The following is a 144,179-nucleotide window of genomic DNA, read 5'->3' on the forward strand; positions in this document are numbered from 1 at the left end:
TTAAACCTAACTAACCTAAGGACATCACACAACACCCAGTCATCACGAGGCAGAGAAAATCCCTTACCCCGCCGGAACGTGAGATTACAATTACGAGAAAGAATGTAAGTGAAAGAGAGACGAATGCGCTGTCATTATAGTAATGATACAGGCCGCAAATGCGGACAAAGGGCACATTGTTATGGACATGCAGCTGGAAACCAGACTCTCTCGAACGGCGAAGCAGAACGCCTGTTGGTGTACTACTGCCCTGAGAACCTATGGAAAGTGACTGGAGGATGGTGAAATAGTAAGTGAGCCTTAAGGTATTGGACGATCTCGTCTCATCGCAAGACGTAGAGTTGGGAGGATCATCCAATGCGTAATCCAGGATAGATAGCAATCTGTGGCAGATCTAACGACAGAGCACAATGCTGGTGCAAGTGTTTCTGAGCACACCGTTCAAAAACCATTGCTGAACTCATATTGATGTCTTAGGAAGCACTTGTGCTTGATCTGTACCTGTTGGAACACACATCTGGCGCCAGCTGCCTGCCCGTAAACCACCATCCCGTAATTTGTGGGAACTGTGCGTAAACATCTGGTGCCACATAGTTGTGGAATCCTGTCAAGGACTTGTAGAGTCCATGCCAAGAAGAATCGCTGTTGTGCTGTGTTTGGAAAGTGGAACAATACGTTATTAAACAGGTGGTCATAATGTTTTCGTTCATAGCTGTGTATTTGGTAATGTGGACAGCAATGTTGCGCTGGTTCGTCATCTGTACCTGGAGTGGTACCTACGGCAAAGATGTCTGGATCGGAAGACATGTGAACGTCTACCCAACGTCTGTGTGGTCTTGGGAAGCTTACATCTTCTGCTTTGGACAGGGGTCGATCTACAACTCGAGATGTACAGGAGGAGAGTTTGGGTCCTGTGCATACGAAACCCCTCCTATCAGCACACCCAAGTTGGTGTTGTGTTAACTGACACTACTGTTCGGAAATTGTTGAAAGAGCCATAGTCACGCTGCAATCGACGTCTACTTGTAGGGCCATTTAAATTTATCTGTGTATTCGTCTCCATTGCCTGACGTGGAATTCCTTCGGAATGGAACTGTGCCAGGTTGTGAAGAAATACACAATAATCTTGGAAGTTCGTATCGTATTTGCAGGATCATGAGCAGTAGGTGGAACCGTGAGATTGAAATTTTGAATTTCTGTCAAGGTAACTACTTGCTGGAAGATTTTCCCGCAAATTCCACTGCTTCGAAGGCCGTAACTCGGAAACCAGGCATTTCCGGACACATGTTGCGTCCTTTATCGAGTCTTCTGTTGAGTCATAAAGCAATATCGTGATTGAATTGAAGTTACGTCGAAGTCAAGGGACGTCATACGCAGCAAGCCAGCGAACATTGATTTATCTATAAACCCCTCTATAGGTCACTTGGCTTTTTGAGGACTCCTTCGATCCCGCAGTAAATTTCCAATTCCATTACGTATCACGGCTACGCAAACAGAGAGTAATGTCCTTCTACAAAACCTAACGAGTGAGAAGGAATGGAAAGAAGTAAAAGGAATTGACGTCCCATCGACGAAGGGATCATTAGAGCTGGAACACTAACTCCGATTGTATACGAGCTGCGTACGAAAGACATTTACGAAGGTATCGTCCTCTGATTTATCCGTGGGTGATAAAGGGAGACCATGAAAAACCTAAATCAGGACGACGGTGAAAGGGTTAGAGCCGCAGTCCTCCAGAACGTGAGTAGACTGTCTTAACCGGCACTCTAAATCGTCCGGCTAAGCTTATATATTCAACGGTTAGCGACCTGAGTGAAGTGTAAAATTTATTAGAAGGGTGATAATGTGGCTTCAGACATAATGTAGGTTGCTAACCTAATATAAGTGACAAGTTATATTGTCCTTCTGATTAAGCTATGACGATATGTAGCAGGCTGTTACGTATACCAGCCCGCTGTTTGTATATCAGTAACTGTTTTTTTTTTTTCTTTGCAACTGAATTTCATTTCTTCATTTCTAGTGAATTATTTGATATTTTTGACACTAGATATAGCGAGAAGTGCTCGTCTGCCGTGTTGGAATGTAGAGAGTGTGGCTGGCGTCAGCATTTCAGTATTTCTTGCTTTCTCTCATTAGCACAAAGGAGAACAAAGACTTTCTTACTGGATCACATCGCAACAGCAGGCGGCATGTTTTTGATATCATTAACAATATAACAGAACAGGTGTTGACATCTGAAGATGGGCATAGTGCCCCGAGACCAGTAAAAGCAACCTAATGTTAGAAGATGAGCTGTGGGATACAGTCTTTATGCCATACATACGCAGGACGATGGACAGATTCGACGAATATGGCGCAGACACGGGACAAAGACTATATACAAACCGACCAAGATGAAGAGGCAGTGTCTCAGTTTTTAGGAGCATGTAGTATTCCATGCCCATGTGGAAATGTCTAAATTGGAATGATCAAACGATCCGTAAACGTAAAGATATTCGAACATAAATGGTATTGCAGGTTGGGACAGATGGAAAGATCGGCTGTAGCGGAGCACGTGCTGTGTGAGACCGACTACGTGATAAAATTCGCAGACACGTACGTTCTCACTGTGAAGAACTGCTACCACGCCTTCTTATGCAGGAAAATCAATGAAATTCATAAAGGCAACAATAGTTTCAACAAGAAAAAGAAACCATATGATAAACGGATCAGTATCCTCGACATCGATTTATTGTAGAATCTTAGAACGTATTCTGAGCCCAAACATAATGAAGTATCTCTAACGAGTGGCCTCCTACATGCCAATCAACATAGGTTCCGAAAACACCGATCATATGAAACTAACTCTCACTTTTGTCACAAGACATGTTGAAAGCTTTGGACCAAAGCAGTCATATGGATGCAGTATTATCCGAATTCCGAAAGACATTTGACTCAATACCACATCTACGCTCATTATCAAAATTACGATCATATGGGGTATCAAGCGAAATTTTTGACTGGACTGAGGATTATTGGTAGGTTGGACGGAAAAAGTTATCTTGGATGGAGAGTAACCGACAGATGTAATTAACTTCGGAAATTCCTCAGGGTGGTGTACTGGGAACCTTGCTGTTCACGTTGTATTTTAATGATCTTGTCGACGATGTTAATAGTAACAGTAGGCTTTTCGCAGTTGATGCAGTTATCTATAATGATGTCTGAAAGAAGCTGCATAAAGATTTAGCAGATCTTGCTAAAATTTCAAATTGGCACAAATATTCGCAACTTGTTTTAAATGTTCAGGATATAAAATTATGTATGTCACAAAACGAAAGAGAAAGTTGCATCCTATGATTAGAATATCAATGAATCATAGTTGGAGTCGATCAACTGATACATGGCTGCAACACTTTGTAAGAATATGAAATAGAATGGTCATATTGGAGAGTATCACATAGAATCTGAAGAAACTGAAATGACAGACTCTTGAAGATAGACTAACTTATTCCGAGAAAAACCTAAAATTTCAAGAACCAGATTAAAATTATGACTCTACGAATATTCTACAATATCCTTTGTGTTGCTCCCATAGGGGTCGTGAGGACAAGATTAGGTTAATTACAGCACGCACGGAGGCGTCTAAGCAATCATTCTTCCCTTGCTCCATACGTTAGTGGAACGGGAAGAAACCCTAATAACTGGTACAATGGGACGTACCCTCTAACATGCACTTCACAGTAGTTTGCAAATTATAAATGTAGAGATAGGTCTTTGATTGCCGTCGTGCAGCAACGACCGTTGCAGGTAACGATGAAAGAGCTACAACGACAAAGACCATGGAAACACCCCCTCCCCACCCCAACCCCTTGACGTTAGAGCAGAAAGCAAATGTAAGCTCCAGCCGTGGGCTGGAGTTTACATACGCTCAGAGAATGCCAGCCTCCTGTGGGTGGCGAAACGTCAGAAAAATCATTAAAGAAACGTCTGACGAAGATCCCGAATCGGAACCGAACGTCGATATAATGAAGCTTTATTTGAAGAGGGAACCTATGCGAAATTTCAAAGGAGTAAAAAAAAAAAACAACTTATATACGTTAAAAATTTTCAAGAAATGTAACTAAAGTAGGCACAGTTGTTACGAAATTTTACACGCATAAACACTTAAGCTTTCTTGTTTATTGATGTCTACGTCTTTAACTATAAAAAACTAAAAGTTTTTCAGTAAAGTTCGTTTTTTGAAAAATCTATCACCACTAATTTAATGCACTTTTGTACAAAATTTGGTGTTCCATTATTACAGGTATTTGTGGAACAGAATTTTTGTATCTACTTTTGCTGGATTTTTACAACTTTCCAAATATCTGAGAAAAAGCACCAAATTTTAGGGCTTCTCTCTTGCATAAACGCCTTACTATTGTACCAAATCACATTTCCCTCCACAGGATATTTCACTATAATACTGACTAGTTACGTGACAAATTTAAGTACTCTAACGCCAATGGTTTGGGAGGAGAAGGTACGGCTTGTGAGGAAAAGGTACATAAATTTCCCAAATTGTATGTTACGGGAATTTAAATCAAAGATTTGGCGATGTTTGTATTAGGTCTTCTCTTCAGAGGGTGAACTAATGCAAACCATATACACACTCCTCTTCATCCTCAAGCAGTCTTCCTTTGCTTCTCTGCTTTGATTAATCTGATTTTCGAACTGAGTAGTAATAATGTTAGCTGCAGTACTTCTCCTATTATCGATTTCCTTCAATGTCGACAGTGTGAGTGCTTATGGATCAAATCTTATCATCTATATAGTCCATAGTCTGGCAAGATTGTTAAACTGTAGCAATTACACTTTACGATTTTGCTGTGCTTGTGTTGTTCAGAAGTACTGTGCAACATCGTATTTATCCACCGACACCGGACAAGAGAATTTCAATTAAAATATTTCCACTGTATGGGAATATACATAATGGATGTACGAGTACAGGTTGTAACGTAGGAATGACGACATATGGTTGACGATTGGTTGACGCTATATGGAAGTTTACTCTGGCCATGAAACGTGCTCGGATAGCCTAATGGTAGCGTCTTTTCACTGTCATCACTTCATTGTACAGCTGATGGTTCTCCATACTGGCCACTGCGAATATATTTCATGAATTACACTTTACTGGAACGAGGCATGCTGCCGATTGTGATAATAGATCTAAACACAATTTTCGCAATTTTCGAAAACTTTACTCTTTGGCAACCATTTGTACACAAACACTATAAACCAGAGGATACCAAATCATTGTGGGTGACGCTATTTCACAGCCTTCTTGACGTATTACTCAAACATTCACTGCATGATGATTGCATAAAACTGGAAGAAGACGTCGCAGGAATAATTCATATGAGAAAGTACAGAACAAGAAAGGGACGTGGCACTGCCCAAGCTTTTGCCAATCACTATTTTTATCACACTTAGGAGACGAAGTGGAACGTAATGTTTAAGAATACAAATTTCAACGCCATGCAGTAAATGAAGAGCCAATTAAAACTTTTCACACTATTGGTCACTTTCACGTACGTCCACCTTAAGAACTTGTGGCTGGAGGTGATCCTGCTCGATAATCCTTAACGGCGTACATAGGGTAGATTTTAATGTTTTGAACTGATGGGAATGTTTTATTATATGTGTTTCCCACGACTTTGCGCACGCCGGTGACGTGGTACGGGCGATTCCATTAGCTCGGAGGCAAGGTAGGTATGTCAACAACGTGTGCTATCAGCGATAATAGGTGATTCCATTGCATAGTGTCTCTACAGCAGTGTTGCCACTATTTAAATTCCAGCCTACGTAGTCCAAACTGAGAGGATTCCAAATATGTATCCATCATAAGGGCACTGGCCACCCTTTCCTAGATTCCGAGGATGATCAAGGGGCACTTAAACATCTGTTTGAAGAACCAGAAATTTCCATTCATGGACCAGCACGTGGTAGAAGTTTGCTAAATGATAAACCTAGAAAGTAATAATGTAAATTTCTTCAACATTAAATGATTATTACCTGAAACAAAGTTACGTTAGCGTTACTGAATAACCAAGAAATACCAAATAATCGTACTATTGGACATAACATGACATAAACAGGCTTACAGAAAAAAGACTGTTTTTCCATTATTTGTACTACCTCAGTAGCCGAAATAAATTTGTCTTAACTGTTAGTCTTTGGAATGCAAACATCTGAATGTGACTGTGCTCTGTGTGTAGGACATATATCCGGCAAAAACTTAAGTAAAGACACCTGTGATATCGTTTGGACGTAGAACACACTTTATGTGTACACTAAAGTAAATGCGTCTTTCGATACAGGGTTATATTTCCGTACATAACGCTACTGCCACACCCAGCATATAATCCTCCGTCACACTACAGCTTAATTTACGTGTAACTGTAACACAATGTAGCATCCTGCTGCCAAAAGCACGTTCGTGGTAATAACTACACTCACGGGAACAAAATCGCAACACAAACAAGGAGTTTTTACGTCAGTGTGTTAGTAAAAAGTGGCTGAAAAAGTAAAAAAATCTCTAAAGTAATTATAATCTGTATGCTGGAAATCGTAATAAGACAGCCTGGTTGCTGTGATCTGCAACGAACTTTTTTGCCTCGTCGGTGTCACGCACTTCCTGTAGCCTAAAATTTATTTATTGAATCGTTCGTACATTCATTTTGCTACAAGACCCACTAAGATAGCGTTGCACTGTTCTGAACTGGAAATGGAGAACACGACTTTGTTCCCAGTATAACAGAGTGGAGAGTTTCATCAAAAATCGGCTTAATAACTCCGACACTGCGAATTAATTCATTACATAAGGTTCGAAATCGCATCTTAGATGACGTCGTGAGCAGTTTTGGAATTTAATCTCGGACATTGGTGCCAAGTCTAGTGACCACTAACTTGACGCCATTAGTTCTTCTAGCCTGAATGGTTAATTACTGGTGGCGGAAAATTTCTTTCAGCACAAGAATTTGAACCAAATACCCCTGATTGTGAATTAGATACAGAAATCAAACTTCCGTGCTCAGAAAGGCTGATCTACATCTACATGATTACTCTGCAATTCACATTTAAGTGCTTGGCAGAGGGTTCATCGAACCACAATCATACTATCTCTCTACCATTCCAACCCCGAACAACGCGCGGGAAAAAACGAACACCTAAACATTTCCGTTCGAGCTCTGATTTCTCTTATTTTATTTTGATGATCATTCCTACCTATGTCGGTTGGGCTCAACAAAATATTTTCGCATTCGGAAGAGAAAGTTGGTGACTGAAATTTCGTAAATAGATCTCGCCGCGATGAAAAACGTCTTTGCTTTAATGACTTCCATCACAACTCGCGTATCATATCTGCCGCACTCTCTCCCCTATTACGTGATAACACAAAACGAGCTGCCTTTTTTTGCACCCTTTCGATGTCCTCCGTCAATCCCACCTGGTTCAAATGGTTCAAATGGCTCTGAGCACTATGGGACTCAACATATTAGGTCATAAGTCCCCTAGAACTTTGAACTACTTAAACCTAACAAACCTAAGGACATCACACACACCCATGCCCGAGGCAGGATTCGAATGTGCGACCGTAGCAGTCCCGCGGTTCCGGACTGCAGCGCCAGAACCGCACGGCCATCGCTGCAGGCCAATCTCACCTGGTAAGGATCCCACACCGCGCAGCAATATTCTAACAGAGGACGAACGAGTGTAGTGTAAGCTGTCTCTTTAGTGGACTTGTTGTATCTTCTAAGTGTCCTGCCAATGAAACGCAACCTTTGGCTCGCCTTCCCCACAATATTATCTATGTGGTCTTTCCAACTGAAGTTTTTCGTAATTTTAGCAGCCAGGTACTTGACAGCCTTGAGAATTTTACTATTTTTCGAGTAATCGAATTCCAACGGATTTATTTTGGAACTCATGTGGATCACCTCACACTTTTCGTTATTTAGCGTTAAGTGCCACCTGCCACACCATACAGCAATCTTTTCTAAATCGCTTTGCAACTGATACTGGTCTTCGGATGACCTTACTAGACGGTAAATTACAGCATCATCTGCGAACAACCTAAGAGAACAGCTCAGATTGTCACCCAGGAGCCGGCCGAAGTGGTCGTGCGGTTAAAGGCGCTGCAGTCTGGAGCCGCAAGACCGCTACGGTCGCAGGTTCGAATCCTGCCTCGGGCATGGATGTTTGTGATGTCCTTAGGTTAGTTAGGTTTAACTAGTTCTAAGTTCTAGGGGACTAATAACCTCAGCAGTTGAGTCCCATAGTGCTCAGAGCCATTTGAACCATTTTTGTCACCCAGGTCATTTATATAGATCAAGAACAGCAGAAGTCCCAGGACGCTTCCCTGGGGAACATCTGATATCACTTCACTTCCATTGATCCTAATGTACAATTAGTTAGTGAAATCAATGAACTCAAATTTTAGTTCTCATTCGATAATGTGAGGATATTGGCGAAAGTTTTACTATGTTCTCGATCCTTACCTCCAAAACGGTGCATTTGCCCTTTTTCTCTGCGTGGGAACACTTCAACATCAGTGCTTATCAGAGATCACGAAGTTGCATGAAATGTTTAAAAGTAATAATAGAGTTTCCTGAATGTTAGACAGCATTATGGGCAATAGAAATAAATTTTAAGTAAGGAATTATAGCGTCTGACAAAAACGCGGAACATCCAGAACCGAAAGAGGAAACGAAACGAAACTTCTCAGGTTGAGGGGATATGACCTATCATTTCAGTGTTTGCAAAATCGACTCAGATTTTCCAAGACCTTCTCAGTATGAGTCCCTATAAGTATGACACTGCTCCACGTCAGAGTGAAAATGAAATGTCGTGTGACGAGGGCCTCCCGTCGGGTAGACCGCTCGCCTGGTGCATGTCTTTCGATCTGACGCCACTTCGGCGACTTGCGTGTCGGTGGGGATGAAATGATGATGAGTACGAGAACACAACACCCAGTCCATGAGCGGAGAAAGTCTCCGACCCAGCCGGGAATTGAACCCGGGCCCTTACGATTGACAGTCTGTCGCGCTGACCACTCAGCCACCGGGGGCGGACACCACGTCAGAGTTAGGTGCATACACTGATTCAGTTGAGAAGGGTCCTGTGGTATGATGGCCCACAACTGCTTTCTGATGTACTGGATTCTAGTACGGAGGGGATTTGACGTCCCGCTTGATGGACACATCTTCTATTGGGGACACACCTGTGATCTTGCTAACCACGGGAGTGTCTCAACATAATGCAGACACTTCATAGAGACACGTGTCACGTGTGGAACAGAATTATCCTGTTATCTTGCAAGATGGCACAAAGTTACTGTCGGATGACAAGTAACACATGAGGACGCTGGATATGGTGTGGTGTTAATGGTAACCTACGCAAGGGAATGTAATTCCCAGAAGGGCTGCTGGTAGTCTCCGGCCAAATTGCGGGACGACAAAGAATGTTGTAGGGAGTCCATTACTTGTTGTCAGACCTCCGCACCCTCTCCTCATCCTCCCCACGGAGGATGAAATGTACCCCTTTTGCCTGCGCCTAGTACAATCGTTTAGTCAAATGTGATTTATCGTTTATATTTTGAGTATCGTGTTTCATAGGAGAGACGTGCGAACCAACTGAATATTTACCTAGGTTTATGTGGAAACTCTCATAAGGACTGCATCCATTCTCGTCGCCACACAGGCCCCTGTCTTTAATCCAGTGTCTGTGCGACTCCCCTTGTCCCAGAAACGACCGCTTTAACGCGCTCGGCTATCCACGCGCGTAGATACAAGGAATAAGGACACGCAACATTTTGATATCAGCGACTTGAAAACACAGTTCATTTAATTTCGTTAGTCATTGTTAGTTCAAGCTAGCAACAGAAAATTATGGATCTGAGACCTAATGCGATTATAATACAAACAGTAAAAATTATCAACATGACTGCATTAACATACAACAAAAACAATATTCCACTGCGATATAGTATTTTAGATTGACAGAATAAATCACATACAACCAGCCTTCATAAAATTAATAAGTTCATGTGGTTAGTAACAGCAAATTAGTTTCCATCTTCAGGTGCTATACAGACATTTAAAGACAAAAAATTCTGTTGGTTATATTGCTGCCGTACTACATTCGCCCGCAGTCGTCAGTTATACGTGACGCATCGTATGAGCGAGTTGAAAATTAATGGAAAACCTAATTTCAGCTCAGTAATTTTGCCATTCACAATGGAATATTTTGTGAAATATTTAGGGGAAAGAGAAGAAGAAGAAGCAGAAGAAGAAGAAGAAGAATAAGAAGCATTCCACCATATTAAAGGAGACATCGACGATTATACAGACAAATATTTGAAATGTGAAGTATGTATTAACTTTTAAACGTTTTCCGTAAAAAAGAATACCGTTTTGTATCTAACCCAAGTTGACCAACGCGTAGCAAATAAACTGGTGCACTTGGCATAGCATAAAAGCGACATTAATTTCATTCAACAATGGAAAATGTCGAGTTTTGCTCTGTCGGATTAGTAGATTGCCCTGTTGGATTACTATCATATAACATGCCACAAAATTTGAATGTCCTGTTTCTTTTTACTCAGTTCTTCAGTCAACACAATACTATGGACTTTGTCATCTGTTAAATATTTTAACGTAATAACCGCTGAACAGATACCCAAACCGCAATTGCTTCGCTTTTTAGTAATGCTGCAACAAATCTTTATTGCGTCTTGTTAATTAAGAAGACGATTAACGAGTAACGGAGAGATTTTTCCGGCGTCGTCTTCCTCTCCGAAAATGAAAAGCCAGTTGAAATCCCAGAGAGCAATGAATATCTTTGTAATTACAGATCTGTATGTCTTTCACGCTGGCGGGGCCACAATAGTGAGATGTACAGGAGTAAATAGTATAAAAAACAGTTCTTTAAAACAAACTGTCTGCATTGGTGCCACAGATGAATTGCAACAACCCTAAATTGATATAGTGTTATCGGTCATCTAAATAAACAGCAGAAAAAATACAAAGACTGACTGAAATTTATTTCACCCCTTTAATTAATTACGATTTGTAGTATAAATCTGATATAGCACTAACGATACTGCGATAGTACGACTTGGTGATAATACTACTTGTCGTGATGAGGAGATGAATCGCCTATTTTCAGGGTGCACAGCTGTCAAAGTGGTCATTGGTACGCTGCACATGTCGAACAAGTAGATTTACACACTAACAAAACTACAGTTCGATAGTCTTGGTACAGTACACAAATTACGTAGTAAATGGTTGGATTATCTGAAGAACTGTTAGCATTCGTAGGGAAAAAGACATAAATTAATGCGTTTAAGAGAAACACTGTTTTTAGTCTGCTTCTTTGCACATAGTTCATCGTTTGTCCTTTTAATATTTTCCATCCTTACAAAAGATAAATTGCATTTTATAGTAATAAGAACCAGTTCATCACGTAACTTCCGAGTTATTATTTAACCATAGCAAGTACAGTTTACATGGACAAACATAAAATTATATATATATATTATTATTATTATTATTATTTTGTACCCAACAGAACGTTCTTCATCATGCTCAAAGGCAAGAGTTACCTATTGTTAATGACAAGTGTGACATTGTTTATCAATAACATGAAATAGCGTTTTCTAGTGCTGTACGATGAGTATGGGTTGTTTTTTATTTCTACTACATCCCTCTGTTCGACGTTACAGATCAACAATTTTCGGAAAAAACCTGAATTAAACATTGAAAGCTTCAGTTTTGATGTAAATACTGTTTATCTTTAAGCAATAAACAGATAACTGTAGTTTCGAGACGGTTAGCCACTTCCGATTTCTATGGGAGTATAGTAAGACACTGATCGTATACGCTGACAAAGCGCTCGATATGAGGTGACGCCCCTTAAGTATGCAACACACCTAACGTGCAGGTAATGCGTTTACAGTCTTAACTGACCAAGGCTACTAGGAAACCTGCCATAGTCTTCGCTTATTAATGGTAGTCTACGGTAGCCTACGTCAGTTTTACAATTCCTTCGTGATACAATGGCGGCCATTAAAATAATATCATCATCGAAACAATATGACTTGCTCGCCATGTGCACCGTTGGCAGGAATTATGTCTGAGGACGGTTATTTACAGATTAACCGACTATTGTTAGTAAAGACAAAATAGGTAACCAACGAAGAGAATACTGCAGTGCGAGCACTTTTTTTGTACACACTATCTTCTATGAGGACAACAGCAGCTATAGGTAGACTTCTTGAATAATAATCGTTTGGCAGTTTTTGTTAATAAATTATTTAACGACTGGTTTCGTAGCCTAGAAGCCTGTCGTCCGTTCCGGATTCACGGCACGGTTGAGGAACCGTGGCTCCATACTTTCTGCTTATTTGACGATTCGTTACTTGCGACATTTATTCATAGACAAGTAACGTAAGCTGCTGCCCATATGACAGTCTTGACGATTTGCCGAGCCCACACACCAGAGATAACTACGTGCAGGGGCAGCTAATACAAATTCTATGTACTTTCCTATTACCTTTCATTTCTCCTTCTGAAATGCAACATTCTCGTTATTTTGGAATTTTTTTTCGAGTTTATAATACGTCATGAAGTGATAATATGTCATAACCTCTTTGTATCTCCCTAAATTCGTATCGTGAATTCATTTTAAGATTCTCGTTTCATAATTACTTTTAAGTCTATAAATATTTAAAACTGCCATATTATTTATTCTTACGGCATATAACATATATAAGAAAGTTTAAAATTTTATACATGTGCATTTCCATATTGTGAAAATATGACCTGCCTTAGTAACTATGTGACAGGTCATTTGTAATGGCAGAAAATAAAATAAAATAGAGTTCCCTTCCATGTTGCAAGTTTAATGTCATGGTTTAACGTATATCTCGCGAAGAGACCATGAGGATAAAATCAGAGAGACTACTGCCCACACAGAGGCATCCCGAGAATCCTTCTTTCCACGAACAATACGAGACTGGAATAGAAGAGAGAACTAAAGGTACCCTCCGCCACACACCGTCAGGTGGCTTGCCGAGTATGGATGTAGATGTAGATGTAGATATCTAATCTGATAATGTGCCATCTACGCTACGAAAAAGGTCGTTAAATAAATAATTTACGAGAGCATTCAAGCAGTCATTATTCAAGATTTTTTTTGTATATTGTTACAAGTACTTTCTTGCGATATGAATACGGGAAGCAGGGAACGCTTGTTGATACATGGGAAACAGCTGGTCTGGTAACCAAGGTTACGAGAGGAAAGGCGTGCGCCCTCTCTGTGACGCTCGCCGGGAATAGCAGGAGGCCGTCCAGAGGCTGGCGCCGCCACGCGGGAGCGCCGCGAACCACGATCGACCGTGCTGCGGTGCCTGCAGAGCAGCAGCAGTCGCGGCGCCCACAGCTGCCGACGCCTCCCAGCAGCTGGCAGCGGCAGCCGCAGTCCATTGCGAGATGTCGGACGCCGCGGTGGCCGTGGAGGCGGAGGCGGTGCCCACCACCCCCGAGCAGGTGCTGGCGGCGGGCGGCGTATCCCGGAGGCGGCGTGGCACCTCCGCCAGCGGCAAGAGGCGCAGCCCCTCCGGGGGCGGCAGTTCGCGCCGGCGACCGCCCACGCCGGAGCCGCACGCCGTGCCGCCTCCGGAGGAGGACGACGAGCCGGCCTCGAAAAGCGGCAGGCCGTCGTCGCCGCCGCCCCCAGCGCCTCGGGACGAGCCTCCAGTTCCCCCGGTGAAGGCACGCAAGAAAGCTCGCAGCGACAAGTCGGCCTCCAGGAGGAGCCAGTCGGCCAGCAGGGACGCCGAGGAACTGATAGCCGCCGTGGAGGCGGACATCGCGGCCGCGAGCCAGAACGGCCAGGAGCAAGTCGTGTCCGGCAAGATCGCCTTCGTAGATGGCCAGGTGTCCACCACCACTGAAACTATAGTGACCCACACTAAGAGGTTCACTGTGGAGAAGGTGGACCCGGCAGTGCTCCAGAAGGAGTTCGCGGCAGCGGAGGAGAAGACTGAGCTCAGATCGAGCCACGACAATAATATAATTCAGACGACAGCCGTGGTAGAGGCCAAGCCTAGGTCGGAAGAAAAGACAGAGAAAAAAGACAAAGTAGTTAAGGCGAAAGAAGCGACAGCGCCGAAGGAAGCGGTGTGGGTCCCGTTCCTGCGCGACGTCTACCGGGAGTGGGGCGCCTTCAAGAGGCAGTACGCCGGCGAGTACAACCGCATCCTGTCGAAGCGCAACCAGTGCGTGGCCGAGCTGCTGCTGATGGTCATCTTCTGCGGCCTGGGCGGGCTGCTCTTCCGCTTCACGGAGGGCGCCTTCGAGTCATTCTACAAGTGCGGCGTGAAGCGCGTCAAGCGCAACTTCATCGACGACCTGTGGCTGAGCAGCCACAACCTGCGCGAGGAGGACTGGAAGTCGGTGGCGCGTCGCCGCCTCATGGAGCTGGAGAACCAGCTGCACGCCGCCCACGAGGCGGGTGTCACCTCGTACAGCGGCCAGCGCGCCTGGAGCTTCGTCAACGCCATCGTCTACTGCCTCACCGTCGTCACCACCATAGGTAACCGCCGGCGCCGGCGCTCGGCCGCGTCCTGCTACGACAAGTGTTTCCGGTTCGAGTGGCAATGGCTCCTTTGACAGCAGTCACGGCGCCATCTGCTTCCATCTTTTACACATCTTAAGCGCATCAACTAAGAAAGAGTTTATTTGTTATTATTCATATCTCGGAAGAATCCTTGGCACCACAGCCGCTATTATGTCCTCGGTCGTGCTCGTGCCTGTTTTATACTTCTAATTAACATTTTATTTATCTAACAAAATGTACTTAGCTTACAGCCACTTCAAGCAGTTAAATTTCCTCGATATTCTAACACGTGCTACACAGCCATTATTAAATGGTGACTTTACCATCTGAGTATGACCAGATAATTAGTTTCAATGCTTGTGGGTATTTAATCGCTTGATAAGGCTACACGCATTTGGGAGGACGACGGTTCAATCCCGCGTCCGGCCATTCTGATTTAGGTTTTCCGTGCTTTCCCTAAATCGCTCCAGGCAAATGCCTGGATGGTTCCTTTGAAAGGGCACGGCAGACTTCCTTCCCCGTCCCTCCCTGATCCGACGAGACCGATGACCTCGCAGTTTGGTCTCTTCCCACAAAACAACAACATAAGGCTACAATCTGAATTTTGTTTACATCGCTGTGACACTAATGATTTCAGTAATATCGCTGTGAGACCATCCATTTGTGCAAAAATTTATTGAAATTCATTTGCGAGTAGCTAATTTCACCACCTTAAGTATTACCAATCTATATAACATAAAAAATTGCGTTATACAACGAATAATAATAAAAAAAACATAAGGATTAATTGTACAATGCAGGCACATCCTATAAAACAAGGATCACAAAAAACCACTTACAAGATATTTATTACTGTTTCTTTACCAGCAACGATTGAGTTCAGTGTGAAATATCGTCTTCATTAATAAATGTTGTTGTTGTGGTCTGTCTGAGATTGGTTTTTTGCAGCTCTCCTTGCCACTATATCCTGTGCAAGCCTCTTCATCTCCGAATAACTGCTGAAAACTACATTCTTTTTAATCTTCTCACTGATTTCCTCTCCTGGTCTCCTTCTAAAAATTTTATCACCCCACACTTCCCTCCAATAATAAATTCATGATCCCTTGATGTCTCATAACATGTTCTATCAACAGACGCCTTTTAGTCAAGTTCGCCAAAAACTTTCTTCCGCTGTTCTATTTTGCGTCTGTTCATTAGTTACGTGATCTATCCATTTAATGAGAGGCAATCTTCTGTAGCACCACAATTCTTTTCTCGCGGAACTGTTCATCATCCACGTTTCACATCCACACAAGGCTACAGTCCAGACAAATACTTTCAGAAAAGCCTTCCTAACATTTAAACCTGTATTCGATGTTAACGAATTTCTCTCATTCGGAATCTCTTTGGCACTACTTCTGCCTCCACCAGTTACTTTACTGCCTAAATAGCAAAAATTATCTACATAAAGTCTCGTTTCATAGTCTAATTCCATCAGCATCGCCTAATTTAATTCGACTTCATTCCATTCCCTTGTTTCGCTTTCGCTCATCTTTATCTTATATCCCCCTTTCAAGATACTGCCCATTCCATTCAAATGATCTTCCAAGTGGTTTTCTGTATCTGACAGAATTACAACGCCATCGTCAAACCAGAATGTTTTTACTTCTTCTCCTTGAACTTTAATTCATTCCCTAAATTCTTCTTTAGTTTCCTTTACTGCTTGCTCAGTGTACAGATTCAGTAACATCGGAGACAGGCTGCAGTCCTGTCTCAATCCATTCTCACTTCCGTTTCATGGCCGTCGGCTCTAAAAGCCGTTCAGTTACTGTACAGCCAGCCGCAGTGGCCGAGCGATTCTAGGCGCTTCAGTCTGGAACTGCGCGACCACTACGATCGCAGGCTCGAATCCTGCCTCGGGCATGGATGTGTGTGATGTCCTTAGTTAGGTTTAAGTAGTTCTAAGTTCTTGGGGACTGATGACCTCAGATGTTGTCCCATAGTGCTCAGAGCCATTTCATCCATTTTTAGTTACTGTACGAGTAAATAGGCTTTCGCCCCCTACGTTTTATCCCTGCTACATTCAGAATTCCATAGAGTGTACTCCAGTCAACGTTGTCAAAGGCTTTCTCTAAATTTACAAATGCAATAAAATTAGGTTTCCCTTTCCTACATCTATCTTCGTACATTTCTCGGGAATCAAAACTGATCATCCCAATAATACACAAGAATTTAAAATGTAAACTTTTCGAACTATTTGGGTCAAGTCTGACGTAAATCCATATGAAGTTCACATATTATCAGCAACGTTTATCACTGCACTAGGTGACTGGGCCACACATTCTTCCAAAAACACATAATGGACGACGGTACCATCGGTTTCTCCGGCACGATCTTCTAGGACTGCTGGAGGATGTTCGCAATCCGTAACGTGCGAAATGTGGTGCATGCTTAATGGGAAACCGGCACTTTTGGGCGTCGAAGTTCTTCATACCTCAATCTTCTGGACCTTTCTGTCTCGAATCTTCCCAGAACTACAGTGAACATCACTCCCGCTGATACAGTTGAAGAACTGGAGCACCGAAATGTATGGCATTTACGAGGTGATTGGGGGTATTTGAAAGAATCCTTTTCTCAGTGCAGGGACGAGGTCAGTATGGCATCGGAATGCAGAAACGACAGGAAGAATACGCCCTTTAAAGATACTAATTTGGAGTAGACTGTCATATGTAACGTGCTGAAATAGCGTTGTACTCCTTGTTAAGGTAGCGCAGAGGGATATATGAGACCAATTAGATGGGAAAGCAGACGAAGCTGTTATGGGGGATATTAAACATTTAGCATCCTTTTCTCAGTGCAGGGACGAGTTCAGTATTGCATCCGAATGCGGAAACTACAGGAAGAACACGGCCTTTAAAGGTACGAATTTGGAGTAAACTTTTATACGTAACGTGCTGAAGTAGCGTTGTACTCCTTGTTAAGGTGGGGCAGAGTGATATTTGAGACCATTTAGATGGGAAAGCAGTCGAAGCTGTTATGGGGGATACTCAACATTTCTCATTTGCTTGCACTACTGTACTCGTTTCTGCAGCGAGCTATCAATTTAATCAAACTTCCGTGGAGCATCTGGTAAATTGTGACTAGACTGCACAGTTCGCTATTCCAGCTAGTCGACTATATCAGTAAGAGCTCTGCACAATTCATTTCTATGGTGACCGCAGAGAAAATATCCACAGGATTGAGGCCAGCTGATCTTGGCGGCCTAGGTAGAGGAACTACTCGACCTATTGCGGCTCGTAACCGTAATATCGCAATTATCTAGCAAACATTTCATTTGCGTACTACGTTTACTGGGAGGTTTTTGCGTCTGTTACCGTGCACTTGCACCCGTGTCAGATTTCATGGTTATGATAAATCCCGTATATGCAAGCTGTATGCTGACAGTGTGGCAAAGCCCGCTTATCGGGTGTACCGAGTGATCAAAAAGTCAGTATAAATTTGAAAACTGAATAAATCACGGAATAATGTAGATGGAGAGGTACAAATTGACACACATGCTTGGAATGACATTGGGTTTTATTAGAGCCGAAAAAACGCAAGAGTTCAAAAAATGTTCGACAGATGGTGCTTCATCTGATCAGAATAGCAATCGTTAGCATAACAAAGTAAGACAAAGCAAAGATGATGTTCTTTACAGGAAATGCTCAATATGTTCACCATCATTCCTCAACAATAGCTGTAGTCGAGGAATAATGTTGTGAACAGCACTGTAAAACATGTCCGGAGTTATGGTGAGGCATTGGCGTCGGATGTTGTCTTTCAGCATCCCTAGAGATGTCGGTCGATCACGATACACTTGCGACTTCAGGTAACCCCAAAGCCAATAATCGTACGGACTGAGGTCTGGGGACCTGGGAGGCCTAGCATGACGAAACTGGCGGCTGAGCACACGATCATCACCAAACGACGCGCGCGAGAGATCTTTCACGCGTCTAGCAATATGGGGTGGTTCGAATAAAACCCCATGTCATTTCAAGCATGTGTGTCAATTTTTACCTCCCTATCTACATTATTCCGTGGTTTATTAAGTTTTCAAATTTATACTGACTTTTGATCACCCGGTACTTCCCTTACTTCACGTATCGAGGTAATATACCATTTCAGGGAGGCCTAGCATGTTACAAAATGAGTATTCCATGGCGAGATTCTTAAACACTTAAACACCAGAAAATTTCTCGTTATTATGAAGAAGGAATTCGTTGTTAAATTCCTTCCTTTGCAGTGCGTCAAATTCTTAAACATACAGTGAGACGACTGGCTCTCAGAAACGGGTAAATACAAGTATTGCATTCCGTGTGATATAATGTCAAATAAATGTTACATTGAAATACATCTGCCGGCCGGGGTGGCCGAGCGGTTCTAGGCGCTACAGTTTGACCGCTACGGTCGCAGGTTCGAATCCTGCCTGGGGCATGGGTATGTGTGATCTCCTTAGGTTAGTTAGGTTTAAGTAGTGTAAGTTCTAAGGGACTGATGACCTCAGAAGTTAAGTCCCATAGTGCTCAGAGCCATTTGAACCATTTGAAATACATCTCCCCGACTAACTGCACTCTGAGGGAAAAGAAAGAACGCACCACGAAGGAATTATCCGAGTGATGCGGATATTAGTAGATCCATGTATATGTATAGGCAAACGAATGCAGCTCCAGGAAAACTTGATGAGTCATTCAAGAGAAAGAACTTCGCAATTTGAGAAAGTCAATAACGCATTGATGTACCTCTGGTCCTTATGCAAGCAGTTATTCGGCTTCTCGGTGATAGACAAAGTTGTTGGATGTCCTCCTGGATGGCCTGTAATCTCACTGACTGGAGTAGAATTGTCTTAAGTGATGAGTCGAGCTTCGAAGTGAGCCCCGATGGTCAGAGAAGACGTGTCTGTAGACTCCCTGGACAGCCGCTGGATAACAGCCTGACCGTAGCCCGCCATACGGCCGACAACCAAGAATATTCATCTGGGGTGACATTCCTTTTCACAGCAGAACCCCTTCGATTGTCACCCGCTGCACCATTACAGCGAGGCGGTATGTCGACAGTATTCTACTCACCGTTTTGTTGCTTTTCATGGCAAGCCACCATGCGCTTACAGTTCAGCAAGATAATGCCTGCCTGCTCACGGCGAGGGTTTTATCTCCTCAGTTCATAACGTTTAGGGCATTATGGGGAGGGTCTTCCACCCAGTTCGGGACTGTGACGATCTAACGCACCAATGGGCAGAATTTGGCACCATATCCCCGGGAAGGACATGCAACAACTCGATCAATCAGTGCCGATCCGAATAACTGCTTGCATAAAGGCGAGAGGTGAAACAACGCGTGTTGTCTTGCTGAATTTTCGAAGTTCTTTCTCTTGAATAAATAGCTCAAGTTTTCTTGAATTGTAATGAATTGTTTGTCTGTACATGTACTGTATATCGTATCTACCGATTTCCGTTCCAAGCGGATAGCTCCTTTTTTGTGCCTTACAATGTATGTACCGCAGATTAACTGCAGCAACATTTATTGATACAGCTGGATCTATTCTTCACTGCTCATCGCAGCTCTAACAAGACTAAAGATGATGACAGACAAGTAATGTGATGAAGTCGTTTCATGTAAACATCTTCATTCTTTAAATGTTATCAGTTTCCATGCAACCTAAAAACCTTTGCTCTGGAGTAAATAATTTAATTTTCTTGGTGAAATACGAGAATTTGATTCAATATATTGTCAGTTTTAAGCCATCAGTCCTTTGACTAGTTTCATACTACACTCACCTACTTCCGTTTTAAACCATTCTCTCATAGCAGTACAGTTTCTGCTTATATGTACTGCATATATCACCCTCAACTATGTGTTTTAATTATGATCTGTATCTGCTGGAAACTATCTACTTCACCTTACCGATTTTTCCAGTGTAGGATAAAAATTCTTGGATGTCTCGCCCATATACCGGCAATCTGCACCTTCACGTTAAATCCTGTTAGTACCATATGAACAAAAAAGTTGTGAGCGTACTGGCAGTAAGGATAACGGTTCCCTAAAATCAACTGGACAAATAACATCTACATCTGCGTGATTACTCTGCTATTCACAATAAAGTGCCTGGCAGAGGGTTCATTGAACCACCTTCAAGCTGTCTCTCTACCGTTCCACTCTCGAACGACTCGCGGGAAAAACGAGCACTTAAATTTTTCTGTGCGATGCCTGATTTCTCTTATTTTATCGTGATGATCAGTTCTCCCTATGTAGGTGGGTTGCAACAGAATGTTTTCGCAATCGGAGGAGAAAACTGGTGATTGAAGTTTCATGAGAAGATCCCGTCGCAACGAAAAACGCCTTTGTTTTAATGACTGTCACTCCAATACACGTATCATGTCTGTACTGCTATCTCCCCTTTTTCGTGATAATACAAAATGAGCCACCCTTCTTTGTACTTTTTCGATGTCTTCCGTCAGTCCCACCTGATACGGATCCCACACCGCACAGCAGTACTCCAGAATAGGGCGCACAAGCGTGGTGTAAGCAGTCTCTTTAGTAGACCTATTGCGCTATCTCGTGTTCTGCCAATGAATCACAGGCTTTGGTTTGCTCTACCGACAACATTATCTATGCAATCGTTCCAATTTAGGTTATTTGTAATTGTAATCCATAAGTATTTAGTTGAATTTACAGCCTTCAGTATTCATGTGAATAGCTTCACACTTTTCTTTATTCAGGTCCATTTCCACTTTTCACACCAGGCATATATCTTATCTAAATCATTTTTCAATTCGTTTTGGTTATCTAATCACTTTACAAGACGGTAAATGACAGCATCATCAGCAAACAATCTAAGAAGGCTACTAAGATTGTCTCCTATATCGTTAATAAATATACTTTATTAAAAATTACACTGCTTCAGTCATATTAAGCTTTACCATATAATGCATATGATGTTGTCAAAGCATGTTTACCGGTGTGTATAATATTTTGCACGTGCCTTAGTGTTTCGTATATTCCAAAAATAAATTGAAAAATTTGGATTTCTGACGGTCTGGTATTGTGTTACACTGGCACAATCATACAGTATCGACTAGTCGAATACAATGTGATTGGTCAGAAGCGTTAAGCCTCAGTTAAGTTTCAATTCTGACTGCGCCATATCGGATAATGGTTGATGCGAATTCTCGGTATTGTGCAAGATGAGATTTCGAGTATTAGGCCTAACTCAATTTCTGGTGACCTTGAATGTAGTATCTACTACAATGAGACATTCAGAAAAATACTGTCCACACAAAACGGAAGCTACAAAAGGTCCACAATTGTGGCATAATCAGCTGAAATGCCAATACAGGCAAGTTGCTGACAAGAATAATCTACGAGGTGCATTCAAGTTCTAAGGCCTCCGATTTTTTTTCTCCGAACTGGAAAGAGATAGAAACATGCATATTGTTTTAAAATGAGGCCGCGTTCATTGTCAATACGTCCCAGAGATGGCAGCACCGTACGGCAGATGGAATTTTACCGCCAGCGGCGAGAATGAGAACTGTTTTAAATACTAAAAATGGCGACGTTTTCCTTACTTGAACAGCGTGCAATCATTCGTTTTCTGAATTTGCGTGGTGTGAAACCAATTGAAATTCATCGACAGTTGAAGGAGACGTGGTGATGGAGTTATGGATGTGTCGAAAGTGCGTTCGTGGGTGCGACAGTTTAATGAAGGCAGAACATCGTGTGACAACAAACCGAAACAACCTCAGGCTCGCACAAGCCGGTCTGACGACACGATCGAGAAAGTGGAGAGAATTGTTTTGGGGGATCGCCGAATGACTGTTGAACAGATCGCCTCCAGAGCTGGCATTTCTGTGGGTCCTGTGCACACAATCCTGCATGACGACCTGAAAATGCGAAAAGTGTCTTCCAGGTGAGTGCAACGAATGCTGACGGACGACCACACGGCTGCCCATGTGGCATGTTGCCAAGCAATGTTGACGCGCAACGACAGCACGAATGGGACTTTCTTTTTGTCGGTTGTGACAATGGATGAGACGTGGATGCCATTTTTCAATCCAGAAACAAAGCGCCAGTCATCTCAATGGAAACACACAGATTCACCGCCACCAAAAAAATTTCGGGTAACCGCCAGTGCTGAAAAAATGGTGTCCATGTTCTGGGACAGCGAGGGCGTAATCCTTACCCATTGCGTTCCAAAGGGCACTACGGTAACAGGTGCATCCTACGAAAATGTTTTGAAGAACAAATTCCTTCCTGCACTGCAACAAAAACGTCCAGGAATGGCTGCACGTGTGCTGTTTCACCAAGACAACGCACCCGCACATCGAGCTAACGTTACGCAACAGTTTCTTCGTGATAACAACATTGAAGTGATTCCTCATGCTCCCTACTCACCTGACCTGGCTCCTAGTGACTTTTGGCTTTTTCCAACAACGAGAGACAGTCTCCGTGGTCGCACATTCACCAGCCGTGCTGCTATTGCCTCAGCGATTTTCCAGTGGTCAAAACAGACTCCTAAAGAAGCCTTCGCCGCTGCCATGGAATTATGGCGTCAGCGTTGTGAAAAATGTGTACGTCTGCAGGGCGATTATGTCGAGAAGTAACGCCAGTTTCATCGATTTCGGGTGAGTAGTTAATTAGAAAAAAAATCGGAGGCCTTAGAACTTGAATGCACCACGTATAGGACAATGGAAAGGAAAATTGGTGGTCCCTTAAGTGACGACCAGTTTGCTTTCGGAAAGGTAAGAGTATCAGTGAGATAGTTCTGATATTGCCATTGATAATGGAAACAATACTTAAGAAACGTCAAAGCACGTTCATAGGATTTGTCTACCTGAAAAGATCGATCTACAATGTAAAGTGGTGCAAGACGTTCGAAGTTCTGAGCAAAATACAAGTAAGTTGTAGGGGAAGAGGATAACATGCAGTATGTATAAGAAACAATAGGGAACAATAAGAATGGAACACTAAGAACGATGTTCTGGAATTAAAATGGATGTAATACCCTAACGTGAAATTTAGACATCGAAAAAGGAATGACGAGAATTGAAGGAAGAGGTTGGCACAAGAGACGAATTCGTAGCCGGTCGCATTGAGCTAAAGACTGATGACTTAAAAAGCAAAAAAAAATTCTTCAATACGTGGCATACTTTGTAACCTACTCGATTGTCCCTCTGTATAACATTAACAGTACTTTAATTGACAGTGACCAAAGGGTGAACATCAGTTACTGACCAGTGAACAGTGGAAACGTTTTGTCAGTCTCCCTTTGGTGACGAGGAAACTATTTCCCATAATTTGTGCACTAAACAGTCAATAGTCCCATTCTAAAATCTACAAACACCTTGGCGGCCGTAAAAGTGATTTACTGCACTCTTTCATTATGACCGGGAAACGATGCCGAAGGACGCTTCCGTGTTTCCGCAACGGAGAAACATCGCTGCCAGATTGAGCAAGTGAAGCAACTGCTTGTGTTTGTTTCTGTGTGTAACAGCTTGACTCAGATACGAGCAGCATGCGGCATCCAGGTTGGCGGAGCTCCAGGATGGAAATATTTGGACACGGCCTCTAGTATCCGCCGTGGGACAATGGGGTGTCAGTTCATCGGACCATTGTCGGACATCGAATAAAAACTTCGTCTTCATAATGGGGTTTTCAGTGACTTATTTCAGTTTCTTTCTTTACGGTAAACAATGCTCATTCTACTGGATTGTTGTATCTATGGCTGCCAAATTCACGGTCTCAAGCTGAAATATCCAGATAACGAACAAGACTATCCATTTCACTCAGTTATTGTTTTAAACCATGTGAACTACCTGTATATAACACACAACGGCAACAAATATATGTTGTGCGCAACCAAGATCTAACGTAATTAATGCCATTTAAAATTACATAGTAAGCGCGGAACGAACAGCTAACTTTGCAGCGTATGAACGAATTACGATATCTTGCCAACGTATCGAGGGTTGCATTGCCCATTTCGGAAATTACGAAGCTCGAATCTCAACATCGTTCATAGTTTCAGTGTACGCCGATGAGCCGAAACATTATGACCGCCGCTCTCCGCACGAACCAATGTCAGCTGTTAGCGCGCAGGCAGAAGATAAGGTAAGGAAAACGTGTGAGTGGAACAGAGACGTATTGGGGAATCATTACATCGATGATATGGGCCGCAAATGGGGCAACCCAGTGACATAAGGTACTTTCACAAAGGACAGACAGGCCCGGAGCCTGGGGACGAGGATCTCGGGGACAGTGAAGCTGGTCGGCTGTTGGTGTGCTACTGTCACGAGGACGTGAAATTACCAGAAGACGACAAAGTATTGGACGTTCGCGCATCATCACAGAACGTGGACATCACAGACTTTCCCGTTATACGAAACAGGATGCACAGCAGTGTGTGTCAGATCTGACGAAAGAGCACAGTGCTGATGCAGGTATGACGTTTCGGAGCACACCGTTTGGCGCACATTGTTGAACTTGGAGTTCCACAGAGGCGGAAAACTGTTTTCCCATGCTGACGCAAGGAAATCGTCAGCCGCCGTTATTGTGTGTTGGAAGTCTCGATGATCTTGGACATTGGATCAATGGACATCATTTGCATGGTCGGAAGAATCTAGTTTCTCGCTACACCATTTCTATGGTGGAGTCCTGATACGCCGTCATCGGAAGCGGGACGGTGGGACACTCACCTCCACTTCCATGGAACCTGATGTAATTAACTGACGACTCCATGTCAGCTGTGGACTACGTGAACACTATAGCGGACCACCAGCACACCTTCATGACTGATGTCTTCCCCGACGGCCATAGCATCATCCTGAAGAATAGCTCGATAGCTCTCCCAGTCATAAGCACAGAATCTTGTTAAGGCGGTGTGAGCAGTTTAGTGAGTTCTTCTTAATGTTTAGGGTCAACAAATTATCCTTATCTGAACGCTATGGAATATGTGTGCGACGCTTTTGGCAACAGTTCCGAGTTCAAAAACCATCGCCAGTAACTTACGAGCATTGTTTAACGTGAGCGTATGTATTTGTTGCTACTTACCATTCAAAAATAAAAAAAAAATGAAAGCAACGAATGAGGTGGTTCAGCGTGTAAGACACTGAACTCGCATTCCAGACGAGCTGAGTTCAAGATCTGGCCAATCAGATGAGCGTTTTTTGTACACAACTGGCCATTAAAATTGCTACACCAAGAAGAAATGCAGATGATAAACGGGTATTCATTGGACAAATATATTATACTAGAACTGACATGTGATTACACTGTCACGCGATTTGGGTGCATAGATCCTGAGAAATCAGTACCCAGAGCAACCACCTCTGGCCGTAATAACGGCCTTGATACGCCTGGGCATTGAGTCAAACAGAGCTTGGATGGCGTGTACACGAACAGCTGCCCATGAAGCTTCAACACGATACCACAGTTCATCAAGAGTAGTGACTGGCGTATTGAGACGTGCCAGTTGATCGGCCACCATTGACCAGACGTTTTCAGTTGGTGAGAGATCTGGAGAATGCGCTGGCCAGGGCAGCAGTCTAACATTTTCTGTATCCAGAAAGGCCCGTACAGGCAACATGCGATCGTGCATTATCCTGCAGAAATGTAGGGTTTCGTAGGGATCGAATGAAGAGTAGAGCCACGGGTCGTAACACATCTGAAACGTAACGTCCACTGTTCAAAGTGCCGTCAATGCGAACAAGAGGTGACCGAAACGTGTAACCAAGGCACCCCATACCATTATTCCGGGTGATATGCCAGTATGGCGATGACGAATACACGCTTCCAGTGTGCGTTCACCGCAGATGTCACCAAACACGGATGCGACCATCATGATGCTGTAAACAGAACCTGGAGTTATCCGAAACAATGACGTTTTGCTATTCGTGCACCCAGGTTCGTCGTTGAGTACACCATCGCTCTTGTCTGTGATGCAGCGTCAAGGGTAACCGCAGCCATGGTCTCAGAGATGATAGTCTATTCTGCTGCAAACGTCGTCGAACTGTTCGTGCAGATGGCTGTTGTCTTGCAAACGTCCCCATCTATTGACTCAGCGATCGAGATGTGGCTGCACGATCCGTTACAGCCGTGCGGATAAGATTCCTGTCATCTCGACTGCTAGTGATACGAGGCCGTTGGGATCCAGCACGGCGTTCCGTATTACCCTCCTGAATCCACCGATTCCATATTTGCTAACAGTCATTGGATCTCGACCAAGGCGAGCAGCAATGTCGCGAGACGATAAACCGCAATCGCAATAGGCTACAATCCGACCTTTATCAAAGTCGGGTACGTGATGGTACGCATTTCTCCTCCTTACACGAGGCATCACAACAACGTTTCACCAGGCAACGCCGGTCAACTGCTGTTTGTGTATGAGAAATCGGTTGGAAACATTCCTCACGTCAGCACGTTGTAGGTGTCGCCACCAGCGGCAACCTTGTGTGAATGCTCTTAACAGCTAATCAACTGCATATCACAGCATCTTTTTCCTGTCGGTTAAATTTAGCTTCTGTAGCACGTCATCTTCGTGGTGTATCAAATTTTAATGGCCAGTAGTGTAGTTTCTCTTTATCGCTAAAGGCATATGTCGGGATCTTTCTTTTGAAACAGGAGGAAAATTGTTTTCTATACATCCTCTTCCAACTCGAGAATGTGCATTATCCATAATATCCTTGTCGTCGATGGGAGTTAAAATTTTCCTTTCTTTCTTCCTGTACAAGATTCGAAGTTTTCAAAAAGAGAAATTACCCTCATCAAAGTCGTGTATTGCCTAGAACGTTGAAGAGTTCTTCAGAACAATTCGTCCCGTCTTCTGTTAATTACGCAATGATAGCGCATGTCACTGATTAAGATGGGGAATGATATCACTTGTAATGTACCCCACCATGACCTCAGAAGTTAGTACCAATTAGTGTTAGTTCCTGATTCTAATAGCTTTGAATGTTTAATCTACAATCACTATCTCGCCCAATATGCAAGAAACTTCCCAAATTATTTCCAGTGCTTTGCCTAATCAAGTGATGAATGTCCCAAATTTAAATTGCACCTTACAAATCCTAAACCATCTATTTCAGTAAATGTGGGGCAAATCATTCTCTCGCATAACCTTCACGTTTGAGCGTGTGTGATTCACATTATGGTGTGGAGATGGCCTTATCGCTGTCCATTCATCCAATAAAGCTCAACAAGGTGTACAGAGAAACCCAGCGTTCATCTAATCGGTACGGAGCATCGTTTTAATAAAACTTGTGTGTCCCTTTTTTGACTATTGGAGCTTTCGACAAACCACGAGGTTTTGATTGAAGTGATGCGCCATGCGTTTCTACTGGAATCATCGATGGTTTAAGGCCTAGTCGCGTTACTATACTGGATAAAGTGCGGGATCGCTTCAAACGGTAATCTGGATCATCTACCTTTTGTTTTGGATCATCGGCCTACTGATTTGATGCGGCCCGCTGCAACTATCATTTTGGTGCCAAACTTCTCATCTCAGAGTAGCACCTATAATCAATGTCTTCGCTAGTTTGATGAACATATTCCAATCTATAAAATTTGTCAGGCTTTCGTGCCCATTTCTTGTCGTCGACCAAAGGGGTGGATATTTTGGAGAATGGTTTTGACAAAGCGGCTTATATTCTCATTTGTGTTAGCGGAGCTTTTGGAGTAGAAGGGTATAATGCTACAGAAGCTGCAAAGGTTGTCCAGAAAGTAATGCAACGCATTTTTTTCTTCAAAAGTTCTTTATTGAACATAATGAGAATTACTTACACGAAAGGACAGTGTTTTAACTACACACTCTATTTTTTCACTTAATCTCCATCCCGTTATATGGCTTTCCTCCAGCGCGAAACAACGGCGTGCATGTCCTGTCGGAGACAGTGCTTCACTGTGTGGAGCTCCTCCTCCTCGTCCTCAAAACATCTTCCAGGATTGGCATCCTTTAATGGCCCAAGCAAGTGGAAGTCCGAGGGGGCTACGTGAGGTACGCCAGGTGTGAAACACGTGGATGTTCTCCCCGACCGCTGCAACTCGTGGTACTTCGTCGAAATGCCTTCTGATGACCTCACCCTCCATGCCCAGCGACTAACCGTACTTCTGTCGACAGCAGATGTTCCATAGACTTTGGGCCGCGCGGGATTAGCCGAGCGGTCTTAGGCGCTGCAGTCATGGTCTGTGCGGCTGGTCCCGGGGGAGGTTCGAGTCCTCTCTCGGGCATGGGTGTGTGTGTGTTTGTCCTTAGGATAATTTAGGTTAAGTAGTGTGTAAGCTGATGACCTTAGCAGTCAAGTCCCATAAGATTTCACGCAAATCTGAACATTTGAACATAGACTTGGTCAGAAACAGTCTGAAATAAAGTTTGTATGTTGCAGCGTAGGACACGCTGAGAAATAATTGGTGAGAAGTAGCTTCGATACGTTGCGCCGTTTCCGAGTTATTAGCATTGAAGTTAGCCAATCAGGCCGTCGCGCGAAAGAGAAGGTGCCCCCAAAGTGTATCTCGTTTTGTTTTATGAAACCGACAACAGAGGGATACAAAAATTGGACATGGGGCATTAGTGAGGATCGAACCCAAGCCAAAGGCTGAGCCTTCTTGTGCGTAATCATATACATCATGAGAACAAATGGCACTGGCTCTATCTGGTGGGCCGCTTGAAGTTGCATGTGTAACGGTCTATCTGGTTAACTTCAATGCCAGTTAACTCGGAAACGGAGCAACGTGTCGAATTTTTTTTTTCCTAACACACCCTACCCTGCAACCCTACCCTGCAACACCCTTCAGATCGTTTCTGACCACACTCAAAAACGTATCGTTTCTAAATAATGTGAATGTGTATGTTCCTGACGCGATAATAATAATAATAATTACTTGTATTTTCTTGTCAGAGTGGTAGGCCTATTACATTTTAACTCAAATTCCCGCATCAAACGAGGACCTGAGTTATTATAATTGGAAGATTAATTACAGCACCAAACTAATGTATAGAGAACAAAAATAAAACGTGATGAATGCCGCGTTTTCCAAGCCTGAGTGTGTACTGCAGTATACATTGGTCATACACTACAGGCAATTAAAATTACTACACCACGCAGATGACGTGCTACAGACGTGAAATTTAATCGACAGGAAGAAAATGCTGTGATATGCAAATGATTAGCTTTTCAGAACATTCACACAAGGCTGACGCCGGTGGCGGCACCTACAAAGTGCTGACATGAGGAAAGTTTCCACCGATTTCTCATACACAAACAGCAGTTCACCGGCGTTGCCTGGAGAAACGTTGTTGTGATGCCTCGTGTAAGGAGGAGAAATGCGTACCATCGCGTTTCCGACTTTGATAAAGGTCGGATTGTAGCCTATCGCGATTGCGGTTTATCGTATCCCGACACTGCTGCTCGCGTTTGTCGAGATCCAATGACTGTTAGCAGCACATGGAATCGGTGGGTTCAGGAGGGTAATACGGAACGCTGTGCTGGATCCCAACGGCCTAGTATCACTAGCAGTCGAGATGACAGGCATCTTATCCGCATGGCTGTAACGGATCGTGCAGCCATGTCTCGATCCCTGAGTCAACAGATGGGGACGTTTGCAAGACAACAACCATCTGCACGAACAGTTCGCCGACGTTATTCGTCACCGCCATACTGGCGTATCACCCAGCGTGATGGTATGGGGCGCCATTGGTTACACGTCTCGGTAACTTCACGTGCGCATTGACGGCACTTTGAACAGTGGACGTTACATGTCAGATGTGCTACGACCCGTGGCTCTACTCTTCATTGCCGCGCGGGATTAGCCGTGCGGTCTTGGGCGCTGCAGATAATAATGGTCTGTGCGGCTGGTCGCGGCGGAGGTTCGAGTCCTCCCTCGGGCATGGGTGTGTGTGTTTGTCCTTAGAATAATTTAGGTTAAGTAGTGTGTAAGCTTAGGGACTGATGACCTTAGCAGATAAGTCCCATAAGATTTCACACAATTTTTTTTCTACCCTTCATTCCATCCCTGCGAAACCCCACATTTCAGCAGGATAATGCACGACTGCATGTTGCAGGTCCTGTACGGACCTTTCTGGATACAGAAAATGTTCGACTGCTGCCCTGGCCAGCACATTCTCCAGATCTCTCACCAATTGAAAACGTCTGGTCAGTGGTGGCCGAGGAACTGGCTCGTCACAATACGCGTCACTACTCTTGGTGAACTGTGGTATCGTGTTGAAGCTGCATGGGCAGCTGCACCTGTACACGCCATCCAAGCTCTGTTTGACTCAATGTCCAGTGGTATCAAGGCCGTTATCACGGCCAGAGTTGGTTGTTGTGGCTACTGACTTCTCAGGATCTATGCACCCAAATTGCGTGATAATGTAATCACATGTCATTTCTAGTATCATATATTTGTCCAGTGAATACGCGTTTATCATCTGCATTTCTACCTGGTGTAGCAATTTTAATGGCCAGTAGTGTAATTATGGGTACAGGAGAGGCATGTAAAGGTAAACATTGCATTAGTTCGATGACGTACATAGGAGATTATACTTTTAGTTAAGAGAATGAAAACATCATCCAAGAAAAAAATGTTTCAGATGGCTCTAAGCACTATGGGACTTAACGTCTGAGGTCATCAGTCTCCTAGAACGTAGCACTACTTAAACCTAACTAACCTAAGGAGATCACCCACATCCATGACCGAGGCACAATTCGAACCTGCAGCCGTAGCGGTCGCGCGGTTCCAGAGTGTAGCGCCTGTAATACTTTCAAAAGTAGTGAAATTGTTTAACACATCAGTTGTCTACAAGCTACTTTATAACTCTAATCACTTACATACCTTAAGCTTCCAGTTTCATTTTACATTGTAATACGTTGTTACTACATATGGACAGCAATACTTCTTACGTCTGTATGTAGCACAAACAGAAAAATGTCACTAAATAGTATAGTCACAGCTGTTACGATATACACAAAGATATCCAGGAATCAATCTGTGGAAGGTCGATAACTTTAAGTAACCCACTGGCGCCATATTCACTGCCATATTATGTTCGTTATTCTTACATGTGTTATTTTATTAAAAGTAGTGAATCGAAGCTTATATCATATGTTACACCACATGTAATATTAGAAATTACAGTACAAAGCCCTGAATGTAAGAAGTTATATTTGGCCTTTTAAGGAGGCATTCTTGTAAGTCTTTACTATTCAACAATACTGATGCAGTAACAAATACACCATACGGTACATTGGAACCAGTAACAAATTATTTATATATATACTAGGCGATTTTTTTCTCTTTACTTTTGTAAGGCGTTATAGTAAAACCATAAAATCTAACTTAGCTTACACAATGTTAGTACAGTTATTTCACAATATACTGCGCTATAGCTTTGGAACCTACAGGTTTTATATGAAGGAGAGGGGTCCAAGTAATAATTATTAGCAGTAGGAACAGAATAATGTCAACCAAATCAAATATTTATACATAATACACTAAACTGAAACTCCAGTGATTGTACATAAATAAAATTTTCACGGAAATGTGTGTGCCTGAATGTATGTATGTTTGTATGTACACGAATGTATATGTAAAATAATTACAATATAGTGTACCCGTACATTCAACATCATTATTATGTTAAGAGTACTGGGCTCACTCCCCTGTAACAATAATCTTGGCTTCTTCAAATACTTCTTTAGTGTTAGATCTTCAAGATGTGAGAATTGTATGATACTTTTATGTTTATAGGCACGGACTGTTATTGAGATTATACTCTTAATTTATCTGTACTCTTTATACCTGGAATTATAACTCCCACAATTTTTCAGTCTTTAATTTGGTTCATAGTCTTCAAAAAGCTATGACTTTTACGTATAACACTGAAACTTCTGTGGGGTCATGATGTTATTATACTAGTTCAACTTAGTTAAATCATTTTGCCTGGAATTATAACACCACCTTTTCTCAAGAATTTGTCTTGTTTATAGATGTTATGGAAATGTGAATTCGATACATAATACTTTAATATCAGTATGCCTTCACTTTTATTGATTCTGTAATGTTAGTCAGCTAGGTAAATCCTAACTGGAATTAAATCCCCGCTGATCATCAGTACTACAGAATTGACAGAATTGTGTAATATTCTGCATATATTTTGTAAGTATTCGTCCTTTCTGAAACACCCCTCCCCACCTTTCTCCAAATGGTACGTCTACATGGAATTTGAATCTTTTATGTATGTCCAATTACTGGAACTTCAGCTTGATATGTTATGTGTAAATATTCATGTTGGTTTAAATCACTCTATTCCTCCTGTTAATAAGTTACTAATGGAGATTTTAGTTTTTGATATGACCAGTATGCCACAAGGGGTTGTCTGGCATGTTTTCTAGCGATGTCAACATGACAATGAATGTTTCAAGTGTACCTATGAATGATTGGTACTGTAAGACAAGTATGAGCTCTGAACGAGATTTTTTTCTTTCAAACTATAACTACCACTTCCAGGTCACATTCAGTTCTACAGGTGGCCCTTTCTCCTTCACATAGTAGCTGTAAGTTCCAATGCCATAACACAATATACTGTGAAATACCTGTAGTGACATGCTGTAAGCTTTCTAAGGTTTTCTAGCTTTATTGGGACACCATACAAAAGATAAAGCGAAATATGATGTAATTGCTACTACGTCAGTATTGTTTTGTTTTATAGACTGGTAGGCACAACTCATTAAAAAGCCTGATATAATCTTTTATAGTCCGCACTTGGTACTGTAATATCTAATATTACCTGTGGTGTGACATTACGCACAATTTTCGATCCCCTACTTTTAATAAGATAACGCATGTGAGAATAACGAACGTAATATGCCACTGAGTATGGCGCCAATAGTTTACTTACTGTCATCGACCACCCATAAATAGATTCCTAAACTTCTTTGGTTGTATCACAATAGCTGTGACTATTTCATGATGTGACATCTTTCTGTTTGTGTCGGCTAGTAGACGTCACCATGTACAATATTTTATTATTTTTGTGGCACATACGCACTGAAGTAAGACATATTCCTGTTCACATGTATCGGCGATGAATTACAATTTAAAATGAAACTGCAAGTGTAAGGTATGTAATTACTTGCTTTATAAAGTACACATATATGTGAGAGCTTCTACAAACCAACGTCACCAGTTTTGAACGTATTACAGGTGATTGAAAATGACGCAAGGTTGAAACTGGTTGATCACTCGGATTAAAAATAAATAAATAAATAAATAAACAATAAAACACTTTGACTCTGTGGACCTTCACAAAAATTTTTAATACTCTCGGTTAAGGTATCGTATAACGATATGTGACAATGTAAGTCCTTTAGTATGCTTGGGTATCTTATCTGGATGAGCATGCAACGTTCCTCTGACAATTTATGATTGATAATCTCTGTATAACAGTGTGGATGTTCCGTTTATGATACTTTCTTATCCAGTAAAAATATATTTTAAACATGCATAGAATGGTAGTTTAATTAAACAATGTTGCTCTGTGCATGGCTAAAGACAGCACACTTGCAGCTGAAAACTCACATAACTTTTCGTCCTTGCTATCACAGTTGCTGCTCCAGTACCGATGTTCGCTAAATGGAATGCAACGATAAGAAATTTAAATTTAATAAACGAATAGGCAGCACGGCACTGAAATGCCACATTTTGATCCAGTAGATTTCATACAGTGATTGGCAATGCCAATTTGGTTCAGGAGCAGCCAGTGGAAAATTGTCTTTTTTATTATAACTATAGCTACTTTAATCTCTTAAATCTCTTCATTCAAGTTCCCGTAAGATTTGGGTGTCAGAATCTCTTCTATCCTATTTATATGGTGTATGAAAGGCACAATTATGAGTATTTAGTTTGCTTTTTAGAATTTATCCATGTATTGTAACTTTCTCCTACAGAAATTGTTTAGGCTTTGACAAATAGAAAAACTAAACTTTAAAAGGCTAACAGACAGCTTTCTCTCTTCTACTGAGCTTCGGTAATTTTCGGAAACTTAGTGGCACCTGTTGTGGTACTTGAGTGGTCACAGTGAATTAAAATTTCTAAAAGAAAGGAATTTTCGCCACTTTGACGTCATGCTCATTGTAGGCGGCTCGCTCCCTGAGTAGGAACGTAAGGAAGGGAGGCCTGCGACCGAACCACTATGTACTTCAGGGAATCTAAAGAGATTTAGATAAACAGCGGAAAATTATATCAAGCTGATCCACTATCTTATCACAGCTTACAAGAATTTCTCCTCATATACACGGGAAGTATGACTGTCCGTCTCGCGAATTGACCAAGGCTCGAGGAGACTTAACGCGGAGAAAGTCGTTATGTATCCTGACGTCTACCGTCTATTATGTACGCTGGTTGTACAACATGAAACTAACAAAAATTCGGAAGCTGTTCAGCGATGTTTCCCAAGTATTTCAGTAGAAGTAACTCGTTATAAATGATATTATTATGGTTTATTCGGTTTTTTACTCCAGTTACCTTCATTATTGGGAAAATATCTACACAACAGTGAAGTAGCCTCTAATAAGCAGTCACCAACGGGTACAACACTTAACACGGAGTAATGCAACAACGTGCAGGCGAAACAGGTTACATATGCAAAAGGGAACAGCTCACCATAGTGTCGATGGGCCGCTCTTCCATTGCGTTCTGTGAACCCACATATGAGGAGCATATGACACACTCTGCATTAGTAAAACTACGCATTCGGTAAAACAAACTCGAGACAGAACCTAGGAGTGTTGAAAGTAAGGAATGCTCAGTAAGTAAGGCAGCACGATTTTTTCTCGGACCGTTTTAGTTGAAAAGAAAATTTATAAAATGGTTTGTGACATCTTAAAACATTCATCTCATATTTCGAGCAACTCCGGGTAGATGGCAGCGCTATAACCAGTCTTCTAAATGACGCCTATAACTGAGGTACGTTCCAAGCAAAGAGCAATTACTGAAGACCAATGCAAATATTCACAAGCATTTGCACAATGTCTAAGAATACCGGGCACTGGATGAAAACATGGTAGTTCTCTGAGCGATGTGTCGTCAACAGAACAAGGAGAAGGAAATCTGAGTTCCCAGAATGAGATTTTCACTCTGCAGCGGAGTGTGCGCTGATATGAAACTTCCTGGCAGATTAAAACTGTGTGCACCGACCGAGACTCGAACTCGGCAGAAGTAAAGCTGTGAGGACCGGGCGTGAGTCGTGCTTCGGTAGCTCAGATGGTAGAGCACTTGCCCGCGAAAGGCAAAGGTCCCGAGTTCGAGTCTCGGTCGGGCACACAGTTTTAATCTGCCAGGAAGTTTCAAATCTGAGTTATCTCTCACTCCCCCAACCGGCCGCACAGCTGTGATGCCTGCGATGTTGCAACGTGTAAACATTCTTATTCGACGTGATAGACGAATAACAAGCAAGTAACATGAAATCTCTGTTGGTAGTTCTGACTCACTCGTCTACCAGTTACGTCACACAAAGGTTTGTGCGCTTGAGATTCTGGAAGCTAACTGAAGAGTATAAAGCGGAAAGAAGGAACAACTGTGTCGAATTTCTTGCAAGTTATGAGGCCGATGCTAACGATTCCTCTGGTAACACTGTCAGAGGTGATGAAACATGGATTCACCATTTTGAGCCTAAAGAACATTCCATGGAGTGCAACCACACAGCGTCTCCTTCTAAGAAGTTCAAAACATTACCCTCAGCTGCTAAAGTCATGGATACACTCTTCTGGGGTTATTCTGTTCGTTGTGCTCTCTCATGGTCAAACGATAAACACCAGAGTCTATAGTGAGACATTCGATAACTGTAGAAAATTTTACAGTGGGTTCGTGGCCTCAGAAATGCAAGCGCAATTTTCCTTCTCCATGGTAATATAAGGTCACACGTAAGTCTGCGTACTGAGAGGAGATCACAAAGATTCTATGGACTGAGCTTCCTCGTCCACACTGCAGCCTTGATCCGCAATTTCAGCCTTCCATCTCTTTGGCCCAAGAGGGATGGACTACAATAGCACTACAGACATGACGGAGAAGTTAATGATGAGGCAAGAACATGGATGACAATCAGATCAATAAAGCGGTGCCATGATGGCACACACACTCTACATTAAGGAGACTGGGGCCTTAGAACTGAAAGGAGGTTACGCTGGAAAGAAAGAGCTGGGAAGGAATATGGTGCATTTAAATCGCGAATAAAACCGTCTAGCTTTGAGGGAGAAATTGTGGTGTATAAGTTATGGAACCACCCTCGTATTAGCTTGAGGACGAAGAGTAGTGAGGCTATTAGTGATGTCAACAGCGAGTATTGTGAGTGAATGGAACAAGTTTGTTGTAAATCAGGACAAACGGCACATGCCGTCGACATTTGTCCAGTTTTCTAGTTAGTAAGGCAATTAAGCGAAAGAGATGCTAAATAACAGCACTGCGAGAAGCTGCAGAGAAATACGAAGAGATTATTTCTACAACTTTGTTATTAGGTTTTAATAGCAAACGATCTACAGTAGTTACCAAGGCGTTGGCTCACTTTGTCATGTTAATAGATAAATAAATAACGTCCAGCTGAGTAGATACATTCAGCTCAATACATTTACAAAGACAACATGAGGTTACCGCTACTGCTTTCTGATGACCCATCACAGACCACGGGTATCTTATACCAAAAACCACTACTGGCCATTAAAATTGCTACAACACGAAGATGACGTACTACAGACGCGAAATTTAACCGACAGGAAGAACATGCTGTCATATGCAAATGATTAGGTTTTCAGATCATTCACACAAGGTTGGCGCCGCTGGCGACACCTACAACGTGCTGACGTGAGGAATCTTTCCAAACGATTTCTCATACTCAAACAGAAGTTGACCGGCGTTGCCTGGTGAAACGTTGTTGTGATGCCTCGTGTAAGGGGGAGAAATGCGTACCATCACGTTTCCGACTTTGATAAAGGTCGGATTGTAGTCTATCGCGATTGCGGTTTATCGTATCGCGACATTGATGCACGCGTTGGTAGAGATCCAATGACTGTTAGCAGAATATGGAATCGCTGGTTTCAGGAGGGTAATACGGAACGCCATGCAGTATCGCAACGGCTTAGTATCACTAGCAGTCGAGATGACAGGAATCTTATCCGCATGGCTGTAACGGATCGTGCAGCCACATCACGATCCCTGAGTCAACAGATGGGGACGTTTTCAAGGCAAAAACCATCTGCACGAACAGTTCGACGACGTCTGCAGCAGCATGGACTATCATCTCTGAGACCATGGCTGCGGTTACCCTTGACGCTGCATCACAGGCAGGAGCGCCTGCGATGGTGTACTCAACGATGAACCTGGGTGCACGAATGGCAAAACGTCATTTTTTCAGATGAATCCAGGTTCTGTTTACAGCATCATGATGGTCGCATCCGTGTTTGGCGACATAGCGGTGAACGCACATTGAAAGCGTATATTCGTCATGGCCATACTGGCGTATCACCTGGCGTGATGGTATGGGGTGTAATTGGTTACACTTCTCGGTCACCTCTTGTTCGCACTGACGACACTTTGAACAGTGCACGTTACAATTCAGATGTGTTACGACCCGTGGCTCTACCCTTCATTCGATCCCTGCGGAACTCTATATTTCAGCAGGATAATGCACGACCGCATGTTGCAGGTCCTGTACGGGCCTTTCTGGATACAAAAAAAGTACGACTGTTGCCCTGGCCAGCACATTCTCCAGATCTCTAACCAATTGAAAACGTCTGGTCTATGGTGGCCGATCAACTGGCTCGTCACAATACGCCAGTCACTACTCTTGGTGAACTGTGGTATCGTGTTGAAGCTGCATGGGTAGCTGTACCTGTACACGCCATCCAAGCTCTGTTTGACTCAATGCCCGGGCCTATCAAGGTCGTTATTACGGCCAGAGGTGGTTGTTCTGGGTACTGATTTCTCAGGATCTATGCACCCAAACTGCGTGAAACTGTAATCACATGTCAGTTGTAGTATAATATATTTGTCCAATGAATACCCGTTTATCATCTGCATTTCTTCTTGGTGTAGCAATTTTAATGGCCCGTAGTGTACTCAGTAGTTACCCTTGAAGAGTCTAAGAACGTTTGTCCGTGGCATTCGGGTTCGTCTTGGAGAGATCGTCCAGAAGGCAACAGGATGATAACCATCAATCTGTGCATGTACAGAAGGAAGGAGGATTGCATGTTATTATAACGTACAAGATGTAGCGAATGGAGACAGGACGTGCAATAGGAATTTAAAAAAGCTGTAGTGGCAATTTTAAATGAACGACCGTAGTATTCGAACTGAACGGTTTACGAAAACCATGTCAAATCGATATACGGACGGCGGGCATTTCAGCGCCACTCTTCCTTAACGTGAGTGGAGTCGGTGCCTTTTAGCCACTGTGCAGCCAGACTCCAGCGGGACGGCAGGGGTGTCTGGGGGCCACGTCCCAGCACAGTTGTTTGCGCGATTCCCGGCGCCGGGATCAACAGGTGTGTGGCGCAGTGCGGCGTCGCTCAATAGCTTCGACAGCTGCCGCACTGCGTTCGCGCCTCCTCCGGGGCCGCTGCCGCCGGAGGCGTTGCTGTGACGTCAGCGGTCCTGGACGCCCTCCGCTGTGGCGGCAGGTGTGCGCAGATCACAGCAGTGCATTTGTTGGATATCCAACAACCGGAACTGTTGAACATGTACGAATGGGCGTTTGCCAGATGCGTGACAAACTTAGCCACAGAGCAGAACTCTAATTTATACACCGAATGAATGCTTCAGAACCTGCCCCCTCGCCCCCCCCCCCCCCCAATACACACACACACACACACACACACACACACACACACACACACACACACACACACACACCATGATCTACTCTTACTTTCTGAGTACATTAGTACAATCACAGGGAATATTTCTCCACATACGTTTTCGAGAGTGAGAAATACAAGTTTACACTAACAAAAAGTATTCACAAAAATGGTTCAAATGGCTCTGAGCACTATGGGATATAACTTCTGGGGTCATCAGTCCCCTAGAACTTAGAACTACTTAAGCCTAACGAACCTATGGACATCACACACATACATGCCCGAGGTAGGATTCGAACCTGCGACCGTAGCGGTCGTGCGATTCCAGACTGTAGCGCCTAGAACCGCTCGGCCACCTCAGCCGGCAAGTATTCACAAATATAACTGCCTATATGTTGAAACTGACAGACTTCAGGGCACTGAACAAATAGACTATTAAAGCACAACTACAGACTGGGAATCTATTTTATAATTAAGAACTTGGGTTAAGCTTGAACCTATTTGAAATGAAATAATGAATGATGAGAGTCCTACAACAGTATCCGATTACACGCCTGCTAATAAACTTTTGGAGCGCATCACAAGCAAAATAATTTTGAGAAACACGAGAGTTATATTCTGAACAAAGGAAAAGAAAACTGAGCACCTATTAGATGACGTTCAGTTTGGTTTGCAGAAAGACAAATGCAGCAGAGAGACGGTTCTGTGGTTGATAATAGAAGAAATACTTAAGAAAATTTAGGCATCTTGAGAGGATTTTTTCACCTAGAAAAGGTGTCTGACGATGTATGTTGGGTAGGACACTCGAATTTCTCAGAAAATATCAATAAGCTGGAGGGAAAGATATACAATATGTCCGAGAACCACCAGGGCTCAGTACGACTTGATGACGAAGGGCGAAGAGCTCGAATTTAAAAGCTTGTAAGACAGGGAAGCAATCTTTTGCCCCTACTGTTCAATCTATACATCGAAGAAACGATGATAGAAAGGTTTAAGATGGAGATTAAAAATCAAGATGAAAGTACCTATACAATCACAAGACTCGCTAATGATTTTTCTACCCACAGTGAAACTGGAGAAAAATTATAGGACATGTTCAGTGTTATTGACAGTGATGAGTACAGAACATGGATTGAGAGAAGACCAGAGAAACGGAAGTGGAAATAAGATTAGTGATAAAATAAACAGGAAAAATTGTGCATCATGAAGTAGACGAAATGAAGAAATTCTGTCTACTTGGAAGCAAAATAACACCGACGAGGCAACAAGAACAAAGAAAACAGTCTTACACAGCAAAGCCGGCATTCATTGACAAGTGAAGGCTTCTAACATCAAACACTGGCCTTAATCTGAAGAAGAAATTTATGAACGCGTATGGAGCAGAGCCATGTATAGCTGTGGGAAAACCTGAAAAGTGGAGAATTAGGGCGTTTGAAATGTTGTGCTACAGAAGTGTGTTCAAAATTAGGTGGAAATAAGAAATGCAACGACGACATTCTCAGCAGAATCGACGATGAGGGAAACATATGGGATACACTGAAAAGATGGCGGGAGAGGGTGTTATGACATGTATTAAACACCAGGGAATAAATTCCATGGTATCAGAAGCAGCTGCAGAGGGTAAAAATCACAAGGGAATAACACATCAGACAAATAGTTGAGATCATTGTATGCAAGATGAAGAAACTGGCACAGGAAAACAATTCAGGAAAATAAGTATAATGAGGACAGAAGTAACTTTCGTAAATGCTTGCTACACTTTCACAGTCTATATTTATTTCTAAGTTAACTTTAACTGTTGTATTTTTGTAAGGACAATTGATATACTCTGTTCATCTTACCTGAGAGCTACAGTTGTGCAATAAGTAAATATTTTTTGTCCTCCTAAGCTCAGTTCACAGTAACTGCTTCACGAACAGCAGCTGTTCATGAGCACGCGCACAACCCATGCGACACAGATGAACATAACCTCCAGGAAACGATACCGAAACAAATATCACCGATTCGTGAAATATTATCATTTAACGCATACGTTCTCTTACATTGAAACTTCCTACGAAAGCATAGAATTCGATGTATTTACGTCTGCTGAAAACTGCCACGGCGGGCATGACATTTAATCTCTACGACACGCATACCCGACAGTTCATAATATTACAGGGCAGCACATATATCCAGTATATCAGTATACTGTCTTTCAGCATTATTGCGAAACGGTTTTATGTTCATAGCACACAAGCTGAAATACATCCAATAATAATCATGTCCCAATACTCACTACTTTTCAACCGTAACTCATACCTGAAACAATTGCATCGACATGAGCAGCAGGATTGGACATGAATATGCGATTATCGCAGCTTTCACTCAAGTTGTGATATAGACTTATTTTCTTCCAGGTTCGATTCAGTATGTCTTCTTCAGCTGTCCGATTATCTGTTCTTTTCTAACACGACACTTACAAAAGTTCATTTGTAGTCTAGGAGTGGGTTTCGAATGGAGGCTGCGCAGATGTAGGGCTCAATTTAACAGTTGCATTGTTTAACATCAACAGAATAGAAATACAATTTCAGCAAAGCAAAGTAATTCTGTAGCACGTGAATACCATTAAGTGGTACTCCACACAATCAATACGAAAATATCTTCTATTAAATAACAGAATAAAATCCAACTTCGTCTTGGTATCCACGACTGGGGAATAAAATTAACAATTTACAATGCGTGACCTCGGCCATAACAAGTCATCATATCTGAGACGACTTTATCAGTAGAATATAAAATGGCAAAATAACTTTTGTACTTGCTTAGGATCATAACGCACAACTACGCACAGCTATACTACTACTACTACTACTACTACTACAGTCATCAGATAGCCACCACAATAAGCTACCTACGCATATCTTAATAAATTCTTGTATGATAACACATGCAGTTGATTATTCAAATAGAACAAGTAACCAGATGAGTTCCCAGCAGAATTGCGTCAGGAACTGAAACGAACAGCGATCCCAGCGGAGACAGAGAAACGGCCTTCTGCATTTCAAGACAAGCACTAACTGAGTGTATTTTTCAGCTATAGCTTGCACGCTGATGAGTGTTTGATTGACTCGGTCACTGTACTTATCAAAACTAAGCTCATAGCGTAGTTTAAACAAACTCTTTACGTTTTCCATCAATAAACAACCACAACTTGTCACACAAGAAACAAGGACTCCGTGCAGAATTTGTGGCTTACTAACTTACCCAACGCATCACCCCAATACCACACAGCGCACAGTATCAATCAAAACACCACCAGCGTCCAACAGTCAGCTGCAAAATCAGATAGTACTCCTCTTGATGAGCAGAAGCTCCTTTCTCCGCTTTCACTGGGATCGCTGATCATTCGGCTGGGACAAGACAGCCTGTCGTGTCCAAGCAATGGCCATATCCCACGCATGCTGTAGTGACATCCAGCGTATAGTATTGCAGCAAACAATATCGAAGCTCTCTCTCTCAGTTGCGCCCAGAAGTCGCCTGTTCGTCTTTTTCAGCGACTGACACATTTCAGCGGGGTCTGCTGTTACAGACACCTTGAGCAAAGGGATGGCTGTTATCACTGAAACAACTAGTTTTCAGATAAATCGGCTTTTTGCGAACCTTTTTCAACCTGACAATTAAAACTGCTCGAAATAGCTGGTTTCTGAAACGACAAAAAAAAAAAAAAGTTTCAAATGGCTCTGAGCACTATGGGACTTAACATCTGACGTCAGTTCCCTAGAACTTAGAACTACTTAAACCTAACTAACCTAAGGACATCACGCACATCCATGCCCGAGGCAGGATTCAAACCTGCGACCGTAGCGGTCGCGCGGTTCCAGACTGAAGCGCCTAGAGCCGCTCGGCCACACCGGCCGGCGAAATGACCAATTTTCTACTTTTTATTCCCATTACTTCCTGTAGCACACGCAGAAACCGAACAATGTTTTACAGTTTTTTATTCCGTCAGTTTCAAGACACTTAGAATCAAAATATTAAATTAAATAAGCAAATGAAAGCAAACTTAGTCCGTCCACCGATCGCTGTTTTCCTGGATAGGGTAAGTGGTAAGTGATTGAATACTATTGATTCTAATTTTTTGTAACTGTTCGCAAATCAGAGTTGTAATCGACGATCACGCCATCAACTTTGCTTTACAAATAGTCAGTGCTAAAGGCTAGAAACTGAGGTTGAACAACTCTAATTTTCGTCAAATAATAGGGTATCTAATCCTACTTTATTATTTAAATTTCACAGATTCATAAAAAGAGCTACAAATAAATTTTAACATTTCACCTTACAAATTTATATTTTAACCCTAATGATATAAACAACTGTTTTAACCAATAATATTCACTTGTATCAATCGTATAACCGCGGCTACTGTCAAAAATTATGCCGATACTAAATCAATTGCTAAATCCAAAATCACTTGATAATTAAATCAAATTACTGCAAAAAGAACATTTAGTTTAACAAAACTTACATATAATACAAAGAAAAAGTGAATAAACAAGCAAGAATAAAACTTTTAGGAACAAAAAATAAGAAATTTACAAATTAACCAGATCAAGAAAAAATGAAAGATACAAATATTTAAAGAAAAAGAAAGAAAAAAATTAACAATAGTTGATATTTCGCTTCCTACCCAATTAGTAGTAAAAACTAAAAAAGGAAAAAAAAACACTTGTTATAATCGAGACCAAACAAATAGCGAAAAGTACCGGTTACTCGGAACTAAAATACCGGTATAGGATTTAACCGGTCGGTTTTTCCTAATCCTACTTGGCCAACACCCCAATCTGGTCGATCCACAGCTTCCACAACGGCGAAGGCGCTGGCCTCCAGAACAGTTGCTACCACTGGCTGACCCCGCCGTCTGAACTTGCTGTCAGCTCGGTCACGGGGGCGCCCGCAGCAGTCATCGCGCCCGCGCCCTCTGTCCTTTGGCGGCTGCAGAGTATGAGACTCCACTCAAAGTGCCTCTCTGGAAACAGAGAAAACAACCTTGCCATTCGACACGACACACTGTGCTACGCCTGCTTGCTAGTGTTTACCGTTCATGTTTCCAATGCGTACAATACAGCACTCCGGGTGTATATCCTCGGGAAAAATTTCCGACGCGGGCACTTATAATCAGAATCGACCTATTTATTTTTCTCATAAAAGCTGTACTGCTGTTATTACATATTTTATATATTTTTAAGGTGCCAGTCTTCATTTTGCTGCCAAAATAACGACATCCATCGTCAGCATCTCTGAGTTATCGCAACGAACTCCATTACATTTATCTTACTTTTTTTTAATTCATGATGTTATAACGTGTTATCAAGGCACTGTCCGTTCCATTAATATATCTATATTAATTGTTGTTGAACCCAGTAGCAGTAGGTTAAATTACATTAAGAATTTCTGCAACCAGCCACATTTTGTATGGCATTATTTATGCCAATACATTTCTAGGTTATTTGCACCTTCGTTTGGAGTAGCTATACAACGCTTCATAGACTGCCTCCTATACACTAAAACTTCCCTTTACAAAATGCAACATGACTTTTTCCAAGTTCCATATTTACGTTTACTCAATAGGTAGGTGCACTTTATTAAGCAAATGGCACCTTTTTTATTTAAATAACACTCACTTCAGTGATGCACTGATGCTGCGGTCAATTCTTCGTGTAGCCGACGTGTGTAATGTTTTTTATACGTAGGATATTAGATCTCAAATTAAGTTACGCTTTTCATATACATTCGAAACTACTCCTGAAGTCAGCTACGTCTACACACTTAATATCTCCGGCTTTAAAAATGGCTCTGAGCACTATGCGACTTAACTTCTGAGGTCATCAGTCACCTATAACTTAGAACTAATTAAACCTAACTAACCTAAGGATATCACACACATCCATGCCCGAGGTAGGATTCGAACCTGCGACCGTAGCGGTCGCTCGGTTCCAGACTGTAGCGCCTAGAACCGCACGGCCACTGCGGCCGGCTTCCGGCTTTAAAAGTTGATACGTACCTCCATATGACTAAAAGAAATAGGTTAATATACAATGTAAGTGGTGTTACGAGTTACGCTAGGTTATTTTACACGTTGTTTTATTAGTCCGATTAATTATATAAAACAAATTTAAAGACCAGCATCATGAAACCGCCAGAAGCTCTATATTTGTTTACGGGCAATTACCACGCCACCACGCACATAATTACTGTCATTTGTATGATAACATAATTATATACTTGACGAAAAGGGACATTACTTTTACCTGATGTAATGATGTAGGTGAATTAAAGATGATTGCTTCACTGGAATAATTATTTTCATACAGAATGATTTTATTTGTAATTAACGTAGATGATTATCTACCAGATGCTGTAGTGATTGGACGCCGTTACCAGAATTATGAGTAAATTAATAACAGAAAGACAATGTCGCATACTTAGTACGTAAGAAGTAATAACACAAATTTTACACACTTGTAATACATCTCTGTACTTATATGCAATTTCCGGAATAAAATTGGTCACATAGCAAATGCTGTGGTTCATCACTGAATCTGTGTGCCAAGCACATAAGTGCAGAGGAAGAGGATACAATTTCCATAATAAAAGGAAGCGTACCTGACTATTAATCGACGTAAATATAGAACTCTGGAGGCGTGACAGATAAATTAATTGTAGTTTTGCGCAGGACAATTGCAGTGGTCAAAAGAATTCTGTAAAACCGGTGTATTTGTGAAGATATAACTATGGTAACTAGTATGTTGGACCTGAAACTAATTCTCAGGCATCAGAAATCAACAATGAAGTGGTAGTTTCTACCCTCGTAGATTTTAAAAAGGTTTATGACTCAGTGGACTGTAAGTCCCGCTTCCAAACTGAACAAACTCTGGACTCCAAAACTACTGAAATTAGTATTGAATCACTAAAAGGTACAAAATCTAAGGTAAAATTTAGTGGATAAACTTAGAAACATTTCGAAATTAAAACAGGAGTGAGGAAAGGTTTTCAGCAACAAACTGGAACCACAACGTTTCCTGGTAAAACATACTTTATAACTATACAATTGCAATTTTATTTATATATAGGCATTGATTACGTCTGTGGACAATTGTTATATTTTGTATTTGTGAAGGATTATGTACTGGATTTGTGCAACAATATCTGTGTCGGCGAGTTCTGAAACCGCCACAGAAAAGAATTAGTAAATAAAAACACAGAGATTTCATGACAATCAGCCATTGTATATGAAATGATCGTATGGCATTGTTGGCCGGGAGGCCCCATGCGGGGAAGTTCGGCCGCCGTATTGCAGGTAGTTTTTAGTTAACGCCACTTCGGCGACTTGCGAGTCAATGATGATGAAGAACACACAACACCCCGTCATCAGGAGGCAGAGAAAATCTCTGACCCCGCCGAGAATCGAACCCGGGACCCCGTGCGCGGGAAGCGACAACGCTACCGCAAGATCACGAGCTGCGGGAAGCCAATGTCTAAATAGTAGTGTAAGAATAATAATGACGTTGTCGTGTTCTTGGAGTCACGTAGAGAGGAGGAACCTGTGACGCTACGTTTAACTCATAGGTAGCTTTCATTTGTCAAGATTTTAAGCAGGACGCCATTAGGCGCTGATTATAAAGAAAGGTGTGTGAACTTGTTATTATTCTAGTTATAGTTATTTAATGAGAATTTGTATGGTATTATTAGAAAGCTTGCCTGTTATTTTACCCATTTATTTAAGACATCTTCAGCTTTTTAAGAAGTGTTCGTGGTGCAGAGCTGCGACACGGCGGAGCGAGCCGCCGCCGCGGCAGATTCAAATCTGACAATAAGGGCAATCATACCACAATAAGCGGTCAGGTGAAAAGTGAATTTAAAATTGTTTCTTACAGCAGTTCGAGATCACAGTACAAAGCAGCAGATTTTACGTTGTGTTTCACAGGTGGACGTGGGATGCTAATATTGTAGACTAAGTTAAAATACTTTCATGCTTCAAAAGGAAATCTTGCTGTGCAAAATTCTAGACTGGTAAAAGTTAGAGAAATCTCATTTTCTAGTTAATAATGATAGTCTCATGCTCCAGTGTGGCCGGCCGGAGTGGCCGAGCGGTTAAAGGCGCTACAGTCTGGAACCGCACGACCACTACGGTCGCAGGTTCGAATCCTGGATGTGTGTGATGTCCTTAGGTTAGTTAGGTTTAAGTAGTTCTAAGTTCTAGGGGACTTATGACCACAGCAGTTGAGTCCCATAGTGCTCAGAGCCATTTGAACGAATTTTTGCTCCAGTGTTAGCCATGATACTGATTAATAATTAATGTTGACGAAAAATCCTTTGCATGGTTTGAGGTTCTTTAAGCACTGCGTACGGTAACTTCATTATTTTTGATAACAGAAATAATTTCAGAACGTTTTTACGATAGTTGCAGCAGAGATGGATATGTTGTGCATTCTATTGAGTTACAGTGACAAAACAGTGTTCATTTAATAAGAAGCCGGTTCCAGTATAATAATAATTAATCTCATTTGTTCGCAACAACATATTTTAGCACATACAATTAACCAAAGTAAAACAGTATACAGAAAAAAATATTGGAGAACTCTATTCTATTATTATTCAGAGTCCACAGACGTAATCAGCGTCTATATATAAATAACATTGTAATTGCATAGTTATAAAGCATGTTTTGCCAGGACACGTTATAGAACCTAAAATCGAAAGAATAAGTGTAGGAAAATCGAGAGAGTATTCAGTGGAAATATTTAGGTACAACCACTCAAGAAACTGGCCAGTAAAAGATTAATTACGAAATCCGTTGTCATAAAACGGAAGCAGCTTTCGGGTTTCCAAGAGTCATCTGTAACAAAAATTACGTTTCAAAATACACCCAACTGAGACACTACACTTCGGTCATAAAACAGACTTTCCTTATGCAGCTGTACACTTTTTTTTAAAAACAGGAAGAGAGACCTTGACAAAATCCAGAAAACAGAAGAGAGACAAAGAGAAAAGAACACCAACGTGTAACTGATATGAAAAAAGTAAAAATAAAAACCCAAGGCTAAAATTCTGCAGGCATATTCACAGAATGAAACCAACCAGATTAGTTATACGGGTCATGGAGTCTACATCTACATCTACATCCATACTCCGCAAGCCACCTGACGGTGTGTGGCGGAGGGTACCTTGAGTACCTCTATCGGTTCTCCCTTCTATTCCAGTCTCGTATTGTTCGTGGAAAGAAGGATTGTCGGTATGGCTCTGTGTGGGCTCTAATCTCTCTGATTTTATAATCTCTTGGCGAGATATACGTGGGAGGGATGAATATACTGCTTGACTCCTCGGTGAAGGTATGTTATCGAAACTTCAACAAAAGCCCGTACCGAGCTACTGAGCGTCTCTCCTGCAGAGTCTTCCACTGGAGTTTGTATATCATCTCCGTAACGCTTTCGCGATTACTAAATGATCATGTAACGAAGCGCGCTGCTCTCCGTTTGATCTTCTCTATTTCTTCTATCAACCCTATCTGGTACGGATCCCACACCGGTGAACAAGTGTACTGTAACCTACTTCCTTTGTTTTCGGATTGCATTTACTTAGCATTCTTCCAATGAATCTCCGTCTGGCATCTGCTTTACCGACGATCAAGTTTATATGATCATTCCATTTTAAATCACTCCTAATGCGTACTCCCAGATAATTCATGGAATTAACTGCTTCCAGTTGCTGACCTGCTATATTGTAGCTAAATGGTAAGGGATCTTTCTTTCTATGTATTCGCAGCACATTACACCTGTCTACATTGAGATTCAATTGACATTCCCTGGTCCACGCGTCAATTCGCTGCAGATCCTCCCGCATTTCAATACAATTTTCCATTGTTACAACTTCTCGATATACCACAGCATCATCCGCAAAAAGCCTCAGTGAACTTCCGATGTCATCCACAAGGTCAGTTATGTATATTGTGAATAGCAACGGTCCTACGACACTCCCCTGCGGCACACCTGAAATCACTCTTACTTCGGAAGACTTCTCTCCATTGAGAATTCTATAGAACTCTCCATAGCAAAAGCTGAAACAATAAAATGGACTGGTGCCCTAAAGGAAGCTCTCAAGGAAGCGGGAATAAGGTAACTTGATGTACAAGACAGTAGAATACATAGCCAGAAAATACACGACTTTACTGTTCCTACGATACAAAAACCAAATTTGATGTGACGAGCCAAAAAGAGCCCATTGTAGGAGATCTGAAGTAATACGGCCGCAAAAGAAAGCTAAAACAAATCTCTTACTGTACCCTATGTTGTACATCGTTGTTGTGGTCCAGTAGTGCCAAAATGTGAATAATAATAAATGTACAACGTCAACTGAAGATGAGTGAAAAACCGAAACACGTCTTGGCATAAGGAAAGCTCTATAAAATGTAGCTGGTTGCTGTGTTTCTTCAGGTCACTATAGAATCCACTCAACTGATCTTCAGAGTCGACATTTCATCGTCACTTATTGAAACAAATTTTGGTGTCCGTTGACTCGGTGCACGTTTACAAGTGTGCAGACGAGAGTGTGCAGCGGCACCGCAGCCGTAGCGCAGGTCACAGCTAGGGAAGACGGCGGCGCGTGGGGCCAAGGCGCTATTCCCGGAGAGGACCAGCCCGTCTATATATAGAGGCCCTCGACGCTCCACGAGACCCCGCGACACGCCGCCTGCCGCCGCTGCTTCACTGTTTTGCACCTGCCGCGTCACGCCGCGATGCATTCCACGCAGACCGACAACCTCTTGAAAATCTACTGTCACATTAAAGCTAGCAATCGGACCTGAACTCAAACCCACAACCTTCTACATCTACATCTACATTTATACTCCGCAAGCCACCCAACGGTGTATGGCGGAGGGCACTTTACGTGCCACTGTAATTACCTCCCTTTCCGGTTCCAGTCTCGTATGGTTCGCGGGAAGAACGACTCCCGGAAAGCCTCCGTGCGCGCTCGAATCTCTCTAATTTTACATTCGTGATCTCCTCGGGAGGTATAAGTAGGGGGAAGCAATATATTCGATACCTCATCCAGAAACGCACCCTCTGGAAACCTGGACAGCAAGCTACACCGCGATGCAGAGCGCCTCTCTTCCAGAGTCTGCCACTTGAGTTTGCTAAACATCTCCGTAACGCTGTCACGCTTACCAAATAACCCTGTGACGAAACGCGCCGCTCTTCTTTGTATCTTCTCTATCTCCTCCGACAACCCGACCTGGTACGGATCCCACACTGATGAGCAATACTCATATAGGTCGAACGAGTGTTTTGTAAGCCACCTCCTTTGTTGATGGACTACATTTTCTAAGGACTCTCCCAATGAATCTCAACCTGGTACCCGCCGTACCAACAATTAATTTTATATGATCATTCCACTTCAAACCGTTTCGCACGCATACTCCCAGATATTTTACAGAAGTAACTGCTAACAGTGTTTGTTCCGCTATCATATAATCATACAATAAAGAATCCTTCTTTCTATGTATTCGCAATACATTACATTTGTCTATGTTAAGGGTCAGTTGCCACTCCCTGCTCCAAGTGTCTATCCGCTGCAGATCTTCCTGCATTTCACTGCAATATTCTAATGCTGCAACTTCTCTGTATACTACAGCATCATCCGCGAAAAGCCGCATGGATCTTCCGACACTATCTACAACGTCAACCTTCCGCTGTGAATACTCTTACCGAATGACCTATCGATTAACGTCACACCCTACCTTTACAGGGTTACTTCCGCAGGCCAGTACATATTTCCTACTCTGTATACTTGACATTCTCCTACATAACTTGCTCCATTAGCAGTCCCGTAACAAATTATACTGAAGTGGCTGGGCAGCGGGTATATTTTTCTTTCCCATAATTTCTTGCTTGGTACAAATAATCTTTAAAAATCGTTAAAAGATATCTTTAATGGAAACATTAATCACACTAGCCAGATCACTGACCTAAATCAATCAAATATGACTATGCTCGAATAATCCAAAACACAGAGGGACACTTGTGTTCCTCAAACAAAATACACATCTACTCCAACTGCATCGATGTCATTGTGTAAAATGTGCATTTATTTTAAAAGCATGAAAGTATAATTTATCAAAACATGACATATGCCACCTTTTAGAAAGTTAAGATTTTACTTAAAGCCGGCCGCTGGTGGCCGAGCGGCTCTAGGCGCTTCAGTCCGGAACCGTGCGACTGATATGGTCGCAGGTTCGAATCCCGCCTCGGGCATGGATGTGTGTGATGTCCTTAGGTTAGTTAGGTTTAAGTAGTTCTAAGTTCTAGGGGACTGATGACCTCAGATGTTTAGTCCCATAGTGCTCAGAGCCACTTGAACCATTTTACTTAAACCACATCAAATATGCCAAATAGCCAAACATGAGATATGTCACTCTTAAGAAACAGGAATTTCTTGAACAGAACCAACAGATAGAGCGTGCCTAAGCGTGACGCATGCCACTTTTAAGAAAACAGAAATTTATTTGAACAAAATTCAAAAGGTAAAATATTCCTTAGACGTGATGTACGCCACCGCAGAGTTTAAATAAATGCAGCACCTTTAGTTAAAGTGATCTCAAATTCTAGATTAACTGGCCTTGAGATGCAGCGTCATTAAAGAGAGTAGGTCTTCCCTTCTTAATCTTATTCAAACCACTTAGTCCAGTGTCAGGTGTGGAAAATAGTATAACACCGCCAGCTCTTCAAAAGGTAGAACGAGAAACCTTTAATTACCAATGCTACCTCTGAGACACACAACGCCAAATGTCAAATACAGGGCACACATTAAAGGAACCTGTCAAAATTTTGGAGTAATCACCATTCCACACGAGAGCGTTAGCAATAAAGGCTTAATGCCAATTACTTTAATGCAATTATTAAATAAGAGAACAAATTTTAATTAAGGCGTAAGTTCCATCTGTGATGGTTCAACGCTTACTGCTGAAATGATATTAGTTAAACTTGAAATCCTCAAGATAATGCTATTCAGGGAACCAGATTAGTCACCGGGTCAGATGGACCCGAGCCTCAACCAGCCTATACACAAGCACCTTAGCTACAGTTGCCAATATCTGCTACCAGAGAATACGTCGCACTGCAAGGCAGAATGGTGAGGACGGTATACAAATTGGAACGGACCCAACGATCAACAGTCACCTAGGCGCAACTGACGCTTTTTAATTTACAAATGTGCTTTCGCAAGCAAATGGGAGCACACAACACATTACAGTAATTAACTAAAATACAAAGGACGGAATACAATGATCTTAGTACCAAGTATTGACATCAGTGGACACAGTCCTGCGCTTATACAGTCACTGCGAGCGTGTCTGAACTTTAACAAACTCGGTCCGAAGAAGAGGTCCATAAATTTAATCAAAATGAAGTAAATGTCAGCCTAAACTTACAACAACAGTTAGACTCGGTAACAAAATATGCTAACACTACACACTAATCAAGAAACGTTTCCAAGGTAAAAATTTTATACAACATATTTAGAAACTGGAAATGATTGGTGCTACGCGCGCCGTAAGATTTAACTCATCTAGGTTAACGAGCACTACTTGTACATAACAGTGTCTCAAAATGTCGCACCACACACATTCAAGCAATAAAGCTATAGTAACCACAGTGGCAGACGCACTTACGCAAGGTAACTCTCACTACTGTGACATTGTTAGTGCACAGCAAGGCGAGCGAAACCCCACGGGCTTGATACTGATGTACTTCGAAAGTGAGCTTCTCGTAGGGTTTGTAATTCCACAAGTGTAGTACTGAGTATCTCTGACTTGCTCCAGGCTATGTCAGGATTACCAGAACTACACGTGCCTACACTCCGTACCCTCCAGACATGGGCCGCCGCTGTCAGCACTCATCAGCCCAGTTTTCTCCAGCAGCCGCAGCGGCACTGATTGGGACTCCTTGCTCCACATTTTCACTCATCCCTGAATCCCTCTGGCCTCTGCCGGTCCCCTAAGACCTTCGTAACTTGTAACCACGGCACAGCTATTACGGAGAAACGGCTTAGCCCCATCACAGGAAATTGTCTCCAAAATTAAATTTTCATTCTGCCACTGTATCTGGAAGTTCATGGCAGATTGAAATTGTGTGCTCGACCTGCATTCTGTCCCCGAACCACGCCTTTTCACCGTCAATGACCTTAACGAAGAATTCTAGTCCCATTCCGACACACGGTTTTAAACTGAGAGGAATTTGTAGGTACAGAGGGCAGTCCGCTGCTGAGTGAACCATTAACTCTCGACAACTCTCTATCTAGCTGGTCTTTAACTAGCGTAACTTGCTTTCGTCTTTTCCGACCTGGAAACACACGTAACTAGAAAGTATAGAAATGCTACGACTTGCATATCGAGTAACAAAATCGATGGAATTCAAATAAAATGGACCCATCCACATGTGTACACTGCCGAGCCAAAAACGTACGAGCTGTGTCAGCTACGAGACTGATGCCGTCTCGCGGCGTTGGGAACGTGTGACGGGGTAAGGAAAGTGTATAGGCGGACAATCAGTCTAGCGTTGATACGGACAGTAAATGGAGAAATGCACTGACGTAAGCGACTTTGTCGAAGTGTAGCTTCTTATGACCCTACGACCGGGAATGAGCATCTCGGGAACGGCGAAGTTGGTAGGCCTTCCGCGTGCTACTGTGTTCAGAATGTACGGAAAATAGTTGGATGGCGGTGAAAGAGCAGAGGAGTAGTTGTTGGATGTCGACATCTCAACACAGAAAGCACGTAGGAGGTGCGCTTGATCTGTAGAACAGGATACGCGGCGATATCTAGCAGATTTAAGTGCAGGCAGGTGCAGTCACAAAACTGCTGCTTGCGACTAGGATCAGCACATCTGTTCCAAGAGTCACCATCGGTAGCCGGATGGTGCGTTATCTGAAGAGGGCCTACTACTAGTGACCGAAATCAGTCGTATTTTTAGTAAATTATTGTGCGATCGGGACTGTTTTTTACTAATTTCATCTAAAGTATGCTTACTACGAACATTTTCCGTCATCCACATTCCGACTGATCTCATATGAAATACTTACCAGTCGCTCGAAGACGTGGATGTACAATATCATATCCTCGCATGTATTCTTCCTAAGAGTGTTCTTCAATTAAGAACAGCCCGCTCTTAGATTGTGTGCTTTCCATTACAACAACTGGTCGGTTTTTTTTTTTAATTCTTTAATTATTAATTCAACTTCACACAGCCACTGAGGCTGTGTTAAATGCCATTACTAAGCTTGACAGACACATACACACAGACACAAGTACACACACACGCACGCACACACACACACACACACACACACACACAAACGATTGCTGCTGTTAAAATGTATACTACGTTACACACAGTTTATAATACACAATTAAAACGCAGAATATTGTCTATCATGAGTTAATTTGGGTATTACCCATTTTTTATGTAAACCATTAATTGTACTTTACAAGTCAAAATCACAAATGTTTTTATGAAAGCTTAAACCTTTCTAAAGCCAAGATCGCATAAATATTTCTTTATTTAAAACAACCGGTTTCGACAAACTCTGCTGTCATCTTCAAGTCTTAAAAAATCTTTTAGTTATGAAACACGTTCATTTCAAGTAAGATCTCATGCCTAGTTATCACGTGGACAAGAAGCGGCACACTACAGAATTTTGTCACAAGTAAAGTATTTAAAAACATAAAGGACCTTGTGCAAATGACCATGTCAATATACGTACAAAACGCTCATAGATGATTATTATGTCAGAAAACATAGTACACAGTAGTACATCTGTTTACATAAGCTGGACATATTCTAAATGTTGAAAATCCAACTGGTGGATTTTAAATGTTTAGACTACGTCCACATTTTGTAAACGGGTGTGCCATGGTGTGCTGTGTTTCTGTGTCGTAACAATCACCTGTGATCGGTATATACAGGGTGGCACAGTTAAGAGTAGCCGGCCTCCTCTTTCAATGCGAATACAATATTTTGACTTCTGAAATAAACGCCCAGAAAAATTAACAGTTTTATACAACAATCGATTGTTAGCATTCTTCTGTCAGCATTTTACTTTATTTCTTCAGTGAAGTTAGACGTTTATCTTTGCGGTCTACAAAATGACTTTCTCGATACAAGACAGAATTAAAATTTGGGAAGCATACATGAAAACGGGTTCGCTTAAGGAAACTCTCGAAATTTTCGTGGTCAGGTATCGGGATAAAGGACTACCAGCAAAGAGAGCAATAAACAGTCTGTATAAAAATTGACGGACCTAAGGATAGCTGTAAAATGTAAAACGACAAAGAATGCCTTCACTTTGCACACCAGCAGCTATTGCAGCCTTTAGCAGAAGAATTACTCAGAGTACAAAGTGGTCTGCACGTAAACTGGCCCAAAAGGTGCATGTGAGTAGGAGTTGCCAGTGGATATTGAAAAGCTTTACATGTGAGTAACATCAACCCTTTCCATAACATCATGAATGATGCAGCATGGTTTCATCTTCCCACTCACATAAATTCTCAGAATACGAGGTACCGAGCAACAGAGAACCCTAACAGTGTGTGTGCCAGCAAACACTCCATGATGAGAAAATCGAGGTCTGGTGCGGTGTAACAGGAACGCACATACTTGGATCGACATTTCTTAACACTATCTCAATACAGTGGCATATACGGAAATTTCTGATACATTCTGAGCTCAACTTGCTGAAAATGGAAGATAATACCACGTTTTTCAGCAAGATGGGGCAACATCCCACAAGTCTAAGATACCCCAGGAACGAGTCCACGATGTCTGCACAGATGAACGAACTGTCGGCAAACATTTAAAGCCACCACGTTCACCGGACCTCACAACATGTGATATTTTTCCTGTAAGGACACTTGAAGAGCAAGGTCTATGAAACAAATCCACACAGAATACAAGAACTGAAGGACGACATCAGCTATGAAGTTGGCGTCATGGATATTCGAGCTTTATGCCAGATGAATCGGAATATCCTTAAACGTGCACAACTGTGTATTGATGTTGCAGCAGTCACTGTAATGTCTTCCATAGACGTATTTTTCACCATATTTTTCATTGTAAAAAGATGGTAAATCCATTTCAGTTCTTCGTTTCTGTAGTTTCACTGCATTTCTTTTATATTTACACGGGCTATTTTTGTATATGGACCTGGCAAAATGCCTAAGATGCTTTATGTTTTTAAAAATAGGGTGCTTCAAAAAGAATATACGTATTACAAAGTATTAATTTGTCCAAACTATCGATCGCTGCGCTAATGGAGAAACGAATATATAGTCCAGTTTATATTAATAGCCGCTAGATGTCAGTTGTCTTCTGTTTTGCTTGGTAACTGTCATATGTTTAAAATGGTTACTCCGCAGCAGAAATCATTTTATGTTCTCGAGTTTGCGAAGTGCAATTCTGTGATTACATTGCAAAGACGTTTCAGGATGAGGTACCAAATTGATCCTCCAAATGGGTGGAACATTCACAGATGGTATCCAAAGTTTCTAGATGCAGCATGTGTATGTAAAGGAAAGAGTGCTGGGCGCCCCCGTGTTCCTGAAGAAAATGTTGCACGAATTCAAACTGCTTTCAAAAGTAGTCCTTAAAAATCAACTCGTCATGCCAGTCGGGAGTTAAAAGTGCCTAAAATAACAATTTGACGTCTTTTGAGACGTCGGTTGGTTACGAAGCCGTACAAGTTACATCTGTTACAAGCTCTGCGTCCTGATGACAAACACAAACAAGTAGCATTTTGTAACAAGATTCTTGATGCTATTGACAATGATAACACTTTCGCACAACGCATCGTATTCACTGATGATGTGGCTTTCCATGTTAGTGTTCAGCTAAAGAAACACAGTGTTCGAATTTGGGACCTACAGAACCCACATGAGCCATTGAACATGTACGAGATTCGACCAAAGTCAATGTGTTTTGTGTGATATCCCGAACATCTGTTTACGGACCATTCTTCTCTAATGGAAAGAAGGTTAACGGTCCGCAGTATCTCGCTATGTTACAAAACTGGTTGTTTCCGAGGCTGCACGGAGATCATTTTTCAACAAAACGAGTCGCCAAGTGAATGAATATCTGAATGAAACTCTACCGAACTCTTGGATTGGTCGTCAAGGAGCTGGAGACTTAGCATGTGTCAGATGGGTTCCACGGTCACCGGATTTGACACACTCTGACTTCTTCATGTGGAGTTTCGTTAAAGACAAAGTTTATGTACCAACGCTCCCAAATAACCTGGAAGAGTTAAAGAACCGGATTCGTACTGCCATAACATCAGTAACGAAGGTCATGCTTCCCAGAGTATGGGAGGAATTTGAGAATCGATGTGATATTTTGTTCATGTTGCTGATGGAGGACATATTGAACATCTGTAATCTGAACTTTGGAGGTTCTTAAATATGTGTGTAGAGTTGCATATTCGCATGTTTTAAAGTTTAATAAATATATTCATTCGAAATACGTATATTCTTTTTGAAACACTTTGTATTTAAGTCATGACAAATGTTTAGTGATATGCTTTTTTTTATCCACATGACTGCTTGGCGTGAGGTCCAGCTTAAAATGAACACGTTTCGTAACAAAAAGACGTTTTTAAGAGCTGAAGATGACAGCAGCGTCTGTCGAAACCCGTTGTTTTATATAAAGGAATGTTTACCTGATATTGACTTAAGAAATATGAGAAAATTCAGTCAGTTTCTATGAATATAGGGGAACCAGGGGTACAAAGTTGAAAACATTGATTAAAAGTACAAAAGTGTTAAATAAGAGAGTTGCCAATTTTTATATGAACGCATTATGATGTATTAATCACAAAAATACAAGAACATTGCCATAAAAAAGAACAATATTTTTTTCACTCAAAAGCAGAAAGGTATGTCATTTGCCCCATTCTGCCCCGTGCACGGTAAGCACAAGTGACTATAAAAACGTATAAAATTATCGGAAATGCAGAAACTATTGGCTTACTCGGTATTTATTTAGTTTAAAGTGAATGTTAATGTCAAACTACAATGTTCATGTATTGTATCCTTTTCTTAAGGCTATTTACAAAATTCACACACGAGGAGAGACTTATCATCTTCGCTATCTATTCCTGCACAAGAATCGTGTGCCCATTTTTTGTACAAGGAACAAGCGACCCAACCTTCAACTGATTTTGAATAAAACTCACCACAATATAAACATTCATAGTTAGAACTTTCCTCGCAATCACTCTCGTTATACTGGATGCTCTCTCCTTCTTTTTTCATGAGGCCCTTTCCTTTCTTTTTTGAATTCTTAATTTTACTCTCTTTCGCAAATAGCATTTCTTTGCTCTTTCTTCTTTGGCAAAATTCTTTTCCTCCTTTTCCTTAATAATGGCTTCTAACTCATTTTTGTACGGCGAATCAGTTAAAACAATGGTCTTCCCCCTCTTCCGTTTCGCCCTCTTCGTGCTTTCGTTAACTTTTGGCAAGGGCATCAGAATTTATGGTGAAATATGAAATGAGGATGTCGTGTTGTCAGTTGTCATGCAAGAGGACCCAGGACTAGTACAATTAGTGTCAACAACTTTGTCATTCTTAGGCGGCAGTCCATTGTTACAATTCGCTGAAACCTCGCCAACTTGATCATATAACCCGTTGGCGTCGCCTTTTTTAGTTGGTGTGCAAGCTGAAGGGAATTCCAATTGTCAGCTCCAGATATAATAACTTCTTTATCTGATGCCCTTTCAAGTCGGATGTCAGTTGTCTCTGCCGGGAGGAAATCTGCATCGGTGAATATGGGTGGGTCCGTGGTCCATACTCCTGTAGCCTCGAAACCTTTAATAGCGGTTTTCATTGTTGCACTTTTGATGAAAGTTGAACCAAAAAGCGTTGAAATTATAGTTACGACTTTCCCTGGGTTGCTTCGTAGCCATTTTCGAAACTCATCACTATAATGAAGACTTAAAGGCTTCATAAAAGAAACATCAAGCGGCTGAAGTCTGTGAGAGCAATGTGGTGGTAAACATAGCAACGAAACGCCACTCTCCCTCGCGTAGTCTATAACTCCATGTTCTTGGTATGTGTTGAGTGGCCATCTAATATAAGAAGAACTGGGAAGTCTTTTGACGCCTTAGAAGATTCCACAAATTTTCGAAACCATACAAAGAATGACTCTGTGGTCATCCATCCGGTGCTGTGGACCTCAGCCCAATCTCCTGTTGGCAGTCCTAACTCAAATTCTTTCTGCTTATTCTTTCGTGGAAAAATAAGCATTGGAGTCATGTAAGCTCTGCTTGCTGACATACAAAAGAGGCAGGTTACATTTTCGCCCCTTTCTGCAGATGTTAACAATTCTTCTTGACGTTTCCCCTTGCAAGCTATGATCTATGGTTGGTTTTTAGGGTTAACCGAAACTCCTGTTTTATCACAATTAAATATTTGAGAAGCTATTAGTTTTTGTTTGTCAATTACATTTGTTAGTAACGAAAAAAACCTGTCGACAGGCACTTTATTAAAACCCATCGCTCTTGCACCAGGTGTTGCTTCGTGTTTGCGAACAGATAAAGTAGGATGTCTTTTAACCCTTTGTTTCCTGACATAGGAAGAAATTTACTTTTTAACATTTTCTTTGCAGAATTTATGCTATTGTGGCCTCAAATGACGGTAGGATTTTTTGTAAAATTTTATTTTATTTTTCACAACTTTTTTCTCTCCTGGTACTCAGAAGTACCGTCAGACTCCATGGACAGAATCACAACATGCGCAGAAAAATGCTCCAATTTTTATAACATGTACTTTATTCCACATAAATATTAAATATTTTTACATTAGAAAATTAAATAACAGAAATATGATATTTCAAATTTTTTTTAAAATTTCACATGAAATTATTCTAGAGCAACTTCACAATACATAGTAACTTAGCTATACATTTCTGACAGTATATACATATCACATATTTAGTGATACCTCACGAAATTGTAGGAAACAGTTCTTTTTCTCATTGCAGCACAAATACACTTTACATGTACTACATTGTGAATGTGGTCTCGACTGAATTTTATTTTTCTCACACATTTCGAATCGTCCTCTTTTACAACTGAACACTACAATATGGTTTGCTCGGTTGCCAAGACGTACATCCTTCGGAACAGAAAAGTTATCCTTCCTTCTCTTTGGGGGAGTTATTTCATCTTTACCAGAGTTTCTCTTTTTGAGATTTGGCACTTGCTGTTCATTCATTAGCCCTACTGCCACAGCACGCCTGAAATCCAGCAGTGGCAGTGCCCCATGTAGATAACTGAAAATGACGTAAGCATTGACAAAACCAATTTCTATTGCTCCCCAGAAGAGACGGTGCCACCATTTCTTTGATCGCTTGTCAAGACCATAAGTTGAACGTAATCTGTCTGCATGATCCACACCACCCATATTTTTATTGTAATCACATACGATAACTGGACATGGTATAGTCATACTAGTTCCATCTTTCTGTTTTCTTGTCACTACGCTCTGTTCAGTGCCATGGAAGTTTGACGGAAAATACACTATTTTCCCTCCAGTGAAATACTGTTAGGTCTAAAGATGACTCTCTGTGATTTGATTCACCACGCTTTAGACATTTTTCTTCAGGTAAATTCCCTGACAAACCTTTCCTCTTTGTTCTAATTGTTCCACAGGCAAATGTATTTACGGACTTCTGTGTGAGAAAAAGTGGACAGAACAACTAGTGAGGGGTAACGCATTATTGCTACAATAAAGTGTTCGCACAACCTGACGGTACTAATAAGTCAGCCTTATATTTTCCACTTTATCTCATTCACTTGTAACATAATGCTTCAAACTATTATAAAAAAACAAAGAAGGTAAGTACGTACAATGGAAAACTCAACGGAAGTTTCAATAAATTGCGCACAAATTCAGGCAACACCATGGACACAAGCACATACAATCTTCTGTTTTCACAGCAGCGCGCGAAAAACAATTTCAAGCTCTGACCACCAGAGAGGTCTATGTATTACACAATAACATCTATGAAACAGCAGAGCAGAGTTACTGTTACGTACCGACAGACTCTCAGATCACGAAAGTGCACCACGAGAAAATAATGAGAGTCAAAACTTACTGGTACTTTTAAGTACCGTCAGGCAACAAAGGGTTACGGAATCCGTTGGCCCAATCTTGGCCTGCAATTTCATTTTTAAATCTATGAACAGTTCCATTTCTTACAGCCAGCTGATAAGCTAGGTTACGCAAGTCTTTGACTGTTAAGCTGAATAACCTAGCCTCCATACTTTTTAAGTACTTAACGAGCTCAAGTTCCTCTTCTTCTGTAAATACGTTTTTAAACTTTCCAACTATTTTATCAATTTTGTAGTCAGTGTTTTCCCTTCTTTTTTCTAACGTATCTTTGCAGAGTCGTCTGGGGAAGGTCTAATTGGTTTGAGGCCTTCAAATACCAACAATGGACAGAATTAAGCGCCTCCACAGCATTGTTCATGGCCTGCCTATTTGATTTTCTCTTATGTACTCGAACCATCTGAAATCGAAAGCAAAATAGATTAGGAGCCTAATAAAAGCGATGTCTTTGTTAAAAATGCAGCGGGGCAGAATGGGGTACTTCCCCATTCCGCCCCAGGTACATGGATTAGGTTATGGAGGTAAGGCCACTAAACAAAGATACGAAAACAAACATTTAACTGCATGAAACTAAAGATAATTAAACATATTTTAAGCATCTACTAACAATAGTCGTACTGTAAATAAGTGGGTATACTTTTTCTTGTTTCCAGTTCGCTAGATGTTACAAGGCAGGAGAAAAAATTAGCACAACGAAAACTTGACGACCCAACCCTTAGTGAAAACCAAACAAACATGGCTCCCAAGGTTGAGCAGTAACTGTCTCAACTAGTTCTACTTACTGCCGATCGTTGGCAGCACCTCCTAGACACGAAAATATGTACATCTTCATTCTGCCCCGGTGTTCCGTTCTCCCCCGGGTTCCCCTACTTACTTCAACTTGGCGATATTTGACGCCCATACATTTCTCCGACGAGCGAATAATGTGGCGTATGAATCACATATATTCAGAATAAAAGTTCCTCACAGCTTTCGTGATTAAATTTCAGTGCCGAAATTTTATGTGACACCTATTTGTCAAGCATCCATTGCTGATGGTTGGAGGAAAGCAGAGGTCATGCCTGCCTACAGCAAGGGTAGCAGAAATGATCCTTAATACCATCGTCCATTGTCTTTGACATCCAATTATTGTAGGATCTTTGGACATATTTCAGTATCTAGAAAAGAATCACCTCCAAGCTTATAAGCGTGAATTCCGAAGACATTGTATATGCGAAACCCAACTCCCTCTTTCCTTACATTACATTGTGAAAATCATCTATCAAGCTCTTCGAGAAGATGCAGTATGTCGTGACCTCTGAAAAATATTTGACTCTGTACCTGTTCTGCATTTATTATTGAAAGTATGATCACATGTGATGTCAAACAGCATTTATGACATGATCGGGGATTTCTGGGTGGGAAGGATGTAGCTACTAAGAGACTTGCAGATAATATTAATAGTAGCGTCAGACATTTCACTGATGTTGTGGTTGTCTGTAATGTACTGTCTGAAAATGCTAAAATGATGCAGAAATATTAGTCAGATCATTATAAGATTTAAAAGTGGTGAAAAGGTTAAGCACTTCTCTTAAATCTTTAGGAACGTAAAATAATGCACTTCACAAATGGAAAGAAACGTGGTACACCAACGGGGAGACCAATGAAATGATTTATAACGTAGTCTGACTGATGGATAACCCACCTTATAATCGAGTTAGGTGCCATGGACATAGCCTGATAACGTAACACTTTATTACCTACAAACTTAAAACATATAGTTCCGAGACACCCACTTCGAGATCAGGTAGTCCCGAAACAATCACGTCAAAAGAGAGCTTCTTTCTTTCCCCTCTCTTAAACACCCTCGCTACATTCTCCCCTTCCTCTCTTCACCCCTTCCCTTCCCTCCCCCCCCTCACCCTATCTCCACCAGATACCAATTTAAAACACTGATCGCAACTGCAAAACATAGTACTCTGACGTGAGGTTCTGACAGAAGAGGACCGGGTGTTACGTAAATTCTGCATTTAAGTACAGTTCTTTTCTACTATTTGTAAAATGTTAAGCGATACATATTTAGCTTTACTTTGTTTTGGATACGAAGATGACGCAAAGAGATCGAAAGGTGTCATGAAATTCTAAATGTCCAACTGAGAGCGATGAAAATATGAGGATAGCTTTTAAATATAGCTACCTTTTGAACAGGGTCTCCAACTCAAATATCTTCTTCCCAATCTTTCCCAATCAGCTGTACGTAATATTGAATTTACGTACTATGGGTTCCAGAGATTAATAGCACCGTTTGCAACCACGTAAAAAGAAATTAGTATAAGTCCATAGTCTACGTCATCTCTTGTAAGGGGGCGTGACAAAACAGCCTTTCTATGTATCACCACAATCGTCAATTAGATCAGTCTGTCATTGATGCCTTCGAGAAAAACGAATGTCAAGTTAGATTTTTTATTCATTGTATGAAGAATGTTTGTATAGCTTACGGTGGGCTTACAGCGTCTTTCTTTTTTCGTACTCCCAGCGCCCCAGCAGATTTCCTATGCCTACTGCATACTTAGCCGCCTCCAAGTTGTTGAGTTAGTCATTAACATCCAATTTCAATTCGTCGCATTTTTGTAGTGTTGTCCGTCGTTTATCCGAAAAAAATATGGTAATCGCTCGGGCGTAAGTCCAGACTATAAGATGAATATTCGAAAACATCCTGTTTTAACTGCCGAAGTCAATCCTTCGTCATCGCACCAGAATGCTGGTGAACTTTATCATGAAGAAGCATAATGCCACCGCCGGCCAGAGTGGTCGAGCGGTTCTAGGCGCTACGGTCGCAGGTTCGAATCCTGCCTCGGGCACGGATGTGTGTGCTGTCCTTAGGTTAGTTAGGTTTAAGTAGTTCTAAGTTCTAGGGGACTGATGACCTCAGAAGTTAAGTCCAATAGTGCTCAGAGCCATAATGCCGCCGGACAACAATATAGGTAATTTGTTTTGAACGGCGTGGTATGGTAGGTGAAAGATTTGACAGTAAGTCGCTTCACTTCGATCCCTTCTGTAGGCATAAATTCAATGAACTGGACAACACTTCGAACTCAGAACCCTGTGATCACAATCTTTTTGGTGCTCAGAATTTGTTTGGCTGCGTGACTTACGCCGTTCCATTAACATGACTTTCGTGCGAAACCCAGATCTCGTCACCAGTAACCATCTACTTCAGAAACTTCTCACCATCCTTGTCGTACAGAGTGACAAAAGTCAATGCAGCTGCCATTCATTACTTCTTTGAGTTCATACGACAAAAGCTGAGCAACCCGCCTGGCACACACTTTTCTATAGCACTGGAATTTTGATAAAGAAATGGTTGTGCAGTTTCAGCAAAGCGCTACCTCTGTTCACGATTAGTGAAACACCTGTCATGTTCAATTTTTCCTCAACTGGAGGTAGAATTGACCATTCTTCATCATGAATATTTATTCGCCCAACATTAAACGTGATGCACCATGTTCGAACTGCAGTTTCATTCAATAAATTTCATAAACTCCAGTTACCTGTTTGTAAATTTTGACAGGGCGAACGTTTTCTTGCATTAAGAAACCTTATTGTACTATGAACCAGAAACCGTGTTATACTATGAACCTCACACTTGACGTGATCGTTAATTTTGACACACCTTTTAAAATTGCAAATGTAAACAGTGGACGACCATCCCTTCTGTTAGAGTCATACCGACGCTAGGATCTATGAGCGTGATCTAGAAGGAACTCTGACATGGCGATGGAGATGGAGAAAAATGTCCTAGTACGTTAGATAAAACTTTCTTTACTTGTACTGTGATCCTCGTAGTAGGTTTTATTGGCCGACTAGTGTGTGGCAGCATCTTATTTTACGAAACTATGTTTCTGCTGCTATTTCAGGCAGTGTTAATCACCCTGTTGCACGGTGCCTGCTATAGCATTCGTAACGTTGGCATCGTACTTTTATAGCACATGATGCAGTCACACAATCAGAAGAATTTCATTCCGAAAGATTCACTGTGAGCAGTTCTGTGTTTTCAAATCGGATGTCACCCTGGAAAGGATTTTGCCGTAACTGCATACAAAAGCGTACAGCAACTGCTTTAATATTTATGAAAATCATATACTTATATTGTTTCCAAATATATAGTGTTGATTAAGTGAATAGAGTCTCTGCCGGCTCCGGATCTTAGTGATGTATTAACGAACTGGGAATGTGATGTGTGCAGGCTACGGGCACATCTCACCCAAGACGACGACGGGACGCGCAATCACGATCGTGTACGCCATCTTCGGCATCCCGCTGTTCCTGATCCTGTTGGCGGACTTCGGAAAGCTGTTTACTCGCGCCATCAAGTTCCTGTGGGCCTTCGTGCGCCGCCTCTACTACACCGGCAGCTGCAAGCGCGTGCGCAGGACTGCCCCTGTCCAGGTACGCTGCCCGTGACGCACATCCACCTTGCGGAGCTGCGCGCGAAGTGTAATAACGTGTGTAGGAAAGCAAATGCCATCCACTAGCTTATAAGTGTTAACACGGTTTTGTGCTTTCTAGAGAAAGAATAACGTGAGGAATGAGAGACTGGATAACAAAGGGAGAAATGAGACCACGAAACGAGAACTGACAGATATGGAATAGCAATCGAAAAGGGAAGGGAGTACTAAAAAAAGGAATTTGGCAGCTTTATTTCGGAAGTAAAAAGCAGACCATGAGAAATATTTTGGCTGATTTTCCTGTGAAACGCTAAAATACGATATTTTGGATATTAAATGGTCGAAATGATCAAGGTGGCCAGGTACGCTTCCCGTGACGCACATCCAACGCGCGGAGCCGCTAGCAAATTTTAATAACTTGTGTAGGAAAGCAAATGCCATCCACTAGTTTATAAGTGTTAGCACGGTTTTTTGCTTTCTATGGAAAGAAGAAAGTGAGGAAGGAGAGACTGGATACCAAAGAGAGAAATGAGACTATGAAACAAGAACTGACATATATAGAATAGCAATCGAAGAGGGAAGGGAGTACTAAAAAAAGGAATTTGGCAGCTTTATTTCTGAAATAAAAAGCAGCTCATGAGAAATATTTTGGCTGATTTCCCTGTGAAACGATAAAATATGAAATTAAAAGGAAAGTCAGCGTTGGCCGTAATATTGATGTTTTATTCATGGCAGAATCGATTTTCGATTACATAGTGATCATCTTCTTTGCTGATATGTACAAATTAAACTCAGACACTGGTATCAAGTTATCAATAACCAATAATTAATAACCAAAACTTGTCAGTTTTGGTTGTTGATAACTTGATACCAGTGTCTGAGTTTAATTTGTACATATCAGAACTGAAGATGATCAGTATGTGATCGAAAATCGATTCTGCCATCAATGAAACATCAATATTACGGTGAACGCTGACTTTCCTTTTAATTTAACATATATGGTCGTTGTGCACACAGCACTCCATGGAGTCGCCAATCGCTAAAATATGATATTTTGGATACTAAATGGTCGAAATGACCAAGGTACCCAAGTATAGTTTTTCTTTGCCACTCGCTGCGTACCACTTTGTATAGTAAATGGAAGATTACTTGTACTAACAGATCGTCAAAAGACATGATACATGTACTTGATATATGTACTTCTTAGAAAAAATTCTTTTGAAAGTTATGAAAACGAAGGTACGAGGGGCGTTGCAACACATTTTTCTCTCGGAGAGTTTTGTTTGCAGAATGCGGAATTTTATGTGGGACAACGTGGGATATTCACTCTTCAATGCCTATAATTCCATTAAGATCCGATGGGTGATGGCGCTATACGAAAACTTCGGAATGGCCTCTTTAACAGAAGTGCTTTCCAAGCAGACAGCTCTGATTGAGCTTCTTTTTGCGGAAAATCAGAGCACCGCGTATACTGGCAGTGACAAAAGCACGGTGAGTCGTCGGGCGAGGCGTCTCTCATCATCGCAAGAAGATTGCGCAAACCTGCCGAATTTCACGCGTGCCAGCCGGCCACACACAACTATGACTGCTTTCTTTACTGAAGGCATTGCTCTGAAGTGTAGTTTTGTATGGAAGGAAACGTGGACGACAAAGAGTACAGACAATAAGAGAAGAGAACCTTTCGAAGTATAGTGGTACAGAAGAATGATGAAGATTATGCGTGCAGATATTCACTATAAGAAAAATCAATTTATAGGACAAGCCATGAGGCATCAGAATACGTGCAATTTGGCAAGGGAGGGAAGTGTGCGGAATACAGTAAGCTGGTTTAAAGACAAGTAGACAGCAGCAATTATTCAGAGATAAAGTCGCTTACGGGATAAAGTAGCATGGAGAGCTGCATCAGACTTCTTTTCGGAGTGAGGGTCGCAACGATAACAACAATCAAAACAATGCCTAGTATAGCAATGAGTGTGGAGCGGAAGAGGGAGTTGAGGTTAAAGTACAGGAGACAAAGCAAATTTTGAGCGCATAGAAAACACGGCGGGAAATGAAAATAATTTAAAAATGAAACAGACATTTTAGTAGTTCTCACGGAAGCAAAAGGGATATGATACAAAAAAGTACTCTAAATTGTGTAGGAAAGAATATTCAGCATAGTGACTGTGAATTAATTTTAAAGTATTCAAGGCAAAGATATTACACACCGAATAGAAGCGCTTTCGCATGGTCGGAACTCAAGATAACAGCGAGCGCCCGTCAGAGAGGACAGAACACAGGAAAACACTCGTGGAGATGAACACAGTTCTCGTGACGCCATGGATTGGGCAGAAGAAGAGCTTAATTATTTTAAAGCATTTAGTTTGAGGACAACACTCATACGGATGAGGTACTGTGATTCAAGTCAAGAGTACTGCTTCTAGATCGACAGTGCATGAAAGTACCTTCTGAGTCATGCGCAATTTAATGTTTGAGAGATACTCCGATACGTATTCATGAAAGGACGGTTAATTGAGACTATATGGGTTTAGATCGATGAATAAAAAACCCTTTTGTATGTTGCAAGAGGAATTCAGCTTCTGATTAAAAGTATTATACGGACCCAGCGAGGTTCCTGTACCCCAAAATTTGTCGAAAAAAGCTCACATCGCAACAAGGCTATATGGTCAACGGCTGCGCATGAGGAGAGTAGTGAATGTCTTCAAAGCCATGCCAGTAATTTGAAAGGTGCTTTACTGATGACTTTATGTTTGTAAAAGAACCAGAAAATATAATTGCATAAACAGCTTTCTCTTGTTTGTTACTGGAAGTTTCTCCGTCACTTTCTTAATATGCCAATACTGATAGAATCTTTCACAATGCCTTCAGGGTCTGTAATACTACATGACAATATAAACAGTTTCACGTGGTTGACATTATGTATAGTATTCCAGTGTAATGATTTGTGTTGTCCTTGTTCAATAGCACTTAATAATGAAACAACATAGTCGCGAAACATGTGGTAAATGTATCACACGTTTTCGACAAGTGATGCTCAACAATCTCAATTCTAACTATGTTTCACACGATGATTATGTTCCCGTTGCCTTAGGACTTTTTTCACATATCTGCTGATAGATGGTTTGATGAGACCAGCCACTAGTTTCTCTCCTCTGCCAATCTCCATTTCAGAATAGTTGTTGCACGCAACGACCTAAACTACTTGTTATGTACAGATATTGCAAACTCTGTTTTCAGGTTTAGTTTTTGCCCTCTGTTATTTTTTCATGTATCATGGAAGTTATCCTTCAATGTTTTAACACGTGTCCAATCGTCCTGTCCCTTCTTCTAGTTAATGTTTCCACTTGTTCCTCTCCTCCCGATTCTGCGGAGGTCGTCATTTCTTATCTTACAGCACACTCAATTTTCAACGTCCTTGTATAGCATAATATCTCAAACGTTGTGATTCTCCTCATTTCAGTTTTTCCACGGTCCATGATCACTTGCATTCAATGCTATGTTGAAAATGCTAACTCTGAAAAATTTGTTTCACACTTCAATGTCTGTGTTAACCTCTATTGACAAATTATCTCATTGCTCTCTTCTTCTCGTATGATCCTTGCTTCGTCCATCATACACCGTTTTGTTTCCAGGGTGCAGACTTCCTCCATCGACATGGTCCCCAGTTTCGATAAGCTTACGGCTAATCTCACCTCTGGGATTCCGCGTTTTTTCGCCGTTCATTGATTTTCTCTGAACACATATTACATGCATACTAGACTGTGTACTACATTCAACAGGTACTATTATTCTTTTTCATTAGCGAATATTATCTTCGATATCTTTTCACTTTGAGTCTTAATTCCAACTTTTCTTCTTTTAATTTCTTCGCCTTCTCCGATATTCAGGTCGTGTAAAATTCTACATCACCTTCACAGGTTGAACAGTACTGGAGACAGACTACATCCGCGCATTACATCCTTTTTAATTTCAGTACTTGTCTCTTTCTCTTCAATTCCTTTTATTTTCCTTGTGTGCACCTACGGGGCGCGTTGAACATCTTTAGCACATTTGGCCTTCCTTTACGGTAAGTAGCTCTTCATTCGTTTACTGTATTTCTTTTCACGTTCTTCTGTTTATCCCTACTTTTGTCAGGTAAGCATCTAAAAAAATGTCTTTTTTTTTAAATTAGAGATTAAATTTTTTTGTTATAAATAATTTCTATGTGAATGTAAATTTCTGTCAGGTTTTTATGAACTTCTGTTAGACACTTGTGTTTTTTCATCGGTAACGCTACATTTAGGTTATTCTTTGTAATCCTGTTGTTGTTCATAATAGTAAATTCGCGGTTTCCTCATTTATTTTTCACCCAAACTGCTTTTTCACATTTTGGTCCTAAGATTTTTCTGAAAATCAGTCTTATTTGCAATCCCCCATCATGTATCATGATTTATCATTTCATCGTACTGTTTTTAAATTTTTCTGTTTTTGAGACCAAAGACGAAAATTTTTAGACTATCGTATTTTTATGTTGCAAATTGCTTATATCAGCTGTTACGATAATATTACTGAACAACTTACACTATGTGATCAAAAGTACCCGACACCCCCAAAAACATACGTTTTTCATGTTAGGTGCATTGTGCTGCCACCTACTGCGAGGTACCCTATTTCACAGACCTCATTAGACATCGTGAGAGAGCAGAATGGGGCGCTACGCGGAACTCACGGACTTCGAACGTGGTCGGGTGATTGGGCGTCACTTGTGTCATACGCCTGTACACGAGATTTCCACAGTCCTAAGTATCTCTAGGTCCACTGTTTCCGATGTGATAGTGAAGTGGAAACGTGAAGGGACACGTACACCACAAAAGCGTGCACGTCGACCTCGTCTGTTGACTGACACAGACCGCCGACAGTTAAAGAGGGTCGTAATGTGTAAAAGGCAGGCATCTGCCCAGACCATCACGCAGGAATTCCACATTGTATCAGGATCTACAGCAAGCATTAGGACAGTTAGCGGGGAGGTGAGAAAACGTAGATTTCATGGCCAAGCGGCTACTCATAAGCCAAACATCACGCTGGTAAACGCCAAACGACGCCTCGGTTGGTGTAAGGAGCGTAAACAATGGACGATTGAACAGTGGAAAAACGTTGTGTGGAAAGACGAATCACGGTACACAATGTGGCGATCCGATGGCAGGGTGTGGATATGGCGAATGACCGGTGATCATCTACTGTCAGCGTGTCTAGTGCAACAGTAAAATTTGGAGGAGGTGGTGTTATGGTGTGGTCATGTTTTTCATAGAGGGAACTTGTATCCCTTGTTGTTGTGCGTGGCACAACCACAGCACAGACCTACACTGATGTTTGAAGCACCTTCTTGCTTCCCACTGTTGAAGAGCCATTCGGGGATCGCGATTGTATGTTTCAACACAGTCGAGCACCTGTTCATAATGCACGGCCTGTGGCGGAGTGGTTACACGACACTAACATCCCCGTAATGGACTGGCCTGCTCAGAGTCCTGACCTGAATGCTACAGAACACCTTGGGGATGTTATGGAATTCCGACTTCGTGCCAGGCCTCTCCGATCGACATCGATACCTCACCTCAGTGAAGCACTCCGTAAAGAATGAGCTGCCATCCCCCAAGAAACCTTCCAGCACGTGACTGTACGTATGCCTGAGAGAGTGGAAGCCGTCATCAAGGATAAGGGTAGGCCAACACCATTAGAAACCAGCATTACCGATGGAGGGCGCCATGAATTGCAAGTCATTTTCATCCAGTTGTCTTGATATTTGTGATCACATAGTGTATATTTCGATAGCGTCGGTTACAGTCTTTGGACACTGAATAAAGAGAAGTAATTGTTCCTGCTTTCCCTTGTAATATTTATGTTTATCTCTTGGTTGTCACAGACCACATATGAGCGTACCTGTTCGCTGAAGTTTATTTTTAACTTGTTTGCCCCGATTTGTGTCTGCACACAGTTCAGGGCGCTCTGACAACAGTGAATGTTCTAGTTGTGTGCTACTGATTGTACTGAATATCGTGCGTACGGCTTTCAAGGTCGTAAAGGACTAAACATTATATTATACAACGTTTTCAACTATTGCCTGTTGACTATTTTTACCTGTACTTTCACAGTGTTTCACTTTATTGTATATCATGCCAGCCACTGACTGCCCGTGAAAATAACCCTAACACAAAACATGTGTAATGAATGGGCTAAATGTCGTAAGCGTCCTTTTAATGCTGCTTTTAGTCTGGTTTTCTTTTGATGACTATCAACTGTGGTAGTTTGTAATTTGTATTGTAATTACGTTTTTTGTAGTATTTATACACTTACTTGAGAAAGGATACGCAGCCGAAACGACGCAGTCTGCAAAAGAAGAATAAAATGGGAACATACAACAACCGATACAAATTACTTATTTCTTTAAAAAAATCTGTGGACCCTGTTGGAGCTAAATCATGGTTTCAGACGCGTGAAGAGCTTCTGTTTCGGTAAATGTGTTGTAATGTCGTAATTTCCCGTACGTGATGTAGAACCTTTGTTTAATGTGTTCCAGAACATTTCTTACGATGTCTGTAGCTTTGCAACGCATTAGTTCGCTTTCCAATTTTATCCCATCGGTTTATTAATTTCTCATTGATATTTGTATACCTTGGAGAGTTTTGCTAATATGGTTGCAGAAAGTTATCTGCTGAAGAAATGTATTGATATTGGGTGTTGTTTGCGTTTCAACTGGACTCCGATTGTGGTGCAGGAGGTGTGGAAGGGCGTGCAGCTGGTGTACGACTTCGCGACGTTCCGCCGGCCCAGCCAGGTGCCGCCGGGGACCGACCCCGCGGCCCTGGAGGACGCCGAGGCGAGCGTGCCGCTCAACAGACCGCAGTCCGACGCCGTCCCCGCAGCCGCCCCCGCTCCGCCAGGTGCGCTGCCGGGAACCACGGCCCCGCCCGGACAGACGGTGCTGCCCCTAGACGGGCTCGAACCCGGCACCCCGGCGCCCTCCGCCTTCGAGGTCGACGACGAGTTCAACCTGCCCATCTCGATCGCCATCTTCATACTGCTCGCCTACATCTTTGTCGGTGCCGCAATCTACTTCGTGTGGGAAGACTGGGGATTTTTCGAGTCCTTCTATTTCGTCTTCATATCGATGTCGACAATCGGATTCGGCGACTTCGTTCCTCAGGTAGGTGATGTCCCTTGCTTATTTAATTTAATATTTTGACTCTACACAAAACGAGTAGCCTATTTGTTTCGTGTTATATAACTGTATTTTTACGAAATCAGAATCACATACCAATGAAAATAGTACACTAATATTCTTCTTCATCTTGTACCAACAGTTAAATAATTCTACGTGTCTTGAAACTGCCGGAATAAAAATTGTCAATCCTTGTTTGGTTTCTGCGTGTGATACAGGAAGTAATGGGAATAAAATAATGTAAATGTCAATAAAAACCACCACAGCTGCATTTAGATACGCCACAGTCAGTTTTGCCTTTAATGAATATCTATACGTAACTCAAAGTTCGTCAACATACTTCGTACCAAAATCTCACAAAGCAGCATAAATATCACGACTTCAAAATAAATAGCCTCCACATCTTATGGAACACTTCGATTTGTCCGCCTGCCACGAGCACCGCTGTTAGTATATTTATGGAACACAATAACATGCTGATCTAGGGACTTACAAGGGAACTGTCGAATCCGACATGTTGAAATCTCCCCTGAAATCTTTTATACAAGAAGAACATACCGAAGCAAAGGCAACGCAAAAAATTTTAGCAGCTAAGACAGACCGCAAATATTTTTGTAAGAATTGGAAATTTATAAAATTCTTATCTCTCCAGGCGGCTGGGGCAATGCACATTCCTGCCATAGCTGTAACAGAAAGCTCACACGCAACACACTGGGCACATATCCTCGATTGACTGAAAATCGACAAACAGATAACACGGTTCAAAGCTATCGTAATTTGTGAAGTGAATTTCATGTTCCATTGGTAGTTTCTCTAATATAGTTGTTCAAATTTACTATTCGCTCTAATTTGTATCTCGTTTAATATCCATAATAGTTATCAGTTTCCTTTGGAACTTCGTTAAGTGTTAAAGATGGAGATAACAGGTTCGAGAGTTTAGCCGGCCAGGTGGCCGTGCGGTTCTAGGCGCTACAGTCTGGAACCGAGCGATCGCTACGGTCGCAGGTTCGAATCCTCCCTCGGGCATGGATGTGTGTGATGTCCTTAGGTAAGTTAGGTTTAATTAGTTCTAAGTTCTAGGAGACTCATGACCTCAGAAGTTAAGGCGCATAGTGCTCAGAGCCATTTGTTCCAGAGTTTCACAGCAGTGACGAAGCTAATTAATGTCTTCGACCCTGCAAAGATGGAATACGAAGAACATGCTATGCAATCTAAACCACCTACTTCTCCTCAAGACCTACATATGTGTTATTTATTAATTAATTTCTTGGGCATTCATTCCAATGACGCCGCAGTTGGTAAGACAATGTGGAAAAATTATAATTAACCGGAAATAACTCGAGAAACTCTGCGAACTGTGGTTCTAAAGATGATTATTGTACTACCTAAAGTCCTGAATAAAAACAGAGTACCTTCCAAGCCCAAAGAAAACATGTATAGTTATAGCTTTCAGTGAGAAAGAGAATGCTGTAAATTTTTTGGTTAAACGGAGGAGGGAAAAAACACTTAAACTTAAGCAGTTCCCAAATACACTTTCGTTTTGTAAAATATGTACATGAATTATATAAATGGCAGAAAAATTTACTCCAAGAGCGACGTATAAAATGAAATTCGCCAGGATGTGAGAGAATAATTATTCTGAAGGTTTAGAACTGTTCCAGAGAATCAGTGCAGTGTTAACGAAGTCTATGTGCTAGACTGGGCGCTCTGAACTGCTAGTGAGATGAACGTTAATGATTTCCAGGCATCTTCGACCTGGTTAAATAAATTCAAGGCATCATAAGGCAAAGGAAGTTGCAAAATTACGAAATTTACCTCACGTAAACGAGTGGAGGAAATATCACTAATAGGTATACTACAGAGAAATTCGTAGCTGACGTGAAGACGAAGATTCTTGCTATCTCCTAGAAGATGCGTATAAAGTCAATCAGTCACGTTTCGCGCGACCGAACTGTGTTATATACAGGGAAAAAAGACAAAGTTGCTTGCGCAGTCGATTGATAAGTATTAGTGCATTACTGTTTCCGCAGCTTTACCTCTGTCTGCAGGAGAATCAAGGAAAAGTAGTTGCAAAGTTTTGTAATCAGCGTAGAAAAGTCTGAAAAGTGGGATACAATAATTTTCAAAGTTACATCCGAAACGCAGAGAATAATTCATTGCTTCTGTTGGACTCCTGTCCTGGTCATAACGACACCTCTGTCTTTAAGAGTACGACGAGGAGATGTGATATAATTCAGATCACACTTACAAATATTATGATTGAGCTTGTCGATGAAAAGTTTTCTCGACAGTGTAAAGCATTTTTCAGAAAATTGTCGGACAGTATAATTTCCGAAAGTTCTTTGTCATTTCAGATTTCTCAGCGGCTGAATATCGTTAAACATCAGTCATTACTGCATTGTCATTTTGCTTCATTATATGCCTGGCACGCAGCACAAAATGCAGAACATCAGCTACGACAATTTCTAACTGCATTGCAGTTCTGAGTAAATAAAGCTAGTAATTCCTAGTAGTGCCTTAATGAATTAATTTTCGTTTGCCAGGCGTGCCTAGTGTAACGAAAGTGTTTATTTTCGACACTTCGAATTTTAATGACGACTACAAGGAATTGTTTCATTGTCAACAAAACATACATTGTTAAAAGAACTGCTACATTAACTGTTATAAGATATTTAATGTCTGCAAATTACTATCCTAACTGATGAAAGTAATGTACCATTATACACTGCCTTGATTTAATTCCCTCTGCTAGACTCTTTGCAACAATTACATATGAACTGAAAGTTGTTCAAAAAATTAATAACTTCAGACTTTTTGGTACGGTTTAAGTGCCTAAAATTCACGTGTGTCCACGTCGGACTTAAAGGTACGCGGCACTACTTACTCTTGTCACGGCTTCTTATTCACCGACACGCGTGCTAAGCAAGAAGGGCTGTACAAGACGCTGTTAAGCGGGTCTGCATGCGGCAAAAATGAGTAACCCTAACATTTAAAAAAAGAAAAAAATACTTCCAGTGTGCCTTAGTATCTAAAACTGACAGGCATTTCTTTTTGGATATTCTACCTGAGTGAAAAATTTCACTGTAGTTCTCGACATGCTGGGCTGGACAATACCGTTGTCAGTCATCTGAAATTGTTCATTAATAACGAAATCAGTTGTGTACTAATAAACGTATCTTAAATATAGCTACTGCGGTTTTTATTAACATACACACTCAGACAAAGGAAACGAAGCACCACGGAGGTATTATACTGAAGGGAGGGAAATCGTTAGATATTATGTACTTGTACAGACAAACAAAAGATTAAAATTTCAGAAAAGTTGGATGATTTATTGAAAAGACATACGTTGAAAAACATAGCTAGACAATAAGTCGTTGGTACACCTCTGGTCCTTACGCAAGCAATTATTCGGCTTGGCACTGATTGATAGAGCTGTTGGTCGTCCTTCTGAGGGATAATTTGCCAGATTCTGTCCAATTGGCGCGTTACATTATCAAAAACCCGAAATGGTTGGAGGCGGCTACCCATAATGCTCCAAACGTTCTCACTTGGGGAGGGTCCGGCGACCTTGCTGGCCAAGGTAAGGTTTAGCAAGCACACTCTCGCCATGTGCCGGCGGGCATTATCTTGTTGAAAAATAAGCCCAAGATGGCTTGCGATGAAAGCAAAATGGGACGTAGAATGTCATGGAGGTACCGTTGTGCTATAAAGGTGCGCACGTCAACTAAAGGGGTTCTTATATGAAAAGAAATGGCACCCGAGACCATCACTCCTGGTTGTCAGGCGTCATGGTGGGCGACAATAAGTTTCGCATCGCAACTCTGTCTGGAGTGTTGGCTCTGAGCGCTATGGGACTCAACTTCAGAGGTCATCAGTCCCCTATAACTTAGAACTACTTAAACCTAACTAACCTAAGGACATCACACACATCCATGCCCGAGGCAGGATTCGAACCTGCGACCGTAGCGGTCTCGCGGTTCCATACTGCAGCGCCTAGAACCGCACGGCCATCCTTGGAGTGTCTTCAGACACGTCGTCGCTGTTCATTGTGGCTCAGTTCCAAGCGAGAGTGCTCACTCAAGACACATGTACTCTAGTGAATGAGAATCCAGCCCTAAGACGTGTCTGAAGACACCCCAGACCATGTTGGATACCAACCTGACTGTCACCTTCCGTACGATCCGATAACCAGGAGTGATGTCTGGAGGTCCTTTTCATATACTATGTGATCAAATGTATCCCGACAACTCCAAAAACATACGTTTTTCATATTAGGTGCATTGTGCTGCCATCTACTGCCAATTATTCCATATCAGCGACATCAGTAGTCAATAGACAACGTGTAAGAGCAGAACGGGGCGCTCCGCAGAACTCACGGACTTCGAACGTGGTCAGATGATTGGGTGGCACTTCTGTCACACGTCTGTACGCGAGATTTTTACACTCCTAAACATCCCTAGGTCCACTGTTTCCGATGTGATAGTGAAGTGGAAATATGAAGGAACACATACATCACAAAAGTGTACAGGCCGACCTCGCCTGTTGTCTGACAGAAGCCGCCGACAGTTGAAGATGAGAAAACGTGGATTTCATGGTAGAGCGGCTGCTCATAAGCCAAACATCACGCCGGTAAATGCCAAACGACGCCTCGCTTGGTATAAGGAGCGTGAACATTGTACGATTGAACAGCGGAAAAACGTTGTGTGGAGTGACGAATCACGGTACACAATGTAGCGATCTGATGGCAGGGTGTGGGTATGACGAATTCCAGGTGAACGTCATCTGCCAGCGTGTGTAGTGTCAGCAGTAAAATTCGGAGGCGGTGTTGTTATGTTGTGGTTGTGCTTTTCATGAGGGGACTTGCACCCCCTACTGTTTTGCGTAGCACTATCACAGCACAGGCCTAGATTAACGTTTAAAGCACCTTCTTGATTCCCATTGTTTAAGAGATATTCGGGGCTTGCGATTGCATCTTTCAGTACGATCGATGCACGGCATGTGGGGGAGTGGTTACACGACAGTAACATCCCTATAATAGATTGGCGTGAACAGAGTCCTGACTTGAATCCTATAGTATACCTCTGAGATGTTTTGGAAGACTTCATGCCAGACCTCACCGACCGACATCAATACCTCTCCTCAGTGCAGCACTCGGTGAAGAATGGGCTGCCATTCCCCAAGAATACTTCCAGCACCTGATTGAACGTATGCCTGCAAGAGTGGAAGCGGTCAGCAAGGATAAGGGTGGGCCAACACCATATTGAATTACAGCATTACCAATAGAGGGCGCCACGAACTCGTAAGTCATTTTCAGCCAGGTGTCCGGATAGCTTTGGTCACATAGTGTACCAGGATGCTTTTGGTTGTCATCCGTGACACCCTTGCAACACAGTGGGGCTACGACGGTACTCTATAACCCGCTTTGTTGCCCTTCATGAGAAGCCATCCTGGGCTCATATTTCAGCAAAGTAATGCCACAAGCACATGGAGAGAGTTTCTGCTGCTTGTCTTAGTGCTGTCCAACTCTTCCTTGGCCATGAAGCTCGCTTCATCTCTCTCCAGTTGAGAACATTTGGAACATTACATGTAGAGCTCTCCAACAGTTTCAGTATTTTAACAATCTGACGCTTCAATTGGAGAGAATTTGGGCGATACCCATCAGGACATATAACAGCTCTATCAAACAATGCCAAGCCGAACATCTATTTGCATATCGTCCAGAGATGGACCAACGCGTTTTTGACTTGCTCAATATGTGAAGTTCTTTCTGTTGTACAATCATCCAGTTTTTTTTGAAATTATAATTATTTGTTTGTATTTACATGTACATCACATCCACCGATTTTCGTCCCATTAAGATAATTCCTTTCTGGAGTGTATACTACTACACTACGTTCTACTCTGTGGAAGAAATCTTTAGTACGTGAGGTAAAATATAATGTTATATTTTCTTTATCTAAGTAGCCAAATGTAGAAAAATTAACTTCAAGACTAGCCGAAGGGATTGTCACTGTTTGTTATGCAGGGTGTGGCAGCTAAGGCAGGATATCCCCAATTATAAGCTTCGTAATAGTCTTCGTGAGTGATGCAGCTGTATTTCGGCATTTCGGGAAATTATAGAAATGTTGCGAAATACAGGAAGACTTAGGGAAGACCGATGATTCATGAGATTTACCGATGATTCATGAGATCCATTATTGTCCGATTACATGCCTGATGATCAGTTACCGATAATAGTTACACACATGAAATATCTAGTACGCGTTTGGGGTGATCTAAACTGCAAGACCAGCATAAAACTGGTTGTTAAGCAAAGGAAAAAGGGATATGTATTGTAAGAATACTAAAAAAATGTAGTTCATCCTCAAGAGACAAAACTTAGTAAATCCTCGTTTGACACACACGTGAACATCGCTCATGAGTCTGTGCCCGTTACAGGAAGGAGTAACAGGGGATATAGTGAAAATACAAAGAAGAGTCGCATACTTCGTCGCTCGTTCGCTTACGAATGGCGTGAGCGTCACGGAGAAAGAGCATTTGGTGAATTGGTTTCTCCGTTACAACAAATTACAATTAATCTCACAATGTTTGCATTAATAGTGATAATATTCGTACATGCAAAGCACGCTTTGACAATTAATGAAATAAATCTGCTCTTCGTAGCCTCCAAGTTACAAACAAAACTATGGAGTGCATTGGAGCTCCCAGGACTGTTGTACCCAGTTTCACTACATTAGGTCAATAATGAGTACAAATTGCGAGCAGTTACTTCTGCTCGTTTCTCCTTCATTATCAGTGGGGAAATTGTGAAATGTTATTTCGCTGTTAATGGAGTGGGTAAGAAAAATGTAGAAAATTTTGGCACTTGTTTAATGTGACAAAAGTGTCACAGGTCCACCATTTCCCCGCTGGGAGTCCAAGAAGGTTTTGTTGTTCAGAGATGGTGTTCAGTCTGTCGTCTAGTGTTTTACAGATGTTGAAAATTTCACTCGTTTACATTATTACACCACAGGTACCTGCATGCTAATAATTGTCCAACTCGCTCATATCAAATAACGGTTGCGGGCAAACGGGGCTATCAGCTCTTTTGGACTGTCTGTTTAAGTCCCGTACACCAGATGCTTAATTTCCCACCACCGTTCCCGCACGAAAAGAAACACAAAGGAAGGAGGTCGAGAGAGCATGGTGGTGACAGCAGTGGTCCAACCCTCCCAACCCAACAATTGGGGAAACGATTGCCTTAAAGTTCTCTGTCATCAAGGGCAATGTTTGGTGCGACCCTATCGTGCTGGAACGATAATCGTTGCTTGACTGCTATCGGAACAGTCTGCAACACTGCGGTAGTATTTCAGGGAGAAAGATAGCGTAATTTCCTCCACCATGCATGTTAGGTAGAATAAATGGTCCAGCCAAATGGATGTGAACAATACTAGCTCGCACATTTATGGTATAGTCCTGTTAGTTGTGGAACACACGATGTGCCTTAGAATTTTTCAAGACATGACTATTGTGGATGCTGAATTTTCCTGCTGTTGTAAGGGCATCCTCTTCAACAACCAAAACACACGTACGCAACTGAAGAATGTTTACAATGTGGTGTAGATCCCATTGCAGAATCCCACGTACTGGAGAACGTCTTCAGTCTAGGTCTGGTACATTCTGATACTTGAATGGATGCAAGGCAGGACGATCCAAACACTGGCGATGGAGATGTTTAGTTTCATTGGCTGTGTATCGTGTGCTGCTGCCACGATTGTCCTGAATTCGCTGCATCGCCGCTTCCTCAAACTGAACAGTTTGAAGGCTGCACGGTCTACCAGTTCCCCGTAGGATCATGTTTCACAAAAACGCGCAAAAAGTCTTTGAAATGTGTCATGATTTAGTAATCTCCTCCATGAAAATCGTCCTGTATACTGATGCCATGCTGTTCGAGTGTTCCATTATACGTCCCCGTAAATGAGTCATTTCAGATAACTCGATTAGCGTGTAATCAACTATCAGAAACCTGTAAACGAAAGTAGAAACTTTCATGTGAACACAAAATAACTTAAATAATACTACCGTAACTGTATATGCAGAGAGATGGACACCGCTAACGGCAACGAATGCTTGCACTTCTTAGCAGTAAGAAGTAACTGTATTGCAAATAAGGTTCCAGTATCAACGTCTTGTAAACGAAGCAGTCAATAAAACTGCAAACGTTGATCTAAGGGATGTCAAGCGTGAACCCCTTCATCAAACCTGTGACTTGTGTGAAACAACAAATATGTTTCGTTTTTATTTCATCTAATAACTCTACAAATTTGTACACGTGGGTATTTTACAGTCCGTTTATTTTAGTTATGAAATCTACATGTAAAGTGAAGCTGACAAAAACTTGCTTATCTCTCGTTATTTCAGTACCAGCTTGTTTTTATTGAGGCGAAGGTCTTGTGCCATTAGTCCACTGTCTAGTGTACTGGCGAAGAGGTTCTTATGCATACTAGTACAATAACAAAGCAATGAATCTATAACCATCTACACAAAATAAACATTCACAATAACAGAATACTAAAATAAATTAATAGAGAATCTGTTTACAACGCTACGCAATGTAACAAAGATGGATTGCGCAATCAGACAGGTTTTTCGTCAGCTATTTTGCCATTACCTAAAAGTGTACACTCACTGAATTATATCTATTCATTGACTAGAAGTTGAGGATTGTTCTTGCGGCACCTCTCGCTGGCGTTTATGGCAGATTGCTATATGTTTATTTTGATGATAAACTAAGATAAATAGTATAGATTTTATTTTATCAAATACACGAACTGGTATGATTACGTTTCGTTATGTTTGTGCATAGTTTCCACATGAATATCAGGATCTTAGGGCTTTGTAGTATTTGTTGCATTTCACTTGCAGTTATAAGTAATACTTAAAATGAGAGAGCAACTCAAACAGTTTTCCTTACAAGTGGTCACTGTGAGTACCATTCGTCACATGGCACACATCGAGTCGATAGACGAGTTCTTCCCAAGCCTTGATCAGTGCGACTGGAGTAATTGTTGCAACAACTGCTTCAATCCTGTCTCTGAAGTCTGGTAGACAAGCTGGTACCGGAGGCACATAATCGTTTACAAACCTGCAAAGGCAAAAATTACATAGCGTCATATCGGGTGAACATGGAGACCATGCGTAACAAGCTCTGTCATCCGGCCCCTTGCGGTCAATCCAGCGATCGGATACAACGTAGTTTAACCAGTAGCGAACAAAATAAGGCCAGTGTGGTGGCCCACCATCTTGCTGCCAGATAAAATTTGTGTCGTTCAGGTTCTTAGAATTGAGGAAAGAAGAATGGTTCTTGCGCAACAAGGTAATATACACGAGATCCTGTTGCTTCACCAAAAAAGGAAGACCCATAAACCTTCCGCCTGGATACAGCAGTGAAACTTTAAATTTAGGAGAGCGTCGTTCAAATTACACCATCTCTCAGGGATTTTCTGATCCCTCACATGCTCACCTTATGTGTATTCACGTTTCTACTTAGGTGGAATGTCAGTTCATCACTGAAGACCACACGATCCCGGAAAACTTAATAGTTGTCAAGTGTCCACACTATGTCACTGGAACTGTTAATTCACGACCAGCCTTCTGGACTGATTTGTTGGCGCTACACACGAAAGCCTATTCCACTTGTCCGACACGTTCTCTAATCACTCTTGGTCGTCATGTACTTGCATAAAACAGAATTGTTTGAGTTGCTGTTTCATTTGGTGTATTACTTAAAATTTAAGTTGAATATAATAAATGCTACGAAACCTTAAAATCCGATATACCATTCTGAAACACTTGCCATTATATTTTAATCTCGTCAGCTCTCCTGGAACCGACTGTTTTGCACATGTTGTGGAGAAAATTTGTTATAGATCCAGTCAGACTCTAGAGACTAAACTGTGTCATCATATCAAGCTTTACATAACATACAATAAAATTACACCGATAGTAGGGCTTGTACATTTTTTTGTCTGTCTGTCTCTTGCAATTATTGCTAATGAGTTCATCAATCAAATGTTACTAAATTTGAATTTGCTCGTTACTTGTCTATTTGTAGAACACTACATCTTCTTTGTTTAAAAAGAGTAAAAAATTACGACCACATTTTAATGAGTAGATGTCTATAAGAAATAACTATGACTTAAACATTTTTCGTTGGCTATAACTGTGCACAATCTCTACATCAGTTCAACTGCTCTTTGATACTGATCTCTCAAATGAGTGCAATTTCATTTGCATTTGTTGCATTGCAAAGTTTTCTTGTGTAGGCTTGCTTCAATGAATATACTGGTTTTAAATTTTATCAAATTTTTTAGGTGGATGCTCCATTGTGAATTTGCCTTCAGGGTCTTACCCCCGGTGTTTGTTCATGAACACCACCAAGAGTATCTTATTTAAAAATATATAATCTAAAACACTGTTGCAGTATTGTAAGTTGGATATACATGTTTCCTTACTTTATTTCTTCTGTGGTGTAACAAATGAGTGCAATTTCATTTGCATTTGTTGCATTGCAAAGTTTTCTTGTGTAGGCTTGCTTCAATGAATATACTGGTTTTAAATTTTGTCAAATTTTTTAGGCAGATGCTCCATTGTGAATTTGCCTTCAGGGTCTTACCCCCGTTGTTTGTACATGAACACCACCAAGAGTATCTTATTTAAAAATATATTATCTAAAACACTGTTGCAGTATTGTAAGTTGGATATACATGTTTCCTTACTTTATTTCTTCTGTGGTGTGACAAATTCTTGTAACAGATACAATATACACTTTTCTATTACTGTAGGCAGTAATTAAGCCTCAAACTCTTCAATGTGAGTATTAAATAAATGTGGTGCAGTATTTCTCAGCTGTGGTATTACGAAGAAACATGCTCTCCTGAAAAATTCACCCATCAGCACATCTCAGGATAAACTCTTTACTGGATATGTGCACATTCACAGTATGAGGTGTATAGAGTCAAACTTGAATTTCGTGTTTAGATTGTGTGTCAAATATTTTATGTAACAGTAATCAATGTATGAGAATTCCTCATACTGTGAATATGTACACTGATAAATTTACTTCATAGTCTACCTCTAAAGATACATTTTATTCAAATAATGTAATTCTGTACAAATCATGTTAATTTATCAATAATTTGTTCAAAAGTGACCTTTAATAAATAACCAACAGCTAACTCATTCACATAACTTGTGGTGACATAAATACATTTGGCACACAACCACTAAATACCACACTTCAGTACACTTGTTTTAAAGTTTCTTGTTTATTTCTTAATTATTAACCTTGAAATATGAATTTATGTGGTGACATAAATACATTTGGCACACAATCACTAAATACCACACTTCAGTACACTTGTTTTAAAGTTTCTTGTTTATTTCTTAATTATTAACCTTGAAATATGAATTTATATCTGCATCTCTTTCTTTGTGTATTCCTGTTCCTGTCAACTTATCTTTATTTATTTCCTTTATTTTTCTCTTCTTTATAATATGTTAACGAATATTTCCTCGTTTTTCATGCAACTTTCGTAACTCAAGTCTGACAGCGTAAGTAGATGATGAGGTGCTCTATGATTCAGTCATGCTATATTCCATAGCACATATGTCATACGTTGTCACATAGCAGTACAGACAGCACAACGACACAATACACAAGTGTTGCACTACATTTTACAGACACTGTGTTTCACTATAGGTACTAAATACCTAATGCACAATGCAGTTGTCATGAAGCTGCAGAGTAAAATACAAACCTTTTAGCTGCTGCCTCACAATAACATGCTAAATTAGCTCTGTGTTTTACCTCAACTTTCGTACTCTTTGGTAATAAAATTTACTTGCATGAAAATTTGCGATTAACATATTTTATCTATTTTTATTTTTCTATACGTTAATTCCAGCTTTCTGCTGATGTAAAATATCATGCTTTGATTTGTTTTTTATTCATATTGTTATCTTGACTCATAAAAATCCATAATTAATTAATTATGAATAAATGGCGTTCTGAACTCATAAAATGAAAATCTTTGAGAATTTGTGTACTGTTTTTGGACAACATATTGGCCCATTTCATGACATTGTCAGTATATGTTTAAATATGTTGCTGATGAATTTTTAAAATGTGATTATTTTTCTTGAATTGTGTCTACAATTTACTTGTATTTATATATTTTCATTCAACTACAAAATAATATATTCTACAATTTTGTCAAAAAATTGTGTGTGATTCCAGCATTAGTGTTGTTGCTAAAATGTCATTTATATGAAGCTGTTGTTTAACAGTGAAACAACACATAAAAATTAATGTAGGTGACTTCTTTACAGTAGAATAGAAACAAGAACAGTTGATTATTTTTGTAAGATCAGTGACCTAACAAATAATACTGTCATTAGGTAATAAAAATCTACAATTTAAATTCAAAGAGCTAAAAAAATTCTTCTGCGTTTGCCTAAAGGCAATATCAACATGGAATTATATTTTATGTAGATGAGTATAGGGAAATGAAATGAAACTATATACTTTAGTATAAACAAACATCATCTGACGTATATGAGAAAACAGCATTAATGGATGAGAAAATTTTATGTAGCTGATAAGAATGTAGCAGATTTAAGATACTGTAAATGAAAAAGTATATTACCAGGAATGTTGTAGGTCATGTAGTTATTAAACTGAATAACAAGTTACATATGACCCATATTAAAGATGTGTTTAGGGATTGCTGTGAATCAGTTGATTTTAGTAGACAGCTTGCAGTAGCTTATGCAAATTTATGCTACTCTTTCACTACCAGCTTTCTTATTTTGTAAGTAAAAATCTATGGGAATATTAATTCTTGTTCAAAATGATACAATTTCCATCCTCTAGAAGAAAGAGTCGTACACACTTTACTGACAGCTATTTGTCGCTATAGATGTTCTTTTAGAGCTGTTCTCAATGTCTCCATTTGTGTTTGATAGTTTAGTTATAATATCAGCTTACAATCATAAATGTATGATGAACTTTAAAACTTAAAATCACAGTCTCACACTCCATGCAGTCATACCTTAATAATGTTAGTCAGTACTATCAGTCATTATTGGGCAGCTGTTTAGAATGTGGTATCTTGATTTTCATCATGTATCTCAGAGATGTACATCTGAAACTCTTGAAAATAATGAGGTAGGTGTTTTAATCATGGTTTGTGTTTCATTTCAGCACCCAATGTACATGATGGCTTCCATTGTCTACTTGGTATTTGGTCTGGCCCTAACATCTATGTGCATCAACGTTGTGCAGGTAATAAATTAATTATATACTTCTGCTCTCAGTTACATTGCTTACATTAATTACATTATTTAGTAACTCATTTTACACCTTCTTGAAAACACGGCTTTTCGTTATTTACACTATCGAAAAAGATTATTTAACGTTATATACCTTCACTGACAAATGAAATTACGTGCTTTTTTTCTAAATTTGTGTAGTATATTATGCAGAAGACACTCTATGGTACGTATCTAAACCATGTGTGTTTCTTTATTTCGAAAACTGTCATTAGTGGCCTGAAATTTCTTTAGATCTGTTTCATAGGTTTATTATTAGGTTTGAAAAATTACATTTGACACATTAAAATGCCTGAAATTTCTGAGTTTCAATGATAGTGTTTCCCAAGACTTACGTCTACACATCCCACAGCTTGCCTGTTCTTCTGTTCTACAAAATGCTTTCTTGTGGGCATTATGCCCACCATCAGTATCCATTGTCTACCATATACTTTCCTAAATATTTATACTTGTGGAGTCATTCGTATTTTTTCAATTTTTCATATGTCCTAAATTCGAGAGTGGGACGTCACAGTCAAGAGTAATCAGTGTTGGTGATTCTCCCTACCTTTGTTTCCCTTTCGTAATCTCTGCAACCCGTTACAGCATCTATTACTAATGTTTATGTGTATGTGATTTTCAAATTTACTTTTTGAGGCGCCATTTTTGTTGTAGCATCAGTAAGAGGCTACTGCAGCAGAACTTTCTATTTATTTTTTATCACTTACTGTATTTATCTATTTCTAAATTTTAGCTGTGTGATTTCGCTTTATAGGGTGTTCTATAATATTCATTCTAGGAACTGTACTATAACCGTGTCATGGTGATTTGTTTCCTTTGTTAGTTGCTCGTTCTGGATACAATATATAGCACTCCTTTACTTATATTTCCCAGACTTTGTGTCAGTATGCAGAATTCTGTCTTTCTCTGTGTTCCTGCTAGTACCTATAAATCCATAATTAATTCTTTTGCCATATTGAATGATTACAGAGCTTCGTAGTTTTTCCTTTAGCAGTCACTTTTATTATTCAGTCTGTGTACAACTAAAATGTCAGCTGTAGTTCGTGCACTACTTTATTGTCCTGTTTATTCATAGATACAAGTGTGAAACTGGGAATTTGTTTTACACATAAATGCTGTATCTTACTGGTTGTTTGTACAAATTACGTTTGCGTGTAAGATTCAGATATGGCAGTAAGCTTTATATGTAGAGTGTGATTATTATTTCTTGTCTTTATAATTATGTTTTGGTAACTAATCTTACTTTCGGTGTCTTCTCATGTTATCAACTCTATGCTTTAGCTTCTTGAATTCACATCTTTCTGGATATTTCTTTGTTTTGATTAGAATGCTCTGCCAGGCAGAGAACATTACTCACGCAGAGCACATGTACCCAGTTCAGTACAATGTTCTATGTAATAAACTGGCTTCAATACGCTTAATGAATAGGTTTCATATTATTGCTGATAAATATTTAAGAGACAGCAGATCCGTCTGTAGAAAGGACTCATTACAAAAATGTAAGTAGCCTATTATTGTTGTCAACATCTGCATGAAGAGAACGATACTAAAGAACAGGATTTAATTGATTCTCTAGTTCATTCTGTTATCTCTACAGTCTTGCTTTGTAAGCTGAAGAGAATACATTCTCTACAACGGAAGATGCTGATGTTGCAGCACACAGGATTTTTGTTCGAAACGTATTGCGCTGCAAACGAAAAGTTCTTGTGGTCCTGTCACTGTACGAGACAGTCCAGTAATCATTAAACATATAATTATGATTTTCTAGGCTTTTTATCTCTACCAAATAGACAGATAGCTGATATATTTCTTACTTCTGTAGCAACAGCCGTGACAGGCATTGGGAGAATATAACAGTTTTTATTTTATAGGTTAAGTCGTTCACATATTGACAAAAATTTAAAATCACGAATGCTAACGAAACCATTTGTGTAGATTGATCAGTCAAACGAACTGTTTTAAAATATAAAAAGGTATGTTTGAAGATATTTGATTTACTTGAAATCAGTTTACCAAGGGCATTCATTTTTCAAACACAGTAAGGTAATACAAGAATGCCAACAAATGATTTATCGTGTAATCTTAGAGAAACTGAAGCAGAGCCAATAACATCAGGCAAAGAGAGATAGCTGTCAGCATTAGACGCATCCTTAGAACCAGTTACGATAGATTTTGAGAATGATATACAGATTGAAAAAAAAAGTCTCAATTGGTGGTCGGCATGTGATTCCTCATCTCAGTATATGACAAAAATGTATCTTGCCAAACGTAGTACCACCAATAGGTTGAATAGACGTGCGATTTAAAATCCGATGCTCTGGCAACGCCGAAGCTGCGTGCAGCATGGGCAAGAACAGATAAACTCTGCGCTGTGCCGGAGCTGTACCTTTAGTTTAGTGAGACAAGACAATGCCGTAGGGAGCGAATATGCAGACTGGCCGATGTTGGAGTAGTGTTCGCGCCAAACTACTTTTTTTCAGTTAAAGTATCAAACTGTACCCAATTTACACCTACAAAATGTGGTACCTTGTGTATTTCTGTCCGTTAGTGTTGCATTTATTGAAACAGTAAGACATAACATGGATTTATTACAGACGTAAGCGACCACTCTCTTTTGTCCAGGGCACAAACAAAATCAAAAGAAAATAACAGTGGATATAGTAACATCGTAACCATCCAATGAGATGAAAAAAAACACAATAGTTTGGTTACACTGGACTGCGCACTATGCTACGCACAAAAATTCCATTCGGTACATTTGACGTCCAGACTGATCTTCAAAGTGTCGGTACATATGTCAATGAGCAACGTTGACTTTAGAGACGTTCAAAGCGACCAACTTGCGGTTGCAAGCATTTCACCAGTCGCTGTATCATTCTTTGCTGGACACTACTCCAACATCGGCCAGTCTGCATATTCGCTCCCTGCGGCATTGCCTTGTCTCACTAAACTAAAGGAACAGCTCCGGCACAGCGCAGAGTTTATCTGTTCTTGCCCATGCTGCACGCAGCTTCGGCGTTGTCAGAGCATATAACTATGATTTTCAAGGCTTTTTATCTCTAGGCTTTTTATCTCTACCAAATAGACAGATAGCTGATATATTTCTTACTTCTGTAGCAACAGCCCTGACAGGCATTGGGAGAATATAACAGTTTTTATTTTATAGGTTAAGGCAAGTCGTTCACATATTGACAAAAATTTAAAATCACGAATGCTAACGAAACTGAAGCAGTATGCACGCGAGATATTAGGTCGTGTACATTAATGAATGCAGTACTGTAAACTTGTTCCTTCTAGAGTACCCACAAATAAAAATCTAAATGATAAAGGTACAGGGAACTTAGAGGCTAGCCGGCCGAGGTGGCCGAGCAGTTCTAGGCGCTACAGTCTGGAACCGCGTGACCGCTACGGTCGCAGGTTCGAATCCTGCCTCGGGCATGGATGTGTGTGATGTCCTTAGGTTAGTTAGGTTTATGTAGTTCTAAGTTCTAGGGGACTGATGACCTCTGACGTTAAGTCCCATGGTGTTTAGAGCCATTTTGAAGTTGGAGGCCAGAACATGTTGCCTCCAAGAACAATTCACTTCCCTGGAATTGCTTCGTTCAAATACACTGAAGAGCCAAAGAAACTGGTACACCTGCCAAATATCATGAAGGGCCCCAGCGAGCACGCAGAAGTGGCACAGCACAACGTATCATTGACTCGACTAATGTCTGAAGTAGTAATGGAGGGACCGGACACGATGAATCCTGCAGAGCTTTCCATAAATCCGTAAGAGTACGAGGGGCTGGAATCTCTTCTGAAGAGCACACTGCAAGGCATCCCAGGTACGCTCAGTAATATTCTTATCTAGGGAATATGGTGGCCAGCGGAAGTGTTTAAACTAAGGAGGTGTTCCTGGAGCCACTCTGTATCAATACTGGACGTGTGGGCTGTCGCACTGTCCATTACCTAAGTCCGTCGGAATGCTCAATGGACATGAATGGATGCAGGTGATCATACAGGATTCTTACGCACGTGTCACCTGTCAGAGTCGTATCTAGAGGTATCAGGGATCCCATATCACTCTATCGACACACGCCACACACCATTACAGCGCCTCCACCAGCCTGTACTGTCTGCTGCTGACATGGAGGGTACATGGATTCATTAGGTTGTCTCTATACCCGTACACGTCCATCCGGTAGATAGAATTTGAAACGAGACTCGTCCGACCAGGCAACATGTTTCAAGTCATCAAAGTCCAATGTCGGTATTGACGGGCCCAGGCGGCACGTAAAGCTTTGGTTTCTGCGGTTGTCATGGGTACAAGAGTGGGCCTTCGGCTCCGAAAGCCGATATCGATGATGTTTCGTTGAATGGTTCGCACGCTGACACTTGTTGATGCCCCACCATTGAAATCTGCAGCTATTTGAGGGAGAGTTGCACTTCTGTAACGTAGAACGATTCTCTTCAGTCGATGGTCCCGTTCTTGCAGGATCTTTTTCTGGCCGCAGCCATGTCAGAGATCTGATGTTTTACGGTATTACTGATATCCACGGTACACTCGTGAAAAGATCTTATGGGAAAATCCCCACCTCATCGCCGCCTCGGAAGGGCTGTGTGCCACCGCTCGTGCGCCGACTAAACACCACATTGAAACTCACTTAAATCTTGATAACCTGTCATTGTAGCAGCGGTTAGCGACGTAAAGACGGCGCCGGGCACTTGTCGTCTTATATAGGGATTGCCGACCACAGCGCCGTATTCTGCCTGTTTACGTATCTCTGCATTTGAATACGCATTCCTATACCAGTTTCTTTGGCACTTCGCCGTAGTTACGCACATTCTGTCCAAAATGTGCGGAGCACCGACATGCTGAAACTATAGACGTCGCCGAACACCAAGGGGAACGTTTTCTGCTGCGTCGGGCAAAGTACTGCAAAGAAATGTACGATATAGGGGCGCATTCAATTAGTTCAGCAAAAGGTAATGGTCCAAACTCTCTACTGACACGATTTCAGCCCCCAGGTTTTATACAAAAGCGTGCTTGATGCCACATTCAAGGGTGACCTGAGGGTTGTGTTCCAATAATGGCTGTTATGGAGTCGGATAATACCTGCACGAGTGCAGACAGATTCGTCAGTCCATCTCACGTTATTTATAAAATGTTCGTTATCTTCAATTTGGTGCTAAAGCTATTCACAGAACCTTACTCATCGGATGCAGGCTTCTCGCTACTGGTGTGTTTAATGATACGAATTCAGTTCTTCATAGTGATGCAGTTCAAAAGCCAATTTTTGAGTTATCTGGAACGGCCCTGCTGTATCACTGGTACATCGCCGAGCTGACTGGTGAATAGTTTCAAGTCTCGCGTTCTCTGTTTGTGGAGTACATCTAGTCCTTGAGCGACCTCTGTGCATTATTTGTGGACGAAGCTTACCAGTTTTCAGAAGGCGTTGATTCTGATGAAAAACATTCTCATTGGGATGGCGCCTTTGAGGGTACCCTACAGCATATGCACGAGCAGCAGCAGCAGCAGCAGCTTGGTTATCGTATGTACTGAGCACCGGAAGCATGTAGACGTATTCATCATAGGTATTCTCTATTGGGAAGCCGCCCTACTTATTTTGACAAAATCAATTATGGTTCCGCACTGCGCATTTCGTAGACACATGAATACAGTTCATTGGATGCCACTGTCATGTGATAGGATATCGTCATGTACAAAATTATGCCCTGCTTGTAAACGACGAGAACTATTGACTGGGCGTCTGAAAAATAAAGGAACCTGGCCAGGAATTCGCACTGTAGCTCCCTGGTGGATGCGGGTTTGATGTCCCAGCAGTCTATTCAGTGAGCTACAACGGCTGGTATGGTAGAGCGACCTGATATACGTTCCTCTGTACATTCCGTTGCACTGCGTGGTATGACAGTGTTGCCAGCTCCTCGGTTTCATACTGCGTTTTCAAAATGCACCCAATCTGATTTTGCTAGGTAAACTTTTCCCTTCAAGATGGGTAAGGAATTTTATGCCGACCTCCAAGTACGGCATTTTTTCTTCGCCCTGAATATCAAATTTGATTAATACTTTATATTCGATTCTACTTCTTGTGCTGTCTACATATAACTAAGGAGCCATTGGGAAAAATTACATTTTGTTAATATAGCTATTCATAGTGATGTGATCTCTTAGGTTTTCTCGATGTATATGATTAATAATGAGCTTGCTGTCTTTGTAGCGAGTTGTTGCTTCCATTTTACGCACAACACTTCGAGGACCGACCGAGCCGACTTCTTCAGGTACTACGAGTTTTGTTGTTATGTTGGTATTCTGTCTTCATTCTTCTCCTGATTTGTACAGAATTTGTTTGAACTTCTGATTGCTGTAATGGTTTATGCCTTACAAAAATATAATTACAAGTTCACTATGTTTTCCTTCCGCCCTTGTGAAGAAATCTTGTCAGGATTCATATTCAGTTCCTCAGTAAAACCCCCTTCCGCTTCTAGTGCTTCAAAGGCGATATGGCTTCGTCTATCGTTTTCTTTAGCAAATGTTTCTTGTAAAACTTTTTTGTTTCTTCTAGCATTTTAATATCCTTTGAATTGCTAATGTTAAACTTCTATATTGCGGATGGTGTACTAGTGATTTTGCTATCATCTGATCTGTAAATAGTTCCACATACACGTTGAATAACATGTCAGTCGTATTTTTTATCAATAATCTTTTTCCTCCAATTGATTTCATGCAGCTTACCACGACTTTCTTCCCTTCTCCTGGTGCTTATACCCAGCGTCCTTAATAATTTGTGGCAAATATGGTTATCTCTTCTCGTTTACAGTTTTGCTCTTACAAATCCATCTAGTAATGTGGGATAGTTATTCCCTAATGTCTTAATACATGTCCTACCATCACATCCCTTCTTTTTGTCAGTGTTTATCTTCGTCGATACTGTGGAGAAACCTAAAGTCTCACTTATCCGTACACTTTGTTTTCAGCATACTTTTCTAACATATATTTCAAACACATCCCTTCTATTCCGATTATCCCTCAGTCCACGTTTCACTTTCATACAAAGCTGTGCCCCAGATGTACTTTCTAAGAAAATTTTTCCTTAAATTAAATCCTGTAACTGATATTAGTAAACTTGATTTAGCGAGGAATTATCTCTTTATCTTTACTTACTATATCTTTACTTACTATATTTTGCTTACGAAGTACTAGAAGTCCTTCATTTCGCCTGCTACGTGGTCCTCATGCAGACGTAGAAGTGAGTTATACAGGAAATGCTACATAGTAACAATGCTGCAGAATACTCATAAATTCATTACCTTACTGTCAACATTACTAGCACAATAGATGTACGCCCGGTCAACCTTACACGACGGATGTGTGAAAGCTGCTAAGGTTATCGCTAATCTCATTTTCGCTACTCCTCATTAGTGCTGTCTTTTTCTTTGGTTTAACTCAAGCGATATTCTGTGCTCATAAGACAATTAAGCCGATTAAACATGTTCTCCACGTCTACATTGCCTTACTGTAGATCTTCCTCAGCTTCATTGAGGATGTCATCACCGAATCTTTTTATTTATACCCTTTGACCCTGAATTTTAATCCCACTCCTTTACCTTTGCTTTGTTTCCGTCATTGCTTCATCCATAACGTCGAACAATATTAGAGAAATATTGCATGCCTGTCCTACTTCCGTTTTTGTTGGAGTACTTTTCGCCAGGTCTACAATTTTTATTGTTCCCTCCTGGCTCTTGCAGATGGTGTGTATTATCCATATTTTCTTATAATTTCATATTACTTTTCTTGGGATTTCAAACACGTTACATCATTTTACGCACTCTGATTTTTCCTAAGTGCATTATGAAGCACAACGTTAGAACTGTCTGTGTTTCGCTTTTACTTCTCTTCTAGCAAATTTGATTGTTGTCTAATAGAGCGTTAACTTTCATTTCCATTACTGAATGTCATTCATACCAACAACTTAAATGCATGATCTCTTAAGCTGACAGTTTACTAATTCTCGATTTTATCCGCATTTGCTGTCTTCGAGATGCGTGGTTGATACCCTTCCGAAACTCCAATTTTTTTTTTTTTTTTTTTTTGCCGGTCTTAAACCGTCAATACAGTAACTTGAGGAACAGTTTTATTACCACTTAATTTGATAATTTTAGAAATTCGGAAGGAATGTTATCGATTTCTACTGCCCTGTTTGTTTGCAAGTCTTCTAAGGCCCTGTCAAATTCTAACAGGAATGATGCGTACCTATGTTTTCAAAATCAACCCCTTTTTTCAGAAGAAAATCTTCTCTGTTGTGGAGTCCATCAACGCTTTTTTTTTTTTTTTTTTTCGCTCTTAACGCGTAAGTCTCGGCTTTTAATTTTGACTTTTCTATATGCTAAATCTGTCCTTCCGACGATCGTTTGCGTTTCGATGACTTCCATTTCTGCTGCAACCAATTTGCTTGTCTTACCTAAATTTATTGTTGATTTGATTCCAAGTGAATTATATTGCTGCATTCCTTTCTTTTGCTAAAATTTTTTTGTATTTTATTTTCTTGATAAATCTCCGAAGTTTCAACTCGCACTTGATTGCCACTGAATTGTGTGACCTAAACCTATGTGTGGCCTTGGGCACATCATATAGTCCAATGTCTGACGTCGGCATCTCTGTCTTGCCATGATGTTTGCCAACTAGTTTGTAGCATGGCTCCATGCCTTTCCCAAACATATCTCATCCTGTTGTGATTTTTAACTCCGTATTCACTATTACTAGCAGAAGTTTATTGCAGAACTCAATAAATCTTCTTCCTGTTTCATTAATACTACCTTGCCCATATAGTCCCTCAAATTCTTTCCTCTACTACAGCGTTCCCTTCCCAAGTCATTCATAGCCCTTGAGATAGTGAGCTACAGGTCAATGCCTTCCGTCACTCCCTGTCTTCATTTTTACATTTCTTTTTATCTCTCTACTCTTCTACGGAGATCTGTTGGTCTTCTCTTCATCAAATTTAGTTTGATGGGTTGAGTCAAACATTTTCGTAAACTACGAGGGTTGGAACTTAAATAGTGCAAACTATTTATTAACAACCGATACTAAAGACTTACATGTTTGCATCTGTTACTGTCCTTCAAAGCAGTCACCAAGGTTGAGTAGAATCCGTTGCCAGCGATGTGGAAGGCGTAGTATACCGTTAGCAGAGCTTGCTCTATTGATGTTGCGAATGGAGCGGTCTACTGCCTGTCGAATCTCTGGAACAGTTCTGAAGCGAATGCTACGAAGTGGTTACATCATCTTTGGAATCAAATCAGAGTCACAAGGACTTAAGTCCGGGGAGTATGGTGGATGGTACAGTACTTCCCAGTCCCACTGACAGAACAGAGCAACCACAGCTTGCGCTGTATGCGCCCGCGCATTGTCTGCGAAATGATGGGTGGGTTGCAAAGAAATTGTCGCCGCTTCTTTCGCAAAGCTGGTCACAGGTGATGCTCCAAAAACGAACAGTAATACTGTGCATTGACGGTATGTCGTGGAGGAACGTAATGCGTTAGGATAACACCATCAAGTCGTACATGAGAATCATCATAATTTTAGACCGCTCCATTCACACCATCAACAGAACAGGCTCCGCTAACGGTATACAATGCCTTCCACATCGCTGGCACGGGTTCTACACAACGCTAGTGACTACTTTGAAGGACAGTGAAAGGTGCAAACATGAAACTCTTTTGTATCGGTTGTGGATAAATAGTTGCCACTATTTAAGTTCCAACTCTCGTATTTTTGCTCCCGCTTTCAAATTTCCTCAATTTTTAACGACCTCCGATAAATACTGGTTGTGCTACAAGCACCGCTTCTGAAAAAAACTGTCTCCTAACTCACTATTTGGCGTAAGTGATATTTTTATTGTAGTTATTTCGAACTAGTGTTGGTGATATTTGACGACTCTGTCCACTTCTGAGTGCAGTGCTATGTCTCCAGACTCTATGAAAGAGAACGTAGGTGAAGCCATCATGTAGATTTTATATATGGTGGGTTTTCTTCTTCGACGTTTGGACCTACATTCGATGCTATTGTGTTAATTTGTTTTATTCCAGGATTAAACCCATCGTGTAATACCAGTAATAACTTCCAAATGAATGCCATTTCACAACAGCTTTACCTATAGGTAAATTTGTTAGAAAAGGGAGTGTGGTGGGAGATTATTTGAGTACCTGAACATGTGTACTATTTAAAAGGGCTCAGATATGATACAAAGCTGTTTGTGAGTATCTGATGGATTAGCTCATTTGTCTTATAGTTCCCTCATGCACGTCAAAGACACTGTAAGTCCACATAGACCTTCTTTAAGGGGTACAACCGAATATATCGACAGCATCTTAATATAATCTTCAGGGTCCAGATACCTACGACCAATCCCCAATTGTGCTTCATATTCAGTACATAGGTAACACAGGTTGCATTATAAAGAAAAAAAGAAGCTATCGATCCTATACGCATCAAATTATAGCAGCCAATCTGCCTCGTAAATTTACTGGGTGAGATTGCTGAAAAAAAGACATTCATTGAAAAATTACATTCATTGAAAATTCATTGAAATGTCAGAGGATTCTAACAGGATTAAATAATGGTCATTAACGATGCAGGAAGGAAAAATGTAAAGTGGAAACCTTTCATGGAGCGAGAAGTTCGTACACACAACACATGAAAAATATGGAATAACTATAAGTAAGGATATTTCTGGGACGTTTGACATGGTTGTCTTCCAATTTTAGGCACGTAAGGGAAAATATCTGCCCAAGAATGTTGCGCTACTGTGTATTAGATTACTAAGAGACTGAAGATTGATATGTGGGAATGTCAAATCCTATGGCAACAGTTACCATATGTATTTCAAAATGATACCTTCAGGGTTATATATGCAATCCAGAATTCTGGGATGTTAATTGAGAAACACTTGTGCATAGGTTACAAAACAGGCACGAACTCTTAAGAGTTTCCAGTCGGCTGATAATTTGTTACTTCTAGTGAACACGAATAGCCGACACTCGCGAGAACGTATTTATGACAAACTTCTTGTAACTGTAATGAATGATGCACACAACATTTATGCTGTTTAATGGATGGCTTTCAAGGTTCCCATGGATTAAAATAAATCAGGGTGAAAACTCAAAGGCGTATGGTCAACAGATATTGAGATTTGGACCAGGATGAACGTGCCCTATCAAGTCTAGTTACAAAACATAGAGAGGAAAGGTAACTGAACCACGAATAATATCATTAATGTGGGGTAAAGGAAATTTTTTGGCACTGTATGTAACTAGGCTGTTCTAGGAGTCCAACTGCTACTGTGAGCATCTGAGCCAGTGTTTGAGTGTACAGATTACGATATTCAGAAGACTGATCCACTACCTTTCCAGACATACGCCTTACCCTACATACAAGCACAGAGTGATAGGATGGCAATGACTATATCAAAACAGATACACAGGGTCATGTTCTACGTGAAGGTCCGCTAAGCAGCTTTTGGGAGGCAAAAGGGTTTATAACACAATTACAGTAAAACAGAGTTTTGGGATTCTAAATATTCCGACCGAAGCTGACTAAGAAAGTCAAGACGCAGGCTACAGTTAACATCCAACACAACAAAGACGAGAAAGGTCAGTTGACGTGCCCAAGGAACGAAAAAGAAGCTCGATAGGTCTACGACCATGTAGCACAGTTACGTAACACTGAAATGAGGTGGGCACGGGAGAACCTGAGAAAAATCAATGGCTCTTGTTGTGAAGATAAGTGACGCGCTCCAATCTGTCGCCATTCGGTGTGGAGGTAACAAAACAAAGCTTTACCTCACATTGTAACCGAGCTGGTGGAGGATGTGTGGAGAAACCACTAGTAGTGCTAGTGTCTCTTTCTCAGATTCAGATAAAATTAACGTGTGTAGAGATAGAAGACAATAAATTGCTTATGTTTTCTCTCAGCGTCAGCGGTGAAAATATTATCAATAGTAAGCGCAGCAAGAGTAAAGTATTGATATTAATATGAGTGTTGTTATTAGCGATTTAAGATTTAATAGTAGTTGTTGATGTAGTATAAACAAGGTAGTAGTAGTTCTGATTGTGGTGGTAGTAATAGTAGTAGTGGTAGTAGCAGTATATGTATTTGCAGTCTTATTTACTGGGACAGAACTAACAATATTGAGTGAGGAAGATAACAAAGATTGCATACATCGAATACCTACGCCTCTTTTTCTGTGACAGGATACCCAGCTTAGTGAGACTAGAAAAATTTGCCACAGCGTCTAGATTGAACTCGAAATATTAGAGTTGTAATAAAGCGGAAATAAATAAAATAATTTGTTAAATATTGTTAATCTAAATTAAGATTGAACGTAGAAAAAAAGTAACACTGAACTTATTGTTATGAAGACTTACTTGTAAATTTGATAGGCAACGATCCGTTGTTAAGATTTTTTTCCAGAATGAATAAAGAATAATAATATTTATCTGGGCTTCCACGCCTCCTTTTTTTTTAATATTTTTCTCTGTGCTACTCAGAAGTGCTGCCTTTTTTGAAGGCTGAACTTCTTATTGTTATGTCTCGCGATCATTTTAGCATTTGTCGAACGTTAACAGGACATTGCGCTCTAGCCCGGTTGCCCCGGTACGATTCTATTTCTTCTTTATTCCTGTATGGGATTTTGAATTATTGCATGGTGAACTCTTACGCCGAGCCATCGTTCGGGATTAACAGTCCCTCTATATTCTAAATACCGTAGTGTTGATCTTAATTTTGCAACTTTCTCGAGCAGTTTTCTGGAATGTTGTTTAATCAGCTCGCCTGTCACGACTATGTTTACTTCATTGTTCAAGTCTCTGGTTCTGGTCTATCGGAGCACTTTTAAAACGAGTTTCAAGCATCTGTGTTGAACCGCCTGAAGAGTCTCTATATTTGTCTGCCATGATGTGCCTCAGGAAGATCTTCCGCAAGTCTTACTTTTGTGTTAACGTTCAAGTTTTCGCTTGATAGTAAGGAATAGAGAGCATGAATCAGTGTTGTCATCTTTTCTTTCTTCGCTTGTGTGTGTGACTTGAATATGAGTTTATTGTATAGCTAGATACCTAGGTACCTTATCTGGTTGATCCACTGGGTTTCTGTGTTATTGTTTCACAATCTGTGTCTCAGATCTGGTCTTCTTCTGGTGAACATGACTGCGAGTGTCTTATCTAGATTTAGCTGTATCATGTTACATACTGCCCACTGCTCTGTGACATTTAGCCGCCTATGAAGGCGGATTACCGGTGCGTTCACTCGACCGCCGGTAAGCAGCGCAGTGCCGTCCGCAAATTGTGCGACTGCTGTTTGTGGCGGAGTGTGCCGGTCATTGACATCAAAAGGAGCAGAGTGAAGGGTAGTACAGAGCGTCGTGGAATTCTTTGATCAAAGTATTTCGTACTTTCAGCTGTCGATCTTCACGAAAAACCTCTGCCCGAAAGGAAACTTGGTTAAGTAATCTGAGAATGCGCCAAGGACCGCCATTTTTTATATTAGTTTGGCCTTCCACGCTTTGCCATATGCCTTCTCCTGCAGTGTAGTAGGCACGGTTCGTAGTATACGCCACCTGTGGCAGTAATCAAAGCTGTGACAGCTGTGGAGTATGTGAATAGCACTGTGGATCACCTGCAGCTTATCCAGCTTGATGTCTTCCCTGATATAAGAGCAACTGGGCGTGTCAAAAGTCCAGAATCGTTTTATAGTGGATAGAGAGCACGATAGCTGATGTCTTGACCTCTAACTTCGCCTGATCTGAACTGACGGAACACATCTGTAATGCTACTGGACACACGCTCCGCGTGCTCATACTACGGGCCCGTAATTTCCTTGCGTAGACATCTGGTGGTATTTACCTCTAGATACATAGGAAGGAGCCGGCCGTGGTGGCCGAGCGGTTCTAGGCGCTCAGTCCGGAACCGCGCGACTGCTGCGGTTGCATGTTCGAATCCTGCCTCGGGCATGGATGTGTTTGATGTCCTTAGGTTAGTTAGGTTTTAGTAGTTCTAAGTTCTAGGGGACTGATGATCTCAGATTTTAAGTCCCATAGTGCTCAGAGCCATTTTAACCATTTTTTGAACCATACGAAGGACTTATCGAATCAGAGGTAAGCCATCACTGGCTGCTATTCTGCGTTTCAAGGATGGACCATCACTGTATTAAGCAGGTGGTCATAATACGAGGATAATCCCAAAACTAAGGTCTCCTATTTTTTATAAGTACAGAAGTCTGTGGGGCAGTTGGTCACACAGTTATGAAGAGTGCTTCAAGCGCTGTGTGTAAACACGCGCACGCCGCGCTGAGGCGCTCAGTCTTGGCTTGGCAGCCATTGAGAATGGATCTCCCGTTGGATGTTACCGCCAAGTGCGAATTGCGCGCAGTTATTCGGTTTTTGAACGCAAAGGGCACTGCGCCGATTGAAATCCATCGACAATTGACGGAAGTGAATGGTGAGTAGTGCATGGATGTCAAAAATGTTCATAAGTGGTGTAGAGACTTTGCAGCTGGTTGGACCGAAATTCACGGCGAACAAAGGTGCGGGAGACGGTCAGTTTCTGAGGAGACAGTGTTGAAGGTTGAGCAAAGCATGCTTGAAGATCGGCGGATCACCCTGGATGCTCTCTGCACGTTGGTTCGTGAGGTTTCCGAAGCACCACTCACAAAATTTTAACGGAAACATTGAACTACCGGAAGGTGTGCGCAAGATGGGTGCCACGCATGCTGACTGAGGACCACTTGCGGCAACGAGTTGCTGCTTCCCGCGCATTTCTTCACCGCCTTGCACCGGAACAGGACAACTTTCTGGACTCAATTGTCACGGGTGACGAAACCTGGGCATAATAATTTACACGTGAGACCCACCGACAATCATGCCAGTGGCGGCATCCTCCTTCGAGAAATCCGCGGTAAATTCAAACAAACACAGTCTACCGGAAAGTCATGACCACCGTTTTTTGGGATCGGAAAAGGGTATTGTTGGTCGACGTTATGCCCACTGGGACCACAGTTAACGCTGACAGGTACTGTGAGACTCAAACGGGCAATTCAGAACCGGAGAAGAGGAATGTTGAGCAAGGGCGTACACATTGTCCATGACAACGCTCGCCCATACTTCGCTCGGCAAACCGTTGCGCTCCTGCAACAGTTTCATTGGAACATAATCACCCACCCACCCTATAGTTCTGACTTGGCGCCCAGTGACTATCACCTGTTCCCTAGGTTAAAAGAACATTTGGCCGGAAAGCGATTCAGCTCCGACGACGAGGTGAAAGAAGAGGTTCGTAACTTTCTGAACAGCCTGGTGGCGAGCTGGTATGACTTCAGCATACAAAAACTGCCACAGCGTCTACAAAAATGCATCGCCAAAAACGGCGATTATGTCAAAAAATAGCTAAATGTCCAAGATGTAAACCATTGTAGAAATAAACAGGTCTATGTACTTATAATAAAATTGATGTTACTTTTGGGATTGCCCTATGCTTTCGTGGCCGTTGTCAATGCAGTTAGAAATCTTCTGGGTTGTTAGCGCTATATTCTTCAGACGATCGACGTTTCGACCCCTCTGCTGGAATCTTCTTCAAGATCTTGGAATGTCTATCGTAAACTGAACACTCAGTGTATAGTGGACACCACAAGATACTGAAGAAGATCCCAGCAGAGGGGTCGAATCGTCGATTGTTTGAAGGAATATGACGCTGTCTAACAACCCGTAAGGTTTTAAATTCAAGTGAGCCTAATGTTTTGGCTCATGAGTGTCTTGACACTGCTGGCGCGAGCTACGCACTTGCTGCTGTGGAAAACAGACGAAGGACGGTCTCTGTTTCAGATAAAGCTGTCCGACAGCTTCCGGCAGGCGAGCGCCAAGCTGGGCGCCACGATAGGCCTGCGCGTCACTGACGAGGACGGCGTCGCGACGCCCATTCCGGCGACGCCGGTCGTCGACCTGAGCGACGTGCAGCCGTCGCTCGGCAAGTCGGCGTCGACGTGAGCGTCAGCGGCGCCGCAGTGCCCGCCTGCGGAGCCCACCGCCTGCACTCCGTCCCGGGGCTTCGCTCGTCGCATCAGCTGGCTAGCCGTGCCAGTCGCTCCCTACTGAAAGAGAAAATTTCACTTTGACTGCCATGCTTCGGCTGCTATGCCTGTAAGAAAAAGTCTCCACGAGAGCAGACAGAGAACACACGGTAGACTAATCCACTGGGCAGGTTCCCATAAATACTGAAATATCTCAGAATAATGTTTGTGAAACGTGGTACTGGTTCCTCAGACTTGTACTACGATAGTGACCGCACTGCGTTTTACTGTGGCTCTGAGTGGAACAGTAACGCATAAGACCTCCACTTTCATTGACCGTCCATACAGTGAAACTTGCATCTTAGCCAGATGCAGGTCAGAGAGCCTATCCAAGGATGCATCTAGATTGTGATATGTTTGTCCACGACACATGGAATTGGTTGATATCTGCGATTGTATCACCTAATTTATAAAATGTGGCTTTTTCAGCTGCAGTTATATTTATTTTACCCAGTTTTATTGGCATCATAGGTTTCGGCAGATGCTGCCATCATAAAGTGTGTTAATTGTTACTTTTTCAGCAACCAGACTGCTGTGCACCGTGAGAAAGTTTTTTCTGGAAGTGGCAGTGAATTTAAGTTCCGAAATATTGTCGTCATTCTTCGGGAAGACTAATTTGTGACAGCGTGTGCCCTTTTGTGTCTGTGATTTTTTTAATAGCTACAAACATATTTTTATTTACAAGTAGTGGGTCACACAGATTGCAAGTACAGACAGTGCATCATCACCCTCCTCTTCTGGATCATTTGTTTACAATGGAGAGTTAGTACTAAGAAATGCATAAAAATGATTCAAAGTCAATAAGTACAGAAAATCACACTTCATAAAAGTGTTGTGATGTAAACACACTTGCTCAAAACTTGTATTTGTTAGTATTGTGTGTATTGTCTTAGCAGCTGAAATACATATTACCTTAGCGGTTGAAGAATCTTTTCAATGGTCTAGTCACTACACTGCAAATAACTGTTTCAGAAAGTAGTAATAGTGATGAGTACGTTCTTGTACTCTGTGCACTAGGTCAGAATGTATTACAGTTGAATGTTAGTAAAAATTTAAATAATAAAACACCTAGAATGGTGCACACTGACGTAACTTAATCTTTCTGGGTAGGGACAACCTTTTCGAATCTTAACTCACTGGCAAATCCACCAAAAATGAGTTCTCACTTTACAGTAATTTATAACTAGCAGTCAATGTACACATAGCACTGAGGTACGTGATGCCACCAAAACGCAAGGTGCCAATAAATACTGGATAAAATATTCTTGACTAAAAAGATATTATTTCACTAAAAGTAACACTGTCAACATAAATCAGCCGTCAATAATGCGTTTATTACCAGTCCACTGTTTTAGATTAATACTTGCACGTTATTTATTTTTCTCGTATCAGGTTAACTCAGAGGGCTCTTTCCTGATGTGTATTATGTCTTGATGTTTTATCTAATAGATCTACGGTCTTATTTGTCAATTGATGCTGTGATATCATAGTGAGACATGAATATTGCTGGAATATGCGGTGTGTTTTCAACCCTCTTCGTGATTCTTGACTCTGGAGTGAGTCCAAGACAGTTCCTAGGGGACAGGAAGACTACAAGTACTACTATGTCCCCCTGCGTTCCTCAACTCACGGTACAAAAATAACAACGAAGAATCTTCAGTGGTAATGGTATTCAGCAAAGTCACTTTTTGTAGCAGAAGTTATGTACAGTAACGGGCGTTGACGTGGTTCACGAAAATGCAATAAGTATCTATGGTGATAAAATATCGATTAGACGTAAAAGGAGTGAGAGTTTCAAAGCTATGACATCGTTTACAGAGCTCATTAAAATGGACTGAGAAAATATCAGATACAACTAGTGTTTTCCCATATTTAGGGAAATGTATCATCGATTGACCATCCATATTTACTAGTAAGTTTCCCCTTATTTCTCCACATCATCGAAGCCTAATACCGATATTACTCTTTCCGTATGACTCTCCAACTGGAATTTGTACACCATATTTAATAAGATGCAATCTTAGTGATTGTACCCGTATCCGAAACCTTTGTGATCCAGGCACCTCAAACAGCATGTTCAGTCACATCACCTTTATTTTTCTTTTCAAGAAGAGTGGTGTCAGCGCATAAAAGAGGGAAGGATTGGTAGAACCGTGTCACATATATGTCACTCAATTACCTGTTTCTAAGGCAAGCAGGGGATTCCCTCAAATAAGTCAAATGCAGAGCACCGAGAATATCTAAAAATATAAATACTGAGACATTTTCTTTGTTTCTGGCTTCAAACTATTTAATGTCAATTATCAATAAGGAGTTATTTCGATTGCAGAACAATTGTCCAGATCTTAGAGATTGTTTATAGCGCCTTTGCCGCAGTCACTAAACGTGCAGTACGCAGACGATAGTTACTGGGGACTTGCACTAGTACGAAGTCTTCAAGCCAACCCGCTTCCAAAACATGCTTCGTGTTTAGCTGAGTATACAGTAGGGGAACCAAAATCTCAGTAATTATCACGCTGACTGCGCGAGCTATTATGCAGCTCACAATATTGCCCCTCAGAACATTACCATGAACGAAGTTTGTCAGTTCCGTTCCCTGGGAAACTATCTCACAATCTACGAACCTGTTGTACACCGAAAATACGTTAAGTATTTTAGAGAGTGGTGGGTGTTCTTTCTAATGTATTATTAAGTAAGTCACACGTTTCGAAATATATGTTACCGTGCATACCCTACAGAACACATGTCGCATTATGCTTGAAGAATATCCTGAGGCACACTGTAAAACAACTTTCAATCTCAACAATGTTTTACTTTCATATATGTCTGTTTTCACTTACTATTTTTGCGAAAGTGTAATAGACGTTCTTGACTAAAGCAAATTATTGTTCTCAAATAATATGGCGTCCATAATTGCTGTATAGTTTCATGGCCTCGCACATTTGTTATGAGACACTAAAACTTTCATGGACATATTTGAATTATTGTTCCATATTTCTGTGTTGTAATTGAAGGTAAAAGCATTAGCGTTCTCAACTTATTTTGAGGTTGTCATTAACAGATGAAGGTAATTTCTTTTGCTGATTCTAAGATCGGATATAATTTTGCGCAAAATATATTTCTGTAATTTTGTTTCTGTGAAGTGCTCTAAACTTCTTGTATATTGAATAATAAATAACACTGTACTACTAGCATATTGTATCTAAATATAAAGCTTTTATATTTACTGCGCTGTGAGTTGTTAATCATTGGACAGTAATGAGTGTGACTGAGAGAAAAATGAATTGTATTTCTCTATTGTTTTACATTTTCAATAAAATCTCCATTTTATTTTAATCGTGTGCATGTAGAAAACGTCTGCAGAACCGGTCAGCTACGTTATGCTTTACATCGCAGGCTACACAGATCTCGTCCAATGCTTTTAGATTTTATGTTTGCCTTCAGACATGGTAACAGTGTTAAGAATAATACGCTAACATGCAGTTTTCGTAACTCATACTGAACGATTCTTAATTTGGTCAGTCAGTTTATATGCACAGCTATGAACGTTTTATAGTTTTCTTACTCCAGCTTTTAAGGTGATGATGGGCCTATACAACTGTGAAACTATCACACAGACTCGAAATACATTAATATGCTTGCCCTATCATAAATAATCAAATTTTGAAAGAAAACTGCGTAATCTCAAAATATAAAAATCTAATTCTGAAACACTGAATCTTAAACTTGTTAGTTTTACGATGAGTTGCTTCAAAATCACTTCATTCATCAAGGAATCATGTTAGCTCATAATTTTAAATTAGTTTTTCAATATGTGTTTCATGCGTAGTTAACTGTTATGCATGTGACCAGTCCATTGCAGCACACAATGTCATTCATATAATTGATGAACATGAAGAATAAAAACCAGGAAATTTATTTAAAAGCGAATTACCACATATATTATAATACAAGAAATGCACTATTTACAGAGAAGAAATATGATGTAAGTCTTTATTTCAATGTTAAAGCCTGGTGACACTATATGATTCTCTGCTTCAGTAAGTAGTTTTAAAGATGACTGTTTCAAACTTTTTGCTGGTTCTGAAGCAAAGTGGCATGTTCTCGACAGTAATTAATGGAAGATAAGCAAGTGAATGGTTCGTTGAAATTGAACTTAAAAATAGCATCACAATGAACTATAATTACATGAAATTTTAGGGATCTGGGGGAAGGGACGTATCAGCAATGTCTAAATTAGTCACACAAAGTTAAATTGGACTTACTATACAATTATGTATATCACTTTCACATCTGAGTACGTAATTTGGCTGTATCATAGCACTAAGTTAAAGGGAGCTCCATTGTGATGTGAACACATATGACAGATAACAATCAGAAAGTAAAATATTACAGAACGCACCTGCACATATTGTGTTACAAACAAGAAGTAATAGGTTTTCTTAGAAGAAGTATTATGAAAGACCTCTCCTACACAAAAAAGTAAATTACCACATGAACTACGTCAGAGGTATGACAATGTACTGTGTTAACTCATTTGATAACGTTTTAAACACTGTGTTCTACAGTGGATATAAAATACTGCACAGTAACAATTTCGTACAATATGATTCTTCTGCTAGATTTGTCTTCCTTTACAACTCGTATTTCGGTGTACTGTAATGACTTCACAAATACATAAGTTGATGTGACTGTTATTGTGGAAGAGTACTAAATCAAATTCATTGTAGTATTAATACAACAACAGAAAAATACACACATGGTACAAACCTGAGAACGCAAATCTTACACGAGGCAGCAATGCTGTTCAAGTACACTCCTGGAAATGGAAAAAAGAACACATTGACACCGGTGTGTCAGACCCACCATACTTGCTCCGGACACTGCGAGAGGGCTGTACAAGCAACGATCACACGCACGGCACAGCGGACACACCAGGAACCGCGGTGTTGGCCGTCGAATGGCGCTAGCTGCGCAGCATTTGTGCACCGCCGTCGGCAGTGTCAGCCAGTTTGCCGTGGCATACGGAGCTCCATCGCAGTCTTTAACACTGGTAGCATGCCGCGACAGCGTGGACGTGAGCCGTATGTGCAGTTGACGGACTTTGAGCGAGGGCGTATAGTGGGCATGCGGGAGGCCGGGTGGACGTACCGCCGAATTGCTCAACACGTGGGGCGTGAGGTCTCCACAGTACATCGATGTTGTCGCCAGTGGTCGGCGGAAGGTGCACGTGCCCGTCGACCTGGGACCGGACCGCAGCGACGCACGGATGCACGCCAAGACCGTAGGATCCTACGCAGTGCCGTAGGGGACCGCACCGCCACTTCCCAGCAAATTAGGGACACTGTTGCTCCTGGGGTATCGGCGAGGACCATTCGCAACCGTCTCCATGAAGCTGGGCTACGGTCCCGCACACCGTTAGGCCGTCTTCCGCTCACGCCCCAACATCGTGCAGCCCGCCTCCAGTGGTGTCGCGACAGGCGTGAATGGAGGGACGAATGGAGACGTGTCGTCTTCAGCGATGAGAGTCGCTTCTGCCTTGGTGCCAATGATGGTCGTATGCGTGTTTGGCGCCGTGCAGGTGAGCGCCACAATCAGGACTGCATACGACCGAGGCACACAGGGCCAACACCCGGCATCATGGTGTGGGGAGCGATCTCCTACACTGGCCGTACACCACTGGTGATCGTCGAGGGGACACTGAATAGTGCACGGTACATCCAAACCGTCATCGAACCCATCGTTCTACCATTCCTAGACCGGCAAGGGAACTTGCTGTTCCAACAGGACAATGCACGTCCGAATGTATCCCGTGCCACCCAACGTGCCCTAGAAGGTGTAAGTCAACTACCCTGGCCAGCAAGATCTCCGGATCTGTCCCCCATTGAGCATTTTTGGGACTGGATGAAGCGTCGTCTCACGCGGTCTGCACGTCCAGCACGAACGCTGGTCCAACTGAGGCGCCAGGTGGAAATGGCATGGCAAGCCGTTCCACAGGACTACATCCAGCATCTCTACGATCGTCTCCATGGGAGAATAGCAGCCTGCATTGCTGCGAAAGGTGGATATACACTGTACTAGTGCCGACATTGTGCATGCTCTGTTGCCTGTGTCTATGTGCCTGTGGTTCTGTCAGTGTGATCATGTGATGTATCTGACCCCAGGAATGTGTCAATAAAGTTTCCCCTTCCTGGGACAATGAATTCACGGTGTTCTTATTTCAATTTCCAGGAGTGTATATTGATGCACATCATTGAAGACAGAGGACCAGAAAACTTAACAATATTTTACTCATTCTATAAAAATCAAATTTTCTAATAAAATCATGTAAATTTTGCTACTGTAACCTAATTCTGAGTATTGTAATGTCATTCAATTAAACATTAGCGAAAATCGTATTAAGAAAAGTCAGGTAATGAAATCAGGAGTTCAGAGCTCACATCTGGATATTTTGTTCTGAAACAACTGGAGTGTACAACCTGAAAACTGAACAAAACGTAGTAACAGATACACTGTCGTGTGTCGCTGCTTAGTGTCTGTTAATATTCAGGTGTTCATGAAACTGTAGTTCGACGAAATAAACACGGAAGAAAAATCAGAAAGAGATAACACATCACATGCCTGCACAAGTGACTCCGAAATAGACGTTTACTAAGTAAATTTAATGAAAGCATAAAAAACACACACTGTGTTTGTGTGTACTGGGGCAGTTATATGATGATGGTTTTTAATGATTTTCTACTCGATTCCTTCATATCCATGTCTTTCCTGAGTTTCTCTTCCACTATCGTCCTGAAACACAATTAATGTCACTATCTCAAGTTTCAATAAACCATTTTCTATAGACAAAACATAAAAACGAATCGAATGTATCTACAGACCATTTACTGAAGAAATTTTTACTTACAATTAGTTGCAGTTCCTTAGCAAATAAACACTACCTGGCCAACAGCTGGATAGCTCGAATTGATTATTAATCAAATTAATTGTATTAAGTAATACATTCTTCACTTCAACGTCGCAATGTCATGTCAGGAGGAAAGTCTTGCATAAATTCTAAGATATGTTAGTTTCGCAGGCTTTAAGATAACTAATCACTGCAGTCATTAAAATATGTGTAATTCTATAAATTGATGTTGGTGTAAATGCAATACTGACTACTGAGAGCCGATATAAAGCATACGTAAGGTAAGGATTGTGGAACTACTCTGAGAGTTCGACCACCTTATGTAACACTGCTTACTTTTCACTGAAATTTAACGAAAAAGGAAAAACTCTGCATACTAACTTCCCCGTCCTGTGTGCTGAACTCTGTCTGGCCTTTTGGAGTTGCAGGACTACATCCTCTTAAAGGTGTCCACAGAAAACATTGTAGTATATCACTTTGTGATATAGTTAGCTGTAATCTTGATATTCTTCCTATCTTCCCACAACTTCTTCATCCTTTCGCTATGTATAGGCAATATTTCGAGTGCAAAAAGGTAGGTAATTAAGATCATGGGACCTGCATAGCATGAAATACCCAGAGGTTATTAAGAGTTTCAAAGGGAGCATTAAACAACTTACTAGAACATGGGAAAGGAATGCAGTAGAAGACGAATGGCTAATTTTGAGAAATGAAATATTGAAGGTAGCAGAGGATGAAAGAGGTAAAAAAGACTAGTAGAAATCCTTGATAACGTAGAAGATATGGAATTAAAGGAGAAAATATAAAAGTACAGCAAATGAAATAGGCGAAAAGGAATACAAATGGCTAAAAAATAATATTGACTGGAAGTGCAAACTGGCTAAGCAGGAAATCCTAGAAAACAAATGTAAGGATTTAGAAGGATATATCGCTACCAAGAACGCATATACCACCAACATGAAAATTAAAGAGGCCTTTGAAGAAAAGAGAAGCAGCTGTATGAATACAAAGAACTCAGATGGAAAACCAGTCCCAAGCAAAGAAGGGAGGATTATATGGAGGGGCTACGCAAGTGAGATAAACTCAAAGGCAATTTTATACAAATGGAAGAGGACGCAGATGAACATGACATTTGAGATAGTACATTGCGAGAAAAAATTCGACAGAGAGCTAAAAGATCTAAGTTAAAACAAAGCCCTGGGAGTACATGACATTCTGTCAGAACTACTGACGGCGTTGGGAGAAGTAACCAAGGCAAAATTCTTCCATTTGATGACCAAGATCTGTGAGACAGGCGAAATGTTGTCAGACTTCAAGAAGAATATAATAATTCCAATTTCAAAGAAAGCAGATGCTGATGGGTATGAATATTACTGAATTGTCAGTTTAATATGTCATGGTTGCAAAATACTAATACGTATTCTTTACAAAAGATTGAAAAAACCTGTAGAAACCGACCTTAGGGAAGATCAATTTGGATTCCAGAAAAATGAAGGAATATGTGAAGCAATATTGACTCTGCAGCTTATCTCAGAAGATAGGTTAAGGAAAAGCAAACCCACATTAATAGCTTTTTTAGGCGTAGAGGAAGCTTTTGTCAATATAGACTGGAATACTGTCTTGGAAATTCTGGAGGTAGCATGGGTAAAATATAAGAAGTGAAAGGCTATCTACAACTTGTTCAGAAACCAGATGTTAGCTATAAGAGCCGACAGACATGAAATGGAGGCAGTGGTTGAGAAGAGAGTGAGAAGGGTTGTACCCAAACCCCAATGATATTCAATCTCTATAATGTGTAAGGGAAACCTGAAAAAATTTTGGAGTAGGAATTAAAGTTCAGGGAGAACAAATAAAAACTTCGAGGTTTACTAATGACATTGCAATTGTGTCAGGACCAGCAGACTTGGAAGAGCAGCTGAACAGGATGGACAGTGTCTTGAAACGATGATACGAGATGAACATCAACATAAGTAAAATAAGAATAATAGAATGTGATCTAATTAAATCAGGTGATGCTGAGGGAATTAGATTAGGAAACGAGACTGAAAGTAGTAGATCTTTTATTTGGCCAGCAAAATAGCTTATGATGGCAGAAGTAGAGATGATATAAAATGCAGACTGGCTACGCCAAGGAGAGAGTTTCTGGAGAAGAGAAATTTGTTAACATCGAATACTGATGTGTCAGGAAGTCTTTTCTAATAGTATTTGTATGGAATGTAGCCATTTATGTAAGTGAAACATGGACGAAAAACAGTTTGAACAAGAAGGGAACAGAAGGTTTTGAAATTCAGAGGTACAGAAGAATGCTGAACACTAGATGGGTATATAATGTAATTAAGGAGGAGGCACTGAATAGAACTGAGGAGAAAAGAAAATTGGCGCAACCTGACTAGAAGAAGGGATTGGTTGATAGGACACCTACTGAGACATCAAACTAAGAGCTGAATACAGTAACTAAATTCAGAAGTATGTAAGTGGCGGTAGTTATTCGGAGATGAAGAGAGAGGCACAGGGCAGAGAAGTATAGAGACCCACATGAAACCAGTGTTCGGACTGAAGACCACACAATAACGAAAAAATTTATTCAAGGTATTTCTACTGACCTACTGTGAGGATCTTACATAATACCACTGAAAAAAGGTATAGATAACACATCTCACCTTATGCCTGATTTTATGTCAGGTGATTTGGAGCTTATGGTCATAAAGTTCACATTTGAGATTATGTTTGTTGACGTTTTGTTGGATTAAGTCAATTGTTATGTCGTACATGTAGCAGAATGCCACGATTAATCAAAATGTAGCGATTTTATTTGTAGCTCTCCAGGTCTTATGAGGAAAGATCCAAATTTGCAATATCCAGTTTTTTTTAATTGGTACCTAGTTTCGGGTTACCTGAACCCATTATCAAATAGTTCAAAGAAAAAATTGTATTTGATACACACGTATGTACATCCTTAACACGTTTTGCTTGCTATTACGGAATATAGCATTTTATTTGTTTAGTTGATTTGAAAATGAGTTCATGTAACCCGAAAATAGTCATCAGTTAAATTAAAAAAAAAACTGAATCTAGCAACTACGGCTGTCTGTCACATTAAACTAGTTAACACAAGTTGCTGTCGCATTGCTTACCCAGCATGCTGGAAATCGATAAATCTTCATTGGTGACCACTGTGGAAATCAACTGACAAGAGTGATACTACCACCTGCATGTACCCCCACTGCTGTTCGTTGTCGACATTGTTGCAAAGCTGTGATTCACCAGTCTTTCATCCAGTCTCGTCCTTGAATTTGGAAAGGAAGACGTGGGGGAAAAGTTAAGAAGCGGCTGGTGTGTGCTTTGTCACCTTTTTGTATAGTTGATAAACCAAAACATATTTTTTCAATCTGCAGATGTAACATCAGCATCACATAAACCAACAGGAATGACTGTTAGTCCATTGATCATCAGTTTTCCATCGATCTTGAATACTTCAGCAATTATGGCGTCTTCCCCCGTTATTTTATTGTTTCCAAGTTATATTAAGATATCCATTAAATCGTTAGCTGTCGGTGCAACAGAGTGTAGATTCGGGAAGGAAATGAAGTTTTTCTACACGAGGGTCACACTTGCATCCAGTCTCGAAATAATTCTTCAGGGTGTCATAGGTAGCTATTGTGTTCGTCTCTAGTATTCCCTCTTGAAGACAGAAACAAATGCTAAATGGTTGGTAGTTCCTTAGCTTCTCCCTAAAAGCCTGTCGTGATTTCGTGCCTGTTCTTTTTGAAGCCATTCACTCTGATGCACTTAGGTCGTATGTGCCTGATTGGTTTGAATATTTGCTTCTGAAGTGCTAAAACTTTACAGAACTTCTCTGGATTTGATGTCCAAGCCATATTTCCCAGGCTTCGATGCACGATTTTACAGCTCCGTCGATTTCTAGGGTTCAAGAACTGGGTTTACGTCCTGGGGGGAGCACGCCGAGATTCCTTGCTGATTCGCTAATGGTTTTCAGTAATTCATCTAAGGAATCTGCCTTTTACTGCAGTGATTGTATAAATGCCTGTATATGTTTTTTTCAGTACTCAGAGTAAATACGTGGTTCTCCAGATTTCTAATCTTTTTTTTTCAGACTGAGCTGAAGCGTATTATGATTTGATTATTAAAATACACATTTACACCTACAGCATGGAGGGCGGGAAGTAATACTGCTTAAGTGCCCCTGTGCATGGTGTAAATACACTATTTTTCTTGCTGTGTTGGGTAGGGATCCGTAGTATATTCCTGGAGTCGTCACTTAATACTACTCCTTCCAACTTTGCATGTAGGGTTTTGTGGGATTGTTGGCAAATAAATTAAAGCGTCTGCCAGTTACGTATTTCAGAAGTTCCATGAAGATTCTTCACGAGTGCAACAAATGTTGAGGCATTGTCATGAGTGATAAAATACCAGTGGTTATAGGGTAAGGAGGACAGAAAGAAACCAAATTTTAATAGAGGTTAGGACTGAGACAAACCTTCAGTTTGAGAAAGAAACCAAATAAACATAATTCAAGCTTATTATATGGCAACGGCCTTGCCACAGTGGATCCATCGGTTCCCGTGAGATCACCGAAGTTAAGCGCTGTCGGGCGTGGCCGGCACTTGGATGGGTGACCCACCCGCCACCATGCAGTGTTGCCATTTTTCGGGGTGCACTCAGCCTCGTGATGCCGATTGAGGAGCTACTTGACCGAATAGTAGCGGCTCCAGTCAAAGAAAACCATCATAACTAGTGGGAGAGCAGTGTGCTGACCACACGCCCCTCCTATCCGCATCCTCAGCTAAGGATGATACGGCGGTCGGATGGTCCCGATGGGCCACTTGTGGTCTGACGACGGAGTGCTTAGCTTATTACATCAGCATTAAGAGCTGTTGGTTAAGAATTTTCAACAATCAGCAGAAATGTGAAATCTACCCAGTTTTAATTCAGCCAATGTCAAATGACAGCTATCTTTATTGCATCAAAATATTTGAGGTCTGAGAAATAAAATGATTTAATTACCTTCATAGATGAATTAGAGTCCTCAAACCCAGTTAATATAATCTGCCACTCTGAACGTCATGTGCCCACTGGTATAGAACTTTTAAGTGTTACAGGATTTAGGTTAGCATCTCACTTTTCTAGAGCAGAAATTGAGAAAGGAGGAGCTGCCATATTCATCAGGAACTGTCATAAATTTAAGAACATAGAAATTCATAAATTTTGCCTAGAGTTGCATATGTAAGCATGCGCAACAGAAGCAGAATTTCAGAAAAAATCCTTCATAATATTAAGTGCGTATCGAGCACCTGTAGGTAACTTTAAGCTCAAACTTCCTGGCAGATTAAAACTGTGTGCCCGACCGAGACTCGAACTCGGGACCTTTGCCTTTCGTGGGCAAGTGCTCTACCTTCAGAGCTACCGAAGCACGACTCACGCCCGGTCCTCACAGCTTTACTTCTGCCAGTACCTAGTCTCCTACCTTCCAAACTTTACAGAAGCTCTCCTGCGAACCTTGCAGAACTAGCACTCCTGAAAGAAAGGATATTGCGGAGACATGGCTTAGCCACAGCCTGGGGAATGTTTCCAGACTTCTGGGAACTTTAAACTGTTCATAAACCACCTTGAAGCTGCACTGCCCCATGTAACAACGAAAAACAAAGAAATAGTGGTTACTGGTGACTTAAATGTAGATTTACTTAAACGCTTTCCCAATAAGAACTTATTTGAGTTAGTAACAACATAATTCAACTGAACTCACACTGTTAAGTTCCCAGTTAGGGTAGCCAATTGCTCACAAACAGTCATTGACAATATGTTTATAGAGAAGTCCAATGAAAAGTATTATATTACAAAAACAATAGTCAATGGCCTCTCAGACCATGATATGCAGTTCCTTCTGTTAAATGTTAATACTGAACAGGACATAAAATCTGTTAAATCGGAGCTCAAGAGAGTAATTAATAAGCCAAAAATGTATTATTTTAGGACACTCCTCAGAGACATTCACTGAAGTTATGTTTACAGTGCTCATGGCATGAATGAAAAATATAACACTTGTGCTAATATAGTGCTTACGTTACTTGAACACTGTTTTCCCCCAAAACTAACCAAGATTAGAGCAAAGTCTACAAAGAAGCCATGGATTACACAAGGAAAAGAGGTAGCTTGTAAAACAAAAAGAAAACTTTATCTGTCAATCAGAAACAGTTCTGATGATTATGCTATAGAACATTACAAGAAATACTGCAAAATATTAAAGGCTGTAATACGGACATCAAAGCAAATATATTACAAGGAAAAGATAGTCATATCAGATAGCAAAACAAAGACATTATCAGATAGAGTGAAGGAGGATACCAGTAGAACCAGACATGAAGAAGGGCAAATAGCATTAAGAGTAAATGATATATTGGTGAAAGATGTGTATAGTGTTGCAGAACTTTCAAACAAACATTTTATAACTGTTATTGAAAAAATGGGGCTGTCAGGTTCTGTAGATGCTGCCAAGGGATACCTCAGACCAGATATTTCAACTAACTTCCATAATATGAATCTGACCCTCACTACCCCAACAGAAGTAATGTCCACCACAAAATATTTAAAATCGAAAACATCTAGTGGGTATGATGAAATACCAACAAAGTTAATTAAATAATGTGATTCTGAGTTAAGTAACATATTAAGCTATCTGTGTAGCCAGTCGTTTATCAGTGGAATATTTCCTGAACGGTTGAAATATACTGAACTTAAGCCGCTGTTTTAGAAGGGAGATAAAGGAATAGCGTCACATTTCACTTTCACCAGCATTCTCAAAAATCTTAGAAACGCTAATATACAATCGGCTTTAAAACCATCTTATCACAAACAACATACTGTCAAAGTCGCAGTACGGATTTCTAAAGGGTTCTGATATTGAGAATGCTATTTACACTTACAGTGACAATACACTTAATTCATTAGACAAATAACTGCTGCTAAATGGTATATTTTGTGATCTGTCAAAGGCATTTGACTGTGTAAATCACAATATCCTTTTAAGTAAATTATAATATTATGGTGTAATACGAAACACTCCAAAATGGTTCAAATCTTATATCTCTGGCAGGAGACAAAGGGTGTTATTAGAAAAGAAACATGTATTAAGCTATCAGGCATCATGCAACTGGGCCCTTGTTACATGTGGGGTACCACAAGGTTGCATCTTAGGTCCCTTACTTTTTCTTGTGTATATCAATGACCTTTAATCAGTAACATTACCAAATGCCAAGTTTGTTTCGTTTGACGATGATGCAAACATTGCAATAAACGGAAACTCAAGTGTAGTCTTAGGAAGATCGGCTACTAAAATATTTGTGGACATTAATCATTGGTTCATAGCTAATTCTTTGTCACTAAACTTCGAAAAAACACACTACATGCAGTTCAGAACTTGTAAGGGGTGTCCCACGAGTATTTGCCTAACATATGATGACAAGCAGATAGAAGAAATGGACAGTATTAAATTCTTGGGATTACAGCTAGATAATAAATTGAACTGGGAGGACCACACCACAGAACTGCTGAACTGTCTAAACAAATTTCTATTTGCAATGCGAAGTCTGTAAGATGTAAGGGATATAAAAAAGAAAAATCTGGCATACTGCGCTTACTTTCACTCCATAATGTCGCATGAGATTATTTTTTGGGGTAATCAATGAAACCCAACTGAAGTTTTCTGGGCACAAAAAGGTGCAGTAAGAATTATAACTGGTGTGAACTCTCGAACATCCTGCAGAGACCTGTTTAGGGAAGTAGGGACACTAACTACTTCTTCCAAACGCCATGTATTTCTTAATGAAATTTGTCGTTAAAAATGTATCAATTTTTCAAGCCAACAATTCAGTTCACGGAATCAATACTAGAAATAACAATAATCTTCGCAAGGATTTAAAGTCACTTACTCTTGTACAAAAAGCTGTGCATTATTCAGGAACTTGCCAGCAGCCATGAAAAGCTCAACAACCAATGTAATTCAGTTGAAGAGAAGCCTAAACGATTTATTGGTGGCCAACTCCTCCTACTCCATTGATGAATTTCTCAGTAGAACGAATTGACAATCTAACTTCTGCACCATTTCAATTTAGTCGTGTGTTCATTGTAAATAAGTATTGTAGTAGTTCTATTGTACATTTATTACCTTATTAATTTTTTTAAAATTTTAAATTCAGTGCATTAATGAGATCTTAGTAAATGAGTGTTTAAAATGATCCTTTCATATAGTGTTCATTAAAAAAAAAAGAGATCCATTCCTCTTGGAACCTGTGCAAGGTACATTAGCTTATTTGTTTTAGTTGTAAATATTTGTTATGTATTATTGTTTTTCTGACATGTTGTGCATCCTGGAGGATCTCCTCTCGACGGATTAATTGGAATTAAAGTAAATCTAATCTGATCTAACCTTTGCGCTGCTCTTCTTTGTGTATATTGAGTATTTCCTCTTCTCCCATGAACCAAGGAAACTGCAAAAATCGATATTTGCCTCAATTATACACATGACCATACTGTAGGTTCAACCAAGACGGAAGGATATCCAGGCACAAGTCTGGTGATTGAGTAATCTGGTCTTGCAGCAAACCAACATGACCATGCAGTACTGATACTGCGAATGGCTCAAAGCAAGGGGAAACTCTAGCTGTTTTTCTTTTCAGAGGGCATGCAGCTCTATTGTATCATTAAATGATAATGCCATCCTCTTGGGTCAAATATTCTGAAAATAGAAATGTGTGCTATTCGGATCCCTAGGCCTGAACTACACTGAAGAGCCAAAGAAACTAATACACCTGCCTAATATCGTGTAGGGCACCCGCGAGCACGCAGAAGTGGCACAACACGACGTGGTATGGACTCGATTTGCGTCTGAAGTAGTGCTGGAGGGAATTCACACCATGAATCCTGCAGGGCTTTCCATAAATCCGTAAGAGTACGGGTAGATGGAGATCTCTTCTGAACAGCACATACCAAGGCATCCCAGATACGTTCAATAATGTTCTTCTATGGGGAATTTGCTGATAGCGAAAGTGTTTAAACTCAGAAGAGTGTTCCTGGAACCACTCTGTAGCAATTCTGGACATGTGGGGTGTCGCATTGTCTGGCTGAAATTGCCCAGGTCTGTCGGAATGTGTAGTGGACATGAATGGATGCAGGTGGTCAAAATGCTTCAAATGGCTCTGGGCACTATGGGACTTAACTTCTGACGTCATCAGTCCCCTAGAACTTAGAACTACTTAAACCTAACTAACCTAAGGACATCACGCACATCCATGCCCGAGGAAGGATTCGAACCTGCGACTGGAGGGGTCGCGCGGTTCCCGACTGTAGCGCCTAGAACGGCTTGGCCACTGCGGCCGGCGCAGGTGATCAGACACGATGCTTACGTTCGTGTCACCTGCCAGAGTCGTATCTAGAAGTATCATGGGTCCCATATCACCTTAACTGCACACGCTCCACACCATTACAGAGCCTCCACCAGCTTAAACAGTCCCCTGAACACAGGCCCGGTCCATGGATTCATGAGGTTGTCTCTATACCGTACAAGTCCATTCGCTCAATACAACATGAAACGAGACTCGTCCAACCAGGCAATACATTTCGGACCCAGGTGAGGCGTAAAGATTCGTGTCGTGCAGTCATCAAGGGTACAAGAGTTTGCCTTCAGCTCCGAAAGCCCATATCGGTGATGATTCGTTGAATGGTTCGCACGCTGACACTTGTTGATGCCCCACCATTGAAATCTGCAGCAATTTGTGGGAGAGTTGCACTTCTGTCAACGATTCTCTTCAGTCGTCGATGGTCCCGTTCTTGGAGGATCTTTTACCGGCGGCAGCGAAGTCGGAGATTTGATGTTTTACTGGATTCCTGATATTCACGGTACACCGGTACACTCGTGAAATTGTCGTACGGGAAAATCCCTACTTTATCGCTACCTCGGAGCTGCTGTGTCCCATCGCCTGTGCGCAGGCTATAACACCGCGTCCAAACTCACTTAAATCTTGATACCCTGTCGTTGCAGCAGCAGCAACCGATATAGTAACTGCCCCAGACACTTGTTGTATTATATAGCCGTTGACGACCGCAGCGCCGTATTCTGTCTGTTTACATATCTCTGTATTTGAATACGCATGCCTACACGAGTTTCTTTGGCGCTTCAGTGTATTAATGAAAAACAAAACTGGCAGTCTCTTGGTCTGAGCGTGGAATGTTAGATCATTTATTCATGCAGGTATAAAGGAAACGGGTAGCTTGAAGTAAGATATATTGAGAGTTAGTGAAATTCGGTGGCAGAATGAACGGGATCTATTGAGGTGAGCCCAGGGTTGTAAATATGGAAACACGTAGAGGTAACACAGGACTAGGTCTGATGATGATTAAGAAAATAGCAATGCGGTTAAGTTACTGTAAACAGCACAGTGAACGCATTATCACAGCCTAGACAGACACAAAGCCGACACCCACCACATCAGTACAGGTTTATATGGCAATTGTCCCTCCAAACGATGAAGAAATTGAATTAATGTATGATGAGATAAAAGAAATTATTCAGGCAGTTAAGTATGAAAAACATTTCACTGTGATGGTGGAATGGAATAAGAAAAGGAAGAGGAAGAAAAACAGTAGGACATTACATACTGGTGGAAAGGAATGAAAGAGGAAGCAGTTTGGTGGAATTTTGCGCAGAGCGTAATTTAAACATCGCCAACGCTTTCTTTAAGACTCATGAAAGAGCGTCGTATACGTGGAAGAGACCTGAAGGTACTACAAGGTTTCAGTCTGATTGTTTTTTATGATGATAACACAGAGATTCCGGAACCAAATTTTAAACTACAAAACATTTTCAGGGGCGAAGATGTTGAATTCAATTGATGATAGGGGAAAAATAAAAACATAGGAAACGAAGCAGGTAAAATAGAATACGGAAGTCTAAAAAGTGAGATTGATAGGTAGTGCCAAATGGGTAATAATGAATGGCTAGATACATAACTAGGGGAAGACTGATAGTACCTACAGCAAAATTAAAAAGTTTTACGAGAAAACAGAAGCAGTTGTTTGAATGTTAATAGCTCAGATGGGAAAATAGTACTAAGCAAAGAAGGGAAAGCTGAAAGGCATAGAAGCTAAGACAGGCCATCCCAGATATAGATTTGCGGCTTTTGCTACGTTGTAGCGGACAGTATGACGAATTTTCTGACTTTCACTAGTAATAGTCGCAGAAATATGACACCAAAATAGCTTTTTTCCCCTAATGGGTCTGTACACTATTTTTCTGCGGTATTTGAAAGAAGCTTCTGAGAGAAAGTAAACAACATAACACGTAAACGACTTGCTCAAATAGTATCAAGGTAACAGAGCGCATCATATGTTCCACCGTTAGGAGAAGAGGTTCCACAAACATCTGACATATTGTAGCAAAGGTAAGCAAGCACACAATTCAGTTACAGTTCGTTAGTTTCTTATCAAGGCTGTCATACGAAGAGCTCAAAATGTTGACCTTGAGCGTTGCTACACGCTATAAAGTGATTCTGAAGCAATACTGCACGGTGAACTGCATCTGGAATTAACGGCAGCATATGTTGGTGTTATAAAGAATTTCATGCGTTCGGCAGTTGTCTGTGCGTCCTGATAAACCTCTTGTTTTAATTTTCATCACACTAAAAAATACTGAAGTATTAACTTTTGTGAGCGTACAGACCGTTTTTCGTTTCATGAACGACAGGTCCAGTGCTCTCCAAACGTTCTCTGCAGAGGGTCTGTTCTTATATGTGCGGAATGGGTGGAACATACGTCTTTCTGGTAAAACACTGACTGCCTTACATCCAGTAGGACGTCTTCCAATAACTACGGCAGTAGTATATCGTAAGAACTAATAGTACTTGAGTGTACTTAGATTCCCATGAATAAAACAGGGACCAATGATGTGGGTCTTGAAAAACATGCACCAAACGTTGATACACGAAGAGTCTTACTTTTATCCACTTCTTTGAGTCAGCGTGGATTTTCAGCTGGCTGTAGCGAAGAGTGAGTTACCCAAGCTTGCAAATGATGCTTCTTCCTTAATCAAAATTTTGCATAGATATACTGAATAATTTTGCACTTTTCATAGATAACATTCGGAGAACTGTACCAATGTTGGAAGTCATTGTCGTGATTTGGTAGATACATAGGAATGTGAAGAGGATGAAATACGATGGAATTTAGTTTTCACAGAACATCCGTTTAGTGACCCCTCTGCTACTTCCGAGGTGTCTCTTAGTAACACTTGTATTGTGTGTTTATCAGCACCATCATCATCATCTTGAACAGTTTCTAGTCCCAGGCTGAGTCTGTTTGCAAAATAAGACTCGCCATCTACTCCTGTTTTCCCACCATCGTTCTTTGTCAGTTCGAGTCCTTGACCCTGTTTTCAACACAACCTTCCAGACTTTTCGGCAATTTATCCCTTTGTCTTCCTCTTGTTCGTTTCTTTCGCATATCCGTTTCGTTTATCTTTTTGCGAATTCTCCTTTTTCCCACTGTCTTTAAAACCGATACCATCTTAGTCTCGATGTTTCTGTACTGCTCCGCACGGGTTCCTCTTTCCAAGTTTCCCCTACCCTTTCTTTTCTCAGCCTAGCTTTCCTTGCTACCCTTATCCTAATTCTGAGGAACTTCATTTCACATACCTGTATTCTGCATCATTATCCATGTTTCAGCTGCATAGGTCAGTATTGGGATGTAATAACATCTGCATATTACATCTCTGCTTATGTGGGGGACGTTGTTGTTTCAAATTAGGCTTCTAACATTTCGGAAGAATGCTTCTGCCTGTCTAGCACGTTCACTGGCCTCTTTCCCATTTCTTCCGTTTTCCTCCATTACACATTCCAAGTACTTCGCACTTCCACATTTCCTGGATTGCTCGCCTCCAATCCTTATTCTGCTAGTTGGTCCATCTTCCTTTCTAATTGTAACAAGTAACTCGCATTTCTTTACATTAAATTCCATTCCACACTGTCTTACAATTTCGCCCAAGGCATCCAGATTTTGCTGCATCTCCTCCCCCTCGTTTTCCCGGATCATGAATGAAATGTTCACCCTGCAGCGGTGTGTGCTCTGACGTGTAACTTGCTGGCGGATTAAAACTGTATACCATATCGTGACTCGAACTCAGGACATTTGCTTCTCGCGGGCAAGTGCTCTACCGACTGAGCTACCCAAGCAGGACCCTCACACCGTCCTCACATCTTACTTCCCCAGTAATTCGTCTCCTTCATTCCCAACTTCAAAATAGTTCTCCTGAGGACCTTGCAAGACTAGCATAGCACAGTTGAAAGAAATGATATTGTGGAGACATGGCTTAGCCACAGCATACGGGATGCTTCTGGAAAATTTTCACTTTGCAGCGGAGTGGACGTTAATATGAAACTTTCTGGCAGATTAATACTAAGTGCAGAACGAGACTTGAGCTCGGGACCTTTACTAGCGATCAAGTGCTCTACCGACTAAGCTACCCAAGCACGACTCAGGACTTGTCCTCAACGCCTTACTTCCGCCAGTTTGGAAGGTGGAAGATGAGGAGGTGAGGACGCGTCGTGAGTCATGCTTGGGTAGCTCAATCGGTAAAGCACTTGCCGCCGAAGGCAAAGGTCCAGAGCTCGTGTCTCGGCCGGGCACTCAATTTTAATCTGCCAGTAAATTTGAAAATTTCTTTCATCTTGTTTCCTCCAATATTTTCTGTCACCTTTGTCATTATTTCACCCAAGATCACTAAGAGGAGGAGAGATGACAATGCACCGCGCTGTATCACACCACTTGGTTGCTGAACCAACCCGTCGTTTCGTTTCCCTCTTTCAAGCGAGTCAGACTTCCTTCACTGTGCTCGTTGTCTCTTTTTCCATTCCCTTTTTTTTAAAGTGCTTCCCGGACCTTTCTTCCACAGATGCTATCAAATGCCTTCTCTATATATGAAAGGCCATCACAAGGTCTTCCGTAAATCCGTAGAGGTGCTCCCGGAGCTGCCTCACTGCAAGTATGAGGTCAACAGTCGATCTTCCAGGTCTGCAGTCGTGTTGTTCTCGACCCTTGTTCGGATTCTGTTCTTCAAGATCTTTTCATGTACCTTGGCACCGTTTTTATCTGTGTGACTCCCCTTAGTTTCTACAATCCTTCCTACTCCCTTTCTTGAACATAGGGACAATTAGAGCCTTTCACTAATATTCTGGAGCCTTTTTCTCATTTCGCACCACCTTCATTACATTGTGTATTACTGATTCTAAAATGATAAGTCCTCATTCCTTTCATTATTTGCTCTTTCCTCTCATTGGCGTATTTTACTCTCTATATCTACTGCTTCTAGAACTGCTTTTTATAATGTTGACAAAGACAGTACCTGAGTCCTCAACACGATCTGGATACCCGTCAGCGTACGACGACACCGCTGCTCTAATAGTTTGGTGACGTTCTCCATAAACAAAATGCACTTCTTCGATTTTCGGTGACATTCTGAACGTCTGAGTAGCTTTAAGCGTAAATTATTTTAGCAAAACACAGACGGGTGGGCTCCAAGAGCAGAGGTATACAGAAGACACATACTTGAGTTTGCTTAATTTGGTATAATAGAACAGACGTTTTATAGCCTTTATTCTGACAGCGAGACAGTGGTTTGCGGCGATGCTATCTTGATACTGCTTCAGCGAATCCCTCATATGCTATGTCACTGTGGTTCTCTTAGAAGCTTCTTTCAAATGATACAGAAAAATGTATATACACTATGTGAGCAATATATCAGGACAACTGGCTGAAAATGACTTACAAGTTCATGGCGCCCTCCACTGGTAATGCAGAAATTCAATATGGTGTTGTCCCACCCTTAGCCTTGATGACAGCATCCACTCTACCAGGCACACGTTCAATCAGGTGCTGATAGGTTTTTTGGAAATGGCAGCCCATTCTTCTCGGAGTGCTGCACTGAGGAGAGGTATCAATGTTGGTCGGTGAGGCCTGGCACGAAGTCGGCGTTCCAAATCATTCCAAAGCTGTTCTAAAGGATTCAGGTCAGGGCTCTGTGCAGGCCAGTCCATTACAGAGATGTTATTGTCGTGTAACCACCTCGCCACAGGCCGTGCACTATGAACAGATGCTCGATCATGTTCAAAGATGCAATCGTCATCCCCAAATTGTTCTTCAACAGTAGGAAGCAAGAAGGTGCTTAAAATATCAATGTACGCCTGTCCTGTGATAGTGCCACGCAAAGCAACAAGGGGTGAAAGCCCCTCCATGAAAAACATGATCACACCATAACACCATCGCCTCCAAATTTTACTGTTGACGGCATACACGCTGGCAGATGACGTTCACCGAGCATTCGTCATACCCACCCCCTGCCATCGGTTAGCCACGTTGCGTACCGTGATTCGTCATTCCACACAACGTTTTTCCACTGTTCAATCGTCCAATGTTTACGCTCCTTACAACAAGCTAGGCGTCCTTTGGGATTTACCGGCGTGATGTTTGGTTTATGAGCAGCCGCTCTACCATGAAATCTAAGTTTTCTCACCTCCCACCAAACTCTTATAGTACTTGCAGTGGATCCTCATGCAGTTCGGAATTCCTGTGTGATGGTCTGCATAGACGTCTGCCTATTATACATTACTACTCTCTTCAGCTGTCGGCGGTCTCTGTCGTCAACAGATGAGGTCGGCCTGTACGATTTTGGGCTGTACGGGTCCCTTCACGTCCCTACCTCACTATCACATCGGAAACAGTGGACCTATGGATGTTTAGGAGTGCGGAAATTTCGCGTACACACGTCTGACACAAGTGACACCCAATTACCTGTCCACGTTCAAAGTCCGTGAGTTTCGCGGAGCGCCCCATTCTGCTTTCTCACAATGGCTAATGACTACTGCGGTCAGTGATATGGAGTACCTCGCAGTAGGTGGCAGCACAGTACACCTCATATGAGAAACATATGTTTTTGGTGGTGTCCGGATACTTTTGATCACATGGTGTAGTTCCATTAGAAAAAAAGTCGGTGTCGTAATTCGGGGACTCTAAACGATAAAAATTACTTCTGAAAGCCAGAAAATTCACCTTATTGTCCGCTATAACATGTCGAAAACCACACTTCGATATATTTATTAATTCTGGTTATATCTAGGGTGACTCATCTTAGTCGGCTTACCTGTATACAGGGACTGTACAAGGTAAATGAACTATATATTATAGAAGGGAAGAAGAAGCAGATGAAGATGAAATGGGAGATACGACACTATGAGAAGAATCTGGGGGGCACTGAAAAATTTAAGTTGAAGCAACATCCTTGGAGGAGAAGAAATCCCCTCAGAATTACATTTATCCTTGGGAGAGGCAGCCATGAGAAAACTATTCTACATCTGCATAGATACTCCGCAAACCAGCTGGTGTGGGAGCTGTATGAGACAGGGGAAATACCCTCAGACTTCCAGAATAACGTAATAATCCCGATTAAAAGGAAATCAGTCCTTGAAAAGGGCGAATGTTACGAAACTACCGATTGAAAAGAGTCAATGTTGCAAAACAATGTCACGAATTACATACAGGTGAATGGAAAAACCGGAAGAAGCCTATCAGTTTGGGTTCCGTAGAACTTCAGAAACAACCGAGATAATATTGCCCTATGACTTGACTTATAAAGTAAGTTGAAGGAAGGGAAATCCACTTTTATAGCATCTGTAGTCCGAGAGAAAGCGTATCATAATATATACTAGAATACGCTCTTTGAAATTCTGATGTTAGCCGCCAAAGGTTATAAACAACTTGTACAGGACCCAGAGGCAATAATAAAAGTTGTGGGGCATCAGAGGCTGAGAGGGGAGTGAGACAAGATTGCAGCCTCTCTCTTGTATTATTTACTCTCTATGCAGAATCAGCAATAAAGTAAAGCAAAGAAAAATTTGGAGAAAGAATTAAAGTTAAGGGAGAAGAAATAAAAACAAATGACTTAGAAGAGCCGGTGAACGGAATGGACACTTTCTCAGAAGGAGGATGCAAGCTGAACATCAACAAAAGTACATCAAGTTTTATGAGAGGTAGTGGACTTAAATCATGTGACACTTAAACTAATGGTGGTTAAAGTAGAAGGGATATAAAACATAGGCGGGCAATGCCACGATAAACGTTTCTGAAGAAAAGAAATTTATTAACATCGAATACAAATTTTGTCTTAGGAAGTCATATTTGTCTGGAATGCAGACTTGTACGGACAAGGAGAGAACAGGAGCCTTAGAAATGTGGTGCTACAAAAAAATGCTGAATATTAAATGGATAAACTGAGCAAATAATCAGTGTTTCAAAAGGTTACCCTTTTCATGTCTTACAGAAACCAATGTGGACGTGCTTTATTTGTTTGGATATGGTGAAAACGAATATCAAGGGTAAAATTGTCTCTTACCTCAGGGTTACAGGGTTACAAGTAAATGAGGTGTTTACGGTTTCTCACAGTACCATTACAAACATACGTGCAAAGACATTGTGAGATGGATCACCGCCGTGAATGAGTGAGGTGGACGCTTCCATTACAATTAGGCAACTCTGCTTTACACCATCATTCATGTGCGAAGCATTCAGTCACATGAGCACTGTCGAACGTAGACACCAGACGCGATTTTAATATAATCGTTTGTCACGGCTGCATGCTCTTATGCTGCGTTAGCTCACTTGTTACTGGGACGAGTGTCGTGGCGGATGGCAGTGAATGTATGCGAGCTGTAGTGTTGAAACTGAAGAATTGTGTTATTGTGCACGTGCACTCTTTCACAAATATGCCCCACATCTGCACTAACAGACGCGATAACTTTTATTACATTTGTGCAGATGTTATTTGTGCTTCAAGAAGGTGACCATTGACTAAAGCAGTGAAACAGGCATTTGCCATGTATTTCGGGTGTCGAGTTGGAGACCAGGAAAACTCGTGAGCTTCACATGTGTGTTGCATCTCGCGTATGTCTGCACCGATTGCTTGGATGCATGGAAAAACGTCTCCATAAAGTTTCATATGCCTGTCATTTGTCTTGACCCTCAAAACGCGCATCGGATTGCTATTATTGTATTGTACCTCCCTCGTGGAAAGGAGACAATACACAGAGGAAAAGGAATATTCCGTACCCTGACATTCCATATATCATTCTTCATATGGCTCATGGCAAAGAATTTCAAGTTCCTGTTCCTCCATATTTGGCCCCATCAAGCGGTGACATCGATGATGCTGAACCGACGCAAACAACCGAAAAAGTTCTATTATCTGTCAGTGATACTGAACCTACGTTTACACCAAGATTGAATCTGGAGAACCACAAAAAATCACACAGTCTGAACTAAGTAATCTAGCAAGGGATCTACGTAGATATTCCGAAGCATGAAGCCCAGCTCTTGGCTTCACGACTGCAGCAGTGTTATCTCGTCGCTGACACAGTAAGTGTGTCTTTGGTTCTGGAGCTTCAGAAAAAGACATGAGGGTCATTTCAGTACGGAAGACGACATTAAATTTTGTAGTGACATTGATGGTGTGTTAGAAGACCTTCACGTTACATACAAACCAGACAAGTGGAGACTCTTTATAGGTGACTTTAAAACAAGCCAGAAGGCAGTACTGTTGCACAACATTAGGTGAAAGGCCATCCATTTCTACCGCAAGTGCTGTCTTAGCTAAAGCAAGATGTACAGTGTTGAAACGGATTGTAAACTGTGTTAATTACAATAAGCATGAATGCTTGGTGTGTGAAGATTTCAGATGTTGTGTTTTCAAGGACGTTACACTGAGGACTGCTACTATTTGTGTGAGTGGGGCAGATACACAAGAGAAAAAATGTACACACAAAGGGAACGACCTCCAAGAGGAGTTTTAGTGCCTGGGTCAAAAACTATTGTCAAGAAACCTCTAGCGAATCCAAACTAAGTTGTTCTCACACCATAGTGCATTAAGTTGGGACTCATGACAGCTTTTGTTAAGGATGTGCACAAAATAAAGCAGTATGCTAGCACTTGTGTAAGAAGTTTCCTCGATTCATCACAGAGAAGATCACAAAGAGGATATTCCTTGGTCCACAGATACGCTACCTGTTTGGGGACACTAACTTCGAGTCCACTCTAATGCATGGCTTTGTTTTCGTAATGTGACAACATTGTCATGGAGTAACAGGTGAGTCGAAAATTACTGGGAGACTGTGGACGAATTCACTGATTCCTATAAGATCAATGGCTGCAACATGACCCTAAAGGTGCACTTCGATCTCTATATGTTTCCAGAAAACTGTAGTGCATTCAGTAACGAGCATGGTGAGTGGTTCCACTAGGACATTTCTCTTATAGAACAACGGTACACAGACAGTGGACCACTGCTATGTTTCCTGATTTCTGTTAGATGCTACAGAGAGATACTCAAGACACAAGTGGGAGGCAAAGAAACGTGGAGTAACTTGACTAAAAGAAGGGACTGGTTGATAGGACACTATCTCAGTCGTCAAGGAATCAGCAATGGGATGGATGCGTGGGGGCTAAAATTGAGGATGGAAACCAAGAGACAAATACAGTAAGCAGGTTGGAGTGGATGTAGGCTGCTGTAGTTATTCAGAAAAGAAGAGGTTTTCGCAGGACAGTGTGGCCTGGAGCGCTTATAACTGATCCCTCGCGAACTGCATGTATACTGCTAGTTTGCCATGTTGTCATCTTAGTTTGGACCGTTGACATCGTACGTGTTACGTGTAACCAAAGTTAGGTGAGACACAGTTCTGTATTTGAAAATGTTTCGGCCGCTTAAGCGTCCGAGAGGACGACGTTGCCTCCAAAACTTATCGTAAAGTCCTGCTCTCACCACAAGCTGCTACCTGAAATGAAAATTATTTTACCAATCCGTTGGCTACAAGTATTGGTATTACACTGGCAAGCACGTCATTAATAGCTATTTTGACCAATTTTAACCTTGTGTAACCTGTACTGAAACTTTGTTTGTAGGCTATCGACTATTAAATCCCAAAACGTAAGGCGGATATGGTGTTCGACCGTATACCTAACACATATACGCAAATACACATCAGTGTATTTTAGCACTTCCTACCTGCGTCATCGTCTTGATAGCTTCCATACATACACCAAACCAACTGTTGTCGTTTTCCGGAACAGGAAGCGAGCTGCTTTTAACTCACTATACAACAGTCCCTGTGAGACAAATACGAAACTACGGTCGCCAAATTCTGAAGTAGCTAATTTTGTTTATTGCTTCTGAAATATACAAAATAACATTGAAGTAGAATTTCTTTTGTCTGTCTTACTTGAAAACAAGACGGGTGCAAGCAGTATAGTTTCTTACAAAGGATTTTGGCTATCATCCTTGAATTTGAGACCAAATAATTACTGACAATTATTTAGCTTAACTTGAAAATTATTTCAAAAGGAATTAACATCGGCAAGGAAACGTAAGCAGTGTAGTATATTAACACTCAGTTTTGGCTGAAATATTCCGTAACCACTTCGTTATTTATATGACTGAGGTACATTGCCGCATTTCATAAATAAGATTTATGAAACCGTAATTTTGACGCAAGCTCTTAATTAAAAACTTAAGAAAAGAAATAGGAACGTGAAATGTATTTAGGTAAAATGAAATTTAGAACTAACGTGAAAATAAAATTCGTATGTTTTTATATATTATAGAGTGCAGCAACCAGTCGCCTTTTTTTAGACTTTATGACACAAATCGAGATTTCGGCTAGTACCTAGCCATTCTCAATGCACTATTTTATAATTTATTTTCTAATTATAAGTCACATAACAGGGACTGAGTGCACCCACTTTCCGAGTGGAAGGTAACCTGATGAAAATTTGTATGGTTCCAAGAAAGCAATGTTCAACACTTGCAATGAAAGTCCATAGATGTATCTAATTAAAACAGTATAATAAACTTCTTGGCCTATTGATAATGTGCCGTCGTAATGATGGCTGGCAACCAATTCTACACATTCTGTTGACATCTATGGCAATGCGAAGTAGTATGGTTCATGACGACGCCTTACCAGAGCCATTGTTCTAAACTCAGTAGTGGGTCAATACTTTGATATCTTATATGTCCATAAATTCATGCATCCGGAACCAATAAATTTCAGGGTCGATTTATAAATGTATAGCCAAAAGCCTTACCACTTAAAAACGATTCGGCGCAAAATTAGGCAAAATTTTAACTGTACGTCTCCGGACGCCGACCACACTCTGTCAGTCTACCTACTCTCTGCGTACTTTCCGCCACCGCACATGCCACTTGGCGACTCAGAGTCATCCAAACAAGATCCTCAAAGGAAAAATCAATTTGATTATCAGACTTACGTGAATGAATGTTTGGAAAAAGACCATAATAAAATAAAATTCCTTGGCAGTGCTAACAGACATATTTTTATAATCATTGCATTATATTCTAATTTCTATTTTCAATACCTATACGTTTAAGTAGTTCCAAAGCCAGTAACATTTTCTATTACGACAGTATGCTTATTTTTTTGAATATATAGTTCCATCAATATTTCAAAATTTTTATAGTTTGAATACGTTCAGTATAATTGTTACCTTATAAGCCAGTCTTCAGAATGAAGACCACAACCATAATGTCCACTGTTAACCTACTTTTGTGTGGAACCCACACGCTTTTACATTAACTGCGTTTTCTGTCAGTGCTTGACAGAGCACTTCAAGAATATTAAATAGGAAATACTTAATTTGTTGAAGGTTAGGAGTGTTTCCTGTTTAATATACTTGAGCATTATTCAAGGATGGGAAACTAGATTTTATTACAACCAGTTTCCTTCGTAGACTGACAGCATTTTTCCCGTATCTTACTAAGCTGTGGTGCGCTATCCAGTTTTAGTGAAATTAATAAGAAGCAGTAAGATAGCCACCGTGGAGTATTGAAGTTGCAACTTCGCGCTGGTAGTCGCAATGTGGCAACGGGTGGGTCAGAACAACATGTACGCAGAACGACTGCAAGACAAGCTAGCCATGCACAGTTGAAATTAGCAACGCGCAGTTGTAATGACTATAACGGGTTGGTCGATGTCACCACACCACGGCAAGACTCGTGTTGTGGACTACGTGACTAGGTGCCGGGCTTTTTACCAAATGCGCTAATGAATGTAAATAGTGTCTAGGCAACACGTACTAGATGTGCCAACACTGGCAATTAAACAGAAGGTTCCTGGTTAGATTCCAGCCAATGCTTAGGTTTTGAATAAAATCGTCATTTACGGCGACCGAAGACCTCCCCAGGACGGAGTCACTCGTATTATGCCATTATTCTTGTCAAAAGAGGCTGGAGAGATGGTCAGTGGATCGGGTGAGTTCTGTGTCCTTAAGTGGGAAATTGTCACTAAAGATGAAAGAGCGATGACAATGGCGTTAGAATGCATACGGGAATGGAAACAACCGTATTTGAGGCTCACAATGTGTATCGACGGGAAATGTGACCTGTAATTGGAAGAAAATGAATTTTGATGAGCTGTCTATTGGAAAAAGAGACCAGATTAGACCACCTCTCGGATCACGGGGAAGGGACTGCCAAGGGAGAGGAATACATGAGAAAGTGATTGAAAAACGAAAAGCACGATTCCGAAGATGGCAGGGAAGCTAGAAAATTTGGATAGATAAATTTAGAGGGTCAAACAAGATTCACTGAACGTCGGTGAAGTAAACATGAGAACAGGTACACGTATCTGGTGAAAGGAATGTAGTGAAAGGAATATCAACGGCATTAGAAAATGGTAAATGATAAAACGGAAGTAACTTTCGTTACTAATAGGAAGGTATTAAAATATGGACGATAGCGTTATTCTCATCCAGATCGAAACGAAATCTGTATTAATTTGATGAAAATGAATGGGTACTTCAATATGAAGACGAGGCTGACAATTCATTAATCATGAGCGACTGGAATAGTGTTGTAAGAGAACGATTGTAAGACTGGGTAACGGAAGAATACGGGATCGGGAACAAAAATACGATAGGATGAAGCCTCCTTGGGTTTTGAAATAAATTTCATGTAGCAACGGTAAACGGACTGTTAAAAAAATCACAAGCGGCTAGGCATGGAGACACGAGCATACATTTTTTCGATTGTACTGTGCTTAGATAGAGATTCCAAAAAATACAACATATCTGTGAGATTTCATCACGGAGAGACAAAGACACTGACATCATATACTGTATTCAAAGCTGTACGCAGTAACAGGTACGAACAAGTGATTTACTCGAAGCGAAATTGATCGTTGAAAGACAGCTTCAACATTTTTGAAAAATCAAATTAACTCTCGAAGAGATTAAAAGCAGCGGAACGAACATTAAGAAAACAAATGTAATTCCATTGTTGAATGGAGAGCACTGAGTACATAGGTTACATTTATGAGCTAGGAACCTTTAACAGAAGAAGAAATGCCACCATCTTCAGGGCCCTGGACACCTTGCTAGATAATTCATCCAGTCGTTTGTTCTGTTATAGGAATCACTATATCCAACTGATTTCCGTATATTTTTTCTCCGTAGACGTATATGAGGCTATTAAACTTATAATATGAAAATATAATAGTCATGGGAGACTGGAATGCGGTTGCAGGGAAAGGAGCAGAAGAAACGGTTACGGGAGAATATGAACTTCGTACTAGGAATGGAGAGTAGAAAGACTAATTGAGTTCTGTATGAAATTTCAGCTAGATTCACAAGAGGAGAAAGTATACTGGAAATGCCGCGAGATACGGGAAGATTTCAGTTAGATTACATCACGGTCAGGTACAGGTTCCGAAATCACATACTGGATTGTAAGGCATACCCAGAAGCTGATATACTCTCAGACAACAATGTAGTTGTGATGAAGAGTAGGCTGAAGTTTAAGAAATTAGTCAGGAAGAATCAATACCCAAAGAAGTTGTATATGGATGTACTAAGGAATGAACGGATGCGCTTGAAGTTCTCTAAAGCTATAGATAATGCAATAAGGAATAGCTCAATAGGCAGTACAGTTGCAGAGGAATGGACGTCTCTAGAAACAGCAATCACAGAAGTTGGAAAGAAAAACATTGGTACGAATAAGGTAACTACGAAGAAACTAAGGGGATTAGAAAAAATACTTCAGTTCATAAATGAAAGGAAGAAGAACTACAAAAATGTTCAGGGAAAATCAGGAATGCTGAAATAGATGTCGCTGCGGAGTGAAATAAACCGGAAGTGCAAAGGAAGCTAAGATGAACTGGCTGCACGAGAAATGTGAAGAAATCGAAAAAGAAATGACTGTCGGAAGACACATAGGAAAGTCAAAATAACTTTTAGTGAAATTAACAGCAATGGTGGGAACATTAAGTGCAACACTAATTCCACTGTTAAATGCAGAGAGAGCAGATAGATGGAAAGAGTTCATTGAAGGTCTCTATGAGAGGGAAGATTTTCTGATGTGATACAAAAAGAAACAGTACTTCATTTAGAAGAGATAGGGGATCCAGTATTAGAATTTGAAAGAGCTTTAGGAGCCTTAAGATAAAATAAGATAGGAGAGATTGATAACATGCCATCAGAAGTTCTAAAATCTTTGGGGGGAAGTGGCAACAAAACAACGATTCAAGCCGATTTATAGAATGTACGAGGATATACTATCTGACTACCGGAAAAATATCATTCACGCTGTTCCGAAGACTGCAAGACCTGACAAGATCGAGAATTATCTCAGCCAGCTTAACAACTGATGCAACCATGTTACTTCCAAGAATAATATACAGAAGAACGGTAAATAAAATTTAGAATGTGCTAGATGACCATCAGTTTGGCTTTAGGGAAGGTAAAGGCACCAGACAGGCAATTCTGACGTTGCGGTTGATAACAGAAGCAAGACTAAAGAAAAATCAAGACACGTTGATAGGATTGGTCGACCTGGAAAAAGCGTTCGACAACTGAAAATGATAAACTTTCTGAGAATTGCACGGTAGTGAAACATGGACTGTGGGAAAACCGGAATCGAAGCATTTCTGATATGGTGCTACAGACGAATGTTGATAATTAGGTGGACTGATAACGTAAAGAATGAGGAGGTTCGGTGAAGATTCGAAGAGAAACGGAATATGTGGAAAAAGATGACAGGAAGAAGGGACAGGATGACAGGACTTCTGTTAAGACATCAGTCAGTGACATCCATGGCACTCTAGAGGGTAGAAACTGTAGAGGAAGACGGAGATTGGAAAACATTTAGTCAGTCAGTCAGAAGACCTAATAAAAGAAAAAAAAAGCACCTAAACTTTGCTTACAACCTCTTGCGCCAACGTACACCGTACGAAACTACAAAATTACCAATGAATTACATTTCTGAATCAAATCCAAGACAAAATATAAATCTAGGTTTGAAATTGTAAATCTATGGACCTCATTAGCAAAATTAAATACCTCCCTATTTCACAAAGTGCAACTAGTAGCTTTTGATGTTAGCAAAACTGTTTACAAATATACCAGTGAAAGAATATCTCGACATTTTGACAGAACTATTATACAAGCTGTAACAAGCTGTATGTTGGTCAGAAAGAGAGGGCCATAACAACTAGTCTGATTGAACACAAACACAGCAGGGGATTTCATAGCTCAGACTCCACCTTTGCCGATCATGTGCTGAAGAAAGGACACAAATACCACATTCACACAGGAATACTACATGCAGCTAACGTAGAAAGAAAACTAAGCCTATTAGAAGAACTTGATATAAACAGACATTTATCTCAAAGTACCCTCAATTACAGCATCCCCACATTTAAACTTCACATGATGCTACCACCCAACCACATACCCACAAGCCTCCACAATGACACATTCACAAAATTACAACATAACAGAATTTCCTATTCCTTACCCCATAAACTTCAAGTATAAAACTTATAATAGTTTAATACTGTATATTTTAAACCATATACTATGTTCGGTATTGCCCACTGCATAAAAATGTTATTTAGAATGTAAAACATTTTTTGTTCTTTAATATAAGTTACTAGTCTTAAGTTAGATAGTTCTCAACCAATTTTACGACCTCACCAACAATGGCATTATAAGCTTATATCCTCTAAAATGTTAGATTATGTACTCTAACTATTGTGTGTAATATTGTCCACTGCCTAGAGTTCAGTTTACAGTGTTAAAAAACTTCGTTGCACAATTTAAATGAAGAGTACACAGTTTAAGAGTATTTGAGGAAAAAATATCGATCGAACCTGTAACACTGTGTAGTTTATTTATTGTACTCAACTTTTCCCACCATGTTAAGAGTAATTCCGTCATTAAGAAACAGGTTTTACGCACAACACTCTATGCAAATGATTGTACCTTCGACTATAATGTTTGGTTACCTAAGAAGCAGTGTCCCTTTTATACGCTAGTCAGTTGTTTCTTGCAGATGGCCTAATATGCCAAAAACTAGTTCGAAATAAATAAAAATCAGCAGAACAGGAACAGTGTACGTGTTAGCTCACGGTACGGACTGGGAGTAACAATGAAAGACGAAAGCATGAAGGACAAGCAAAAATAAAATTGTTGATTAATTTAAACGAGAACTGGCGACCAAGACTAAGTCAGGGAATTCTGTTATCTAGGGCATAGTATGAAGAATAGGTCTCGTAAACAGAGCATTCCCCGTGAAAGAAATCTTCTAACATGAAATGCAGGTCTTAACTTGAGAAAACAATTCCTGGTAACATGCCACAGAGTACAATACAGTATTGACGTGAATCATGGAAATTGTGAAACCAGGAAAATAATCGAGTAGAAGCCTTTGTGAAGTGATGTTACAGAAAAATGCCAAAATTTAGTGAACCAATAAGAACTGAGGGAGGTCTTCGCAAAATCTGCAAGGAAAGGAATGGATGAAAAACACTCAGTGTAGTATGGGACGGGATAACAAGATACGTGTTGAAACAGTGAATAGCTTTCGTCTTACTCGAGGGAGATTTAGAGGGCAAAAGGTATTGGGAAAGACTGAAATTGTAATACAATACATGACTAAGGACGTTGAGGGTAAGACTGATGATGCCCCTTCCTCCAGTCGACCAAAGAAAAAATAATATTTATTTAGGTTTCTGCCACAGTTGCGCACTTTTTGTTGCTGGTTACGAACGGTAACGTTTATTCTCAAACTACTGCCAGCATTTAAAGAGTTATTCAGAGCATAATTCCACTGACACACTTGCATGACATGCACGTGATATAGTATAATGTTAATGTAATGCAAGTGTACCAGTGGAAATATGCTTTAACGAACATTTGGAAGGTAGGCAATGGTTTTGTGAATGAACGTTCTTCATTCGAAAGTAACCACCAGGAATTGTATGCAGCTGTGACAGAGACCTGAATAAACAGTCATCGAACTGAAGTTATTTTACCAACAAATTACATACATGAAAAACACATTGTATTCGTAGCGTTCTGTTAGAAGTACTGAGTCGTTGTCTATAATTGTCTTCAAAAGTAAACTGTGATTCATCCACTGCCTCACAGATTTATATATTGCCGTGCGACGCTGAGTAAAAAGCCAAGGAAGTCACACCGCAGAAAACTATAATCCCTGAAAAATTACTTTCGTAATGATACCTACGAATAAAGTAGCAGACTGAGGCTCACGAGGAACGCATGACACATGCTCAGCGAATCCCATTAGAATCCCTCTGGGATCGTTTGTTGCGCGATAGGATTTTGTTTGCTTCCATTTCTTATAGCTGCAGTGTCAATATTTTATCTGTTACTAGATTAGCATACACTACCTCGCTCCCGTTTGCGTGATAATTACAAGAAAAGTAATTTTATAAACACATAATAGGCCTACTGGAATATTAATGCACTGACCAGCCATTTTTTTCTGTGTGTAGTGGTGAGTGTTACGTGGCTTCCTTTGATTAAGTTCACAAATTGCAGTACCTTCTAAACTTCTCACGTTAATTAAGCCCATAAACTTCTCACGTTAATTAAGCCCATAGAAGTATGGTATTTTCGGAATATACTTCTCAGACAAAAGCGATTCTGGTATGTGGAGTGGGAGGCTTTTGTTAATTCTGGGTTTTTAATCCTGCTGGTGATATTTCCTTAGAAACTTTCATTCCCTAACACATAGTTACATATTTCTAACCGAGAAGTTAATTCCCAAATTTTCATTGATGTAGCTTTAAAGATGTGTTAATAAAATTAAATAGTTTTACAAAAATTTGAATCCTCCATTTCCCCCCTTTAGTGGTTGAATTTCTAAAAAATCATTGAAACATATATTTTTTAGTTATCAGCGAGAAGTCAAATACCAGTTTCGATAGTTGTAGCATTAAAAATGTTTTTGGAGTCCTAAAGTACTTGTTACCTTCTACTTCATCCCCTAAGAGCTTGAATTGCCAAAAATTCTGAATAGATAATTTTTTATTACCGACCGAAAAACCAAATTCGATTTTCGTAGTTGTTTCCTCAAAATTGCCTTGTTAGTGACCTATTAAAAGAAAACGTTCAACCCCGATTTCATCCCCTTAAGGCTCGAATTTCGAAAATCTCTTCTTAAACAATGCCTACAATATAAGATCAATGTCATACTCTAGAACACTACCGCAATTCTCAAAAGTGTAACCCTGATACATGTATAGAAGATCACGTATTCAAATGTTTTCAATAACAGCCGGTTATACTATTGCAGTTAACAGGCTGAATACCAAACAAAGTAACAAAACACAGAAAATATGCCGAAAAAACCGCAGCAAACATGGAAACTATTCTGTGATGAAAAGTAAATTAGGTATTATAAAATAATTCAAACAATACAGTATCTAGAACCAAACAGACCATGCGTAATAACGCTTTACATGTTTTATAATAAAAAGAAAACCACTGACGATGGCGACATTGTCGCTGATACTAGTTTGAAGAAGAAAAAAAATAAAACAAAAGCATTTTGGATCAAGGTTGACCCATAATCCGTTATCGTTTTTGTGCAAACATGAACCAACGGAACAGTTTCAAGATGTTGCTGTTGAGGTCTTCAGTCCTGAGACTGGTTTGATGCAGCTCTCCATGCTACTCTATCCTGTACAAGCCTCTTCATCTCCCAGTACCTACTGCAGCCTACGTCCTTCTGAATCTGCTTAGTGTATTCATCTCTTGGTCTCCCTCTACGATTTTTACCCTCCACGATGCCCTCCAGTACTAAATTTGTGATCTTTGATGCCTCAGAACATGTCCTAACAACCGATCCCTTCTTCTAGTCAAGTTGTGCCACAAACTCCTCTTCTCCCCAATTCTATTCAATACCTCCTCATTAGTTATGTGATCTATCCATCCAATCTTCAGCATTCATCTGTAGCACCACATTTCGAAAGCTTCTATCCTCTTCTTGTCTAAGCTATTTATCGCCCATGTTTCACTTCCATACATGGCAACACTCCATACAAATACTTTCAGAAACGACTTCCTGACACTTAAATCAATACTCGATGTTAACAAATTTCTCTTCTTCAGAAACGCTTTCCTTGCCATTGCCAGTCTACATTCTATATCCTCTCAACTTCGACCATCATCAGTTATTTTGCTCCCCAAATAGCAGAACTCCTTTACTACTGTAAGTGTCTCATTTCCTAATCTAATTCCCACAGCATCACCCGACTTAATTCGACTACATTCCATTATCCTCGTTTTGCTTTTGTTGATGTTCATCTTATAACCTCTTTTCAATACACAGTCCATTCCGTTCAACTGCTCTTCCAAGTCCTTTGCTGTCTCTGACAGAATTACAATGTCATCGGCGAACCTCAAAGTTTTTATTTCTTCTCCATGGATTTTAATACCTACTCCAAACTTTTCTTTCATTTCCTTTACTGCTTGCTCAATATACAGATTGAATAACATCGGGGAGAGGCTACAACCCTGTCTCGCTCCTTTCCCTACCACTGCTTCCCTTTCATGTCCCTCGACTCTTATAACTGCCATCTGGTTTCTGTACAAATTGTAAATAGCCTTTCGCTCCCTGTATTTTACCCCTGCCACCTTCACAATTTAAAAGAGAGTATTCCAGTTAACGTTGTCAAAAGCTTTCTCTAAGTCTACAAATGCTAGAAACATAGGTTTGCCTTTTCTTAATCTTTCTTCTAAGATAAATCGTAAGGTTAGTATTGCCTCACGTGTTCCAACATTTCTATGGAATCCAAACTGATCTTCCCAGAGGTCCGCTTCTACCAGTTTTTCCATTCGTCTGTAAAGAATTCGCGTTAGTATTTTGCAGCTGTGACTTATTAAACTGATAGTTCGGTAATTTTCACATCTGTCAACATCTGCTTTCCTTGGGATTGGAATTATTATATTCTTCTTGAAGTCTGAGGGTATTTTGCCTGTCTCATACATCTTGCTCACCAGATGGTAGAGTTTTGTCAGGACTGGCTCTCCCAAGGCTGTCAGTAGTTCTAATGGAATGTCGTCTGCTCCCGGGGCCTTGTTTCGACTCAGGTCTTACAGTGCTCTGTCAAACTGTTCACGCAGTATCGTATCTCCCATTTCATCTTCATCTATCTCCTCTTCCATTTCCATAACATTGTCCTCAAGAACATCGCCCTTGTATAGACACTCTATATACTCCTTCCACCTTTCTGCTTTCCCTTCTTTGCTTAGAACTGGGTTTCCATCTGAGCTCTTGATATTCATGCAAGTGGTTCTCTTTTCTCCAAACGTCTCTTTAATTTTCCTGTAGGCAGTATCTATCTTACTCCTCATGAGATAAGCCTCTACATCCTTACATTTGTCCTCTAGCCATCCATGCTTAGCCATTTTGCACTTCCTGTCGATCTCATTTTTGAGACGTTTGTGTTGCTTTTTGCCTGCTTCACTTGCTGCATTTTTCTATTTTCTCCTTTCATCGATTAAATTCAGTATCTCTTCCGTTACCCAAGGATTTCTACTAGCCCTCGTCTTTTTACCTACTTGATCCTCTGCTACCATCACTATTTCATTCCTCAAAGCTACCCATTCTTCTTCTACTATATTTCTTTCCCCCATTCCTGTCAATTGTTCCCTTATGCTTTCCCTGAAACTGCGTACAACCTCTGGTTCTTTCAGTTTATCCAGGTCCCATCTCCTTAAATTCCCACCTTTTTGCAGTTTCTTCAGTTTTAGTCTACAGTTCATAACCAATAGATTGTGCTCAGAGTCCACATCTGCCCCTGGAAATGTCTTACAGTTTAAAACCTGGTTCCTAAATCTCTGTCTTAACATTATATAATCTATCTGAAACCTTTTCAAGATAGAACGATTGTATGAAATAATCGCCGGTATTCAGTCAGTTCTTGCTTTCTTTATGTTTCGGCCAATGTTCCACCCTAAATATAGATAACGGTTTACTAATAATGTGCCTTCTTGCACCTGACGTTGGACTATTCTTGTGCTGCACTGAATTATTCATAAGCACATAGATGTTTGGTGCCTGGCGTGTAGAATGTAATTCTGAGAAGTTTAGTATCATACAAATGGGGTATAAATCAGTGGGGCGGAACGTAATTGGTTTCTCTGTGAAAGACGCATAAAATGAAATGAAAGATTAACTCAGTAGGCCTAACTATTAAAAGTTACGCTTCCTCCTTTTACGTACAGTTTTTATAGTGTCAACCGTAGCAGCAACAATTATTCACCAGTGCTATTAGTAATAAACAAGTAACAATATGGTCAATAGGCGCAATTTTTAAGTTCCGCTCCTAACATTTCCCGTTTGATGTTGGCTACATTGGCTGCGTGATACGTTATGCTCACACCATGAAGATTACTATACCTGCATGCGCACTCCCATGGAGTTACAGTAAGGGGAGCTGTCGTGAAACCATAAATTTGAAGCCGACGTCCGCAATATTAGTTGAAATAAACATGAGCTTCTGGTGGAAGTGTTTTGATGAAAACTACCAGCTTGTGTCATTCATAGCGTAAAGCAAATCATATTTAATTAGTAAGTGGAGTCGTTCAAGAGATATTTTCTTTCACGTACATGAATTTTCGTTGCGCTGTTTCCGTTTAGTGTAATGGTTTTATTTCTCTCATTTCACATTAGATTTCCTATCGGTGTCTTTGGGTGAGCATGGTGAAAAAGAAAGATTGGAAATCATCCAGACATAGCGAGATATGTTCTTAGAATTTTCGGGAAGAGGACATAGATCGAACACCAGTTTCGTCAATCCATGTTAAGAACAACCTAAACTTCGTGTCTCATACTTCTCTTCTCGATTCTTTTGAGACAGAATGAGGTATCGAGATCATTAGAATGCCCGCGACTTTTGTCGTAGGTACGTGTTAGCTTCCTATGTGCAGACAGAAACGTATAAAAGACGATGCCGCGGACGCGCAAGCTACATAGGAAAGAACAACTACTGGATAACTTGATTCAGTCGAGTCGACTGATGAAAGAAACGAACAGCGTTCGGACTGACTGGCGATGGCGACGTGCGCGACACGGGGGTGGGGGGTGGGGGGGCATATGTATCCGCCTCTGGCTATCGCTGGATCAAATATGTATTTATGATCATAAAAACGTAGGAAAAGGAATTGCTGATACTGGGTTATTAAAGAAATCAGTAACCTTTCCTCTTATAATGCTGCATGCACATTACAGTAATTAAGAACTAGAAGTAATAGTAAACAGTAGTCTGTTATTGTTTCAGGGCATCTAACATGGTGGTGCCAGCTTCAAAACAACGTACGCCATATTCTCTAGCGTCATTTTTTTCATTATATCTTCATGGAAATGTCTCTACATCTTTATTTGCTGAACTATGGTTTTTGTTTCATTCAGGATTTTCTGGTAGGTTTCAGATTACTTGCACGCAACGAGCATAATGAAAGTTAGTAAATACCACGTTCAGTGTAACGAAGCTGCTATTGCGTATTACGTTTCATATCAGCGCACACACCGTTGCAGAGTGAAAATCTCATTTCATTATTATGTTGTTAACTGATTGGTGTTGGTCATTACAACCATGTTTCAGTACCTAAATGAAAGTGCATAAAAATGTCACAACAATACCCGAATTACTTGGTGATACATTTTGTTCATAAATAGTGTATACAATATTAGAAAATTTTATTGGTTGAACTTGCGAGTTATATAGCATGGGTCCTAAAAGTGCAATTGGATTGTAATCTACGGCGATCAAATCCTCCGCCGGAGGTAACGCCATTCTCAGTCACGTATTGAGACGGGTTGGTGCTGCCACCTTGCGAAAGCCGCTTGTACCACACGTCACAGAGCATTGCGTTGCGCAGCGCCTCGCTAGGTGGCAGCTCATGTATCGCTAAGGCGAGTCTTTCGTCAACTCAGATTTCCGTTATGTATTCTTTTCCTTATTTTTTTTTTCAACCATTACTTCTGTTACTGTGTTAAAGAAGTAGCTTGAATCTGGAAGGTTGTGACTGAATATACCATGTACTGCGGATAGGGTGAGAACTCAACGAGATTGTGAATGCACTTAGGAAATTCAATTGTGGTGAATAAGTAAATAATAGATCAAGACTAAAAATTTGATTTAGAAATAATCAACAAAACGTGCATACATTTACACAAAAGCAATATGAACGTTGGGAATCACAACACAAACTCAAAAATTATATAGATTTCTTGTCATATATGTGTTTTTATTCTACGTTAATAGTTTTAAGAACAAAAAGAAACAAAATTTGAAGAAAATGAAACTTCTTGTATGGAATGACTTTTACAAGAATAACGATACAAGCAACATCATGCCTTTTTCACTCATTTCACAATGTTCTCGTAAGCCACTTATCCCCTCTTTTGCAAAGAGAATCATTTTAAGTAAATCCCTGGGTTTATAGTGCAGTGTTTCTAGCTGCACTTGTTGAACCGTAAGGTATCCCTCTGCTGTTAGGTAAACCCACAGAAACATCATTACCTTATTTTTGTTCTGCACACAGCAGTTGTCACTCCACATATCAAATTCTTTTTACAAGTAAGTTTCGGCGTAAAGGTTTTGCGCACACAGTAAGCACTTTCATTCCGTCACTACCAGGGAAACGTGACCGGTTTGATTATCACCAACATCAATACAAAAGTTGTAATTTCAGAGCTGCCATAAATAATATATTTTGCTGAGCCTTAAGGAAGGAAACGCTGCCTACTTTCTTCTCTTCAGTTGGAGCAGTACCTTCACCTCTGTTTCGTGCAGTTTTCCTTTCCATTTTGCAATATTATGTGTTATTTATCTACCGTAATTGATTCAGCATTGCCTATTATGGCAAACAAACAAAAGAACTACTTCAATTGCCAGCAGTTCAAACAAGTTCATTCCCAGAAATTAATAGAGACATATGAACATCGATGTTAGTGTCAGACAAGAGTGCCGCCTGTGACAGCTGTAAACGCTATTTCCCGCAGTTTCGGCGCTTTTTTCAGAATATATGTTGTTGGCCCTGGCGTTTACAGCAGAATTTCACC

The 144,179-nt window shown here is 40.9% G+C and overlaps 1 protein-coding gene across 1 annotated transcript; it reads left to right on the forward strand.

Moving 5' to 3' along the window:
* The first annotated feature begins 13,481 nt into the window (after positions 1-13,481).
* Positions 13,482-106,113, forward strand: LOC126253224 (uncharacterized). Its single transcript, XM_049954410.1, has 5 exons — positions 13,482-14,607; positions 65,896-66,098; positions 72,849-73,277; positions 86,539-86,619; positions 102,533-106,113. The coding sequence occupies exons 1-5, from the start codon at positions 13,503-13,505 to the stop codon at positions 102,692-102,694; spliced, it is 1,980 nt and encodes a 659-aa protein (XP_049810367.1). The 5' UTR covers positions 13,482-13,502; the 3' UTR covers positions 102,695-106,113.
* Positions 106,114-144,179: the final 38,066 nt, after the last annotated feature.

Source organism: Schistocerca nitens, chromosome 4 (assembly GCF_023898315.1).
Source record: "Schistocerca nitens isolate TAMUIC-IGC-003100 chromosome 4, iqSchNite1.1, whole genome shotgun sequence".
NCBI lineage: Eukaryota > Metazoa > Arthropoda > Insecta > Orthoptera > Acrididae > Schistocerca > Schistocerca nitens.

What these genes read in the sequence shown, in the direction of transcription:
- LOC126253224 (XM_049954410.1), top strand. Translation starts at nt 13,503, where the DNA reads ATGTCGGACGCCGCGGTGGCCGTGGAGGCGGAGGCGGTGCCCACCACC. An exon ending in CACCGTCGTCACCACCATAG is followed by an intron (nt 14,608 to 65,895) that starts GTAACCGCCGGC and finishes TGATGTGTGCAG; the next exon opens with GCTACGGGCACATCTCACCC. An exon ending in TCGGCGACTTCGTTCCTCAG is followed by an intron (nt 73,278 to 86,538) that starts GTAGGTGATGTC and finishes GTTTCATTTCAG; the next exon opens with CACCCAATGTACATGATGGC.